Genomic DNA, 143095 nt, shown 5'->3' on the forward strand with positions numbered 1-143095 from the left:
ACGGTGGAACCTGCCAGCAACGAAGTGATACCAAATCGCAATAACAACAGAGGCAGGCAATTGGTCGACGCGGAAGACGTCTCCGAAGAAAGGTTACCAACGAACACTAGATTTCCACCTAGGTGCGTGTTTCGTGCGAAACCTTAACCATCGTCCCTTTCCTTTCCATTTTTCCTCCGCGCTGCTATTCGAGTAATAAATATAGCTACAAACTCGTACGACAACAGATCACGATCGAATCACAACACGGCGACCACGGAGCCTTCTAGAACCCGCGGGAATCGTCCTAGACCTGGTCTAGACCTCGTTGACTCGAGCAGTTTTCGAACGCATCAAGAGGGTCCGGAGTTTCCTCAGGTTCTACCTAAGGGACCCGTCAGATTTCTCGGTGTTACTCCGAACGAGGACAATGGAGAAGAGAGAGCGACAGCTAGAGGACGCGGCAAACCACAAAGGGTCCAAGAACCTGCTCCTGTAGAAGAGCTGGTCGAGGACGTGCCCGTTCCCACGACTAGGAGGAGACCGATCACCACACTGTCGCCTCAAGTAATTATTGCACCGTTTCATTTCTGTTTTTTCTTTAATATTAATGCTACAACTCGTAAAGATAGAATTCGTAAAAATTATCCGTTGAGCGTATCCGGAACAGCTGTGCGATCATATTTCCTTGCAGACCGAAGGCGAAGCAGTCAGAGGATCCTCGCGCGGCAGCGGAGAGAAAGAAGAGCAAACAGAAGAAACGTCTTCGCCAACAGAGAAGAGCAGAGACAAACAACCATCCTTGGAGAAGCAAGAATACGAAGACTCGGATTCTTCTTCAACGACCTCGGCAAGCACCGCTTCAACTGCCATGGAAGATCCAACCACAGAGTATCCATCTTCGATGGACAAAGTGGCGCTCGACTTGTACGCTTTCGTGCAACAGGGTCAAAACAATTTGGTGGACGCGCCTAGCAGCGAAGCTACCGATTCTTCGTCAGACGAATCGACGATCTCTAACGAGGAAGCTACTACCGATCTGGCAGCTGTGACGGAAATGTCCGCCACCACGGTGACCCTGGAACCTACGACGATCACCACTACGGCGTCGCCCACCGAACCGATGACTACTACGGCTGCTACAACTACTACCGTTAGTACCACCACGACTACTACGACTACGACGACCGAACCTCCTACTACTACAACTACTCAGGCACCTGCTGGCAGGGGAAAGTTCAGGAGGCCAGGAATAGGGGGAACTACAGGTTCCAGAAATAGGTAGGAAAAGATTTTAAACAAAGGATTTTTGTACGACGATCTGATTCCTTAAGGTTGCGATTAACATTGGGAAAAATCGTCGAATATGAATATAATCGTCTTTGAATATTAATGGAAATTAAAATGTGAAATTTATGGTATCGTGCGCGAGTCACTCGCAAGCGGAAGACAATTTTCTTTGCTGGATTCAGATTCAACAGCGTCTTATTTCCTTCTCCAGATTCAAATCCAACGGAGGCGGAAGTACGACAACCACCGAAGCTCCGGCGGAACCAACGCCGCGTACACGAAACCGCTTCGGAGGAAACGGTTCGAACGGCGGTGGTTTCAAGAGAAACCGTCCTGGACAAAAACAAGCGTCAGTGGAAGAGGACGCAGTGCAGAAAGAGAGTTCCAGCTCAGTGCACGCGGAACGTCCTTCCTCCAGTACTCGTAGCAGATTTCGTGGCACTGGATCCACGAGATCCGTCTCGTCGACGACACCAGCCACGTCGAATGGTGGGTCGACCGCCACCTCCAATGGACCGTCAGGAATATCAAGACCGTCTTTCAATAAATTAAACATCAATCGGCGACGTGGAAGACCGACTACGAATGCTCCAAACGCTAGCGAAGAGAGCCAAGAGTCGACTCGCTCGGAAACAGTGAAGGAAACCGCGCAGGAATCTGTTACGGCTGCGCCAAAGTCTACTGTTCGTGGACGACTTCCGGCCACAGGAGTCAGACCAGTCATTAAACCAGGGGCGAGGATAAATCTGAGAACCAAACCGGGTCATTCGACGACCACTACGACTACCACGCCGCTGCCTGCAGATAAAGAGGAAGAATCGTCTATCGACGAGCCAGCGGGAGAGGGAACCGAAGAGGAGACTCATGAGGTGAGTTTTAAGGGGCCTACACACACGATCGATGATACACAGCGCAGCAGCAGAGACATCCGACGGTTTTTAAGTCTGCCTCCGTCTGCAACCTTCTCTTTGCTGGCGTCGACTGCATACGACGGTAGTTTAAATCCTTAGCTAGTTTATTTTAGGTTCTTTTGTTTCGAAGGATCACCAAAAATTCCTAAACACTCTTCCAATAGTCAGAAGTTTCATAATAAAACACAGAAATAAAGCAGTAGTTTTTATCGCTACGCTTTTACAGTACAGAAAAATGTAAGAAAAAGTACGGAAAAACCCGGTGTAGAGTTAAAATGAAAAAGCATTGTACCCAGAAGGAAACGTGAAGATTTATAGTTTCATAGCGGTACACAATGCCGATTCCGTGAAAAATTAACGAAACTACTCGTCGGTGATGTTATATTTGGGAAATATTCATACAGTGTCTTGAACAGTTTGGTAGACTTGGTTAAGGTTGCAATTTTGGGCGTTCGATGAACCTTTACTCAAATTTACCATCGCGGATGTTTACCGGTACAAATGTGGGTACTGCAAGAGGCTACAAGTAGTAGCGGCGATAGAATGGTCGAGATGCCTATGACAACGAATCCATGGTCCACGGGATGACGAGTGCCAACGTAATACACGATTCGGATAACTCTCTCGATAACTCAATCAGCAATTCGCCTAACGACTAACTGACTAACTAACTAACTGACTAACTGACTAACTGGCTAACTGACTAACTGACTAGCTGACTACCTGACTAGCTGACTAACTGACTAGCTGACTAGCTGACTAACTGACTAACTAACTAACTAACTAACTAACTAACTAACTAACTAACTAACTAACTAACTAACTAACTAACTAACTAACTAACTCGTAATCCAAATGAAACTGCCCTTATACAGTTCTTTTCCCACTCCTTGTGTCAATCTCTGTTTCTGAAGAGAGCTGCACAACTATTTTCTACTTCCGTTATTACACGTCCCTCCCGTGACCGTGGGTACGTTCGGTGACTATTATGTTACCTCGAGTCCAAACCCATCGTCATGAACCTTAACTGCCCCCATAACTATTTCTTCGTTTATTGCTTAAATATCCTTGTCATAAACATCTGGATTGGGGCATTGGGGTTTTCCGAACACTCTAAAGAAAGGTCTGGATGTCCTTTCATCTCCGACATACATTTTCTATAGTATTCTTTTTTTTATTTATTTATTTATTAAAATTACAATTAATTCTCGCGTTGAGAATTTTCAGTAATTCTATAGTATTCTGCAACGTTGAATTATGCTGCCGTTGGCGAGAAAATCGTAAGATACCTTGTGAACACTGTTCGTAAACACGTTTGCCTGAATGTCCCTCGGTCAATCTTCTCTCTGCACTTCGCTTTCACCAAATGCCCTTTCGCAAAATGTCACATGCCGTGCATGCTTTGACACTAATTCGCCTCTGTTTCTCGTCTTTCGAGTGCCAGTTGCGTACGACGAATGCCTTGCATCGTTCTGGTCGTCAATTTCAGTCAACTAATTTCATGTTCAATTATTCTTGCACGTTGGAAAAAGCTACGAGCGTCGGTCTGTAATTCAACAGTCGATGCACGATACACCACGAAAATGTTGGTTATGGCTATGCTATAGCGATTCGTGAAAATCTTCCAACGCTTGTGCGTTGTACTGTTAACAATTTCTCCATTCGCTCAAAATATTTCCTTCTTCAGGCACCGGCAGAGACCAGCCCGCCGCCAACGCGTTCCACCACTGTGAACCCCCTAAACAAACTGCGAAATCGAAACAGACTACAAGTACATCCAAAAACGACTACCAGAGCGCCAGTGTCGTTAGCATCGAGAAGATCGCCGTTGTTACCACGTCGCAAGGTAACCGAGGCACCAGTTGCCCAATCTAGCCAGGAGGAAGCGTCCGAGGAAGCAGACAGTTCCAGCGAAACAGAGGCGACCGAAGCCACATCGGCTGAAACGAGCACAGCAGCGAGCACAAAACACGAGGAAACCAGAGGACTCGGTGGACTTTTGGCTCCCAGGCGCAGGATAACGCCGCGACGACCTGGACAAATCATCTCGCGGGAGTAACAATGAATAATTAAACGAACGATCCTACCTATCCATCGAGCCGTTTCTATTCCTCGTCGTAGTCGGAATCGAGAAGGATCAAAGTCACTTGAAAACGCGATCAATTACGAATCTGAGGGGAGGCCGACAGAGAAGCTCTTATCGCGAAAATTAACGCGAGAATTCGAGAAGAAAAGGCTTAAGATAGTAAAGACCGCCATCGTTCCTGAATTTTCAGTATTCGTGTCATTTTTCAGCTCGAATTTCGTAGGAGAAAAGGGAAATTCTGTCGCGTTAGTTTATCTCGATCGAACGACAATCTCGAAAATTGCTGACGAGGCGAGGGACCATCCCCCGGGTGTAAATCGCAAATTTTGAGGAAAATTATGTATAATGACGTAGTTGTGGAAAAAAATATTTGACATGTTTTTTTTGTCATGCGTATAGAGCGAACGTATGAATTAGACGGTGGATGTAAGTACGTACATGATGAAAACCGTTTCCGGTTTTCACTGAGAGAATTTTCACTGAATGTGCGCGCACGAATATCACGCGACCGCTATTGAACATAATAACGCGATTTCTTATCTTTATTTAATAAATAAACGCGATTCTCGTAGAAAGATATCGTCAGATGCACTTTGCTAAAGCGATACGTGGTCGCATTCGACTCCACACTTTTAGAACGATATACAACTCGCGTCGTATCGTAAGACAATGTTTCTGTAATTACAATGTTCCATGATACGCTGTAAATATGATATTGCAATTAAAGATATGTAAACCCAAATATATCACTCTGTTCCCTTACTCCATGAAAAAGTTCTTTTTTCTTTTTTTTTATTTATTTACATTTTACAATTTGTCCGGTAGGACATTTGGTAAAATATTATAGCTTAGTGGTATAATAATATAACATGTGGATGGCTATCCCCAGTGGGATACCATCTTCGAATTTGATTGATTTATTTCTTTAGTGTGGTGAGTGTTTGTATGTTAGGTTATGTCCTTTGTAAGATCTGTTTGGTGCCATGGAAAAGTGGTTTCATAAATGGGGCTTCAAAATTAACGAAAAAAATCCTCACATGTAACCTTCACGCTCCGAAAACAAACCTGCCTCCAGGTCACCATCGACAACACAATAATACCTAGCAAGGACTCAGTAAGATATCTGGGCATGACCCTGGACAGGAGACTAACTTGGAAAAATCACATCTCAGATAAAACGAAGCAACTAAAGGACAAACTAAAAAAATTCTATGGGCTCACAGGCCGACGCTCCAAATTAAACATACAGAATAAAATTACCCTCTACAAGACTGTAATAAAACCTGTCTGGACCTACGGAATCCAATTATGGGGAATAGCAAGTAACTCCAACATTGAAATACTTCAACGCTTCCAATCGAAAACGCTAAGATCCCTAATTGATGCACCCTGGTATGTTACCAACGAAACAATACACCGCGACCTCAAGATACCCACAGTCAAAGAGGAAATAGCAACATATAGCGACAGATATAGCAAAAGAGTCAACAAACACCGAAACACCCTAATCACTGGACTACTTGATACGACGGACCAGATCCGCAGGCTGAAGAGACACTACCCGCTAGACCTAAACGATAGATTCAATTAGTTATTTAAATTAAGTGTTGGAATACAACGATATCAATCGCATGCAGATAAGGTGATTGATCGTACGGATTCTTCCGTTCGTTGCCCAGCGCCATCCCCACTAGCGTGCGTTCGTGAGATGCACCACGGCAGTTAGCACGTGCATGCTTTTTCAAAAAACGCCGGAAGAAACGTGAGGATATGGATGGAACATTCTAGATGGGCACGTCGAGAAGCTACTAGAAGGTTCTGTGCCACATGTGACGCCACACAGACACCCACACAGGTCACACTCATTACTGCATAAAGAGTGGGGCTCTAAATCTTTTCAAGGGCCATGGGTCACTAAGCCAGTTAGTCTGTGAATAACTAGCCAACTGTCTACATTCCAGAACGCACATTTATAATTCGTGTAACAATTGTTTAATAAATATCACATTGTATTATTTCAACACAAACATTGTGTCTTCCACAGAATATTAATCCTAATTCCAAGATTAAATTCTAACATTAAGTAATATTTACTTATTTATAATACTTACGTACAAATTATACTTATCTATAATAAGTATTAACTTATTATAAATAATTAGCCATGTTACTGCGCCACGCCAGAAAAATTACTGAAAATTCTCAACGCGAGAATTGATTGTAATTTTAATAAATATTAAAACAAAAAAAACTCTGTTCCCTTTTTACTTTTCACTTTGCATCGTAAGTTCTCTAAAAGAAGTTTTAAGGAGAACCAAACCTGAAAATATAATTTACATTAAATCTTAAACTATCAGTTCGAGGCATATGAAGCGACGTTTAGTCGAGATTTGTCGCTGTTCACATCCCAAGTTTCAAATTTTCAACGTGTTACTTAACGTAATATATATTTTTATATGTACGTATAATAATAGAAAATAACAAATAAACAATCCCAGCGGCTTTTAGAATATGTCGTATATGTGTGATGCGTGGATTAATATGTTAGGGTTAATATGTAAGTATTAAAATATAAGTACACATCTGGTTTGTACCCCCAACGTCTATGTATACATTCTATGGCTAAATAAGAAGTCTAAAGCAGAATCGATAAGTGTTAATATAGAAATCGTTTTTATCAACTGTGCAACAGGAAATAGCGTGAATATGCTTTCTAGAATCAACGTGTGGTTCGTGACTAGCAGAACAAGGTGGACTACAAATAGAAGGAAAATTCAGTAAAGATGGTGATAGACGGGGAAGTGGTCGAATGTTTCGAACAACTAGATATCTAAATTAGCAGTAAATAATCGTTCGTGTTCCAGTCAACATGTGAGTGGGGATTCATGAGTTTGCAGACGATAGTAATAAACACGTGTCAATTTGGAAAGCGGGACAAAAATCGGCAAAAACGAAGGTACGACAGGATGCTTTGTTTATGGAGATCAGCTGTGTTACCAAACATTCCTATCGCTTTCGATGCAGCGTCTACGACGCTTCTATTTTCGTCGAATAAAGGTCAGCCAAAAGCATAGATAAAAGCGATGCTTGATGCACAAACAATACATCGTAATTTAACCACATTATTGATAATCTCGCAAAATCGGATCTTGAATTTCATTTTAAAAAAATATTGAAAAAGTCGAATGCATCCTCTTATTGGAAAACGAATCGAGTTTTCTATTGCGCGTTCATCGATCGTTCAATTTTTCATTTTTCTTAGTCCAAAGAACTAAACTGTTATTGTTACATATGTATGTATGCGTCACGTTTTTAATTTCTCAATATCATCAACCACGCGAATAGTATTTTAATAATTTAACACAATGTTAACTTTGACCGTATGCTTGCAAAGAACTTAAACCGAAATGTAATGGTTAAGGATACATCTTGGAAAATATTCACTTTGTGCTTATACTTGCAAAGAAATTGCATGAGAGTATAGTGGTTAAAAAATATTTTTTTTTATGTGTTAACACATTCTTTGACACAAAGGATGACCAATTGATTGAGAAACATTGATGCGATCTTCAGATAAGAGTATAATTGTTAAAATGTAAACAAAGAAACAATACGCTAGCTTTGTTCCTTTTGATATTTATATATATATATATATGTAATAATAGAAATGAAATACAATAAGGAAACTAATAGGCTGATATAAATGCATTTTCTGTCGCATTAACAAGTTCATTTGGTGGGTGGCTTACATTTTAGATGCTTGTGGAGCAACCGTTGACCGGTAGTTAATTAATCTTAATGACATGTGAGAATGAAACGAGAAACTGTCATTACCTGTGTAGAGCCAAACCGACGAGCAAAAACGGTAAGGTTGTGACTTTTAGGTAGTTAGTAATCCATTATCCATTACTTTTATTTCTATCCTCTCAAAACCATAAGAGAATACATTACAATCAATGTATTTTCTGTACCAAGTACAAATTTTTGATTAATTCTATGTGTACTAGTCTTCTTATAAAATTGAATTAATTTATTGAAAAAATAAATCTGTATGTACCATGTATCTAGATGACGACGGTATTGGATGGCAGCTACCAACGTATGGAGCCATACGATGGGGAAGAAGAGGATGGAGAAGACGATGATGAACACGAGGAAACACCTCAGGAATCTGGTGTTATGATACACGTAGTACCAGAAGGAAATAAAGCTAGATGGAACCATATTGAAGATCTAGATTCTTTTTTTACAAGAATGTACCACTACCATCAAAAACATGGATTCGCTTGTATGATACTCCAAGAAGCACTTGAACTAGGACAATTCATTTTCGTAGTTACTTTTTCAACTTTTCTCTTTCATTGCATCGATTACTCCGTATTGTTCAAGTGAGATTTGCTTAACAATATCAATACGATAAATAGAAACATAAGTGAGAAACTCGACTAATAAGTTTAATATATTTCCAGGAACAAGCCCCAAACATCGCACAAAACGTCGATAAGCGACGTGATTTTACCAACGAGCGAATGTGTAGCATCTATGGGTCTGGTTACTTGGATCTGTATTTTAGTAGCCGCGATTTTTTGGATTTTACGATTAGTAAAAGTTTTGTATCATTGCACGCAGTTTTGGGACATAAAGTTATTCTTTAATACCGCGTTGAAAATTGAAGACTGCGATTTGGACAATCTCACCTGGCACGAGGTACAAAAGCGAGTAAGAGAAGTGCAAAAAGAGCAGGAAATGTGCATACACAAAAGAGAGCTTACGGAATTAGATATATACCATAGAATATTAAGATTTAAAAATTATATGGTGGCTATGATCAATAAATCCTTGTTACCCGTTCGACTTAAAATCCCTGTTATAGGAGAAATTATTTTCATGACAAGAGGATTGAAATACAATATGGAGCTACTATTGTTTTGTAAGATTCTATATACTTAGATATTTATTAATTAAAAATAATATATGTATAAAAATAAAAATATAAATTGTTTCCACACAGGGGGACCATGGTCTCCGTTTGAAAACAACTGGCATCTCAAAGAAGACTATAAAAAGTTAAACAAAAGACAAGAACTTGCAAGAGCACTATCTAAACATATTTTATGGGTTGGAATAGTGAATTTTCTACTTTGCCCGTTAATTTTACTCTGGCAGATACTCTATTCGTTTTTTAACTACGGCGAGGTGAGTACACGGTTTGATTCAAGATAAATCTCTTGCTCGATATATATATTTCGTCTCGTAGAAATAATCTTATTGGAAAATATTTCTGTCTCGAACAGATCATCAAGCGAGAGCCAGGAACTTTAGGTACAAGAATGTGGTCTTTATACGGCCGGTTATACCTCCGTCATTTCAACGAACTTGATCACGAATTGAATGCCCGTCTAAATCGCGCATACCGTCCAGCTTCGAAATACATGAGCATATTTACATCCCCCATTATGACTGTTATCGCGAAAAACGTTGCTTTCGTAGCTGGAAGTATATTAGCAGTTTTATTAATATTAACTGTATACGATGAGGATGTACTTACGGTGGAGCACGTGTTGACTACCATGACCATATTGGGTGCTATGGTCGCAGGAGCAAGGGCGTTTATACCGGATGAGAATTTAGTTTGGTGTCCAGAGACTCTCTTAACTGCCGTCTTGGCCCATACACATTACAGACCGGATAGTTGGCGAGGTCACGCTCATACTCAAACCACGAGAGCAGAAGTAGCACAACTATTTCAATATCGTGCAGTTCATCTCTTAGAAGAATTAATTTCCCCTCTGCTTACGCCATTTATTCTGTGCTTTCGGATGAGACAACGGGCCTTGGATATTGTGGACTTCTATCGTAATTTCACGATCGAAGTTACAGGCGTCGGGGACGTTTGCAGTTTTGCACAAATGGATGTGCGCAAACATGGCAATCCAACGTGGCAAACGGTAACTCGAAGTCCTGTCATAGATCAGACTGGTAGATACGATGTTAACCAGTACGCCATAGATCCGGAAAAACTTCAAATTCCTGTATCGGATCAATATACGCAAGCAGAAGACGGGAAAACCGAATTGTCCCTTATTCATTTCACCTTAACGAATCCCGAGTGGAAACCACCGAGTCACGCTGAGAATTTCGTCGCAGCTTTAAGAGAAAGAGTGAAGAAAGAAGTGCAAGGTGGTATACACGGTGAAATTAATCCCCTTTTGGCAAGCTTGAACAGTTTATCTAGCTTGGAACCGGGTGTAAGTGTTTAATGCGTCTCTATTCGAAATCAAAACGATGTAGAATTTAATTTGTCCAATCGTTTCAGTACAATGACATAGTATCGAACATAATTCGGAGCACAATGGTAAATCAGCCAGGTGGGCTAAGCACGAGTAATATGTTCTTGAACCAACCTGGTACCTCGACGGTTTCTGCCGCTGGGGATGAACTGTTAAATGTGAAATCAGACATTTTGCCGCATGCCGTTCAATGTGGTTTAAGCAAAGCCGAAGGGCCCGTACACAATGAAAAAGGATTTCTGTATGGTTTGCAACAAGGAATTTCGAATCAGTCCCTAGGCGCCTCTGTTTTTGTATCAAGCCATGAGTTATCCACTGATTTATCTGTACCGGTGGAGTTAATCGCTGCCGATATGTCTCTGTCTACATTGTACCTGCATGAACTTCACTATAGACAAGTATGTTTTCCAGCTGTATTTTTGAATGGCGCCAGTGACCGATTGAAATAAAATTTGCTGAATCACTGGTGTCATTTGTTATTAGAATAAAATGCTTTGTAAGAAACATTGAATATCAATATTGATATATGTACATTCATATATGAACTATATTTATATAGAAAAATTAAGTGTCGGATTAAATAATCTATCAACTGCAGGTTCGAAGGAGGGGCTATCAAGAAATGGCTGCTAGAAGCATATGGCAACGAAGCCCTGTTCAAGAGCTTGCTACGCTTCCTGAAGTTAGACAAGAGAGAGCACCCTTGCTCTTACATCAAGATTCTTCTATAAGAAACAATAGAGAATTTAAATATAACGTGAACACTCATTTAGGTAGCATCTGAATCATTCGTGCAGTGATATCGCCACTTTTAACAGAATAAAATATTTTCATTCGCTTAACGATGCGATGTCCTCGTGATTTATTTTATAGCAAGAGAATAGCTAGAACGTTTAAGAATCTGTGTTATCGATGTAAATACAATATCGAAATATTCCTTGACTAGACTCTCGTTTAGGAAGTGAAACGATCTCGAATGCCTATTTTAATCTATTCGAAGGCCTACGCGTGTGTACATTTTGCGCATCAAATTACGAATGATACGCTTCCCAAAATTGTGTTAGGTTGTTGCGTTATACAACATGAAGAACTAATCGGGTTTCCCACGTCGAAATTTTTGTGAGAAAAATTCATTACTTGTATACATATTGCAACAGACAAAAAAGCTTTTTCTTTTTTTTTTAAGTAAATGCAATTATAAAGATACGAATCTTTTGTATGTATGCGTGTGCGCGCGCGCGCATGTGTGTGTCTGTGTGTGGTAAGATCAGCTCTAGTTTTCAATGCCACGATTCTCTAGTCATATGAAATGAATCACACGCCATAGCATAAAGAATTATTTATTTCTTAAAATGTAGTTACTCGATAAACACGATGGCTGAACGTTAACGGCTACAGCATGCGAGAAATCGCTTATACACTGTATATATACTCGTATTCGAGCATCTCCTTAATACTGTCACAGAGTGCAGCTAAAATACGAACATTTACGTTTCACAAACTGGCAGGTTGTCACGAGGTATAAATTTAGAAGCGGCTTTAACTCGTGTTTATTCTTCGTTATGTGTAATGTATAACAACTTATAAGTACAGATTCTTATCGTAATCAAGACAACTATGATTTACATAGTTTAAGGATTTTTTAATTAAGTGACGCGTAACGAAAATAAGTAGAAATCTTATCGCGATAAAGATCTTAATACAGATATGGTTCTACAAATAAATTTTATAAAAAGCAAAAAGGATAATAATAATAATATCGAGATGATATTAATTTAAGGGTTCTTTGTAATTTATCATTATAATATACGACAAATAAATACATTACGTAATAAATTAGTTTTCGTAAAAACCTACGAAACTTTTTGTTCATATGTGTCATATACAAATCTATATATAAATGCGAATGTGGTTTAACAAACGAAGGTTGAAAAATATGAATATCGAAAGTATTGTAATAATTATGAAATATGAACGCTTACCATAGCTGCAGGATTTTACCAACGGATTAGTGGAAGCCATGAAGTACAATTTACGGTGTAACCGAAATATCAGCGAAAAGATGACGAAAAAAGACTTCGTATACGACATTCGTCCACCAATTCAAAGTTCCAGAAAGGTAGGTTATTATAACTCGTATAACCAAATATCTTTTTCTCTTTCGATACACACTAGCCTCACGCGAATTATTGGTTTTCGTTTAATTCATAAATACGAGATTTAGATTCGTGAAATCGAGAATTAGAAAAATCAGTATTTTATTAATGTGAATAATAAAACTTGAACGAGACTCCAAGATTTTAAATCGAAGGTGACGCTACCGGTACAATAAACCAACATGGCGTACCATTTGCCCGCGCGAGAATATTCAAGGAATATTGAAACGATTGCCATGAAATATTAAATTATACGTCATACCGGTGTATGTGTAATGAGTTTAACGATAGATAATTTACATTTTAAAACGTTATGTGTATCTTAGATAATTGTTAAGAAAATGGAATATCAAGAACTTTTAATATTTTATTTAAGCTATGTTATTATATATATTGGAACGTGGCGTCGTGTTTGACTGCGTACAACTTTTTACAAATATTTTTATTTTTATTTCATCGAAACTTAATTGAAATTCATGATATTTTGAACTTGTAATCACTGAATACGCACAGTTCTCTTTATATTAGTAAACTACATATAATACGGAATAAACTATAAAAATTGACGGGAGTATTCGAAACGGTCAGTACGGTTAAAGCCATATTTGTACTGACGTAATTATGCGCATTGCGCAGTTTCTGTGTCATTTGAATACCGATGATTCGTAAGAAGGTATGTTTATAAAAGCAATACTTGTGACAACATTTCATGAAATGTAACCACCATTTTCGATTGTACGACACTGCAATGATTTCGTTATCAGAAATATTTCCAAATATTATAAAAGAATCGTTATTATAACAAGTAGTAATGAAATAAATACAATTACGAAAACGACGACGTTGTTCACATTAGATACTTTAAAGTATATCGAACTGATGTGATTTTGATTTTAAATTCAAATAATGTAAACGATAATTGACATTTAACGTTGCAATATTTAATCTCGTATATTTGAACGTTCTTAGATTTTCGTATACGCTTATATGATATTCTATACGTTACCTTGATATCGATAGTATCCTTTTGTAACTTTTGGGCACCATTAGATGTTTGTCGTAGATGCTCTTATAAAAAAAGAAATGTGTTTACAGTTGGAAGAAGGAAAATATCCAATCGTGTTACCACTACAACTGCGAAAAAAACATAGTACCGATTCGAAAATGCCCCAATACTCCGTTATTTCGGAAAAGAACGATTACAATCAAAATAACGACGAAATGAATGTAAGTATGCAATTCTATCATTCAGTATGCAGTTTGTACTATTAATTGCACTATTATATACAAGGTTTCATCGTTTATTATATAATTTGTATAATTAATGTATCATTGTATATGTATTAATTGTTATTATATCCAATGTGTATTTCAGAAATATCTGCATATAATATAAATATTATGTATATTTGCTCCGATTATTAATCGATCGATATTATCAATTTTCGGAATCTAGTTTAATATCGTATCGATATTTATCATTCAGAAAGGTATATAGATCTTTTACTCATAGCTTTCAGAGCAACGAGCCTTGAAATTCGAGTGCAATTTCTGCCATGAACAAATTGCTACACTTTTGTCTTTGTCCACTCACATTAAATTTCATCGACGCAGATATTGCAAGTATTGCTACTGGATACTACCAGAGAACGAAACGATGAAAGAGCATATCGAAAGTACTCATCGAATCGATCCAGGTATGAACACATGTACATTGAATTTTTCTATACGAATAGATCGTCAATCACGATTAAATGTCAATATTGTAAAAGCGAAATTTGACAACAAAACAAAAATGTTCCGTACATTGTGTAAATGCGATGGACCTATATGGATTTCTATCATTGAGACGCTGTGTCTCATTTATATTAATCTAAATTGCTATTACTTGGCATTTTGTCTGTTTTTGAATACGTAGCTTATAAAGTTTGTCCACGATAGAAGATTACACAATAAAAGGCGGTATGTTTTTAACAATGCTTTTATTATATTTTAATCGTTTATAATTAAAATACATCAGTTTTTTAGCAAATCATATAGTATATACAAGAAATATAAATATTATAGATTCGTCTATGCATTTAAGTTTTAACATGTATATTCAGTGATCTGGAATAACAGTCTGCAGTATACTTTCAACGTCATCTTGACAGTTTTCGTAAATGATATTTTTTCCTCGCAGTCCTAAGTCGTTTGACAATAGCTTGAGGTTCTGTAAAACGGAAATTATTTGAATTTACAAGAAGAAGATTTTAATACATCATTTACCTTTGCAACCGTTACATCAGTCCTCTTCAAATTTCTACAATCAAGTACAACGTCGTATGAATTTTCGTTTGAAAGCTTCATTATGTAAGCTCGAAAATGTTCCGCTGCTGGAAACGTGATACTCTCATCAGGAATAATGCGAATCACGGTTCTATCTCCTACCTACGGTTCAGGAATCATTTTACCACACACGACAATAAACTTTTGTCTATATGCGACGGTGCTAAGCTAACTAAAACTACTAAAGTACCTTAGTTAGCTTGGTACTGTTACATTTGGCTGGAAACTTATTAGTAGTTAGTGCACAATGAGTTAAAAATGTTAGAATAACATTAAATATTTAAATAGTTAAAATATTAGTTTAATCGCGTAAAAGTGATACATTTAATTTACCTGTTCAATTTCGGTTTGAACCGAAGGTCGAGCCGAGAAATACAATAATATTGCAAGATTTAACGATATACCGATAATGATTCCCCATTCCAGTTTAAGAAAAACGCAGAACAGTAAGGTAATCAACATGAGGAAAAAGTCGATTTCTGAAATGAGGCGCAACTGTCAGGAATATGAAATTGAATCGCGTTTGTCACGATCCAATTTACTTACTTTTTGCGCGCCATAATAGAGCGTACGTTTTGAAGTCGAGCATGTAGTACATAGAGCATATTATAACGCCAGCTAAAGTCGCTTTAGGAATAAAACGAAAAGTGGATGTGAGCAAGCCAGCCGCTAGTAATACGAGAGCGCCTGCAAGCAAGGAATTGTCACGATTAAGAAAAAAATTCAGGGGATTCATTCGTACGTTTTCCAACTATCTGATTGTACTTCGTCTTTCTTTTCTCCCTTGGTGATACATATTATCGGCGAGACATTTATAACGCTTGTTTGAGAAGTCATATGTACACACACACACACACACACACACACTTACCTGTGAATAAACCTCCAAAAGTAGTTTTCACTCCAGATGAGTTATTGACAGCAGTTCGTGTAAAAGAACCTGTAACTGGCATTGATCGAACAAGCGAACCGCCTATGTTACACAATCCTAACGCGAGCATTTCTTGCGTGCCGTCCAAAGATTTACCCTTCGCTAAAAGTTCATAGTTCGCTCGAAATTATTCAAGTAATTTTAATTATTAAAATAATGTCCAAAATTGTATTGCCATCTAACGAATATACGTATATACGTTCATAATTGTTCGAACGACGTTGACAGCGGATGAACATTTGCTGAATAGTTTGATATGTTAACCGCGTCATTAAAAATCTGCATAATCATTATTTTTTACATTACAGGTCGACGAAAAGAAATTAGATCAGCTTCAGTTCCGAGCTTCGACTGTATAATACGTGAATCGTTCGAACGATTATGAATGATATTCTACATAACATAGCGTACCAAACGCTTTTGCTATCGCCATATGTTCAATGGTAGATACAATCGGGACGGTGACCAGCGACATTCCCATAGCACCAGCAGTCGTAAGGAAATCATTGGTTATTGCATTGAATTTCGGCAGACCAAACGGTGGCAATCCATGACCCATCGATCCTAGAAATCATTTATTTTTGCTCCCATTCTCTTCCTTCTTGCTGTGGACGCAGCGTTACGCGGTTTAACGAATGATCAAAGAACGGGTTTCTCGCGAGACGGATTTTTCAATTATCGTGTTGTTCTCACCGGTTAGATTAAAAGGATATAGATCGTAGATGGAAAAGATATACGCCATCAAAGTTCCTACGATGACCACCAATGCGTTGCGCGCGAGAATAGTGGCCCAGGCGATTTTCTGTGACCAAGTACCGGTTCGACGTCCAGGTAAATTCTTCGATAAAAAGCAATATGAATATTAAGTTATGTTCGATGAAAACATAGCTCCTGTCAGATTTTTGTACGCTATTGGAATAAAATTTTGTCCAACACTGAATCGATGTATCGCAAACTAAAGAATAAAATGAATTATAGAATTGTTTAATTTTGACCCGTAATCTTTGATCGAATTTCGCTTTATGTGACTGTACCTTTAATAGAACCAACGCCGCTATCGTTCCAATACCTAGCAACGTGTCTTGGTACCGGATCATCCTCAGATTTGAAAACACCGAGATCAAAGAATCTACCAAGTCTTCGCTTCTACCGGGTATTCCTAACAACGGTTTGAACTGCGAAGTGGCTATGTTAATCGATGCAGCCGCGGTGAAGCCCGTAATTACGGGTAAGGAAATGAAGTCTAACAAGAAACCTGAAATTCGTGCGCAACTATTTTAATTGTTAGGAAAGACAGAGAAACGTAAGAAGGTTAAAGATGAAGGTCAGAATCTGGAACGTGTAATAAAACATTTATAATTAAGGTTTTGTTAACAAATTCCATTTACAATTCTTCTCGTGTAAGCAAATGTTTCTGGTCACAACCGAAGAAATGTCACCTAAATTGGAATTTGTTTTACCTGCCAAATATTGTAACGAATATGTTATACGTACTATGAATAATTTATATATTTTTGCATATTATCTGCATGCTGTGCATTTTTGTATCTTCAAATTTGCGCCTTGAAAAAAGACACGCATGAAAATCTGTAGTCAAATCACTCACCTAAATGAAAGAAGCCGAGTAACGCGATAATGCAGCCTTTCAAAAACGTAAGCAGAACCGCGACATCAGCATTGTATTTTGTTACCAAAGGTTGCACCATCGTTGCCATAATAGCAGTTGGACCGATAGTAATACTTGTACAGGAACCAAAAATAATGTACAGGAAGGATGCCATGAAAGACGCATATAACCCATACTAAAGGAAAAAAGAGACAAAATGGTGTGACGTTTGAATTAAAAGACATAGAAACTAATACGCTTCTATCAATGCCAGTTGACGAGTTCACAACAAAAACAACGCCGCAAGTGTAAAACTTTGCAACTGTAAAATCTATTGTCACGTACACCTATACATATGTATATAGAGTCTTTTGAAACAATTTTTTGATCATGTTATTCAGGATCCTATTGCACTTTTGTAAGATTGTATCGTCAATTTTAAAATCTTAGAAAATTTCAGAAAAAGTCAGAAATTCCTGCGTGATATCTTCTTTATGGAAAGAAGATGGTTCTAATTGAAGAATCTCCAGGGTCTGGCTTTGACAGGCTTCATCTATTAAATCTGTCGAATTACAATTTGATTGATATTACTTCCAAGAAATCTGTGAACGTTGAAAGTTTTACAATAGAAATTTGACTGTCGCTACTAATCTTGACACATGTTCAGAAAATCGATCTTTTTTATGCAAAATGTTTTCTGCTTTCTGGAAAAATTCGAATGTGGGAAAGAGAGTCGTCCTTCTTACGAGGCTGTCGGAAGAGCGTTAATTTACCTCGGGACTTAAATCAGCCACGATAGCGTAAGCGATGCCTTGAGGAATAGCCGTGAGGCCAACCGTGAAGCCGGCCAGTGCATCTTGAGGCAGCCATGTGAGTTTGTAATTCCTAGCCCACGACAGAATCGGTAGCCTCCTCTTCGTGTACTTGTAGCAACAGTCCCTGCTGCATCGTGACACTTGAAACGATACAACGATATACGTGAATTTTACTTTAGCTTCTAAGGTATCTGTCAACATTTTCACGAAAGATCCACAAAAAAAAAACTCCAGCAAATCGAATAGCGTTTCCGCCTTTAAACATGGAAATAGAAACTTAATTCTTTCGATATCCCCCCGGTGATCTAAATTAGGTGAACTCACTTTTCTTGTAAATTATAGCCCTCGGTTTCTCCAACATGTTTAAAATTGTTCTAACACTTGAAACACTACACTATGAAACGCTATATAAATAACTTGCTCTTACATTTAATTTCTATACGCACAACTGTATTTTTTATTCGCAATTTTACAATGTTCAATTTTTATTTTCATAATTATATTTGTTTCATATCTCCAAACGAGTTTCACTCAAAGATTCTACGACGAATACCATCGATAGAAGAATATCGTAGAGAAGATACTTCGTAAAGAATTCGTAGGGAATGGTAAAAAGTTGTCGTTGGAATAATTACGAGACAAGAAAATATCGACATAGGAGAGTACGACGCGTGAGTCTGTTGCAAGGCACAACGATACGCTCGATAGCGTCGTTGATTATAGAAGCAAACTGATTATAAATATCATTGCCTTGTACTCTCGAGAAGTCACACGAGTTATGATTACTTATATTTATCACGATACTCCCACTTCCTTCAAACTTGTCGATTCACAGATTGTCACTGCGATCACGCACTCAACTATGTGATACTCAAGATGTTTGCTTTTGCACTACGTGTTCTTCTCTTTCTTATTCGTTTCCTAGCTCTCTCTCTCTCTGTCTGTCTCTCTGTCTCTCTGTCTCTCTGTCTCCCTGTCTCTCTCTCTGTCTGTCTCTCTGTCTCTCTGTCTCTCTGTCTCTCTGTCTGTCTCTCTGTCTGTCTGTCTCTCTGTCTGTCTGTCTCTCTATCTGTCTGTCTGTCTGTCTGTTTGTCTCTCTGTCTGTCTCCCTGTCTGTCTCTCTGTCTGTCTGTCTCTCTGTCTCTCTGTCTGTCTGTCTCTCTGTCTCTCTGTCTCCCTGTCTCCCTGTCTGTCTCTCTGTCTGTCTGTCTGTCTCTCTGTCTCTCTGTCTGTCTCCCTGTCTGTCTCCCTGTCTGTCTCTCTGTCTCTCTGTCTCCCTGTCTCCCTGTCTGTCTCTCTGTCTGTCTGTCTGTCTGTCTCTCTGTCTGTCTCCCTGTCTGTCTCCCTGTCTGTCTCTCTGTCTGTCTCTCTGTCTGTCTGTCTCTCTGTCTCTCTGTCTGTCTGTCTCTCTGTCTGTCTCTCTGTCTCTGTCTCTCTGGGTAAGCTGAATCGTTCATGTCAATCTTCAGACTATTCTAAGCTTCCAAAAATTCTGGTAGAATTCTCAAATGCTCATTGAAGTCTCTACTATGTTATAGAATCACTTTTTTGGGAGGAAGAAAAACTCACTTTGAAGAAACGTAGCAGCGAAACTTCACTGGATGCACAAATAGCCCAGATTGTCTAAGGAGTTTGCTCAAGAGGGTTCCACCTTTAAGAATTATTGCCTGGTTAGATTATTTCGTTGAGAATTATTAACCGTTATTTTCGAGTCGTTTATCTTCCTGATTTCCTCACATTTTTTCGCCGGATAACCAAAGTAATAGAACGGGGGCGCAACGCCTGCGCGAAATCCAGGATTCTCGGTCAACTTACAGGCTAGTGGGTATGAATGAAAGCTGCGAGCTTCCAGTATCGCGCGAAATAGAGGCCTCGTCGTTCCTACGTTAGTTTTCATCTCGTGCAATTTCGTAATCAGTGCTATCGTCCAAGAGAAAGCAATTCGGCCACTTGACCCATTTAATCCATCGATTACACGGTGGAAGACACGAGTGATAAATCCTTAACGCGCTACTAACAACGAGGCTTCAATAATCTTTCGCTGATAGACATCGAGGATATTAAAAGAGTCTGTAAGAGTTTCCTTTGTAAAAATTCTGCTGCAATATGCAATGTCTCTGTATTTGTTGCTTTGTATAAAAAGGGATGATTTAGATATGAAAGAAAAAATTGTTTACGTACGTAATTGCCAAGCTGCGACAAATAGCTCGTATTTTCGTAGAATTATTCGAATATTTATGTAACTGTAAATAAGAATTGCATCAGGCAAAGCGTTGCGTTAATTTAGCGTTCGTTCGGTGATTTGTAATAAATGTAATTGAAAAATTATCGAAGAATCGATGGTGAAACTGACTGGTTTTTATAGCGTCGATCGAGCGCGCGATGAAACGCCAACTAATTCGATTAATCTATCGCGACACGTGAGAGAAAAAAGCTTCTTATTCGGTTTAAAAGCCTTGGGAATTCCACAATATCTTTCGCCATCTTATCGGATCGAATGAAATATTGTAATACATCGTGAAGGCTTCAAAGGTTGTGTAATGAAGTTGATGTTCTTCATTTGGTAACACATAATAGGTAAGATATGTATCTTTTCCAAGAGTTACAGTTTTAGATCCACTATAAGTTGTTTTATTTCTCAACTATATCGAATTAGAAGACTTGATTTTCGAAAATTAACGACGATAGACTTATCAAACGTTTTCTCTGTGGTATTCAATGATTAAAAGCTTGAAGAATTAAATATATCTCGTTTGAAAATTGTACGACGATAAAATTCAGATTATAGCATCGTAAGATAAATCAAGAATAATAAAATAAAATAATAAATCTCATTCTTACGTATAGTAAGATTTAATAATTCTCGTTTGTATCGTATTCATTTTTCTCTGCTATTTGAATTCGAAGGCCACACGTGAAGAATAATAAGAGTAACGTTCTCAATCTTTTTTTTATCTAGAAACATATTTGTAAAATTCGATTCGTCGTCAACCAATTAGACATTAAGACACGTTATACCGCATCATTTATGCCGATTTATTTATTTATACGAATTTAAGAAATCAGATACACGATACACGTTACAGATACACGAGCGCCAAAAATCAAACTGATCAATTTCAGTTTTTCCAAATTTCTCGATTTAGTCGTCTAATTGGCAATCCAATTAATATGCAATTCCCAAGGCATACGAATGTCTCAATTGCACAAATTCGCTTATCGCGAGGGAAGAACACGAATAACAAAAAGCCCGAAGATAAATTTAAGAGAATAATATTTGCGTCTTCTTTAAATTTCAATTTATCGAGCGGATCATTGAATGCACAATTGGCAAGATCCAGTAGGTTTTTCCCGTCTCTAAATATTTCACACATTCAAATATTCCTTTTTGATCGTACGACGTGAAAATAAAATCGTCGATCAAAATGTACTTGTCGTATTTTCTTTGCGACCTTCGTAACTGATCAAACACTTTTTCAAACCGAATAACTCGATCCAAACGACTTGAGTTCCCTTTCGAGAAGTTAGGATGACTAGTTCATTATACGTCGCGTGAAGAAGTTTTCAAAGAAATTCAGTTACTCGGAGTCGCGAAGAAAAAGATAAAGATCGTTCTTTTACGACTTCTTTACCTGTAATGGAAATTCAAAGACTGTTTGTTCAATTATGCGACCAACTGTATGATATTTCCAATCGAATTTCCCTCGATCAATGCAACCTTAGCTTTTTCAATGTACCTTTACCGCTATCTTAAGACAATTATCTTAACTATATCTAAATTCTAAGATAAACGTTATATGCTCGTAATTAATGATCGAAATCTTTGATCTTAATTGAGGTTGCTCACACGTTCAGATATGAACGAATATTAACAGTGAAATATCGAATTAAACAAATTAGCAGCTTCTGTAAATTAGCAGCATCTCGGATCACGAGAATATTAAACGCGTGTAATTAAAACGTTCATACGTCCATTTATACGTGTACTCGAATTAATACTCGAATATTATTAGAATCGACCGAACGATATCGTGTAAAGATATTTCCATAGCTGTTCCAGGCTGCTATCGTTGATAAAGTTAAATACCTAACGGATTAACATGTACGTGGAAGGAAAGATCGGCCCTTGAACGATGTACTTGCGGATTAAGCACGAGCTTAGGTGTATTCATGCTGGCAAGACAATCTTATTGTTAGAAAGAAAAATCACCGATATACATATGTATTATCTACGCAGGTGGCATTTTGTAGATACGATTGCCAACGAAATTGCTGGTCTAATTAAACTTACGTATATACAGTGGCTCGCGGAGATAATCGAACATTCTTAACAATTTTTTATTTGTACAGAATGCGGCCGAATAACACGTACAGGCGGGCTTATGCTTTAAGAGGATACTTTACGTAAAAATAAGAGGAAAATACGGAGTAACATTTTTTCAGCCGGGGCTTGATTTTCCAGATAGTCGAATTTGAATCGTTGAAGTAATACTATATGATGTTTTATTAATTACAAAATTTATATAGAACAAAATAACTATTTCGTATGTAACATAATAATTTGAAGTATTAACGAACAGCGCTCTATTCTCTTGTACATCTCAAACAGGAATAATTTTCTTTTATTGCACGCTCATTCATCGAACACATGCTCTTTCGTTCCTCGCTCGCACGATATATATGTACACACATTTATTTTCTAACATGAATATTTATCGATTATAATAAATAACCGGCGAGAGGTTGTTCTATATGCGAGAATCAGCTGAAAATTTATCATACACGTGTATTAGGCTGATTCTCCATTGAACAACGTACAAACTCTGTTTTCTTGAAAGTGGAGTCTTAAACGGAACAAAGTTGTTCCACACTTTTTACTTCACCGATGGTATCCCCTTGGAGGTAGACGTTCATATGTTATTTAGCAATAAAGATAGAAAAATTTACCAAATGTCCAGCTGGACAAATTGTAAAGTAGAAATTAAATAAAAAAAAGAAACATCTTTCATTTATTTTGACAAGTAGAATTAATGTTTCCTGATTGTTGGCTCATACCTAAGTGGTAATTACCCAAGTTCACGTGTAATTGACATATCATTTCACTCGGTTTTCTCGGAAACTAAGCATCCAACGAACAAATTTCATTCTGTACATTATTCTATTCTGTATTCTCTTCTTATTTTCTCATCATTAACTTATGCCCGTTTGCACATGTTATTCGACCGCATCCTTCGTATTATACGAAACATTTTGACATCTCATTAACACTGTGAGTCTTGTCTACACTGACAGACAATCGTCCGCAGACAATCCAAATCTGTGTTTCGTGGAAAATTCGTAAAGAAAATTCAAGTGCAGAAACAGACAGCGGATAAAAGTGCCTGGTACACACCGTCGGACAAATGTTGGAAGAACGTGCAAACGCATGCAACACACAGCTTAGTTTAATCGTCTTTTCGTTAACAAGCTTCTTTTACTTGATTCTTTTATTTTACTCAGACAAGTTCCTCTTTCTTCTTGCGCAAATTAAGAAATACACCATATACCCCATGAACAACGATAGCAACATTGTTCAAAGTCATGGCTGGAGACACTAATTACATTTCTTTTTTTTTTTTTTATTTAATTTGTACTTTACAATTTGTACAGCTGGACATTTGGTAAATTTTTCTAACGTTATGAGATGTTTTGTTTTTAGTCTTCTTTTTATATGGGTTTGCGTTGGATGCATTGCCATTCTTTTCCTGTATTTTTCTGTGTATCTGTCGATTTCTTCTTTATCCATTGTGTTATATTATACAGGGTGGTTAGTAACTGGTGATACGAGCGGAAAGGGGGTGATTCTACGCGAAAAAAGAAGTCGAAAATATAGAATAACAATTTTTCGTTCGAGGCTTTGTTTTCGAGAAAATCGACTTTGAACTTTCGCTCGGTACGCGTGCACTTTATCACGTCTCGTTATAACGGATCTCACTGTAGATCGTTGTCTCGATGGAAAAATGAAAAAAAAATTTTTTTAATTTTTATTCTATATTTTCGATTTCTTTTCTCGCGTAGAATTACCCCCTTTCCGTTTGTACCACCAGTTACCAACCACCCTGTATATTACGTAATAATTATTGTTACGACCGTTCGCGGAGAGACGCGGTCGCTAGGAAAACGCGTCAGCGAGAGGCGTAAATTCTCGCTACGATTATGTTAATCGACGCCGCGAAGTAGTCGTTCCCCTGTTTCGGTTAGGATAACAGAGGTGGTTTAATGAATGTAACACTGTATTAACAGGTTAACATAGAACAATATATTTTACAATAATATGATGAAGATGTTACAGAAATTTGACTCGACTTTGCGATATCTCTAGATAAATTCGTTTGCTCGTCAAATTTGTCGAAGTGTCACGTTTGACTCGTCAGAAGGAACTGAACGCCCTTCGATTATTCCTTTGTCTCATTTGGAAGACGACCCCCACTATGCTCGGGTCACGCCACCGCTCGCGCCTATGATCACGTATGCCTCTTCTAGTGTGAAAAACGTAACGGTCAAAAATCGACGTTTCTAGAGCTCGCTGCTTAGCGACAACTATGCTCTCGTCGATACATTGTATATGATCCGGCGGGCAGATAAGACGGTTTGCCTGCGACGTTGTAGGACCGCGAGCGACGATTAGAAAATACAGCCTGTGGTAAGCCTCGTGGCGTAACAATTATATTAATTACATGTGGGCATCAGAGACTCGGGCATGGGAGAAGTCGATCAGTGTTGGGCCGATCCGAGATCACGAGTACACTGCTATGCTAGAAACTAGTAGACAAACGACATTGTTTACAGATAATCTACGTATATTGTCCGCCGATAACCACCAAGATATGTGCAGATATGTCGTTTGTACACTAATCGGGTATCTTGGTATTCCTCGGTATGGACGAGTTGAGGATCTGTTGGAGATGGAACAACGGTTCCTCCCACTCAAGCACGAAGGAGATTTCAAGCTTTTGAAATGCTGACTTTTGAACGATAAGCACATACGACGCCCACTTGCGGAGTGGAATATCATGTAAATATAAATAATTAAGGTTATAACGACGAAGAGATTTTCTTCTTGTTGATATTTACAGAAGCCCAGAATTTAATGATTTTGTTCGTGTTTTACGATCTTTCGAATTTTTCCAAAAATTTGTATACCGATACTTTACCGACATAAATATCAACCTAAATAATACGCTAATAACATTTTGCAGGAAATGTGACGATAGATCGTATTAACACTTTACCGACCGCTAGCAATTCAACAACATACGCACGTCCGACCGGCAGCCCAGGCGCAGATTCTCCCTGGCGCCGGCTCTGTTTCGGTTTAGACTCTCCAATACCATTCTTTTCGTTCATCGCGAACGGTATGTTTTTCAAATTGGTATAAAACCGTGGGAGCTTACAAAGCAACGCGATTGACGCAACTGAGCAAGGTACCTTAGTACTAAATAACAAATTACTACTCAAATAATGAGAAAGATTGTCGGCGACAAAAAGCCGATTAATAGGCTATCGGTTGGTAAGCGTCGACGACAAAAACTGATTAATAAGCTATCGGTCGGTAAAGTGTTAAAAAATGTATAGTCCCATTTAAAAACAAGCGAACCTTTGTTCGATTTCCCAACGATTCTTCACGACGCATCCATGAAGAGGCCGGTGCGTCACTTCGTCACTGTCTTCAACTTTACTTACTTTCAAATTCAAATTTCCTACTTTCGCCTTTACTTTCCATCTAAACAGCAAATACGTACCGCGTCATAAATCTCACCATCGCACAGCGAGATCGTTGTTTTGCAGACCTACCAGGGGTAAAAAAGATTCTCTCTGCATCTGCCCATGGACACTGCTCTTCTTCTTCATTGCGATGAAAAACGAAATACTTGCTCGTGCGCGGGCATTTTACGGAACTGTTCCCCGACAATTGTCTGCCAGTGTGGACTAGGCTTTAACGAGACACAATCAGCGTGATTCAATCAATCAGCGTACGTCGATAAAATTCGATATTCGGAAAAGATTCCCATAAGATTTTGTAGATGATCGTGTAGAATTGATATTGGACTGGTCGTAGTTTCATTGTTTCAATAAGCACACGAATAACGTTGCCAACAATGAAGAAGAAGAACACGTTCATGCAACAGCACGTTCTTCTGCTTGCACGGCCGTGACTGAGAAATTTCGAAGCCAAATAAACCAGTTTGAAATGATATGCAAAATAATGGAAATCAATTCAAATTTTCTAGCTGCATAGTTTAACGCTTAAGAACCAATTGACTTGTTACAATGCAAGTGGAAAACTTTTGCTTTCCTGCTTTCATAAAACTCGGAATTACCTCAATTATCGATCGATTTTAAAATGAAAAGCAAGATTAAACTAAAAGCTTTAAACTAAAAGCAAGAAGATATACTTTTGAGTTGCGAGTGAAGTACGTTTCGAAATTTGCTCCGACCAACGAGTCATTTATCCACCTTCGTTCACAAACACCTGCTAATTTTATATGAAAGCTGATAATTGGTTCACGTTGTTAGAACTATTGTGCATGTTAATTTAGCTTTACAGTTTGTATTCGTCTAAAATAATGGAAATCACTGTGCACATGGAAATTATTTGACAGCAAATCAATGAATTCTCAAACTGTTTATTGGTTGTTTATAAATTACGTTTGATGAATTAAAAAGTGTATTTGTCAAACGCTTTTATAATGAACAGAAGATCAGAGAATGGAATAAAACAGTTGGAGCACTCAACTTCTACTCAACTTGGTAATAAAACGAGATTTCTCCGTGTATTTTCGATCAATCGCAGGAAGACGCCACGAACAGATCGATCCCCTTACTTCTTGTGGGATAATAGGGGTGATTGATGTGGTATAACACTGCGATTAACAAGTTATAAATTTTATATTTTCAACAACTTATTACACTGAAGAGTTACACCGTTACGTATGATATAAATGTCGTAGACGATACTTTGACGTATGAAGATCTGATAGATATGTGGCGGATCGGTATCAACAGGACACAGACAGGTCGAGGCATCAACGCGGCGCAACACCTCCCGGGCGATCCGCGGGTACCAACCGTCAACACCAGAGGGCTACGACAACAACGAGTCTGTCTATCTCGCTAGCAGTCGAATATACGGGCGCATGATATAAATACCGCACCTAGTGAGATTCCCTCTACGTCTAAGGCATGGACTCCCAGGCATAGCCTTAATGACGAGTCCACCGGTAGTCCCGTGACGAAACGCAAACTCTCTTTTCATCCAGCTCGAACCACACCCCCGCCAAAGATAAATACTGAATGTTCTTTCGTAGTAGAGCAAAAGGTCCCCTTACAGTTGAATATAGAATAAGAAGAAGTTGATCTTTCTTGATGTAAAAGATGTGCAGAAGTCTCCTGGTGTAGAGTTGACCCTCCTTATGTCGTAGACGAAGTATAGAGTGAACTGAGAAGTGACTGCTCTGTCGTTATGAGAACAAGTCAAGCTCGTTCTTGTGTGATTACGGAGGAAAGCTCGTGTGCCTTCTGAACTAAGAACGTGGATTCGTTGTTCACACTTTTCGTTAGAAAAGTGAGGGTTACGATCCGCGATGCCCATTGGTTATAAGCCGACGTTAATAAATGGAGATTGGAGGAGGAAGCCTCCTACCGACACGTGGCTTGGGTGTGACCTTGTTCATGGGAAAAACTGGCTTTCCCGTTAATTTTTTTTTTTATTTATTTAAATTTTACAATTTGTCCAGTAGGACATTTTTCCATTAAATATCCACTTTTTCCGTTAGATAACCCGCTTTCTCCGTAATTTGTAAGAACGTGCAATAAACCTAAGGACTGTTTCAAGTACCAGCTATAAACCGAAAATACTTGCAGGATTAAAGGTTGCTGCAAGCTAGTAAGATTCAGTTCATGGCGGGGCCTTAGGTTTATTGAGAGTCTCTATAATGGTGCTTGAGCCTCGACGGTCAGACAATAAAGGACGTCGCGTGGACCATCTCACGCGACGTAACACTCCGATTTTTTCTGATAAAACTGTATACACGCGATATTGTCCCTGATCTAAACTAACAATAATAAAATTGGAAATCGTCACGTTCTTCGAATCCGGTCGGCGCAGCTTTCATGTTCCCATTCGCTGCATGTTATACATCATAGTCAATATTTGCTTAAGCGGTTCGTCATATTTTTTGCCACAATACACGCAACAGTCATTTTCATTATTATTTCTTTCAGGTTTGCTTAAATTTTTCTGTTTGTCGGGTTTTCTTTCTTTTTTAGAGTTTCTCGATATTTCCTCGGCGAAAATATCGCGTCTCGTATATCTTTCGAAAAATATTTCGTGTTGATAGACATTGCACGTTTACGAATATTTCCTTGTGAGAAGTCATTATTTCCTTCGATTTCGACCTAATACACGATTCGTACTAATTTCCATTATACATGTAACAACAAAGTACGTGCCCGTGTCTGTTTATCGATTTTCTGTCCGACATTTTCCGTTCGCCACGTAGAAATCGCGTGTAACGCTTAACACGAATCCCGCGATTCCGCACGATTAAGTTTACACGATCCGATAGGATACGGAGTATTTAACACGCGCTACTAATCAAACTTCGTTTCAATTACAAACATTTTAATAATATACATTGACCACGATACCAGCCGCGTTTCCGTTCAAAGTATCTCATTTAGAGAAAATAAAATTACGAACGAATAGTCCAAACGAATAGTTCAAACAAATAGTTCAAACAAATAGTTCAAACGAATAGTCAAAAGGTTTCAGTGGAACTTGAAGTTTATTTAAGAAAAAAGATACTGCAAGTTATTCGATCAAAGTATCACCCGTTGCTTTCTACAACTTTAAGCCAAGTGATACATTTTTTTTCTTTTTTATTGAATTTGTACTTTGCAATTTGTCCAGCTGGACATTCGGTAAATTCGGTGAATGATAAATTCCATCACGGCAAAATATCGTGTCTTAGACAAGAACCAATCGTCGGAGGATCGATAAAGAAGAACATTCTGTGGAATTGCTGCGTGACAGCGTTAAGTGCTTCTGCTAGAGAAAAGACACGAGTCTTCACTAGAACGTCCCGTAGCAGCCAGCTTTTTCGCTAGACGTTGCTGCTTCGGAATGCTATTCGTCTCGATCGATGCAACGCGCCTTGTCCGATACCCACTTCCAGCTGATCGATCAGGTACTAAGGTAATTCAACGACTGCATCTTGTCTAAAGAAGCAGCATTTCTTCGTGATAGAATTCATCAGTTGCTTGATAAATGGCTTAAAGTCGTAGAAAGCAAGGGGAAATACTTTGACCGAAATACTTTCGCTGTATTTTTACCTTAAATAAACCTTTTGTTGCGAAACTGAGTTGAAAAATTATTCATTCAGTAAAAAGTAACTTGACTTAAACTCTCGCGAGTCATCTACGAATTGAGAATTAGAAGATTAATAAAGATAAACTTTATGTTGTATTATTTTTACTTGTATCTTCAACAAATTACGCTTTCGATATTGCAGAGTAATGATTTTATATTCCTTGTGGTCTCGTTTCAGAATGATCGACAACCGTGACGCCGTTTTTCGTAAAATTCGTGATAAAAAAAGCTTGATGGACAACGAAACTTCCTTGCACGATATATCTCTAAACGAGGAGTACATTCTTGACAGGACCGATGTCAGAGTAATTTTTATTACGCTCTATTCCATCGTCTTCGTTTTCTGCTTTATCGGTAAGTGATCGTCTCGATCTAAATCGATCAAATTACCAATTGAGTGTCAAAACCAATTTGATCCGTATCCGCATCGCATGCTTTGAAACTTTCCATCGGCTTATCGCAAGAAGAGAAGCAGGAATATCGTGTAAAGCAATAAAAGTTTTGATAAAATTTGAAGCTTTCGAACTTATTTGTATTATAGACATTTATACAACGACTCAAAAATATGCGGAGGATAATCGCTTTTATCTTTGAAAAAACCTGATATAAAAGAATTAGCAAATTTTTCCAAAATTTATCCATTATATTCGCGCCTCTGAAACGTATCTAGTTTGCAAAATTATTAAGTACGAACTTTTAGAATTTAAAAGTATATTTTTTAATGTGTGTACGTTTAAAAAGGAATCAAACGTTAAATTATGTGAAAATAAAGGTAAGGAGCCAGACAAAACGTTAATTGTTTCGTGACTTATTTCCGCGAGAAATTTGTGGAACGTTTTGATCTAAGAAGGAATTTATCAATTTTAATGAGTTTGCAGTAGGGTTCAAAGAATAAATTCCTTTTCATAATTATTCTTTCAAATAGTCATCCAGGCAATTGTCCCAAAGAATACCTTCAAACACTATAATCTATGCTCTCATCGGTGAATCACGAGATACCTGATAACTTCGAACGTAACCTTTCGATAAGATAGGTCTGTAACAAATTCTTCAAAACGCAGTACCTATAATTTAGTTTTCCTTATAATACACGCGTCTTACAGACGTGTTCAATTTGCAAGATTAATATTAAACGTGAATTGTATATCGAAGAACATTTATGCAGAAAATATTTGATACTGAAAAATATTTCTTCCGGAATATATCTTCACGCTATCGATCGAGTTTGTTAAGCATTGCGTTAAGCGACGAACGATAAACGTAGAAAAGGTTCGCGAAACGTTTGATTTCGATAGGATTAAGAGAAACATTCGTATGGAAGAAACGATGCAATGTATAAAATCCCTTTGAATTCTGCTTTCAGGTAATTCGATGGTGATCTTTGTGGTAACATTTTCACGACGATTACGGAGTATTACCAACTTCTTTTTGGCGAACCTGGCAGTAGCCGATTTCTGCGTCGGTATCTTTTGCGTGTATCAAACGTTGACAAATTACCTAATGAACAGTTGGCGACTCGGTGATTTTCTCTGCAAAGTATACATGTTCGTCCACGCGCTTTCCTACACAGCCAGCGTATTAATCCTAATGGTGGTTTGCATTGAACGATACTTGGCTATCGTTTACCCGATTAAGTGCAGGTCGGTACTGACAAGAAGCCGACTGCAGCTGGTAATAGGAATAGTTTGGATGGTTGCCGCGATTTATGCTTTGCCGAGATTCTTTTATGTTGAGACCATGCAGAATCGTTTAATCACCGGCGACGTGGACATCATTTGCATAGCCAATATCCAGAAGCACAACAAAACTTTGTTGGACGCCGTAAATCTCGTCTTTCTTTACTTACTTCCGCTACTTCTGATGTGCTGCCTTTACACGAGAATCGCTGTCGGGTTATGGAGAAGCGACACTACCCTCGGAGGACCGGGTTTGGCGACTAAAAGCAAAAATGATAGCCTCCATCGTGTTCACAGTTCCGGTAGGAATGTGCTTCGCGCCAGACGCGGTGTAATAAGGTACGAGCTATGTTTTAGTAGTAGACTGCGGATATTTATGCACATTTGTATCTTTATGGATATAGCGCTTGAAATGTATCCCTCGTCCATAAAAGCAAAAGAAAAGATGGCGAAGAATTGTTTTAACTAATCGATATTAAAGATATACCGATTCTTTGAATATTTCTATTTTGCGTGTTATGCTATGAGCGTTTCACGTACATTTCTGTGCTCTCAAATTTCCCATAAACGTATAAAAACCCGCAGTCTAGAGATCAGCGATAAAATGAAATTAAATTGAAAATCCGAGGTAATTCTGGTCCTTGCAATGTCCCGATGATATCGGTCGAGGGTTGACTCCCTATCGCCGAGGTAGAGTCTCGGAGACTTGGCTGATTCTATCTGTCTGGTTCTCTTCCATTCTGTTTAGAAATAAGTCTGATTTCGTCTGTGTTTCGCCAGTACTACTACATGCATACGCGTTCACGCAAATACACTGAAATCTGTAAGAACGGTAAGTCGGTAAAAAAGATTGCCAGAAATCTGTCCTATATTCGTGTATAAGTTACCCGCAAGTTGAGCATCGTGTTTAGAAGACGAATATGCCACGATACTTAGCGGAGAGAGGTACGTATTAAGAGGAATGTGCAAGATACGTGAAAGGAATATAGGGAAGATGTACAGGCGTGGAAAGAATAAATGTAAGTACTGAAAAATTTTGCGATAGTGTGGAATGATTTAGAAACGTAGACAGAGTAAAGAGGGAAAAAGATAAATAGAGAAGAGGAAAAATGGATATCAAAGAACAGATATGTGTAATAAAAGAATTAGTTGACAGAGTCGAACAGCGATAGAACGGATAGGATAGGAAGAAATGCATAGCGTTGATTATCTGATTGTTATAGGGTAGAGTGGACAGAATTGAAAAATGTGGGAAAAGGATGTGGAAGGATGAGAATGTGCGACAGAGATATGTGTGTATGGTAATTCAGGAGAAATTGTAAATCAAGTCTCATTTCTTGACTGCGAGGTCGACATTAAATAAATAAATATACGCAGGATGTCCTGAATAACGCGACTCACTATTTTTCTGCCATTTGCGGCCATGTAACAAAAAATCTGTTGAACTGAACTTTAACGGCGTCGTGTGTAGTACGAACGACTTTGTTTTCATAACGACAACGATAAACCTAGTATCGAGTTAATAAAAATATGGTCCCATTTATCTTACCCAAGTTACCTTGCTTTCGCTATGAAAATAAAGTATTTTCAAGATTTTTTTTGTTCATTGTTCGTAGTACATTCGACACCTTTAAACAACGGTTCAAAACATTGTCTGTTACACGGCCGCAGATAGCGATAAGAAATAGTGAGCGAGCACCCTGTATATTCATATACGTATATCTGCAACTTCAGGAATCAGGAGTCACGCAGACTTCACCTCGAGCTTTACGCCGCAAGCATAGTGCCTCGGGTTAAATTGAAACTGACGAAATTTTCTAGAATGCTAATCGCAGTGGTGATGATGTTCGCCGTATGCAATCTGCCGCAACAAGCACGGATCGCCTGGCGCCACTGGAGCTCGAGTTATGATCGATCATCGAACTTCAGCACCCTCCTAACCTTATCCACTTTTTTAATTTCCTACACAAACTCTTGTCTGAATCCTTTTTTATATGCTTTCCTCTCGCGAAACTTTCAAAAAGGAATAAAAGAACTTCTGAACTGCGGAAAGACAAGAAATCGGAGCAGCGTTTTGGTCATGGGACGTACCGCAAGAGAAGCAGCAATGCGACAAGAAAACGACGAAGGGAACGTAAATGATTTTCGGCGAAGTTTACTGGTCTGTCTTAGTTCTGATCGAGACAGCTCTGTCGCAGTTCCACCGAGTACAGACCAAACCATTTACGAAAAATCCAGTTACTAATTAGTTTTATTGGTGGAACTTTCAGCCGCGCTTTATTCACCAAACCTTTCGAGATTAGACTGTTAAGAGTATCTTTTTTTAAGCAGAGTCCGACGCAACTGAAACGAAGATCTCCCTGTCGAATGACTTTGTTCTTTCGCTAGTTCGAAACGAAATCGATCCTATTCGGGCACATTCGTGCTCTTTCTCGTTGTATATATATACTGGGTGTTCGGCTACTGATTTTACATAATTTAAAGGTTTGATTCTTGACGTCGAAATAAGGCAAAACTCAAGAATAAAAAAAATTGTGCTCTCAGTTTTGTTTTTTAGTTATTGACAATTACGATGTTTGTGTTAACAACTTCCTTCGCTCTCTTTTTACTGTTAATACGAGGTACGATAATAACGTCGTGATTTCACACGAGAATACAAACATACGGAAAAATACATCATAGTTTTCATATTATTTTTCAGAAAATCGATAAAAGATCAGAAGGCAACGAATCATAAGGAAAAATGTATAGTTTACAGCTTGTAAATTAGTAAACTACTGTGCAAGAGAATTCAGACGTAATGTAATATCTTTGCAGAGTTGATCGACAATTTTTAGAATACTGAACCAATACTGCAGATTCACGGTTGCCAAGTTTTCCGATTACACGGAATTTGCATTAATCTAACTCGTATTTGACATTTGGCATCGGCACATGTGGTTTTAGCAGACAGATATATGGATCTTTACGAGATCATACATATTCGACGAGAATAGGGGGAAAAAAGAGATGAAAATTTCATTGAAATATAAGGCTCGTTAATAGAACCTCGATTTATTACATCGACTGTTGGTAATAGAAATGAAACAAACTAAAAAATAAAATCAACGAATGAATATCAGAAGCAAAATATGATAAGTATATTTTTATTAATACTCTGATTTTAATATTATTTCATGAATGTCGAGGATTATTAACGTAATGAATAATTAATTGTCTAAATACTTTTACAATCTCTGTGTAATACTTGCACTAAATGTCTTGTAATTTCTACATATATTTTCAGATTTGTTTCAAACTTTACTATCATTTATCGTGATAGTCGGCCTCATAACAGTACTAATGACGTTTCAAAATGTTTCGCGCAACACATAATATATTCATAAAGTAAATCTGTAACTGAATACTTTCATAAATAACTGTAGTCACATTTTGTTATTGTCCGAACACTTTTGGAAGTAATTAAATATATGTATCATATGGAGTTTCATTAAACGATTTCTTTCTCGTTTAAATTATTATCGTTCCGCTCTCGTCTCTTTCCCTGTTTCTGTCGAATCATGTGAGCGTTATCTGCATTTTTTCTTTCCTACGCTGTTTTGTTTTCCGCGTTATCTCGTCGGGGTCTCGAGTTCGCAGCCAAGTAACCGGTTAACTCCGGTCCATCGACTTCTCCGTACAGCTTTAACGTTTTATCGGGTAATGGGCGATCCTCTTTCAATAAAGATACCTTTCAGCTTTGTTCTCATCCATCGATGATCGTGAGATTAATAAATAATCTTAAGAAAAATTATTTACTAGATCATAAATTCATATTTTCGGACATATAATTAAAAGCGTAGAATCTCGGTAAAAATTTGTTTTACCTGTCAAGTATTATAGAAAGCTATGTATATATATATTTTAAATATTTTATATATTCTTTCATGTTACGTGTATTCTGCACGATTTTTCGCCTGCAAATGTTCTATAAATGCAGAAAAGTTTAAATGCAGTTTCCTGATTACAAATTGTCACTTTAGTCTCCTGGCACATAAACTTTTTCTGTATTGGCGAAGGTTGGTTGTGTTCGTGTAACCTGCGAGTGTTCGACCATCTTCGTGAACCAACGTGTGTCTGTTCACAATAGGTGTCTACAAGCTTTTAAATTCTTTCGTGATCAAAGTTCGGCAAAGTTGTAAACAGGACGTTGCACCGCGTGGATGCTCCGGGGCTGCAATATGCTCGATTTATCTGTCGAAGGAGACGAACATATCAAGAAGAAATAAACGAGAGTTCGAACGGATCCAGAGTTGGCGATAGCAGCGTAATAATTATTGCAAAATCAGACCCCCAGCAGGCGTTGCATCACGTAGCATTAGATGACCCCGAAATGGAAAATATATTTTGCAGTAACCGTCGTCGTGTATCATGCGCCTGTACGCAAAAATATTCTTCTTTCATTCTCAGAACGATATTAAAAGAGATAAACAATTTAGAATTTTCTTTCCCCATCGCATTTTCTGATCACTAGATTGCGAGTGTTTATGTATTTTTGGAGAACTTTAAGTAGATTCGTGATTTGTACGCTAAATATTGTAGTTTAAGTAATTTGTTCGTTTATAGAAAACCGTAAATAGAGATTTGTTTTACTATTGTATATTACAACTATATTACTACTTTCGCTTCATATTTATCTATATTTTTTCTATATCATATGCATTTTGTATATTTTCACGTATTTAAGTTTATATTTTTTAGGTTATGTTCACAAAAATGCGAAATATTTCCTGTTATTTCTATTACTTTTTATGCAAGTACTTTTTGTGATTCTATTTCCTAGGTTATGTTTATAAAAATATAAAAATAATGTAATTACCAAAAAATCTCAATAAATTTGTATAATACCTTTTACGAACGTACACAATAATCTTCAAAATAAGTTACTCATTCCTTTGGTGAGCCAAACATAATCCAAAATTCACTCGTGAATCACCAAGAATCAAAATAAATAATCCAATAACAAATAGGTAGAACACAAAATAGTATCGCGATTTTTCCGACACAGTATTTGCTTTTTGATGCAGAGCAATAATCCGGTAAATAACGAGTAAGAGCGACGGTAGACGCTCGAGTTTCGAGCGATTGGGGAGTGGGGAGACCCCTATAAGAAGATAAATCACCAAGGAACAGGCAGTTTACAGTTGAATCGTCAGACGGACAGTTTACGTTTTCAACGAATCTTCACGCACATTCGAAGCACTGAAAGGCGTTCTACAAGGTATGTATCTGTCAATCAAATCAACGTTGAATGCATTATTTGTACAAATTTTTTTGTCAGATTCTATACTTCATGTTCCTAGTACCAAATTTTTGTAATCATATAAAAATGTAATACTACTAAATAATACGAAGATATTGGCACATAAACTTATTCTCCAATAGCACGATTTTTTATTGTTTTCATAGTATATAACTTTTGTATTCATACGAAAATAGTATTAAATGACATGACATTTAATATACTTCAATTTAGTTAATTAGTATGTAAATGCTACAATAAATAAAACTATGTGTGAATATATTTTATAGCTACTGTTATATCATCTGTTGAAAGACGGTACGTTTATGGAACCATTCGATTCAGAAACACATTTTCAAATACGGATGTTTATATTGTATGGTAGGAACCAGTGTAAGCACGTTACTTACAAAACGGCACCGGTATCGGCATGATAAGATATTAAAACACGTCTTCTAATACCTTGTTTATACTATTATTGAATACCACCGACCTATAAGTTATGTTGGCGTCACGTGACGTTCCGTGCCGTATAATATGAAGCGACCTTTAATATTTACCTCTGGTAATGCGTTCTATACTGATAGTTTCCGTGAATGCAAAATTTTCTATCTATACTTTCAACGCGGACATTTACATGTAGTCGCTCTCATAACTTTTTAAAACAAGATAACTTTCTTTAAATTGGATCAAAGTCTTGAGTCTTTTTGAGGCGTTAGAAAAATTAATTTACTAGACAACGTGCAAAAAAACAACTGTCACTATTCACAACTTTTTTCTTTGAGCCTGTAATGAGGATTTAAATAATATATTTTGTAGATTTATGTAATTATATTTGTTTGTGTAGATTTATGTAATTATCGAAAACCGTTAACGTTGCTATGATCTACAAATGGTTGAAACTGACTTTCGGCCTATAATAAATTATAATGAGTCTTGATATATTTTTTGATATCTGTCGCTTGTTTCTGTATCAATCGATTTCTATATAAAACTGTATATGACCGAGGTAAGTCTAGAAAACGTATTATTTGAATTTTTATTACAGGCTCAGATAAAAAATTTTTAAATAGTGACTTTTACTATTTTTATACGTCGTCGAATAAACTAATTTTTCTAACTTGTCAAAAAATCTCAAGTTGTTCCGTCCAAACTTAAAAAAGTTTTTCTGTTTTAAAGAGTACGTAAGTAATAACTGTTGGTTAATTCTCATTTCACGGGAATCAAATCCATCGCATTCAGTAACAAGTGGAATTTTACGGGCATTTCGTAGTTCGTGAACAATTTGAATGTAAAAGCGTATATTAATTGAAATAAAATAAATTTATGCACTTTTGTCTGGCAATGTTATCTAGGTGATTCACATTGTTGAAAATTTTTTAGTCCATAAGTGTATAAAAAATTTAGTAAAGAAGAAACATAGGTCATCGACGACTACCGTGACAGTGAACACGTTGACGAGCTAAACGAGCACTATTGTACTATTATTATGCAATCACTCTGTATATCGAACACAAGCTATTGAAATCGTGGAGAACACGAACGTAGGTTAGCTATATCTAATGGAAATCTACATGGCAGAAATACACTCAGGGGTTCTGTTTGTTTCTTCAAGGATAACATGTTCAGCACACTCGGAAGCGTTCTCATAAGCGATCCTGTGGATGCTTGTTGCAGCGAACTGCTTGTTCGCCACGGTATTCCGGTCACCACTAAATACAAGCTATCAAAGGAGGAACTAATAAAAGAGCTTCAGGTATACACAATCTTTCATTAATCGAAACTTTCTTTCTCTTGTTTTCTGTACATAGACGCGATGAAATTGTCACGATCGATCTATATACTTACTTTCTACTTACACTAATGCGTACAAATATTTAGCATCTGGTGCAATTCGATCAAAAAGTTGATATTTTCGACATAAGGTTACGAATACAGTCAAACACTCGTAACCCCGTTTTGTGAATGTATTACGTGCGTTATATGAGGCATTAACAATTTTCTTAGCACTGTTATAAGGCAACTGCTCGCAGAACCAATTTTCATCCACCTTCGATTATATTATTGCTTATATTATATCTTGCTTCGAATGGAGAAACCGGTTTACGCCATTTCGATTTAGCGACGATTAGGCTTAGCTGTACTTTCCCCCTATGCTGCGTACACAGTCGACTGCGCACGTTGTAATATGGCGACGCATGCATAGAGATTTCTCCTGACTCAGGTTGTAACAAGATGCGTAAACTAGTATTGATTCTGCTTTTCCTAATTAAAATGTTCTGTCTAGTATGTCATCATTTTTCAACGTATACAAAATTGAAGAAATATGGTAAATATCAATATCTCAGCCACCTCACCGAGTTCGATGATTATTGAATACAACAACTCTTTTCTACACATGAAACCGCCGCTCGATCTTAGTTTCCGAGTTATTAATAAATAAACGACCGGATAAAATGACGCTTAATCCAAACCTGATCCTTGTGTTTTGTTTGTAGCTTATATAAACGGAAATTGAGCGAGGCGGCGAACGTGTCAGCTATGTTTGTTACCGTGTCACATATAGACACATTATTAGCACATTTTTTGTTAGATTTGAGTTAGATGCTATTTTATCCGCCCACCGTGTCGTGTTGTAACGGGTGTACAATTAATTATAGGCAAAATATATTATATTGGTACGGGCAGTTTTTCGCAAATATCTCGGGAACTAAGGCCAAGGGTCGGTTTCATGTGAAGAATAGAGTTGTTCAAAATGTTCATTTCTACAACATATTGAAAAATTCTTGAAATCGGAAAGGTGGGTTAGATAATTACCAAAAATATTTGTCCACTATTACTGTGTCGAACTTTTGATGGATTCTTCTCACATAAGGCATACATTTGAAAGGCAGTAGAATGGAAACAGAGATTAATCATATCATAGTTCACGTACAATTAATCTGGTGGAAGTAGTAACGTGTAAAATTCTCATCATAATTAGATGCAGTTTATGTATTCCTTATTCGTCGATAGATTTACACAGGGTAATTCTCTTCAGAAGGTGTCAACGACTACACTCTAACCGATAACCGATATTACAAACACGATTGTTTATACGTGTAATTTGTCATCAAAGAGAGATATGGTTGCCGTGCCCCGGTTGTATCTAAACAAGGGTATAATATGCAACACGACTAACGAAATTGAATCATCTAGCAATAGCAAGAGAATCTTCCATCTTAATCAGCGAGCAAGGTCCCATACTGATGTAAAGAAGTTTCAAATAGGCGTAAAACGTGACATTAATGCCGAATTTTCAGTCTTAAGGATTGAGCATCATAATATGTTTATTGGTAGATTGCGAATGTTCATACATTTATGCGAAATTTAATAATAGTTCAACAGAGTTTAATAATAGCTTACATTATTATATATATATAGCAATAGTATTGGAATATAGGTATCAGATTACAAACTACGATGGAACTTCATTTATCCGAACTCGCCCGGGAAACAAACATTCATATTCACAGCTAGAGTACGTAAAATCCGAGTTCACGTTCAAATAACTGAATTTAATCGCCGAGAGTTGATATAACCCAGATATACCCATCGCTTTTCCAGAAGAACGATTTTCCCAAGTAATTGGTTTTTTCGTACAGAAAGCTTGTGACTACTTTTTCAAAAACTCCATAGCAGTATATGCAATGGAAAAAAATTGTGTTAATCGCTAATTATGATTGAATCCCCAAATGAAAGAAAAGCGAAGTTATTGTTTTATCTAAGTTAATGAAGCCATAAGTAGTGTTTGTAAAGTTTCGTTTCACTGCACTGTTTGTGACGCGGTTTCATGAAACGTCGATGTTGTCGAACTATCGCAGACGTATTTCAGCGTGTGTAAACCGCTTTATTCCCGTTCTCGCGTCCCTCTTTCTTTTCTTTGATCTCGATCAATTGCCGCGTACATCGAAGTCGGTGTAACCGGCTAGATCCAGTTCGGTCGACAAACGTGAATACCGGTTTAGCTACATGGGTCGTTGTACTTATCTGTGTCGGCCGAGTCCTCTCTCCTATTGTGCGCCCGTAGACATACAATTTCCGCGATAGCTCCCGACAGGCCATTATCAATGGTGAATCCCCAAGAGCAACAAAATATAAAAATGCCACATTCTCGTCAACTTGCTAATTAATTTAATTAATTTAATTACATAACGCGAATTAGATTATTTAAGTTATGGTATCAAAGATATTAAAATATAAATTACAAGCAAATTTAGATCTCGTAGAGGAAGGTTGAAAAACATACTTGCGAAAGGCACCTGAATCCGCCACTGCTTATCATTATCAGGACGAGCGTGAAGAGCGCATTTACAGTGGTTCGCGAGAATATTCGAACGCTTGTCACACAATTTTTTTTTCATCGATATATCGTGCGCATTATGGGAAATTTTTTGAGATCTCGTTAGCGCTATAACGAGACACGACTGTCGTGATTATAACAGCATAGCTGAATACGCATAACACCAATTCTTGGGAAATTAGGAAAAGCTTGAAAATGCCAATTTTCTTATCGAAATTATTAAATGATGACATTTACGTTTTTACAGTAGAAGACAGGTACAGTCTGTCGTGTTTATTAATTTTCTCAGATTTTTCGAAATAGTAGCTTTTAGCTCTCCACATATATTTATTTATATATATATTTATATGTCGGAGAAGAGTCAGGAACAGGGTTGTGGGCGTTTGATAGACCTCCCTTGGAGTTGGCCATCGTTGTGTGATAACGAAGACGCGGCCTAATGCTACGAGTAGGGACACTACTGACTCGACAATCAACGGCGGTGATGGGGCACTTGCGATGTGAGCGACGTTGGTCTTAGGTCCGGTAACGAATCCGCGGTCAACGGGAGGAGAGATAGACTGACGCTGACTCGAACGTGTACTACTCGCGGATTAAGCGGTGTTGGTCCCTTCGTCGATGAGATCTCCCGAAGGAATGAATGTTCGTCCCAACGTCACCACCGAGACAACCTCTGGTAGTGTATCTAGGTATGCCAGCTCCTCCGATCGGCGTCGCTGTCGATTGGTCGATTTGGGACAAAAGCTGCCTGTCCATTGCAAAAATCTTAATTGCCGAAAACCCAGGTTTTATAGCGGGTCTCCAAGCTGGCTGGGCTTGTGCTGTGTACGTACTCCACATTTGGTATTCATTGTCCGAAGGGACCTCTATGGGTGTTTCTTTTAATGAGGGTCATACTGTAACTCCGCGCCTTTGTTGGACGGAACGCCCGTCCCGTTGACCGCGGCTACGTTCGGCGACTGGTGGTCGCCTTGAGCCCAAGTTTATTATCACAAATCGGAAACAAGTACAATTGGGCAGGATAACGGCAAATTGTTTAATTACGACTGTAAACTTTAATTGCAATTTTACGGATTTTCCCGAAGTTCCAGGGGGACGGCTCCGGCGTCCTTTCATCTCCGACATATACATATATTTATTCATATATTTATATAATTAATGTAACGTGCATATCGTACGAGTATTATATGCAATTCTAAATAGTTCTATTTTTATTAAACGAGTGAATATACTTTTTGCTAATCTTTATCGCTGTCTGATTTTATAATGCGTGCCATGTATCTAACGTGCGATAAACAATAGGTTATCGCAACGATATATGAGCATGTAAAATGCCCTTTTATTCCTGAGCAGCCAATTGAGTTTGATATGTACTCTGTATGGAAGTTGTAGATTTTGCTGTGAATATGTCGGCATCTCGCTTGAAATTGTACTATATTGTTACTTTTCTTGAAATAACGATTTATTCTTACCGGGTCCTACCAAATATTTCAGGCAGTGCTACACTTGGCAGAAATAATGAATTCAGAAAGCAATATAAACTCGCGTTACTTGAAAAAACAAGATAATAATACATGGCTGCACGAGAATAAAAAGAACACTTTGATGCGAATGTGCAAACGGCAGTCGCGCTACCTATCGAGTGTTGCTGGCATATCGTTACGATAACTCGTTATTCGTCGCATGCTACATACACGCTACGCACACGTTATGAGGTATACACGATACTCAGCTAAATCTTCACCGTTGAGCTAATAGTTGAACAAATACTGCGATTAGTAAAAGGTAGAACAGTTTAAAATTCATTCGTTTAATAAAAATAAAGCTACTTAGAATTGCATGCGATGATAATACTCAGACGATGTGCACGTTATATCAGTTATATAAATCTGTACATAGGTCACTGTTACATGCCCGGGTAATTCTTTTTTTTTATGTATAACGCAGCATTTCGAAAAATCTGAAAAAATTATCAGTTAATAAACATGATAGGCAGTTTCTACTGTAAAAACGTAAGTGTCGTAATTTAATAACTTGAAGAAAAAATTTTCAGACTCAAGGTCTTGAAAAATTGCCAGATATTTACAGATAAGTAACCGCCATACAGTAAAATAAATCATGTTTAGGTCAATAACTATCCTAATGATAGGACTAAAATTTTGTCGAAATGGTTTCCCTAGAAAGCTCCTCTCATCGACGTATCGTAAGTTTCATTTGATTTGCCGATGCTTTTATCGTGTTTATTAGAAATTACAAAACGTTTATTGCAAACATACACCTAGCGAACGATTGGCAATCGTAAACGCTAAAGATGGTCTCGCTATATATTGTGGCTTGTTGATGTAGTGACAACAATTAACCATGCAAGTATTTTGACGGTATTTACGACTTGTAACTTCTATTGTATACATTTTCAGATCCGTTCCAGGTTAGACCAACAGTTAAGGTAGCCGTGTCTCGTTACAGTGCTAATGAAATTTCAAAATGTTTTATATAATAATATAATACATAAAAAAATGTCTAAATGTATACTAATATTTTCGCCAGTCGCTGTAAGTAACGTACTATTCACATAATTATACGTATGAAACAGAATCACGAAGGATTGATCGTGCGATCGGAGACAAAGGTGGTCAACGATGTGTTTGCTAGTTGTCCAAAGCTCCGCGTGGTCGGCCGGGCTGGCACTGGCGTCGATAACATCGATCTTCAAGCTGCCACGAGAAAGGGAGTCATCGTGTTAAAGTATGTCTGCTTACTCTCTGTTACTCTTCTGTTACTGTAACTTCGTTAACTCTCACGATAATTGAACGACGAGAACAATTATTTCAACCACGGACGTTAGTTTTTGCATAATAACCCAGACAAATTAGCCACAAGAGGGATCACATTGTGCTAAAGATGGTACATACCTGAAATTTTATTGCTCGAATTTGTTAAAATCATGTTGAGGAACAAAAACAGAAAGCTTCGAACAAAGCTTGCAGATATTGGAAATATCTATCGGATGAAACCTAAGGTCGAGCAACGTGATGGGGAGTAGTAAATATGGTAACATATATGAGGAATAGTAAATATTACTCAACACTGTAAATAACATTTTGCAAAAACTAATAAATATTTAACGACGAAATTTGGCACATTTTTTAAGAATGACGTAAGCTAGATTTTCACCAACTCTCAACTTCGTAGATTTAATTTTAGAAGAATATTCTTTACATCTACGATATTATCTCTTTCATTCGAAAGTTTTTGCCACCTGATTATTACGTTCGTTGAAATATGAAAAAAAACTGTTTTCAGCAACTTTGAAGATGCAGATAGCCAAACCTGTACAAATGCAAAGTGGTAAACATATATAGGATTTACATTGTTGAACATGATTTTGGCAAATTCGTGCAATAAAATTTCAGGTGGCACATTATGTTGCATCAAAGGCTAATTTGTCTGGAAATATTAAATATTCCAAATAAATATTATAAATCGCTCGGTCAACGGTGTATTAAATAAAATGCTAAGCAATTATGCATTTTTTTCAGTACACCCGGTGGAAACAGCATCAGCGCTTGCGAGTTGACGTGCGCGTTAATCTCTAGTCTGGCACGTAACGTTCCTCAGGCGGTTCAGTCGTTGAAAGAAGGACGATGGGACAGAAAATTGTATTCCGGTTTCGAGTTATCTGGAAAGACACTTGCGGTGCTCGGAATGGGTCGAATCGGTCGCGAAGTGACTCGGAGAATGCAAGCGTATGGCATGCGTGTGATCGCCTTTGATCCTTTACTCACGTGCGAAATCGCAAACCAGATTGGTGTGGAGAAGCTCACTTTAGATGAGATATGGCCCATAGCTGATTACATCACCGTACATACGCCGCTTATTCCTCAGACAAGAAGTACTTTGAAATTTTTCTCAGTTATTTTCATTACAGTATCGGAACGAAATATTTGGAAGAAATAACCTATTCGCGTTCTATTAACTAATTTACAAATAGATACACCTTGTTTCAGATCTGATTAACGCTACGACGTTGGCAAAGTGTAAAAAGGGAATACGTATTATAAACGTGGCTCGCGGTGGTATCGTGGACGAAGAAGCATTACTGAATGCATTGAAGTCGGATCACTGCGCTGGAGCAGCTTTGGACGTCTTTATTGAAGAACCACCGAAAAACCCTGTCACTCTTGAATTAATCGCACATCCCAAGGTCATCGCTACTCCTCATTTGGGTAATAACCTTTTTCAATGATATTTTTCAAATAACTGTTATCTTTTATCTTTACCAGTAACTTCGTTGTAACTCAATGTTGACTTACAGGAGCAAGTACCGAGGAAGCTCAGCAGCGAGTGGCCGAAGAGATAGCCCAGCAATTTCTAGCATTGTCTGGTAAATCGACAGAATATGCAGTTACCGGAATCGTAAATGCACCAATGTTGCACGCTGCCATGTCAGACGAGAACGCATCGTGGATCGAACTATCGAAAAAGTTGGGTCAATTGATCGGTCGGTTCTTGAAAGGGAAACTGAATGTAATTGTACATAGCCAAACAGTTGGTAATGTCAGCATGCGAGAAAAAGTATTCGTCCACACAGCCGTTCTCGTTGGAATTTTATCAGGGCAAACGAAGAACGGTTTGAACTTGATAAGTGCGCCTATATTAGCTGAGGACATAGGCATTGATGTTAAAGGAAACCACAAAGAATCGACTGATGGGGAAGCAATCGTTGTTGAAGCTGAAGGTCATCAGATCAAAGGTAAGATGAGAATAAAACACTTTTTATCAATGTATTATCATTCTTGACGTTCTCAGTATATTTATTTCGATCGTTTTGATCTATTTCTCTCTCAATTTTATCCAGGAACGGTCCGTAACAATGAACCACTGTTGCTCTCGCTAAATGATGCACAATTCGGCAATGGAATCGCTCTAGGGAACTACGTCTCCTTGTATCAAACTAACAACGTCCAAGATCTGGCGAAAATTGTGAACGCTTTCTCTACAAAAGGCATCAACGTTTGCAACTTGAACGCCAGCGGAAGCTGGATGGTGATTCAAACCGATCAAGAAGTTTCCGTACGTGTTGACAGCATCGAATCCTTCTGAAGCCCATGTTGTTCAATTAAGAGAAAAGCGCAGTATTTTAAAACTCGGTATGACTCAGTTTCACGCAAATCGAGTTACATTTTTGTTACATCAATATAGATTAATTATATCTATGCAGATATAAGGGTAATACAATGTTCGACTCTGTTCGCATACGTATTATTTATTGCTCCAATCGAAAATGTAGGAAAAAGAAATACACGAGTTGTGTTTCTGGTGAATACACCTGTACTATGATCACATGTAATTAAAAATCTTTATAAATCTTAAATACGTACACATGTATTGAAAACTAAAAATATACAAAAATATATATATATATATATATATGTATGCGTGCGTACGTGCATGTGTGTATGTGTATACGTTATATGTATACGCACAAGTATTTATATTTTTATATTGCTAGTACTCATTAATAAAATATTACATGTATCACAAAATTACCAGCATTTACAACAATCTCCGTGCGCATTATTTCTCATGGGATAAATACAATACATCCACATACACATGGGCCAAGAAGGCATGAGAAATGTATATACCTTAGAAAATACAGTCATTGACAATTCTACACCAGTAAACTAAAAAATTATTTACGCGTCCATTTGCTAACTAAGCCAACTAAATACTTTCTTCAATAATCTATGAATTTTCATTGCATTTGAAACATACTAAAATATAATCGTAGAAAATGTAAATTTATATTCTTTCGTAGCTATCTAGACGACAACAGTTAAAAGTAAAGGTGATTCCATCCTGTAAATATAATATTAAATTGTCTGCAAGGGTAAACAAATGGAGAAAAACCTAAATTGTGTCTTAATTAACTTACTTTAACGAGTGAAGGAAGGCTTTGCCAGAAGCTATGATTGGGCATCATTTCCCAACCTGTTGCACCCCTCAAGAACTTCAAAGTTAGTGCTCCACCAATAAAGTATATTCCAGAAATCACAAAGAGATAAATAAGTAATGTAGAACCAATGGAAAGGCCCTTAGAGTGCATCAATGTTTTACAAGCATAAGTAGACGTTAAGAGTAGATGCTGAAACAAAAACGCAAGAGTTTAAGAGAATTAGGAGAAACACCTGTCTATTCCTTTTAAAAAATTTGAAACTTACATATTCATTAGGAGTTTTATTGAGAGATTCCACGTACAAGTGTGTTTCACATGAACTACAACATGACAGGGCTATTGTTGTTGTATAGTTCTCATGATGAAACATGAAAACAGGTGGTTTCGATTCGTCACTCTCAATAATTATCTTTGTTTCCTCTGCTTTACCCAGCACAAAAGTATTGTTGTTGCATGTGGCGCACAACTGGAATCATGATAGTAGTAGTGTGTCATTACATATTACAGTACCAATGAATTTTCACAATGTTTTGTACAATATGTTCATAAAAGCTTTCTAAAAATATTCAAATACTATCGTGAATCGTTGTACGTTGAATGACATCGATAATAGAATTAGAGCAAACGAGAAAATTCCATAGCATATTCATTAAACATTTCCTTACAGAAGCCCCATCTCCTTTGTAACATTCGCTCATTTGATCGTTCGACAGTCGCTTATTTGTACAAGGATGGAAGAAAAAAGCGCAATTCTGTTCGGTACTATTTATAGACCTAAAAGAAAAAATTTCTTTTCGGATAAAAGTTAACGAGCAAAATATGAAGAGGTTAGGATATTCGATCCACCGACCTTGAATTAACCAGCGGCATCAAACTGTACCCTTGCCAGTTTGGAAACATGCACGAGCAACTCGTTAATTGTTTACATTCTGAAGAAGTTTGCTCGCAAAAAATTATTAAAAGTGATGCAAACACAAACAAAATCTCATTTTTCTTGATCATTTTTGACAAGACTGATCTACGCGTAACTGCACTGCTATTAGTCAAAACATTGCCACACTCGGTGTCACTAACACTAACCTCTTCGTTTTATGCAATAATACAAAACGTATTTTAAACAAAATAAATGATTTCGTGTATCATCCGATCGACTAATCTAGGAACAATTTGAATAAAGGCGCGACGGGAAACTATTAATTTTCATACACAATTCCAAAATTATCTTTCCTCTTGGTGACATGTTCATAATTAGCGATTATTTCCGCACTATACAACGATCATGATTATTTCGTTACAGGATTTCAAGGTCATCAATATTTTTTTAAATTGTACCCTATATTTTCCAATATGTTTATATATTGTGAAGACACAAATTCAACAACCTTAATAACCCTAATAATGATCAATAGATACGTGGTAAAATTAAAAAAGGAATACAGCGAGGAATTAATTGAAATTAGTTTTATTTCTGTGATTCTGAAGGAGAGATTAGTAGGGAAATCGTCAAGCGAAATCCTGTCAAAAAATGTACACTGAGAATAAGGACCTCTCGTGGTGAACGGCTGCATTATCAGCACACCTCGTCTCCAGCGCTCTTGGTGGGAGAAATGCGCATAGGTTAGATAAGAGGAGAAATGTGTGATCGTGCAATCCTAACAAGATTAGGGTATACTGTGCGACGAAGAAAGATATATAAATTAGTTCCATTTTTTCACTGCTTCTTTCGCAATCGTATATCATCCTAATTAGATCCTGAACTTTGTTCCTATATTCCATTTAAACATCGAAAGAGATAAATAAACATTTGCAAATTCTGTTCAGTAAATAAAACCACTAACGTGATACCTGTTAATTAATTTCAGCAATTTCTGTGGAGTCAAATAAATTTATTTTTTTATTAATATTATTCAGAAAAGGTTATAATATTCTTAGATTTAATTTATTATATTATAAGATAGGTTAAACTAATATTATCTTCTGTCTGTTACAGGATTGCTTTTGGCGCAACATCAGGAATCCTCAACCTTTCTGAGAATTTCAAAGGGATTCAGTTACGTCTTATTGTTACGTTCTATTTAGTTACCGACGAGAAGGTAACGTTAACTGACGTTTAATGCAACTGGCAATAAGTTCCAACTTTCGGCTAAACTTGCTATGTGCAGGAATACTGGCACGAGAGAGGATTAAGGTTGTTCGAAAGTAAATTAACAATGTGTAATGATTTATTCAAATCTTACTCGAATTCAATATTGACAATTGATTGACAGACTGACGGATATAAAATTCTTCGGTTGACAAAATGGTAATTCTTCGTATAACAAAATGATGATTCTTCGGTTGACAAAATGATAACTAACTCCTCGAATGGTAATTATTCGGTTGACGAGCGGTAATTAATTATTGATTTCTCTGAGTCACTACATTTATTTATATCTGTCAGAGATGAAAAAACGTCGGGGTCTCCCTTTTGAAAATGTTTGGGAAAATCCCCAACGTTTGTTCAAACTGCCGACTTTGTTTACAATTTAAATTGTCTTACTATCGTTATAAAAATATAGTTAGGTAAATATAAAAACATAGTTAGATAAGTTTTCGCAAGATATAGCTTTTAGCAGGTTTAACTGCCTTTCTCTTCAAATACTGTAAACACGATTTCAAATAAACGTTTTAAATTATCTTGATTTGAAAGAAATTATCAATTTTACTTTCGCGCTACGGACGTGCGGGACGTGACGCTTATACTATTTAATATTCTTTTAATATTCTTTTAATATTCTTTTAATACCTACCAATATTTACCAATTTTCTCAAACTCTTCCGCCATTTTTGATAACTTAAACTAATGAGAGTTGGAAAGTATTTAAGGATATGGATAATGAGAAGGTTTTAAAATAACTAGTGATTAAACACTTTGTCCATTTGCAAAATAAGGTCGTTTTATTCAATCGAATGTGCAAGTTTACAATAATCGTACAACTTTATATACAATTCATAATTTTCTGTATAATAATTTGTGTAACTGAGTAATTTTATTCATAACGTTTCATCGTCATGGTATCCTCGAAGGAAAGTGTTAATTCTTTGTCTTTCAGGCGTTTCTTTTCGATGTGTAAGAATTCAAATTAAAGCTTAATTAAATTTCAAATTATATCGTAGGTAATTATAGATATCTCCGGACAGGGTTACGAATAAATAATTGGTATGTTCACATGTAGGACAACCTTTATTATTTAATACAGTACTAATTATAACATAATACTACGCATTATTACAATATTAGTATTATTATATTGGTTGTAATCTGAGATTTTCTTCTTAATGGTGTTTTTTGCGGCGTGGGTGCGTGCGTGCCGTTGCGTGCATGCGTGTACGCGCGCGCACTTGTGTGTACGTATCTATATATGATAGTTTTCATACAAATAAACAAATAAATACATACGTATGTATAAACTATATATATATACATATACATATACATATTTATTCGTTTATTCGTAATACCCCTACACTTAGTGCATTACATGTACACGTATGTATGTGTTTATATGTATACATATATGATATTTATTATACCCTTGTATTATTACGCGGTACATGAATTCATATCTTATCTCTTATAATCTTATAAATCTAATTCGAATACATATAGTGTATATAGATATATATATAGATATATATTTATATATCATCAGGATGGTATAAATAATATTGTATTTCATAAAAGCACTTTTTGTTGCTTATAATATTATTGTTTTTTTTTCTTCTTTAATTATCGCATCGCTTTTTCCCCCACATATTTCCCCTAACGCTCTTTCTTTCTTTCACTTCGTTTCTTTTTTTCTTCTACTATACGCGACATCCATAAAGGAATTTTCTTGCTTTCTTTTTTACATTCTTAAAAGAGTTTTACGTCTCTCTTCTTTTCGGCTTTCTTACTAGCTTCGGAAGGAAAACTTAAGACACATTACGAACTACAGATATCGAGAATCTTCTTTTTTTCTTACATCTTCTTCCTCGTCTTCTCCTTTTTCTTTAAATACTAGACAATCGTTTTCGCGTTGTATGATCGCTCCTTTCTCATCGATCTCTTTCGAATATCGGTCGATATCACGCAAACCCCCGTTCCCGCCCCTGTCCCCACCCTCGCCCGAGATGTCGGTGAGAAATTCCTTTCGTGCAGTTCGCTAGTTCTAGCCGTTGATTTCTTTTTTTGCTTTTTAATTTTTTTGTTATTTTATTCTTCGTTCATTCGCTCGCACGCACACACACACAGACACACACACGTTACAGGCAGACGTGTGTGCGCGCGAGTCCAGCGCTATGCAAGTGTGGTACTTTGGAAGACTATCATATAACTCACAATGTTCTCCTAATCCATGACCATTTATTCTATTGCATTTTTAGAAACGACCGCATGCGTCATAGGAAAAGTTTGTTGCAATCGGACTGCGAATATTTATAGAAATTTGTATTTCTATAAGTAGAACGAAAGGAATCTTGATGAATGGAACTGTAGGCGAAAAATTGTTTCTATTGTGATATTGTTACACCGTAGTGTAATTTGTATTGTAACGATAACGTATCCGGCAGAGACAAGCAAGTTAAGTGACTATAAATAAGCGTGTCTGTTCGATGTTGGGTTGTTGGGACGTTTGAAATATGCGTTTCTCAGACACATGTTAAAAGATTTTCTGAATTTTATGAACTGTCAACTAACCAACTTGCCATACGGACACATGAAAATCCGCAGTCTAATTGCAACGTTTAATACGATAAAGGCGATAAAAGGAGGAAATGCGATAACGTTGTGAAGAGTAAACCTAAACACTATAGCGGAAAAAAGGAGAAGTGGTAGAGATAAAGAAGCGGTAAGAAGATACAAAATGGACGAAATAGATTTGCACAATAGAAGAAGTGATCAAAGAGGTTAGAAGAAAATTGTTTGCTACGTATGACATCCTTCCAGGACACTACACCGGCATAGTAACGAGTACAGAGTGTCCTACAAGGTATGGCATATGCGGCAAATGAAAGATAGGAAATACGGTTTAATTGAAACAAGAAATACGAGCTTATCGATGCCCTTACCTAACCTCTACTATTATTAGTTTACTTTATTTGCTTGCTCTTCTTTTTATCGAATCAGTTTTTAATTTGCAAAAGTTTTGCTCCATGTTCGAATGGCCCGGGAGAATTACACGCGTTTTCCAATAAGTTACGCAGTTCTTTCGTTTTCGTTTTATTTTACTTTTTTTTCATTATCTTTTTTCTAGCAATTAATTGTACCGCCATTAAAAAATATCTGATATTTGTCTCTTAATGATTTATAAACTTTAAACCAGAGAATGCTCGTGTCACTTTAGAGTTAGTTTATAGAAATTACGTTCGCATTTTTTTATATCCTTTGGATAGATATTAAACACTTTTTTTTTGTTCTCTCAGATACATCATACCTTATGAAACACATTTATGCTTTCGCCCTTACCCGCTTCAATAAATATCTCCGTATGTGTTACTCCCTCGCAATCGTCCTCCTCAATTGTTATTTTTTTTTTATTTATTTTTCTTTTTTGTTTGGCTGGTCCACTAACATTCCTAGAAAAAATACTCTCTGCAGTCCTCTATGTTTATAAGCTAAGATTTTTTTTTTGTTCCTCTATTTTCTGTTTTTGGTTTCCCGTCGTTCTTCTATTTCGTTTTCCTTCGTTCCTTCGTCAAAACTGTCCATTCACTTATCCCTCGTTTTAACTTTATCTTTCCCCGATTTTTAATACTTTTAAGAACACCTTCTCCCCGTTCTCCGTCTTACGTACATATGAAACCTCGCAATAGGTTCGTGCAAGCTACTTGCAACCACTTCAAACAAAGAACGTAACGCGATTACGGTACCTGAATTTTAATCGCTACCGTGCGATCGAATCACATTGATCGTTCGTATTTCCGCGATTTACACACGCGATACTGTGTATGTATATTGACGGTCATTATACATCGATACGGCGATTATACATCGTAATCGAGATACACGCGGTGAAACGTTAACTAACTTCGTACACGATTTGTCGTTCGACTAGTTTGCAAGAAAGCGAAGGGAGAAAAGCTTACAACTGATGGTTAGTTTGATTATAATAAGATTACAAATTATCTAGTATCACAAACATCGTTATAGATCGCGAAAATGCCCGTGGATAAACGAATCGAGCCGATTGGAAGGAAATAATCCAATTCGTCAAATGAACTCCTGTTTATACAGGCCGTTCCAGAACCTGCGAGTATAGCTTCACTGGTGGAACACCCTGTATGTATGTTTATACGATATAAACGCGTAGCTTTCTCGTGTCGCGAGAGAGGAAGAAGGGAAGGAGGAAACATGAAATACAATATTTCTTCTATCGAGACGTTTTTATCTTGGAATCACACTCGCAGCTTACCCTTCGCGATGATTAATTACAGTTCCATTGCTTGAACGTTTAGATCGATCATTATACGGTAGAACTTCATTTATCTCAAAGAGATTTTAATTAATGCGACTCGTTAACTGGACTTTAGCTGCTTGAATTTACTTAGTCGAACGCGAGCTCCTGTTATGTGAACACAAAATAACAAGTAGTTGGTGAGCTCTTGGTGTTACGTCAACTACAATTATACATATAAACTGCTGCTTGTCCTCCAAGTGAGAATAAATGGAGTTCCACTGTATATTGATTTGATGAGTGGAGGATCAGTGTTATAAATATAATATGGAATAATCAGAAATGGTTCGATCAACCAAGAAAAGCCAGAGGAATTGAATCCTATAATACTCGTAAATCGTGGATAAAATAATATTTATTTATTACTTGTTACTTCAATGAAACTTTCCTTTTCTCAATGAAATGTACATTGCCGTTAAAATGTCAAAATCGTATTTGGACATTTGGTTATCTTTCACAAGTAAACTGTATTTTAATGATATTGAATTACCATATACATATGTATTTAAAGTTTATACTAGTAAAATTTACGTTTTACAAATTTATATGGAATTCTACAGCATAAAATCTGACCTCTGCTGTCAATATTTTCGTTCATCGCTGTACACGGAAACACCATATGTTACAGGAATATAATAATTTTCAAAGAGAATCGTATGAATTAAGGAAAACTTGACACAATTAGCGAGTAAGATCCAATCAAATTGTGATAATTAAATAATTTAAGCGGGAATTATGTTTAATTGTATTCCTGTGATCATTCACAAACCTTGAATCCCTCAACCATCTATTAATACACGAACAATACGAAAGAGAGAATTTTAGAAAAAAAAATACTTATCTTAATTAATATTCGACTAAGCGTTTAAAATATGTTAGAAAAAACTATAGAACATAGATTAATATTCTTCAGTGATAATCAAGATAAAGAGATCATTCTTCGTGTCTTTAATATTTTCAAATAATTTCTGACTTCAGAATAATATTTCAAAGAAAAGAGCGAATAAAGAAATAAAGGTAACCTGTCGTCGTAATAGTCTTTTGAAGTATCAAACCTTCTTTTTCCTTTTCAAACTCATTGGGATTCGTTGAAATATAAAAGTCGGGCAGTTAAACGAATGATTATTTTTATTCTATTTACCTCTAATCACGATCAGTATAATCGATATTAAAGCGATGATTGGAATTCTTAGACTTTAGAGTTCCGAACAAGCGAATGAAATGAAATTTCAAACAAGTATCAAGTACCCTGTACAATCGTTAGTCGTTAGTTACGTATAGATATTTAACGTTATCTCCAATGATACTGAAAGTCTTCTTTGATTCGTTAGCTTTCGAAAACGAATATATATTCGGTAAAATCACGAAACAAACATCAAGGATCTTCGAATTGGAAAAAACAACTCGTAGAATACACAGGATGAAACTGTAACTGTAGTAGTTATCAGGGAAAAAGATTGCCCCCCTTGTCGAGAGCTATGAAATTTAACAAGGGACACGATTCTACTAATCGAACTGTGGTTTTCACCTCTTCATCAGAGAAATGCTGTCAAGCAGGAAAGTCTAAAAAAATATTTATATTCGCAGTTTATTATTAATCTGCTCTCAGTCAGTCTCAAATTTTGGAGATGAATTATTATCTCCACGACTATGGAAAAATATAATTGTAAATTCAATGATAAGTTCTTATTGTAAGAAATGTTTTTTTCATAGCTAGACTGCGGATTTTGTTGTGTTTATAGGAAATTTGTAAGTGCAAAATTGCACAGAATAAAGGTGATATGAAAAAATATGTAAAATATCCAAAGTATAATACTTTCTATGATACTTGATAGGTAAAATAATCTTCTACCGAGATTCTAATTTTTTTGGTTATATTCCCAAAATTGTGAATTTACGTAAAAATCCGCTATCTACTTATAGCCTTTTAATTATTACGTAGTTTGATAATGACACATGGGTAAAAAAATTTAAAAAGTCAAATTTTTCATCGACACCTTCGATACGTCAACTATATGCTTCATAGAAAGAGCGTCTTTTTAGTTAAAAAAATAATGCATTCAGTCGATATTACGGCACTTCCGATGATTTTTCTATTATGTTCTAGTTTGATCTCGCGTGTGATTGTATTTAGAAATCGATAGTTCAATTGAGATACAGTTTTCGTTGAAACAAATTTCACACTCTTCCAAGAAGACGAGAATTTATTCGTTGGAAATAAGTATCATGGTAATTGTACTATTATCATAGCAAACGTACAATATTACTATATTAAAATTGAGTACACAGCTGTTCATAAATGTTAAGACATTTACAGAATATCAGATAAATATAGAAAGTTATTATTAAGAAATTATTGATTTTTCATGTTCAATTAATTAATTATGTAACTAATACTATTATATTATTAATCGATGAAACAATAAATGTATTTCTTTCAAGTAAAACTGATCTTGAATTTTAGAGAATTACATGTTTCCTGTCATTATTATTGCTTGTGCATTTCGAGATACCTAACCTCCTAAAATGAACTATTTACGCTAGTTTGATGTCTTTTCGAAATTCCAAGATATCACACGATTTACGTCGATCGTAAATAAAAGTCACGACAAGTAGAAAAAACGTTCGCCGTTTTCTTCTTTTGATTATTATTGTTCCCTGCTATATTGGCACTTGATATATAGTCACAATAAAGAGTGTAAAATCACAGAAGGAAACAAATCGCGGGACAATGCGTTGTGATGAAGATCGTAAGGACGGTTCAACAGTTTGGGAAGAATTGAAATTTATGATGGATTAAGTTGAATCGTGTCCCTTGCCATTCTTTTAATACCTTACTTTGTATTGAAACACACAGAGCAAATATACGTTTCTTTGATATTTTTCCCTCGATGTTGGCAAAGCAAAATCTTCCTTGTTATTTTACGTTCTGATTGTTGCTCAAATGACGCCAAGTTACAATGAATGCTACCCACTTGGAAAAAATATTTAAATAGTATCGATTCTTTATGATTTTTCTAAAGTAAGGCCTAACGGTGTAGGTACAGTGGTCACAGACGCGCACACACTTTCAAATACCGTTTCACAAGCGGCATTTCGCCTCGTTTTCTCCTTTCTTTTTTAAATCGTTAACCGATTATTCTCGAGTATTTCTGCATCGAATAATATTTTAAGTTACCTTCAAGTCATCGACGATCATTTCACAACATTTTCGATAATTTCGACGATGCTTTCATCGATATCGAATTTTTTCGGCACTCTGTCTAGTCACGCGTTTAAATCATCGATGATATTTTCCATCAATACATTCATTTCTTTATGTAAGAAATGATGAAAATGATAAAATATTATTATATCACACTTATACTGTCATGCCTCGTTTAAGTTATACTAAGTTACTAACTTTATATCGTGACTTTATATTGTTAGTACAATATATATATTGAATTCTTAGATAATTATTATTATATATACTAAAGAATTATTATTAGAGGTATATACTATAATAAAGCTACTTGAATTGAAGCAACTTGAGACCACTTCATCAGTGTACTTATTATTTACTTAACTTGAAATATTTCTTTCAAATTTATGTGCTTACACTCATTAGTCAAACAATGGCTAAATGTTATTTTTGTAACTTTCCATTCTTAGACCTTCAGATCCTTCTTTAATGATTTTGATGTTCTCTTAACATAGGACTGAATTATTCTGAGGACATTTTGAAATATATGTGATATATTTGAAAATAATGCTACACTAGAAAAATGAATTAGACAAAATTAATATAAATTAAGAAAAATCGAAATAGGACAATGATGATGATGACAAACCTATATTCATAAATATGAATTAAATGTCGATGATTTGAACGCGTGAGTATGTACGCAAGGTTAACTTGCTTAAGCTGTCGATGAAATGATTGTCTGTAATCTAGAGGTAACCTAAATAATATACGCACATAATTGATCGCGTTGTATCGGTGAAAACGCGTCTTTTTAGGCTTCGATTTCTAATTCGTCATTCGTGGAGTTGCTTGAAACGTAGCAAGGCTACAACAAAGCTTCGTACCATTTCATCTCTCTCTCTCGATTCCATTTTAGAATTGTCTCTAATCGATAAATCACATCTCTCGTCTCTTCGATTTGACAGTTTCTCTTAAGAGTATTTCTCTAAATAGAAATCTCTCGTGATCTCTTAAAACTAATCTGCCTGTTTAAATCTTATTCGCCTTATTTTAAATTTACCGCGATTTTATACATATTTTTTGTCAATTTTTCATTTTTTTTTTTTTCAACGTAAGTAAATACTCTTGATTTACCATTTACGACATCCCACGATTACAATCTACGGTTCGTTATACTATAACCTATGTTTCATAACTTCCAAGCGCGGTAAATTTCGATTTACGAACGTAATATTTTTTTTCTCAAGAACATCTTTTTGGTGTCCCACCGAATGAAAGTCTCCTTTTACTTTGTTTTCAAGAGCGAGCAAGACTAGAATCTCTTATTAATATCACTGTTTATGTCTAATTAAAAAAAGAAAAGAAAATTTAAAATTAATCGAAGAAAAGGAGGAATAACTATTAAATCTCATATCAAGTTTCTTGATTATATGTACCTTGCTTATTTCTTTTTTATCCATTATCGAAAAGCTTTTAAGAAACACTTCTCAGGGATTTTCCATCAAACGGTGACAATGACGTTACGTCCTACTTTGGAAACATTTTTGTTTTAATAAAAAGGGATGTAAATAATGAAAATAGTTCATAATTGTACCCGTTTTTGTCGTTCCTAGGCCGTTTTTATACCGGTAATTGGAACATAAACTGATTTGCATTAGTAGAATAAATTTTTGAACCCTAGAAAATAATACTATAAAAAAAATTTTCAATATTCCAATGATTAAACAGAAACGATGTTGATTCGCGAAATTTACTGGATAGCAAATAAATGAGAGAAATGAAATGTAAAGATTATTATACATGTACATATGTGATGATAAACTTTGAAAAATTTACACACTAGTAACGAAGCAGCTTTTAATAGTCGCTAGTATCGATTGATATATCGTTTATCGCTAAATCTAGGGATATTCATTTCTTTTATGTTGCACCATTATATGAATGTACAGTATTACTACACTTTCCATTCGTACTTGTGTATTTCATCTTTGCGATTAAGTACACCGATTAAAATACTTTGTTGAAATACTTTTAACGGGAATATAGTTCGACGAAAAGAGAAATATATGCGTAGAGGGCACAAGTATAGTTATTTTTGTCTGCTATACTTCACGTGGCCTGTTTTTCCCCATTTCCTATTGCGCTTTTTTTGAGCAAATAATATCATGTTATAAATTATTCTTGATATTTCCTTTCTTCTCTAAACTATCAAGGAAACGATGAATATTTTCAAGGAACAAAATAAAAGAAGAATGAAAGAGAATATTCGGAGAGACGATGATATGGAACACTCTTAAATACATGTAATACTTCGGAAATCTCGGAAATAAGGTAATTATCGTAAGCGTTCAATTCGATTTTGAACATCATGGCGACGATAAGTCTTCTCTTATTTCATTTTCCCCGATCTTTCCAAACAAATAGATACGAGACTCGCTTTTATAAATACGGAGTCGTTAGATTATCACCAAATAGTTGCACATTATTATACACCGGTTTAGTCTTACACGCGTTCATCTCGACTTTTTCTAATGAAAAAGGACAACTAATGTTTTCTCTGCATTTATAGTCATCAATGCAGATATGTATGTCGATAAAAATGCGCATTCGTAACGTAACCAACAAATGTACAGAAAGTCATTCACATTCGTAATAAATATTTGTTTGATTTAATAAAACTTTTATTCGATTAAGTTTCAGATTATTTTCATTGTGCTATTTCTCTGTCATCACAGGACAAGAAACAATATAGACAGCATGCTGAAAACAAGGTTATATAAGGTATCTTTATAAAATTGATTGTCATACAAATATCGCAAGCGATATTACCAAACTTGTGTCACGTTGCTCATTATAAGTTTGTCGGTAAAACACAGGTAAACGTTTAGAGTGTAGCACGAAATAGAAAAATAAGACATGATTAACATTACATTTGGTGAGTAATAGATGTTAATAAAATTATGTATCATCTGTTTCAGTAATGAAATTATTTACCATTTTCAAAGAAGAATATTAAGAGGCTTTAACGAAAGATGCGTATATCGGAAATATGTAGTAGAAATCTCGATAGCCAAATAAAAATTTTACGGGACGGTTCACAGTTACATACTGTCTTGTTTCGACATCACATGTTAGCGTTTCGAAATGTTACGCTGATCACGTTATGTTCTTGCTAATTTGCAAAAGGCGAAATTCTTGCTACTTTCTTATTCGGTTCGTTACGAAAAATGGCATGATCTTGGAATTGCGTATATGCACGCTCGTAGGGGGGGTACCTTTTTATGAACAAATTTTAACAAATTGTCAGAACACTAAGTTCAAAGTACATCGTTGAAATAATGTTCTCTACACGATAGCACCACCTGTTCACCCGCTCATCGTAATTTATGTACATACATACAGTGGCTACAAGATTCATACGTACTTATTTTTAGCCGAAAATTATTTGATTGAATGCGAAACGAAGCATCCTGTTTATTAGATTCTACGTTTCAGTTCCATATTTTTATAAGCATATGAAATTATTATTAAATGGTATGGAAATTTGTTATAGATGGATATAATTAATTGGCGTATAAATGCAACGTAATAAATACAGCGGTGTAGAAATATCTTTTGCAATCACCGTATACGTCTTTCGACTAACAAAAACTATTTGTTCGTTAATATATCCATTACGCATAAGAAGATAGACATTTTATAAAAAAAGTGATTTTGAAATCGTCGTTCAAAATTTCTAAAAGGGAAAAAATACTACTAGGAAAATACCAAAAATTAAATTAATTTTTCATCGTTAACATTTAGTAGCAGTGGTAATTGATAATTAACCGTATTATTGCTTTATAACAATATGTACGTAATACATTAATGCACGTTAATTCTACATATAAATTATGGAGAAAAAACGGATATGTTAGAATTTTGTATGGTTTGCTATAAATATCGATATTAACTTTACACAAGTATAAATAAATTATCACAAAAAATATATCATCAACAGAAAATTCTTTCGAGGCGCTTCAAAAATTACAATTACATTCGTACCAATTGTAGTACAATTATGTACAAAAAATTGTTCTATATGTTTTACAGTAAAATTTCAACGAAAAATTGTCATCGATATTTTAACGAATATTTCCTGTTCCATTTATAGTAAAAAATACCATGAATTCTGAGATTTCAATAAATGCTATAAAACTCTTCATTTTAAGTAAACACGTTAGCAAATTGATACGATAAAAGAAGCTCAATCGTTGGACAATTTTTACTTTTTTCTCGCTCACTGAATTGTAATCGTTCCGTTGTAAATTGGAGCGGTTTAACGAAACTAAAAGGAGAAGAAAGGACACAGAACGTACAAAGTAACATAATTTTGTTCGAACAGAAATAAACTTGCACGCCGTTTCAATAGCGTACTGACAAAAAGAATAGATCAGAGAATAAATTCAACACGCAAAGTAATGCGATAGAAATAAGGAAACCTGTGCCATTTACTTACGTTTTCTTAATAGACAAGGAAATGATAGCGAGAGTTCCGTATTGTTTAAAATAATTCGCGGTTACCTAGTAAAAAAAAAAATGATTACACTTTGAGACTGAAAAATGGTCCGGTTCTGCAACTGAAAAAGAATTGCGAAAACGAAGAATGCTGCAAAGAAAATGATAAATTATTGAAAGCCGGTTGAATTTGTATTAGGGAAATTGAAAAAAAAAAAGGAAAATGTTCAATTTGATTTTAAATAACTTTATTTCTATTTATCATTATAGCTATCAGAAAAAGACGAGAGAACACCCATGATCGTTTTAATCACTCGTTATTCGAATTCTCACTCAACGATTACATAATTAAGTAATTACGAAAGCAACCAAGAGATTTTTTTTTTTTTCGAAATAAAGAAGAAAAAAGTAAACATCTTAATATAAACATATATTAAATTCATACAATTAATTAATATACATATGCATTTCATATATATATATATATATATTTTTTATATATATAACATATATATTAATTAATACAATTAAATTCTACAGTTTCAGATTAAAAATAAATAATAAATGAAAAAGAAAGAAACATGTTAATTTATCTCCAGACTTTTCATATGCGCGTTGATATTTTTTTTAATACCTCCAGAATGAATTAACTAATCCATTAATTAATTAATTAATTAATTAAATAATTAATTAATTCGCTTATCGGCACGATTCTACAATTAATCAATTAATACCATCGCAGTGATTATCTAAAAATCCTGAAAAAAGCGTACACAATTGGGTTACACATCTTTTTCATTCGGTTAAAAAGAGTCTGTACTTTTAAAGGAAAAAATATAATGTTCGATAATGCAGGGTGATCAAAAAATAATGGTGCAAGAGACAATTTTAAGAAATCTTTTGAGTAGAAAATAAGACGATTTTTCGCAACTGTCCCCGACGCTCGTAGGATAGTAGGTACTGAACAATACTATAAAAAAAAAGCTGTCGTTAACCCTTAAAAAACGAGGTTCGATTTTAGGCGTAATTGGTCGCACATTCCACCGTCATTATCATCTAAATTCAAGCCGATCATCCTCACAGTATATGGCGTCAGTTTTAAATTTCATTCGGCAATAAGTTAACTTTCCCTCAAAAATCGTCAAATACGCGAAACGATAGAATAAATAATAAATGATAACGTCACAATAATAATAATAATAATAATGATAATAATAATAATAATAATAATAATAAAAATAACAACATAAGATAATGCCTAATGTATAATTACTCGGAATAAAATTTAAAAGAAGCGAAATAAAAAGCTAAAAAGATATATTCGTTTCGGTGTACTGTGAGTAGCAACGAAGGGAGTTATTTTTCATCATAATATCTGTAATAATAAAATATTTTGCGTTACATTTCGTTAATATTTGGTACAAGTACTTTCACACTGTTATACCTCTATAATATAACGGTTATTCGATTATTCGATAGTCCTTAATAAAGCATTCCTTATATATATATATACATACAATTGTTACTACTTATCATAGTACGGTATATGCGGTCACTAGCAATGCCTAAAGATTTATTTGTCGAGGAGCAAAAAATGTGTGAAGAAAACATGAAAAGAGAGCGGGAAACTGAAAAAAGGGAATCATGTTATTTTCAACTCAAAAATGTTTCTCAGGTTTTAGCAGCCACGGTATGTTCACAAATCTCGAATTGTAATTAGCCGCGCGAAACGTCATAGTCCTTGAGCGGTAAATAAAATCACGATTAAGAATAATATTCCATTATATCTAGGAAGGCCGCAGTTTTCTCTTGTACTACAATCTTTAAAACACCCTGTATGTAAGAAAGTTTATTCTAAGTAATATTATATGTATACATGTGGTGTACGTGTCACGTACGCGTATGAACACATAAGTACGTATGCATACATGCATACCCACGTGGCTGTGCACGTATTTACACATGTACACACCTGGACGAACGTATACATATATGTACGCATACATATATAGGTATATAATACGTGTACGTATACATATTCACATACGATCGCACGCGTACACATATGTGCACATTATTCGTATATACGTGTAGACGTATATAGGGTGTGCAATAAAGCTGAAAGTGCGATATGTAAGATTCCCGGATTCAAATTACGCAAATTTCATTCGAGCTAAAAATTCTGTCATTTTTTCCAAATAAATCGTATCATCGGTGAATCGCTGAACTGCGGATACGTCTTTTTTTTTCTTTTCAACTTTGATTGCCGTGTTATTCAATTCAGTTCAAGATCGATTTTACTTGGAAACAATTTGTCCGCAAACATCATCCGTATGTTTTTTTTAACTAAAAATGGAATTCGTTAGTACAATAGTACAACGGCCCCTTGTTGTACCTTCCCAAACACCCTGTATAAGAACACGCGTAGTATAAAGAATTTAAAAAATACACTTAAGACGATAAGGAGGGCAACAAAGAAACAAAATATATTTTCACTTCAACCGTTTCGATGACCAGACTAATCTATGCTTTAAGGCTTTAAAAAAGCTCCTTAAGGACCACCGCATTACATAAGGGTGCTTAATATAGGTAGCGCTATAGTGTACAGAACTGTTTCGTCCGATATAAAACAGGCAATTATTATTTACCTTCACTCTTTTCATATGCCTATTTATTACTTTCTCCCCCACACTCGACCGACTATCATATTTTTTCTTTTTATCACTTATCCCTATTATTTTTAATTTTTTTTTTTTATCATTTTTCTTTTTTCAGAAAATCGATGTTAACTAAGGTGCTGAGATAACGTTTCTCTTCTTCTCCGCCTGTTCTTTTTTACCTTTTACGATTCGCTTTGAAACCGGGACGATCTTAGAAGCAAAGTGGGATCAATTTCTCAAAATCATCTTATTTTTAGCAGAGGAATTGTAACTGCGCTCTTGTACTATCATTTATGTGACACCCTGTACATGTTGAATTGTTATCTTTTTTTTTTTTTGTTTTTTCTTCGTTTAACAAGCATATTTAAATACGTACACACGATACGAGAGTGTAACTTCCACAAGAAAAATTATCGTCCTTCATCACAATCAACACACATACAGAGACGCAGGTAGAAAATGGGATTTAGGTTCGTTCAGCGTGCATGAGCGTGAGCGCGAACCTTTTCTCGAGTAGAAAAAGTCGAGGCTTTTGAAAATTCACTTCTCCACACTAACCCGGCGCATTTATTTAAATTCTAATCTTTTATAGTAATGATTCATACCCTAAAACAGCTATATATTCAATATTTATTATCACAACAAATATCTTTCCGTTAGTTTGAGAAAGCTTTTCGCCCTTTGATTCAATTTGTGTATGGTGTTCGTGTGTGTACATGTTTATATGTATATATATGTTCCTATGTGTGTGGGCGTGTGTGCGTGCTATATGGATGTAATGTGTGTACTTAAAACACGCGACATTCAATTATCCTATACATTTTCCACTTTGAATTCTTTCTGGCCTTTTTTCTCTTTCTGGCAAGAAACGAAGGACACACCGTTTTCTAGATTATATGTGGAACTATTAACTCGTATTGTGAATTTTCACGCGCCCAAAGCACTTTTGTGACATTGTTCGATTAAAATCGAGTAGAAAACCAATCTTCTTTTTTCGATGTTCATCAGACTCTGATATGTGTAACACGACGCTTCTTTGAAAAAATGATGTCCAAAAAAATTAATTCGAAAATTTAAAAAAAATATCTCTAGCGAAGTTTCGTAACAAATGATGACTACTCGTCGACCGTCAACGTTCAACAATCGTTGTAAGAAAAAAAAGTCAAATATAAAAAGACTAAGAATAGAAGTATACATGTCACGTATTCTTCATCGTGAAGTCGATCAAAATGTATTCTTAAATTAGAATAAAACAAACGAACGAACGAACGAACGAACAAACAAACAAACAATTCGAGGAACATCACCGATCTTGAAACGCTGTTCACAGACTTCAACGCGCTATCGTAGTATTTCGCTATGAATAACTTCTAGTGGAAAACTGAAGGAAAGAAACAGAGAATAGAAGGAAATATAGTATTTTTAAAAAGCTTGCGCTCGCCCAAACGTATTAGGTTCGCATTGTAATGTTACTGACGCTAATAACTTGGACGTAAAGAAAAGTTACTAGACGAAGAAAAAGGTACCAGAGAAAATTCATTGGTGAAAAATTCTTGAACAACATTTAAGTAGAAGGTAAACACAAAACTCCGCAGAACCATGTTCAACGTCATTGTCATCGTAAACGTCATTCGTCACTGTAATCGTTATTATACTCCATAACCTCCTATCCCCTCCCACGCATACAATATTCACCCAATCATTTGGAAATCTTACACTAAGCTTCACCATCAGAGTCGTTAGAATACTACGCTACTTGTGAATATATCTCTCAATACCGTTAGACAATGAAAATCGCAAAATTGTAATAACTAACATTTTATATCTATTATTTCGTACCGTTTCTTCTTCTCGTCTCTATTTTTATATTATTGTTATTAGCATTATATCGCATCTTAATGAACATTACGATCATTATTACTGTTAATACCTAATATTTATTTCATTAATTATTAATTCATTATTGTTAGTTTATTATTAATCTATCTAAAATTAATTAATTTTTCATTATTGTTAGGAATAGAGGTTACTCGCGAATTAGTCCACTTTGTTGCATTAATCAGTAGTCATTTTTTTACAATAATTAATCACCTTATTAATTAGTACTCTCTTCAAAATGCTTTCTTATAATATATATTTATATATATATATATATATTATCGTAATATATAACTGTGTGTGTGTGTGTGTGTGTGTGTGTGTGTGTGTGTGTGTGTGTGTGTGTGTGTGTGTGTGTGTGTGTGTGTGTGTGTGTGTGTGTGTGTGTGTGTGTGTGTGTGTGTGTGTGTGTGTGTGTGTGTGTGTGTGTGTGCGTGTGTGTGTGGCGTGTGTGTGTGTGTGTACGTGTCTGTGGACGCGTAGGGTTATATTATCCACGAATATGCATACACATATACGTGTACGCAGCATGTTGTGTGTATACGTGTAGACAAACAATGTATACATAAATGTCTGTTCACTTTTTCTTTATCATTGATAAATCCTAAATTATTAATAAGTATGTATGTGTGTATGTGCGTGTGTCTTATGTGTGTATTGCGCGCGCGCTCGTACGTGCGTGCCTGCGTGTGTCCCAGTATTTACTATATTTACTATCCTTCTTCCCTATGTTGTTCACATGTTAATAGTTAAAAATGACAAGTTTAAACTTTACTCCTCGGACCTCGATTTTCATTTCGTTTTCTTTTCTTTTCATTTAGAACCCCTTTCGGGATGCTGTTCTCTTTCGAAGCGTGTGCACAAGGGGTACTTCTCCTAAATCTAACAAATAACATGACACTAACTTTCTGTAATATCTTTAAAACGTTCCATGTTTGCTAATTACGAAATCAGTGCATGGCACTTCCACCTTCATTGAATGGTCCTAGGTTGCAAAACGCGCATTGCAGCCAATTTTTTTAATTTTTCTCGCTCATTCATTTTTTACAACAGAGAAATTACTTCATCTTCGACTTTTTCCTAATATCTTACGAAATCAGTGTTTTTCGTATATTTCTTCAATGTATATTTATATTATACGTATATAATTAATTTAAAAAAACAGCATCTTACAAACACGTATTAAATTAACTTCATAACTAGATTAGACAATAAATGTGCGTAAAAGCTTCATTTAAAATTTCACATGCTTACATTCATAATAAGTGAAAATATCATCTATAGATTGTACATTAAATCTGAATTATTTGGCCCTGATCACTTCGTATGTACAAACATTTCAGTTTCCGTATGTTCAAAATTTAATTGGTCACGATTAACTAATAAATAATATTCACGGAAAAAGAATGGGAATCATACTTATTTATAATTCTTGGATATGTTAACCGCCGAATAACGACCAGATACATATCGTTAATTACTATTAGGCATCTAGACTTAGTTATATTTCTTTTTTTACTTTATAGGTTATTTGCCACATGTTCTAATTTCGATTATGTCTTTCCAAGAAACCCTGACGAAAGGTTCCGGAATTTTTCAAGTCCACTTCGATTTGGAAAACACTCGAAAAATATTTTCGTTCTTTCAATCACTTTTTTGACTCAATCACTTTAGGTTAAATTCCGATTCGAAAATTGTGCGAAATATTTCGAGGAATTTTACTCGCTCTTCCCAAGCTTATTTACATTCACCGTCAATAATTTCGTATTTAGGCAACAAAAAAGAAATGTGTCGTTTATCTCGAAACGATGTTGAAATTTTCAAATTTATTCAAATACTTTTCTATTTTTCGAAATCTATTACAACAGAATCATAAAATTTAATATTCCGGTCTTCCGTATATTTTAAGTCATATATTTCCCTGATATTACAAGTGAAACGCTTTTCCTTATCTTTTTACATTTCTTCTTCTTTCTTTGCTATTCGTATTACTTTGAATTTTCGAACAAAATTTCGAAGAATCGTTTTAACCAAACTTATTAGTACGAACGTTTCAAATCACTACATATATATACAACTCTAAGTAATAATCACGACAACCAACGAAATCTTTGGGGAAGATTTATAAAAGGTTAGTTCTCAGAGTTCTCGCGTTTTCAATATATCGAGAAAAAGCTATATTTCGATCATACTCAGCGAGGTGCGTAAGACGTAAAAGGAAAGAGAAAGATATTAACACGTTTACCTTAACATTTAACATCCCAGATAAAAATAACAGTTGGCTCACATTTTCGGACATATATTAAAATCGATTTTCTAAGCACATTTCGTTTATATTTCTTGCAGAAATACAAAGAACTGTAGAGTTCTCTTGGAGGAAGGGGAGAAAAGATGAAGAAGAGTAGTTAAAATTTGAACACACGCATTCGCGACCTTTAAATAATACTGTATCACAATTAAAACAAATCAGACTATAGGGATATAATTATTACTAATAGATTGCAACGCAATGAGCATAGGTATGCGAAAGTTTAATCATTTAAAAGATTAATTAAAAGGAAAGGTTTTATAACGATGTTTAATAATATCATTTATCTCTGTTAATATTGCATTACACCTAATATTCTTTATATATTATAACAAAATTGTCGAACATAAAACTATTTATGTATGTATAACTGTTTATTTCAATTTCACCGGCATCGTCGGCTATTCGCCATATTGCGCCACTTTTCTGTATGACTATATAAAATATTTCTAAAACTTCGTTTACCATTAAATTTAGTGACTTGAGAAATCAAATTTACAATTATAAGATTAATATTCATAGTAATACATTATTAAAACGTTATGCGTTAAAAATACAAAGAAACATATAAATTAACTATTTCAAGTGTATTTCGATCGTTCTTTTCCTAAAATAAATTCAAGTATTCGTATTAATCTTTCCTCCGTAAAGACACATTCGTTAACAAGTTTCGAGTTATCAAAAGCCTTTTGTTTTGACTAAATTTATTCCGTTTGTAATAGTTATTGTGGTTGGAATTTTTCCTTATCCACGTCACATGTTTATTTTTTTTCCCGTCCTCTTGTTATTATCAAATTAATAAATGGCACATGCCCCAAATGCACACGCGTGTGTATTCAAGAAAAAGAGGGGAAAACGATTCATCCCGAAAGAGAAGAGTATGCGCATATGTGTACGTTTTCCTACTGGCGCGTGTGTACGCATGCGCTCGAAATACGTAAACTGACCACCGAGAAACCTCAACTAATACGCACAAATTAATAGTAACACGTATATACACTTGCATACACGGACGTAAAATATACTAGATACCCCTGTGACACCTGTGTGCACATCGATAGTATAGCACGCATGCGTACCGATACGTCGAATGCACGAAACAAAAACGCGGTATAACACGCATGCGCGTAAGCGTATTAGAAATTCGTATCATCGTAAACCACCAAGAGTGGTGCATATGCGCACAAGTATGCATACGCCTGTTATTGGCTGTATTCCTTTAAAACTTTCCTCCCGGTTCTTTTTTTCTCTTTTTCTCTTTTTCTCCTTTTCTTTTTCTAAACGTGTATTCGATTTGTTTCGGACTAAATATAAATGCCTAACCTTTTAGACTTAACATTCAATATACCGCATGCTTCGCTAGACACAGCCAAGAATTTGAAATGTTTAAATAGACGTAAAATGGTTAATAATGTCGTCGCTAATAACTCCCTAAAGAAAGTTACATAGGTCAGAAACAATTATAATTTAGCGTTAATCGAACCGATTTGTTGCCATTATTTTATGTTAGTTAAAAATATAATTTCACGAATTACATGGCTCTAAAGACGAATAATTTATCTTACGCAGAAGACGAATAAGTTCTCACAAAAATTATGAAAGTTTTTTCATTTTTTAAATTTCGAACTTGTTTTTTCTTTTTCTCTTTAAATTTAATCTAAATCATTAGTATTAAATCGAGTGGTATTTAATATCAATATCACATTAGAGTTTTAACAAGAAAAATAAATATAGACGAGATGGCGTCGCGATCTCGTGCGGTTTCAAAAGAACACAGACAATAAGTGCAATAAAGTACATACGCGTTTGTGTAATGAACAGAAAATTAAGCGGAGAAGGTGTAGGAGGTTAACGAGAGAAATAAAAGGAGAACAACAAATTAAATACAATTAGATCTACAGACGAAAAATAGTGAAAACAAGGAGATAAGAAGGGAAAAAGAATACGTAGTTTCAGCGCATGCGCACAAGAGATTGTAGTGTTACATAGCTGGTTGGTCTTAAATATAGCATGCTAACTCTAGTATTTTGAAATATGCCTTTTTATAAAATAATAATTAATTAACGACACTGAGGTAAGTGGCTATTAGATTAAGCTTACTTGTTACTTATTTTCATTCACCTATTCACACATTTTTCCGGTGATATGTATCAGAAATCAATTCGTTTTTTAAATATAACAAAACTAATCTTTTCTTTCTTCATTGTTTGAAACGTTTATAAGTAAATCACAAGATTTTTAGTTTTATAGATACATTTTGCATCGTTGAAACGTATCTTATTTGTTCGAAAAGTACTTAAAAGGCAAAGCATGTTAGAATATTTACAAGCCTCGAAGGAAATAATACCAGCGTTTTTATTCGATCGAATCATCAAATTTTATGAAAATAGACCATCATCTGTAATCGAATAATTGAAATGTTTTTTTCCTCGGATATCAAATGTAAATTATTATAATATAACTATGTGTATATATACAAAGCAAAAGAAAATAGTACGAGAGATTATTAAGGCAATAGAAGATTCTAATTAACGTTCTAAATTTTTAAATCTTGTAAATTAACAGTACGACGAACAGAACACGACAGAGACGACAAATTAATAATACTAATTTATAATGCTTTGCTTCTACGACGATTGGTTAGCAACAGAATTGAAAAAAACTATACAAAGTCCAGCTATAACTTTCAAGTAAACTTATTCGAGAAGATTGCAATAAAAAGACGACCGTTTAGGAAAGTGTCCAGGTGTTTATAGTATAAAACTATAGAGATGTGTGTGTGTGTGTTTGTTTGTGTCGTATGTATATTATAAGTATATAATTAACCCCCAGTGTCGTAAAAATCCCACACGTGTACCAGTATTATTTTATTTTAATTTAGTTTATCAAACGATTGCAAGCGTTTGTCGATCATGCTTGAAGTGTGCTGCCGCCTATCTTCAAGATAAAAGACAATGAATTGCTTCTTATGTTTTATCTCAAATGAAAAAGAGAAACCATTATCGTTGGAAGTACCAGCGCTCGTACAAATTTAGTTCCCGCCTCGTAATCTAAATTTACGTTCCATTCTGGAACAGCAAATAAGGTACACTCATAATGTTCGAACGCCCTCAGACCTCTATTATTCGTAATATTATCAATAATGTTATCTATTATTCGTTACCATTAATATTATCACTAGCAATTCTTATATGACTGCTGCTTTCCTAAAAACATTACACTACTGCTGCCGTCATGATAATCCTTGTTAATTAGCAAGTATTACCATTGCCGCTTGTTAATATCACTACCACTAATATAAATTGCAATTACTTTAATACTCTAATATTTCATTACTATCGTTATTATCGTCTTCTTGATCATCACTCTATTATTATTGTTTTTACGGATTATTGATTAATGAATATCATAATCAGCAACAATTATGTTTTTGTTTATATTACATAAATCGCATTATCATTAACCCCTTATTATTATATCGTGATTAACTTTTTATTCCATTCACGGTATCCTGACTACTGCGACAGGCGTTTCTCTATTATTAATATCGTGTACCACCACCACCACTAGGTATGATTTATCGTTACTGCTACTATTAACTGTGCAACGACAGTAACAGCGTCATGATAATAAGTAATGATAATGTTTAATAACTGTAACAAAAAGATTGGTGACAATATAATGGCAATGTTAATAATAATAATAGCAGAAATTAACAGCACCAACAATTATCCTAGTACTCTTTAATATTAATCATCAGTAATAGTAGTTGTGTGTAACACTAACAATAGTTACGACCATAATAATAGTAACAATAATGGTAATGATGCGTTACTATACTATGCTGAACAGTAGAAATAAGAATTGTATTACTGCGATAGAAAGCAGTAGAGAGAGAGTGGCAATAGTAGAAGCTGAAACAGCGATAGTAACCAGCGTTAGTAGTAGCAAAATGTAAGAGCAGCTAAATATAACGAGAAATAAGATTAGAATCGATAGTAGTAGCCACAGCTGCAATAGAAATCAAACGAAATGAATGGCAGTAATAGCAGCAACAATAATCGCAAAAATGTTGATAATCCTCACAGCGATAATATGAGTACAAAGATGTCAATTGTAGTAGTAGCAAAGGCAGTAATAATAATAGTGGTAACATTATCATTACTCTATTATCACATTACACAATATTGCCGCTATTACTATCATTGTCGCGCCACTACTATCGTTGTAATTGCTATAACTACAGATTATCATTCCTTTCATTTGCAACCTCGTTGAAATTACAACTTACTTCTTTTAATACTGCTGTTAGAACTATTGTTGCCGCTCATACTATTACCACTTCGATTGCTATACTTGTTACACGATTGCTAGCGTTATCTTTATCTTTTTTTTTTCATTTTTTTAACCATCATTATTTATTATCATCATAGCTATTGTTGTTGCTGTTATTAAGTGTTATAAATATTATCTATCATTTAGCATTACTATTATTATTACTGTTACTACTATTAATTCCACTACTATTGCTGCTACTTGCTACTACTACCACTAACTGTACCTATTTAGTTCTACGACTACTTCTACTATTATTATTATTTATTATTATTGTTGTTACAATTCAGCGATTCCACCGTGGAACCTGAGTAATCTGGATAGAAGCTTAGTGTCAACTAATTTCGATGAATCGTAGAGGCAGCTTTTTCCAAGCATTAAGATATAAAATTTGTGAATTATACGTGTATTATTGAATCACCTGAAATCACACACACGGTATTCAGTTAAGCATATAGGTGAAATCTGAGTTGCGAAACTGAACGTAAGTCTTCGGATTGAATTGCCATAAATAGAAAGAGTCAACTAACGAAAATGCACTCCCGCCCTTCTAGTATGTCAAAATAAGAAAGAAACCCTTTAGATCCATTGTTAACTACCTTCGTTGGAATAAGATAATAACAATTTCGTCTTTTTACTTTCTTCTCCTTTTTTTTTTCTTTTTAAGACAATTACGCGATGTTATACGTTTCAAGTTGTAGGGTCAACTATTCATCAACTTGTTTAAAAAATTGTCTAATAATTTATTTAATACGCGAATATTCTTATGTTAACAATGAATGTTAATGTAATAGAGAAATATCGATAAGCGTATTCGAAAATATTACAAAATGAACATAGCAGATATATTTCAATAAATTTTCACCCATTTTAGTTGCGTCAAAGTTAAATATATATGTAGTACATAGATTTTCGTAAAAAACGAAGACATTTTCTACTAATTGTAAGCCAAATACTGTCCATCTCACTTAATAAAGCTATATTAAACAGAAAATTCGATTAAAAGAAGAAAAAAGGAAAACGAACTAAAATTTCATCGTTCGCGATCAAATATTATGAATGTTAGTCTACCATAATACCTAACGTCGTCTCGTAAAATGTTCGCTTTTTATTCCTAACGTCAGTAGTTAATTACAAACATTTCCTAACATCGATCCTCTTTGGTTTACCAAACATACTATTCGACATTTGTTTGTATGTATTTTAAGTAGTTCTCTACCTACTTACACACTTTATCGATAAACAGTGTGCAAATAAATTCATTAAGTCTTATAATTTTTTGAATAATCATAGAATTCTAACGTATCCATTCCTCGAATTTTTGATTTTTTCTTCTTTTTTTCCTTTTTTAATGAATTAAATCCTTAAACATTTCAGGTAGTCCCAAAACTAAATTTATTAGGACCCTTTTGATCCCTTCATTTGTTTCATTATTACACGAGAAACCTAACCTTCTGATTTAGGAAATCGATCTACGGATAGTTTGATTACTTATCATAGTTTTTAATGACTCGAATTCATTAACCTTTGAGGAATACTCGTTATGCATATATATGTTTATATATATATATATATAATATAATATATATATATATATAATATATATATATGTATGTAATATGTATATAATATATATATATGTAATATGATATATATATATATATATATATCAATAAAACTTAGAACACACAGAATGACTTAAATATCTGTAACACGCAAAATGCTAAAAAGTCATGAAAAATAATCAAATCCCAGAAGATCAAGAAAATCTCACGTTAATTATTTGAAATGCATCGGCACTTGAGAGAGATTGACCTTTAAACCTTTATGTAGGTACACACGTTATGCGTATGTTCACGGCAAGATCTATGGATCTGCTTTTAACAGCAGACTCGAGAGAAAAAAACAGAAAAGAACTTTTTCTTTAGTCTCGCGGCTGAACAAGACCGAGAAGATCTGAGGGCGTTGGATATATATTTCAGAGATATATCAGAATGTTGGAAAGAAAATATTGTGCAATGAATACTAAACACTCTTTTTCCCATCGGTATGGTTATCAGTCCATTCAGGTACCTTTGACGTTGAAAACATACACATACACACATGCGCGCTCGCTCGCTCGCTCATTCGCGCGCGCGCGCGCGCGCAATCACATTCCCTTGCACACGTAGGCATGCACGCATAAACTTCACATGACACGCGCGTGCGCGCGCACGCAACGGAGGGGCAGAGGGAATGAACTCATTTTACCCCTTCCTTTAACCGAACCTCCTCCCAATGGTCCAATCAGAACTTCAAAACATTATATTCATCAACGTCTGTTTTTGTTCTATCGAATTTTCGAGATTCACTTCTTGTTTAGGTGTGAGATATATAGTGACGAAGTAAAGTATCGGTCGTGCTCGATCACGAACAACGAAAAATAATCAAACGGGCAAAACGAATGCCCGGTCAAGTCATTTCCAAATTTAAATGCAATCTTTGTATCATATATGTACATACTGAAAAATTAAACTACATTTATATCTTTCTATATCTTGTATATATAAGTATTTGTAACGTTGAAGAACAGAAAAGAATATGTAATAAAGAGGAAAGTTAAAAGTGTAACAAACAAACAAATAAACAGAAAATTGTTACGACGCTCGTTCTATCCTTCCTTTTTTCAGAATCAACATTTTTCTGCTGTTTGTTCAAGCAGGTATCTAGTATAGTAAGACTCATTAATTGCACAGAGTTATTGACACAGTCCAGCAAATTAAGCTTTAGCGAGAATGGCGGAAACGGCCGCCATTGTAATTGCAAGACAATCAAATGTTACACAAATGCGAACTTAGAATCAGTATCTGCATGAAAGTTCCAGTTCCCTCACTTTTTGGGCAATCTTTTATGAAATCAGTAAAATTTAAATCATTCGCATCCATTTCATTCAGTCATTCGTAATTTATTTACAAATCATTCGTGAATCCTTCTTTAACATAGTCGCAAAGCCAAAATTATCAAACTATTTACACAATCATCTGGCCTGCGATAAATTTCCTTTCGAAACTTGTATGATTTCGATTTATGTTTTAATTAGTCCCAATCAACAAAACTAACGGATAATTGAATTTACAAAAACGAAATCCTATCACTTATCAAATGCGAGAAAAGAATATAAATAAAAATTGAAGTCTTCATAGTTTCCATTCTATCATGATAAAAGAAAACGTTTAATAGATATCTAACACATTTTTGTCATAAAAATAAATCATGTCCAGGAACTGCACTAACATTGTACTATAATACTCAAACGATATTTAACTCCGGTTATTTTCTAGATGTTAATACCATTTTACTACTACGATATTGTCTAACTTTTAGCTTTGGGAGGGAATCCGAAAGGTCTAACAATGAATTTAATTACGAAATATAGAGCGATATAAAAATAAAGACGTATATAAATATAGTATACGTATTATGTGGTGCTGGAAAGCTGGCATGCTCTGATGCTTCCAAAGCTTTTAGATTCTTGGCAGCATTAGTAGTATTTTAGATCGTTTGGTGAAGTCTATTCTACACCAACGTTTTGAAGTTTGTCGCGTTGCATACGTGCTAAATATATGTCATTTGAATAGATGTTAAATAAAACACTAGTCAATAACGAAAATTCGTGTAGCCTGCCTTTGTGACTGCGCGTCATGACTAATCCAATCGCATTGCATCGCGCATTTCTTCTGCGCATCAACGTTCTAGCAATACGCAATATGAGCACACGATAATCTCGAATCCATAAATAACAACTTTTCTGAGAATGTCTACGCTAACCACATCCTAAATTAAATTATTTTATTTTTGTGTTTGCAAATATCATCAGCATGATAGAGAGCATTATTATATAACTCAAAATAATTTGATCAAGGCCGATAAGAATAACACAAATTTTAAAAGTTTCATCATTTTTGCAACGAAAATGATATCTAATTGTCCATTCATTCAAAGTGTAAAAGAACTTAAAATATTTTTAGTATAAATAATTGAAGAATATATATAGTAGATTTAACCCATGTATAGAGCAATTAATGAGTCTCTATTATACAATATAAAGTACTAGGTATGCTATTAATAATAGATTAATATTGTTACAATTTTTCTATGCCTTTTAATCGATGTCACTAAATATTATTTAGCACTTAAAATATCTTCTATTTTATATATATAATAACTGGAAAGAGAACTAATATTACACAATATGTTACTAGACTAAAAATCACGCATAAATACTACCGTATCGTTTGCTGAATTTAAACTGAAATAGATAGAAGAATAATATTGTCTGTCTGAAAAAAGTATTGAGACAGTGTAGTAAGTAAGTTATCATTGAAAAATTGTCTCAGATTGTCAAGTTACCAACTATAGATTCTATAGATAAAACTATAGATAGATAGTAAAAGAAAAACTCAAAATTTGTAAAATAGAAATTTTGCGTCACTGTATAATTGGAAATACCATTCACTCGAAAATTCGAAGTCATTCTGAAAACTTTAATTAGGATTTCAGCTTTCTTAAATGCTTTTCTTTTTTGTCTCTTAATATTAACCAATGGGAAGTGGCATATTCTTCTCCTCAGTATCGTTCATTTTGCAGAGGGGAGTGAGAAAGAGAAGAGAGAAAGACAAAGACACACACAGATAGGCAGACAACAGACAAAGATAGCTAGAGAAAAACATCGAATTACCATATTCGTTATAACTCTATAATTAGTAAATGGTAAAGAGACACGCTGGACATTGGCACGACGGGTGGCATTTAGATTTAATATATGTAGAATAAAATTTACGTTATTGCGATAACATTTGGTATCGTTTTTGTTGTCGTCGCAAGAACTCGGACCCCGATTTATCATCCGATTAAAAGTTTGTGGGCGTTTTACGATAGAGAATCGATTTTTAGCTAAAATAACGATCTCCGAATATCTCATAGAAGATCACGATATCTGCCAATACACTTCTTAGCTAGTGAAGCTATTGATTCAAATTTTTTATAACCATAGTTTTATTACAATATTATTCATATAATCTCGACTTACTCGTTGGAATAACAATATACAAATAAAAGCAAATTACTAATCGTATTACTATCGTTAATTTTGTGGCAACAATAACCAAATTTTCTATATTGATAATTGTTGCCATGTGAAGGAAAAATTCACTAAAAATTCGATTCTATATCACCGTTGCTAATGGAAGAGGTATGTATAGCCCAAAGCATCGACGTGGATCCTCGCTTATTAATTTCTTTAAGAGGTAACGTTCCTCCTCCCTTTTTTTTTTCTTTTTTTCTATATTTTTTCTTTTCATTCATATCTTATTCATTCTTTCTGCTTGTTTTTGTTTTGATTAGATTGGTACAGTCTACGTTTGATACGCATGGCAGTCTCGATTAGAGGAAACTGTTCAGAGCAAAAAAGTGGAACACTCGTGAGACCATTGATCATAATTTACTTTCTTACACGCGCATCCTTAAGAAAGTGTTGGCGACGCCATTATCTAGATTAGCCAATGTATCATTTTTTCAAAGCTAATGGCTGCGGTGTTGTATGCGCGTACCCTTTTAACTTTCCTACTGTTTTCTGTGCTCCGATCCTCAAAATATGTAACAGGAGCTAGAATTTATACTATTTTTTCATAAAATTACCTACACAACGATGTTTTAATATACGATATATTGGATACGCACCATTTGCAAATTATAAATTATTTTGATCAAAATGAACTTGTAACACGCGTCAATATTGAGAAAAATGAAATATAAATTATTGCTATACTCAAATGTGAAAAAATATGAAAATAGAGTAATTTATATTCATAAAAATTTTCTTTTGCATGTATCATATAATTTATGTATTCATAATGCAATGAATATATCGGGCATGTACGCAACATTGAACATATTAAAACACCGAAGAGTGTAGCATAACAAAGATCAACTTAAATATCTTCAACATACTACTATATATATTGTTCTGAATAAACAGGATATTCGATTGAAACGTTAATGAGAACACGACCTGAATGGGAAGAATACTAATTCAGTAATTGAAAGATCATGAAAAACCTGCCTATCAGAGATGGGTGCGCACTATGTATACACATACGCGCATATTATATCAGATGAAATTAATATTATTTTAAGATATGAAAATACCAAAATACCAAAATGAACTGCGACAGAAGCAATATCGTAACGTCAATACTAATTTAGTATTACGTCGTACGTACGTACTTAATGTGCAGTACGCGCGATATAATAACAGCATTCTCTCGTGCCTATTATTAAATGTAGTCGGCATTACACCAAACAATTAATAAAGCACGGCGCACGCCAAAAGCCTTGAAATTCATGATATACCCTCCCTTGCCCCCATTATCCCCGAATCCCAAATTGAAAAATCTTCTGTTGAAAAAATCAAATCAGATCCTTGTTGCTGCCGAAATTATACACGGCACTGATTTAAGTAACTTCATCGCGAGAACCGGCCCATCTGACAATGCGGAATATAATTGACGTATCGTGAAGTAGAAGGCTTGGTCGTCGCACGAGTGATACCGCTCCTCCGTGCGGCACTCTACATCGACTCACCTCCCAGAAGGTCTCCGGGTAAGTACGAGTTCAGAGAACTGGGCGTAGCACGTTGTTGATCATTGCTGTCGATGCCAGCGCTGCTCCAAAGAGAATTGCTACTCGGTGGAGCGCCCCATAATTGGCTGGAACTACCGCCCCATGTGTCTGGTGGTGGACCAGTTTTGTTCGATGGTCGCAAGCCCCAACCTGCTCCTGTAGTAGCTCCAGCTTGTTGTTGACCTCCATGACTAAGTTGTTGCAACAAGCTGTGCACCTCGGTATCGGCTGGAGATTCTGCGAAAATTGTTGTGTTGCCCAGGACGCAATTGTTCAGAGCACCTTGTGCCTGTAAACATCATTAAACATTTCTCTTATTAATTTCAACTTTTGATAATTTCATGGTAGTAGATTTGTGATTTTTTAATCATTGTTTTATATAATATCTAAATGATAAAAATTGTACATTACATTCGTGTATATAATATATATGTATATATGTAAACAAGTAAGATTTATACAATAGGATTTATTAAGTAAATCTACTAATTACTTGGGAAGAGTGCATATTCATTTACAAAAAACTGGAAACGGAAATGAACATGAAAATTGTGCACAAAAATTTGTAAATATATTCAGAATTTCAAAATCACGTAAAAAGTTACATAAGGACACATTTATACGATCTTCAATATACAAACTTCCTGGAGCACCTAACATTAATACAGTCCCAGTGCATAAAAGCTTTAGATTTTTAGTCTATAGATATATACCATGAATCATATATACAAATAAAAATATAGTAGGTAATACTCAACTCAATTAATTATTGGGTGGTTAACCTAAGTTTAATTTTTTACGGTCTAAATTATACTACGCTGTATTTTTTAGATCTGAATCAACAGAATCAACTATACTTCAAGATTATTCATACATAAGAAGTAAATTTTACAATAAGTGAGAGTCTAATATATTTAAATACTTTTAGTTAAAGTCACAGATGTTGAACTGTAAAAGGATATAAGACTGCTAAAGGTTAATGCAATTAATGCAATAACAAAAATATGTAAAAGACACTAAACCTTAATAGCCTCATCTCTTGATGAATATTTGGTTAAAGCAATTCCATGATTAAGGTATAATCGGAAGTCTTGAACAGGACCGTGTTGCATGCAGAGGGTTTTCAAAGTAGAACCATCGATTTGAGGCGTCAGATTCTTAAGTAGTAACCAGGTAGAAACCCAGGCAGCATTTGTGCTCGATTGAAAGCCCCAGGAACTGGATCTGCTGACGGTGCCAAAACCTGCCCAGCCATTGCTCGTATTTCCCGTAGTTTTGCTGCTCAAGCCTGGTGGAGGGCCACGAACCTTACTCATTGGTGCTCCCCAGAGCTCTGAAGTAACCGCAGTCGGCGGTGGAGCAGATTCACCCCAAGTGTTCTTCGAGCTGTAAATTATATTTTGTATAATTAAGATAGTTGAATAAAAACATTAAGTAGTTAGTTAACGAATCATATTAAATTAAAATTTAAAATATTAAATTATAATAAAGAAAGTAATAAAAATAAAGAATATATACGGTAGGTAAAGTATTAAAATTTTAAAGCAATATTTACCTAGTAAATGCGTTTGGAGTAGTAGCAGGTGGATTGAACGTCCAAGTAGAATTACTTAAACTTGGTATTGATGTATCAGGATTGGTAGGTTGTTGTGGTGGCGGCGAAGTCTTACTACTTGAAGAAAAAATGGCATCTGGATCTTTGATCGTTGCTAAAGAAAGCGGTGAACGAACGATAGAGCCTGGAGTAATGCTTGGATCATCCTCGATGCTCTTCATCTGGGTACCCTAAAATGAAATTAAATATAGGTGGACCCGAATAAACGTCATACGTAAGAATTTTTCGTTTTTCTGTTACTCATACAAAATCTGAATTACTAAATATAATTAACAGAAAAGAGAAATTCAAATATCCTAAATCAATTTTTATTACAATAATGAATACAATTTAAAAGAAAATGAAAAATTATTTTATTAAATTTTATTAGAATACTAATATATATTACTTAATCTATATATAGATAATACATATCTAATCTGTATTCTTTACGACAAATTAAAAAAACCCTTCATTGTTTTACTATTTTTAAGAGGTCATTTCTTATTTTGGAATTTGATTACCAGCGCGTACTCTGTTTAACCCCTTTCGACGTCAGGCACTGCGAGACAAAAATTTCGTCATACAACCAAATTTCATGACAGGAATTCTACGATTAACAAACAAATTTATTTTCTATTAACGTAAATGAAACAATACCTTAATAATGTTTCATTATTTTAACTTGTACAACATAAAATCTGAAGAAGATCTGTATAATTTGTATCATTTTGTGTAAACGGCATTCTATTCTTTTCATTTTTCTGCATAAATATATTTTAAATACAATTATTTCAAAGAAATCAAATGTTTCAATAATATCTTAAACTTGCGTCATAAACAATCGATTCAAAATATTGAATAAGATTTTTTATACTGAAAAAGGTTTTCTTCACATAGGAAGTACGATATTGGAAATGGATTACCTTCCATGGCTTGCCAGGTTCAAATTCAGGTACAAGATCGGTGAAAGCAGCAGCACCAGCAGCTGCACCAGTTGGCTGCCAATCCTTTCCATCAGTGGAATCCGAGTTACCTGGATCTGGCCATCCACTCTCTCCAAGTCTGGTGGACCATGTACCATCTCCTTGACCCAACAAAGGATTCATGTTAGGACTACTGTGTGATCGTGTTAAACCAGCCGGTGTAGCTGCTGGCTTACTGGTTGTTCCTGGTGCTCTCGAGAACTCGTTCGAAACTAACTCTCCATCCTTGTCCAAAGAAGGTAACTTCCACTGATTCAGTCTTGACTGTTGCTGACTCTATAATAAAAAATTAATTTTCACATCACAAATCTAATTATTATTCTCATTGTTTCTTTCTAATACAACAAAAATGAATTATTTCGTTCATTTTTCACGAGAAAAAATTTAAAACATTGTATATAAATTTTTCTATGAAGTATATATAACTTCTTACAAAATAAAAAATGTACTTACAACAGGAGGTTCCTTATTCATTGTCAAATCTGTGAAACTATTTTGCAAAGCTGACATAGGATCATGTACTGAGCTCTTATAGTATTCTGAGCTTTGAGATGGTGGCACAGGGTGTTGCTGCTGCTGTTGTTGCTGCTGCTGCTGCTGTTGTTGCTTCATGTAAGTAGCTTGTTGCACAGCAATTTGGTTTTGAAGGTTTGCTATTTGCTGTTTTGTTTTTGTAATTTGTACACTGATCTGAAGAACAGATTGGCCATTGCCCTTCATTGTACTTTGCACAGAATGTTGTTGATGAAGCTGTTGTAAGACTTTGATTTGTTGTAATAGTTGGTTCAAAAGTATTAGAGTTTGAGGTGCAAGTGGTTGATTTAAAATTTGATGGTTTAAGTAACCTTCCTGGACGGCTAGCTGAATCTGTTGTACTAACATACGCAGTTGTTGAGTACTGGGTTGATTCTGAGGAGCTCTGGAAGCCTAGAATTGAAAAAAAAGAATAACTATTTGCTATAAATATAACAAATCTTAACAGACAAATTTTAAATAATTATCTGAATATCTATCAACTAGCAATACTAACAACATTTACCTGATTGAAAGGTGGTTGAGGTGCATTACTACTAGGTTGTTGTTGTTGTAATGGAACAGCAGTTTGTTGCTGTTGTTGTTGTAATTTCAATAAACTTGCACTAGCAACCGATCCTCCCACACTACCAGTTGCATTTCCACTTGGCACTCCAGCACCCTATAATTAACAATTAGTACACACAAACTGTCACTTCATATGCAATATTACAGTTAATTCTAAATTTCAGTATATAAATGTCACTTAAGATATAAACATACCGGTAAGTAATGTCCATAAACACACATATTTATATACACATTGCTTAACATTTGATACATTAAAAATAACATTAAGAGGTGAAAATTGATTAAGATTTGGAAAATGAGTTATACGACCATAGCATAAAATAGACCAATATGTAAGAATGTGCCAATCAAAAGTGTTTTATAATTACGAGAAAATTTACAATCAATGCAAATTTAAATGTGCAAAGCATTATGTTTATTGTGACATATAAAAACATGTTAATATTTAAGGAATAACATAAATACGCTTGATTGTGCTTTATTACAATCAAAGTAAAAAGAAGGAGTAAACTAGCATTCAAATAATAATATGAACTGCTTCGGTTCAGAAAATTATCAAATAACTACAATAGTTTTTACCGGAGGAAAAGACATTTGCTGTGCGACGTGATTAAATCTAGGATATGCTGGCGCAGTTGTAGCTTGATTTGTTGGATCATAAGTGGAGTGTGCGTCATGTCTTCTCCATTGGTCTAAAGGCCGCACTTGACTTAAAAGTTCCAAAGCTTCCTCTCTATTCATTTCACGAGTTCTCAATGCCAATTCAACATCCTCTTTCTATAATCAAAAAATAATCATTAAGTGCATTAATTAAAAGAAGGCATTTGCTTAATCAAAACATAAATATAAGAAATATATCTGTCAAATACAATAAATTAAACCAACAACAATGACTACATCGACAAGTATCGTATCACAATAAACATATTCAAAATTGTTAGATTTTACAATAATAAAATTATTATATCTATAATTATTATTGACAATATTAGAATGGATCACTATATTTCTAGTGTTTTAGTATCCTCAATTATATTTTGAAACATAAAATCTTAACTAATAGTTTTATTTAATAAATTTAAATAATTTATATGTACTTTGTATCCCATGTCACAAAGATATCTAAATTCCCTGCTATTCCATATAACTTCCTTTGTAAGAGTTGGTTTCGTAGGATGACCCCAACTAGGAGTAGGATCCATATCAGTATCAGCCCAGCTTCCAGTGGGCCCCATTGGTTTAGGTTTGTGCGCACTGGGTCCACCCCAAGTGCCAGGATTTAATTGAGCTTCGTTCCAGGTACTTGGTGTTTTTGGATCATCCCATGAACCTGTATCATGTGGTCCTTCAGCCCAACTACCATTTCGTCCACCAGCAGCACCAGGATGTCCCCACATTGGTCCACTAACATCTGGTTTCATTCCAGGTTGAGCTGGCATTCTATTCTGTGGCATGCCCGGAGGACACTGCATTCCTATAAGTTGTAAAAATGTAGTTTTATTAAATTCTTATAGTTCGCAAAAATGTTCCCAACTGCGAATAAAATTCAAAGAACATGAACAATATATATGACGGATTTCCATTAGAATTAGGGTTAGGGGCGTGAAACGAATCTTCATTTGAATTATACATTGTCGTTATGCAATAGAGAAGACATTGACTAGTGCAAATATGATTATTACAGGACTTGACAAGTAACCGTGATACTTAGATACTCGAAGAGCTAATGACAATGATCCTAGGTTCAATAACGAATCCCTGGTCAACGGGATGTGCTTTCTTCCAAAGCCCAAATCGTACTCGACTTGCTTGGCTACGGTGGAAGTATAACTAAACTAACTCTGTGTTAAAACGTGGAATATCCTCGGGGGAACAGACGCTAAGTAACTCGCTAATACGACCTCACGAGAGAATAAATTTCCGTCGCGATGATGCTACAGAGGAAAACTATGATGGGGTGTATCTAAGGACACGAGATCATCGGATTCGTCGAGGATAGCCTTCGTTCAGAAAGTGAGGGAAATTGACATTGCTGTTAATTGGTCAATTTCTATGTTGGTGGCTAGAAAAGGATGCTAGCCGTCCTTGAGGGAATGTTGCTAGCGGGAACTTTAGGTAACTAGATCTTAATGTTTATAACGGCCCTCAAGCTAACTGAACATGTACTGTGGAGATGCGTCGGCATCTGGTGACCATCATACCCGAAGAATAGGGTCTGCGTATAGCGAGCCACGAGACAGAAACTGTTGGAATGTTTACTGTCGCGTGCCGCTATAAATATTTCTTTTAAGGAGAGCTATAGAATTACTCCATACTTTTGTTAGACAAAGCGTTCATTCCGTCACCGCGTCTACGTTCAGCGACTGGTTGTCGCCTCGAGCCTAAGCTCATTATCACAGATCTCGAACAAATACAATCGGATCGAATAACGACAATTGTTTAATTACGCCTATGATAGAATCTAGATTACGGAGTTAAGAGATTTTCCCGAAGTTCCAAAGGGAAGGCTCCGATGTCCTTTCATCTCCGATATATATATATATAAAAAAAAGAAAGAAAGAAAACAAACAAACCTCCTCTCCCTATATTTGGCGTTGGAAGATCCTTCCAATGAGAAACTTTGCTACCAGGTATGGTCCTTTGATTAACTGCAGGATTTCCCCATAAACTTGTGCCATCGTCATAGTTTGGGACATTTCTTCTTTGTGTTGGTGGAGAAGGTTCTTCCCAACCTGATGGTTTCCCTGGCATAATATCCTTTGGTGGTGGTGCAGCCCACTGATTTATATTAGAAGGATTTAACATCTTTGTTGGAGGGCCTGAAGGATGTTGATGTCCCATTTGGTGATGTGGTGGACCTGGTGGTTGACCCCACATTGCATCCGCGTTGGCACCGTTTAACCTTCCAGAAATCCCGCGGGGATCCCCACGCATGTCTGCCATCCTAGGATCACGAGCCATTGGATCCATCACACGTATGTGTTCTCGAGGATCCAAAGACATTCTGTGGTCACGGGGATCTCGCATCTCTCTAGGATCAACAGAACGGAGATCTCTAGGATCTCGATGATCGATCCTTGGATCACCCCAGTTGGATCCTATAAAATACGTCATTCGTAATTTATTTTAGAATGAGATCTTCAATAACATGAAAAGTTTTAGTTAGAAGGTTTTTATTTTCGATTAACTTTCTGAATATTGAAAAAATCTTAATATATTCTTAAAAAATTGACCATATAATAAAACACATAAATAACCAGAATTTAAAGTATAATGCTTTTTTAATATTGTACAAATTGCAATCAAATAATAATCTTTTTTGTAATCATATTTCGATTTGCAAATTTTAATGTCCAAAACAGGAAATGGTGGAAAAGGAAAAGTATTTCAATATGATAATAATTACCTCCCCACATACCAGTTTGGTTACTGGTACCAGTCGTCCATTGGCCAGCTGCAGAATTTGGTTGGGAAGATGTGGGGGCACCAGTCCACATATTAGATGTATCTGCAGCTTCATCATCTTCACCCCAAGTTCCACCAATGTTTGTTGCTGGTGTATGACCCCAAGGTGTTTTAGCTTGCTGCTGAGGTGGAGGTTGACCACCATTTCTGAGATTAGCTTCCCATAAATCTGTGCCATTGTTTACCGGTGTCTTCCAGATTGGAACTCCATCTTTTGACATACTAGGTTCTGGAGATGTTGGGACATCCCAGTTTGTGTCCTGATTCACATTCTGCTATAACAGAAATGCAAAATTCGATGTTAGTATGGTACAGTACTCAAATATAAAATATAAGTGTACAAAATGATCAAAGAAAGATTTATGCCTACAATAATACCTTATATGATAGCAGAGATACTCACACAACCCCAACCATCTTGACTAAAAAGTGCTTCCCTCACTGTATTTAACTGTTCTAATTGTTGCTTTGTTGAAGGATTATTGTTTGCAGGTGTATTACTACTGTTAACAGATCCCTGAGTCTGATTGTTTGACTGATTATTATTGTTACTGGAATTCGACTGTTGCTGCTGCTGTTGTTGTTGTTGGGCTGAAGTATTATTATTTTGAACAGAAGAGTTCTGACTTGATCCTCCAGGATTATTAGATTTTCCCTGTGACCATTGGTTGCTGTTTTGACCACCTTGATTTGTGCCACTTGATTGAGAAGTGGGTGGACCTGATTGTTGATTTGATTGTTGATTTGGATTGCTCACTTTATTCACGTTACCTAAGAAGTAATTATTCATCCAAACATATTCTGCTATGAAAATCATTCCATATATTCAATTTAATATTTAAACACAAATTTAAAATTACTTAAGAAAAGAACTTAACAAAACAAATACAAAATGCTTACCTGGGACATTTTGTCCACCTGGAGGTCCCTGATTTTGATTTGAATTTGGATTTCCAGCAACGGACCTATTTACACTGTTTCCAGTCCAATTACCAGGTGCTCCGCTACTTCCGGAAGGATTCCCAGAGTTTCCTCCCCAACCCGATTGATTGTTGTTGTTGTTATTTGTAGTACTAGTTTGTGTAGAGCCCCAATTTGTAGTTCCACCGCTATTCAATGAATTTTCACCCCCGCCAGCCAATCTCAAAATGCCAGGAATTCCCCACCTTTTCTTATACCCCAAATTGAATTCATCAAGATCGCAAATCTGTCCAAAAAGGAGCGTTAACACGTGCTTAAGATCAGTTCTGTGAGCTTGTAAGATGTCTTTGGAAACTCCAACGGACGCTGCTATGAGATTCCTTGCACAATGAATAAGGTAAGTTCGACTCACGCCATTTGCGTTGTCGACTTCCTTTCTCTTCGAGAAACTAGAAATTGGATAATTTCTTGAGGATATTTCTTCCACTGCAGTAGAAACAGTTAAATTTCCATTTGTGGTTCGCTTATCCTTTGAACCAGGAGCAGCATCTTTATATTTTTTAAACTGATTGCAATTATGTAAGTTTACTGCAATGGCATCATTCTTCATTGCTTCATTAGAATTCTCACTGTCAATGAACTGGGCAGTTTGATACGTCGAACTGGTCAGACTGAATTGCTTAGAATTTACCAGACTTTCTGTGAAAATGTTCTCAACATTAAATCCGATAGCTTGGAGTACTTTGAATAACGTCTCTTTAGATTGGTACAAATCACAGAGATTTTCTGAAGAAAATTTTCCATCGATCACACCAGTGAAAGCTTGGTACTTCAGCTTCGTTCGTTTAAGTAAACTAGAGCACGACAAACTAATAGAAACATCTCTTTCTATCAACTCGTGCGAATTTTGGCAATCGTAGTTTCTCTCAAAACCGCAAAAACAAAATACTCCTGTCTGAGTATAATGCTCGTCATTGAAATAGACAGCAGTTTGAGATCTGATCCTTTTTAGTTCGTTATCGTTAATCGTATTTTCACCAATGTTTCGGCATTGTATTTGTTCGTTAAAATTATCGAAACATTTCGAAGAATTATTTTCTTTTACTTCTCCTTCTGGAAGAGAATCATTGTGATATTCCGTTAAACAGTTTGATAAACTGCCATAAAATTTGTGAGGAGTGTGCATTTGGTCGGGCCATAATATCTCGAAGTAGTTCGGCCGAGATCCAGGTACACCGATTATTCGGGATGCAGATTGGCGTGTAAGCGTCATCGTAGGCTTGCAGGTAGTCATAGTAGGAATGTAGAGAGCGAACTCGTCTTGGTTCTCCCCCTTAACCCTAAACCTATCCCCTATAGTAGACTTAGAAAGAGACTTAACAAACTCAGGGCCAAGACGCGTATACGACCCTGAGTACCTATAGCTCGCGAAATAAGTGCCCGAAGGCTCGTTAGACTTAACATTATCCTGAAATGAAAGAGCACCAACAGTAATTGTTGCCACGTCACTAATACCATTAATTACCCAGGACAACATCTCCACCGTCTTTTCTTTTAAGTTCAAAATTAATATTTTTGAGGTTCTTAGTCTCATTGCAATCGCACCACCGTCCATTTCAACGCGGAGGAAATAATGGTTACTGGTTGAGCTGAGCAATATCACAGACTTGTAGTTATCGTTATTATTACTTAGGAGGCTAGAATTAGACTTAATATTATTGTATTTGCCCGGATGAAGGCAGGATCCTAGTAAGGAGTAATTGTCAAGAGAGTCGAGAGAAAAGTGGCCTGACGAGGGGCGATCAGACTTGGGTATCCTAACTAGGCTAGGTACCCCTTCATCGATTGCGCACTTATCTCCTGTTAATCTTAGATTTACGCTTATACTTAGTACCCTAATGTTTAGTACGCTAAAGCTAGTTAGAAGATGATTTTTTGTTGGGTGTTTTGTGGTTGACGACGCCACTGACTGGCAGGTCGAGCTTCGACTGGTCAAGATAAACTTGCCTAAAACACAAAATAATATTACCTTACCAACCAGCTCTTTGATATAATTAAAATGTTATATTAAAAAAATTTCTTAAATATTATAGTAACTACCAAAATATTCTATAATCAAATAGTTATTCATAATATTACAAATATCGAGTAGTATATATGTAAACATTAGGTAGCTCAATAGCTAGATACTAATTTAAAACTTTTAACGAAATATATATTAAATATATATAGGGTGTCTTGTTTACGTGGAAAAGTAGAATATCTCGCGAATATTAAAATTACCAAAAAAATGTTTTAATAAAAGTTGTTTGATTCGAAGGGGAATATCATATGATGCAAATTATTTTTTTTGCGGATAGAGTTAGTGGGGGAGATTTTAAGGTCGACTTCATTTTTTAAGATGGGACCATATATTTTTTCTATCTAGGATTCATCTTGGAATTTGCTATAAAAAAATATTAACCTATTTATGTCGAAAAACTATTAGTTTAACAGGTGTTTTAGCTCTAATTTGTAAAATTTAACGTATGAAGGACAAAGACAGACGTAAATACAGAAGTACCGCTTCGCATCTTCCCTTATCTTTCATATGTTAAATGACACATTAAAGCTAAAACATCTGCTAAACAGTGTAATTTCGACATAAATAAGTTAATACTTCTTTATACGAAATGCCGAGATGGATCGATTAATGTATTAAAACATATATAACTCTATTTTAAAAAATGAAGTTGATTTTAAAATCTCCTCTACTACTCTAACTACAAAAAAATAATTTGTGATACCGTTTCCAATTAAACGAAATAGCTTATATTAAACATATTATAATTTATTGCCATGGCGTAATAAATATTCTCTTTTAATATTGAAATATATTTATTTTAGTAATGTTAAATGAAAATAGTTATTTTCTTCGAAGAAACAGATGGTTTAATATTAAATCTTGAGAAGAGTGATTAAACTATAAAAAGACAATCTGTTGGTTCCGCTAAAGTTCCGATCTGTACCAAAATGGCTTCTTGTAACACTAGCGCCGCCTACTTCGCGTTAAAAAGACTTTAAGCAAGAGACATTAAATCGTTAAAGCAAAATGTTGTAGTAGTTATGTAAAAAATTTCATACTATTGATTACTTTTCTCATACTATCGATTCCGTATGACTTTATTGATAATGTTTTAATAGTATGTAGACATTAAAGTACAATTTACCGTAAAGCAATCTCAATTTTTTATCGACATACTTATGATAATTATCTTACAGACTTTTATACCTATCATTGAAATTTTGAATACAAAGAGCATTATGATTTCTATTAATTTTCCAAAATCATTCATTTATAACTTTAATGAAATCTTTCAAATTCTAAATAGTTCTTCTTTTTCATTATTTCTGCTACCTCATATATCTTGTATGTATATGTATGATCGATGGAAACGATATAGTGAGATTGTAAAATAGAGAAATAAAAGATGACACCACCTAATCTAGCCCCATCTAGAGTCTATTTCACAGATAGACACACCCAAAATTTCTTAAATCAATTTCTATCAATTCAATAATGTATCGAGAATTTCAGAATACAGGTTAAAATAAATTATAATCTCTTTTAGAATAAATTATAATTTTTCTTTTAAAATAAGGATAAATATTTTTTAATACAGTGAAAAAGGAACAGTAATTCTGAGAACTGAAGCCAGGCTCTAAGTCCCAGGTTCTCAACCTGTGGACGCAAAAAGTACCGGATCAGCCAAAATTCAGAATAAAATTTGAGGAGTCAATAACTTTAATTAATTTGGTTTAAGAATAAAAAATAAATTTGGCTTTTTTAATAGCTTATGCAACCAGTAGTACGAGACATAATACGAAATAGAAAGTGTTCGTAGAGGTTTACATTTATTAAACGAGGAGGACAATGCAGAATACTAATAGATTGATTACATCATCGTATTAAAACTACATCGTAAAAGGAAATACCTATTCATACTTTAATTATAATTTAAAACAGTTTCTTTAACCATAAATTATTTCAAACCCTGTAATCTGCATTATTTATTGCTGTATATTTAATTATTCATATTCATAACTGCTTAGAATTATTAAAAAAAGTTTCCATATGCAAAGTTTTAAAATTCTATTTATTAATACATTTAGATCAAATTGGGAACTTTCGCATTGTAAAGTTACTAAAACAAAGCACGAAGTTCATTGTTTAAATAGAATGAGTGTAATATTGTTCCAAAAATATGGAAAAATTAATTAAAACTGTATTAAAACAACAACTAATTAATTATAAATTAATATATAACTAACAAAGAGGTTTAAATTATCGCATTCATTGATCGCTATCATTGGATTCGAATCTCAACTTTCGTTGTTGAAACAATTCTGTCCTCCCAAAATTGTTCTAGCTTTTGACCTGGGATCACAGACGATATTCAAATACATCTGGTAAAAAGCATGTCCACTTTTTTAAGTTGTTTGCTTAGGAGTGACTTCTCAAGTAATAATTGCTTATCTGATAATTATTCCTTACTTAGAACAGATTTAGGAGAATAGAACCATTTCCATAACGGTAGCGATACGTTGACGGTCTATTCAACGCGATAAATTTAAATCCTTCTTTTAGTTATGTATTAGTTTGTAGTTTAATCTATTTTGTTGTATTTTCTTTTTGTTGTTGTTTTTCTTGTTCTTTCATCTTTTATTTCGTGCCTGTGCATGTGTATACGAACATCATACTGTGTAATAGTTATTTTTTAGTGACTTGTGTATATTCTCTGCATAGTAATATCTGTTTTAAATTATGTGGGCAAATTCATGGACTGAAATAACATTAATCCTTCCCGTTTGAAAATTTCATAGCGAGGTGGGCTTTGATATTTTCTTATGGATTCGTGAATAAGCAGGTTTAATGCTTAATCTGCGATTTTTCTTAGAAAATGCAGGATCGCTCACGACATCGAGAATGTCAATCTTCATCTCTACAATTTGCATGAGGTAAATCGCTACGCATGTATTGTTATGTTTGTATTACTAGTATAAAATAGAGAATATATTATTGTAAGAAAGAAGCTTCTTTCTATAAAAAATAAGAGATCATACTTTTTAAATGGCATCGTACATTTGTTTGCCTTCACCCGTATATTTAACCAAGAAATTTGATAACATATACTGCTGCATAAAATAGTGAAATACGGAAATGTACTTCACGATATACATATATATTACTGAATAAGATTACCCGATGCAATTGCATATACTTCGTTTCCATTTTATAAATTTAATTATTTTATTTTTATTTATGTTTTAAAAAGGAATTTTTATATGTCATAATATTTAATGTATACGTTCATATAAGCTATTATAAAAATATATATTTACCAGTTTGGTTCGACAGGACGGTTAAAAAGTCATTGGCGGCGGTATTTTCGTGATGGCTATTAGGTTTGGCCATCATGTTGTTTATGAACTCGATATCACAGTACCTATCATTCTCTGATTCTCTTCCCTCCCCAACCCTTATCGGACTGCTTTTCCCTAATACTACTACATCCCCCTGAAATCAAAAGTAACATTATCATAAAAATGCTTGCTTCTATTAATCAGTCTAAAATTTTATGTGCTAAAATTTTTATCAATCATATACTTAAATCAACAAGAGTTGTTCATCAGAATACAAATAAAACCTATTTTACTTTTTAAATATAAAATTAAAACTACTTTTATTCAATTACAAATATTTGACAATTCATTGCGAATTAAACATAAATATTAAAACACCTTTTTTATTTCTGTTCACAGTATAGTATTCTTTTTTTCTTCATTCGCTCCACTGACCCTTGATTGTTCTTTTCATATTATGTATCACTTTTTGTTATAAACTAAATTGATTTAATCAGTATATAAAGGTTGAAAAGTGATAAACGAAGAAGACACTAATAAAAGCTTCTTTTATTTATAGCAATTACACAATATATGCTTATGTATGTAAGAAATGTACATTAAAACTACTTGAAAATTTCACACTTCTCAGAAGTAAAATACCCAATGAAAATGTAATATAGCCAACTAATGTAGCAAGATTCTAAAAATTTTTTCGAAATCACTTTAGATAATTTGTGAAATATAAACGTAATTCTAGCAATGTAAGTATAATAAGAGTAAAAGTATTTAAAATTCTGTAAAACCCATTGCATTTCTTTGTGGATAATAAAATAAATATATACTACTACTACTACTACTATAAATAAAATTCTAATTTTTTAAAGTGGAAAATATGTTTATGCTTTCATAATCATCCAAGACACGATGAACATGATAATACGCGGTTATGTGACATTGAAACAACCTTCAACAGTGAGATTTTATCTCTGAAACATTATTCACATGTATATAATGTTAATATACCTTAAATAATGTCTGAAGAGGATTTATGATTATGATATATCTAGATAACAAATTGTGAATAATTGAATTTCAGTGTGACGTAAAAATTTATTGTGTTTGCGATGCAAGTAAACAATACTTCATACGTAATATTTGCTGTATAATAAGGTTAGGTATACATATAATTTCAATTTGTTAGACTCTTTAATATTACAACGAAAATGATGAAACTATTTTAACTTTAGAATGTTCACACAAAATCACAGAAGCTGCTTCCTACAAATGTTTCTATAAGTTATTATAAATGTTAACATTACGCAACATGATTATGCGCAAATTTCGCACAATATTTTAATGACGAGAAAGGTTTCAATTGCAGGCGCATTTTCTACATAAAAAAGCTTTGCAAGTGAACATAGCAAAAAATAATATTTTAACAAAAATACTGTATTTCAATATAAGTATTGATTATTCTAAAAAATATATCCAACTTTAAATGCAAATACGATGTAACTTGGAACATATTAAAAAATCTAATTGAAAATTGTCCTATGTATATTGTCCATTGCGAAAAATGATCTTCAAATAATGCACGTTAATTTTTATTAACATAAAATTCTGCATATGGGGACTGAATCTAAAATAATAAATAAATATTCTTTTTACTGACAGGCATATTTATGTTTAAGAGGTGAATATTGATTTTTAATTTAAAACGAGAAAGGAATTATTTCACATTTTTTTATATTATGTATACATAGTGTTTAAATTTGTGTTTTTATGTTTTAAGTAAATTAGATTGTATAATGTAATTTAGTAAACTTTGCCATTCATTTATGTACTCGTATAAAAATTTAAAAATAGTATGTATTTCACATATTACATATTTTTTAGTATTTTGATTAAAATAAATATATATTTTTTAGAATCTTTTTTGTTATACATACAAGTTACTATGTGATAAAAAGAAAAAACACATCAAAAATTCACTTTACAATATATTTCAAAACTGGTGTCAAAAAATATTAAAAAATTAAAATAGAGCTATTAAAAACTACAGAACTTATACTTACCATGGAATTTTGTACGAAGGCATTTGTTTCTGTAGAAATCTCATGTGAACTAGAATTGTGTGGAAACATTGGGCTCAGTTCTTCTTTGGCAGGCAATGCATAGAAACCAAGATCTAAGAAATAATTTTTTATGAATTTATTATTATTTATTATGAATCATAATATTAATGTTTAAATTAAAGAAAATTTTCAGTTATTAATTTTATTAAACCAATAATCTGTTTATTATTCCACATTGTAATAGTAATGAGTCTTGGATTCTACATGAGAAATTTAATTGTCTACAATTTAACATTATTGATGTGCAATAGGTATTACTTTATTATGATATAATGCAAAATGAAAAAATATATTGCGAGTACTGAATAGTAAATGAAAAGATAGTTGTAACAATGTGAATGTATCAGTCTCTTTTAATTAATTTATTAAATTATGAATACTACAAACTGAAGTACAAACCTTGTAGACTATCACTATCAGTGTGCTCCTAGCTCCATGCCAGTGGAGATCTGTAATAACATAATATTATTTTACTTTAAACAAATATAATTATCAAATATAATTACTTTAAACAAATATAAATCTTTGAGCGCTAGTAAAAATTGTTTGTTTCTAAGTTTATTTTTTAATTCTCTGTACGAGTAAATATACTTTTCTAAACTATTAAGTACATAACTATATAGTACATGTTTTTAATTGCATCATATACAATATAATTGCTAATGTTTACTATGAATGAAGCAGATATAATAGTTAAGATTGCCTTTCCCTATTTCTTGCGAATATAAATTTTTTACTGCCTTATTACGCTATGAAACTATTAGTAGCAATCATTAATTTTTTCAATGTTTACTCCAAGTGACAATAATACATATCACATATTTCGTGTAATACCTGACTATAACTCTATAATTGTTAGATATACATTATTGACAGTAAACTAGAAGCTTTGCAAAAATACTAATGTTTCTATTTTATGACTACATTTCTCTCATTATAATAAATGCAAATATTTTCTATGTACTATAAATTTATCAATGAGCAAGGGAAATACTGCAAAGTAATTTTACTACTGAAATGTTGTAAATACACGTTGAACATCAAAACGAAAATCGTCGTTTCGATCGATTTCCCCGTTTCACCAATAGACATATAAGCCCTGGATACACTCTCAAAACGCACAACTTACCAAATCTGTGCGTAATATAAGGTTAGATAACAAGTAGACGTACAAAATGAAGACGTAATTTGTACATTTCACGAATAATTACTACAGGCATATGTTATATATGTATCCACAAATACACATTCGAAATACAAAATATTCTACGCATTAAATATGGAAAAAAAATGTTTTTAACTTGCTGAAACTCGTACGCATCTATGTAAAATACTAGTGCATTTATAGATATTTCTAGCAATATAGGCACCATGTATTGTTCACAAGTACGTATAGATTCACGTAACATGTACGTGCATGTATACATGCATATATATGTATATATATATATATGTATATATATATACATGTACATTGCACGCTGTATGTGCATGTGATTGCGCGCGCGCACACACGCCCCTATGTGTGCAGTATATACAACAATTACATGTTCTTACGTGCATATACGTAAAACTATACATATGGATGCATATGCATATGTATATCAATGTATATAATCATCCGTATGCATATATATATACGCGTGCCGTATATTTATCATTATACGCACCATTTATACGTAATACCGTAATACCATAAATATATTCACACGTATGTGATTTGTGTATGTGTATTGATAAAAGAACGTAAAATGTAAAATGTGAAGGATGGAGAACACAGGAGAGAAATTAGCTACCCTTTCCTAAGATATCACAGGGAATTAAGTATCGTAACATTAGATAGAATGTTCGAGAATGAATGAAATTCAAGAACTTACTTTTTAGATTCGGTGCCCGAAGAAGATTTCAGTCTAGTGGAAGATATTTCGTTGGCGCACGAAACGGGCAGAGCGAGTACCGCTCCGCTGGTGGGCTATTCCCGCGAGTGGCGCTACTCCCCCGGATTTGGAGAGCTCGGTGTTGCTGATGCGCGCACCGAGACCCGATTCATAGTTGTACATGTGAAAAGACCCTTTCACATTTCAGAATGATCAGTAAACAGATTACTACTCGATATAAATAATATTCGATGCTATATAGTTAGTTTTAGTAGGATATAAAATAATTAATTCAACTGCAATTTATAGCTGAATTGATGGCCAAATACGCTATATTTTACAAAAATATATGTATTACAAAACAGAGATTATATCTAAATTTTGGAATATTCTTTTGCTATTTATTGAAACATTTTAATAATGTCAATAATAACACATTGGATTCATAAACAGTTATAATAAAAAATTTGAAATAATCATATTTCATTAATGTAACTTTTATATGTATATATAATTTTATAAGAAAAGAAATAATTTTGAAACTTAGAGAAATTTTTATGATACAATTAAAATGATTTTTTCTTTCTCGTTTCTTCGTTCAGATACTCGTTTGATGGAATAAAAGTTAATGAAAAATAATAAAATATGCAAAACAATGAAAATTAAAAATGATATTCGTATTAAAATGTATTATATCAATAATGAATAGAGAAGCTTCGATTAGATAAGGATAACTCATACATATTAACTTTCATATACTTCTTGATTAAAAGAAAAATTATATTGAAACCTATAAAGATAAATATTTTTCCGTAACATATGTTTTATTTTCTTAGATAATTATACCTATATAAGCAATGCGAATTTTATTTTTTGTTAAAATACATTAAAAAAGTTAAAAACATCGAATTAATAACATCCGATATTTGCAAAGTATATTTTTAATAAAATACTCAAATAGAAAAGAAGAAAAATACGCTTATGCTACCTTATACCTATACCTTTTTCATCGTCTTTTAATAAAATCATTTATAACAAGATTAGGTAATACGTTTTCAATCGTTATTTCGCAGATGATTACGAAATGATGCAGAAATCTGATCAAAGAAGAAATGTACCAAGATAAGATTATAGAATTTTAATTACGTAATTAAGAACATTGACATTAGTAATGTTACATAAAATATAACGTTGCAGAAATTTCATACTTTATGAATTATTAAATTTCGTTAAAATTTGTTCACGAATAACTAAATGTGATTTACGCGCAAATATACAATTAAATATAGGTTAAATGTTTTGGAATACTTTAATTTTATTTAAGTTTATTTTTTTATATTTATTATTTTGTGATAATGTAGCCAATATTTATACGCGAATCATTTATGTTATATTAGACAAAATAATATTATACTAGTAAAATGCTTTTTATAAAATCATAAATTATCGAAGAAGCAAACTGTTTTGTTTATAGAGTAAAAGGCAACATTTTTTCTCAAGGTTGTTTCTTTTAAAATCTCAAATTTATTCTCACACGGTTTTAATATTTTTAAATTATATCATTATTACCTGACCTTGAAAAAATGAATATATCCTGTTATAAAAAAGATACATATTTGCACAATTATATCACTTTTATGTCATCTCGTATTACAAACATCGGTAACCTTGAAACTCAAAGGCGTGACTTTGAGAACAAAATTTTATATATCAGAAATTTCGATTTTTCCAACCAAAATGATTTTATTTTTGATATTTTATGGTACTATGAAAATGCTATGAGAATGAGCAAATACTTTAACCATTGATGTTAAAGGAAATATTCTGCATGTAATCCAATTGCACAGTTATGCAAAGTTACATGGCGCTATCATCTAAAACTTGTAACAATTTTATGATCTATATAGGACCCTTCACTTTAATTTTATGTAAAACATTACACAAATTATGAAATAACTATAGGGAATAATAAAAATTCATCATACTACCACATGCCTATAGGTAAGATTTGGAAATTATCGACCCGTTAAAGGTGATACTCTACCTACGTAGATATATGTACACGTACAATCTTTACCTACAGAGTGTACTAATATCTATGCGTGTACAACGCGTGCTATTCTCTTGAGCGCACGTCTGCCCTTTTACTGCGACAACTTTCTCACTATTATAATTTACTATTACAGTTTTATTTATTTGCATTCATACATTTATTGTATTTATACACTCCTTACCTTCTCATACCTCTTGGAAACAAAAGTATAACAACCCTTCTTACTCACGCACATATGTACGCACACGTATATGCATATAATGAAATGTTAATTATGCTTATTTCTAACATTTATAGAATAGATATATTTTTCTATTTTTTAAACATACTTTATAATCTTTATCACATTCTGAACTACATAATATGATATTAATTTATTTCCAAAATAACAAAACTAATTTCGTATTAAATATTTATCGATTAAAAAATCATTGCTAATGTCTAGATACAAAAGGCAAAATGTCTTTCCAATTGAATATTTTTTTATCATAATGCTAGTACATAATATGTACTTAGATTGCATACACGTGAGCAAATTTATAACGTAACAATTGCTTACTTCCGGTAGTATGGCTGTCATTTGAAATCAGAGAACGCAAGAGTAGAAAGTGGAGGAAGTGTTCTTTTCGATTCGCTCCTTTTTCATTCTATAGTAAAAAGCGTTGTTAGCATTATGAAATAAAACGAAATTTTATTTTTTAATTAATAGTAATATAATAAAAGTAGAGTAAAATAAAACGAATTATTACTGTATAGAAAATAAGAAAGAGAAATTTAATAAACTAATTTTAATATAGAATTGAATGAATTACATTATCCATTTTTGTGCCACTGCTTTTACAAAATTTTTTAGGGGATTTACTTATATTTTAATACAAATAGACACTAATTTGATGAAAGGTTATGAAACTTACATTGCATGACTATAAGATATTAAATATTCCCATTCTAATCATTTTAACTTTATTATTAATGTAAATATTGTTTGGTTTAAATATAAACATTGTGGATATATTAATTTAACTTGAAGCTTCTAAAACTGTTTTTTAATATTATGAAAAAAAGGTTACTACTCATAAAAAATAGAAACAGAATTTTCTGAAATAGACTTTTTATCAAACTTCTACTATTTGCCAATGCTATCTAATAATTCAATGAAATATATACAATGTAAATTAATTTGTAGGAAACAATTCTGGAAATTTTGTATTTAAAAATAATTACTATGGCAAAACTTGTTTTTATGAGAAGCTTCTATCTTTCAATGCTTGATGTTAAATAAGTAAGTAATAAATTTTATCAAAATTGGATAAGGAAAATTACTTCAAAATTTATTCAACTATATTATATTATAAATTTCTAAATTTAAATTTGATATTTATCTTCTTCTTCTCCCTTGTATCAGTTTCATACAAAATGCAATGTGTTTCATAGAATAATCATTTTATTTCACATAAGAAAAGGTTATGTTAACATTTACATACAAAGCTTTATATCTTAAAATAAGCAATTCTTACAATTATGATGTTTACAATATAATTATAATTTTAAGAATAAAAGGAAAAAAAAGATTGTAAGATTTTTTGTAGTTATGTTTGTATTAACTTATTATATTTTAAAAATATATTCAATACTACATTATCTAAAGATAATAAGTTATAGATATATTTTCTTTATCTTATCTATAAGTATAAACAATTGGTAAATGTTCTTTATTATGGTGTATTATATACAAGAAGATTATTTGGCAATCATCAAATGCACTTACTTATCAAATAATTTTTGGACTTATTCAATGTATATGGTACAAGAGATAATCAAGAAAGGCAAACGATTAAATTCAAATTGTATATTCTATGATAAAATTAGTATAGTTATATGCTATCAATATATCTAATATAATTATAACTGTGATTTTTTAATAGAAAGAAAGACTAAAGAATTTACAACATTTTTCATTTCAATTTTTAGTTACAAACAAATCAAATATATTAAAAACAAGTAATTATTTGTCTAAAAATTTGTTCCACAATTTTCATTTATTTGTATACAAAGAATCACTCATATTTTGGAATATAATGAAAATATGTGTCAATCTAATTGAATCAACTTTAAAATGCAAATTTTTTAAATATTATGGATCAATTCAACAAATTTGCCTTTTTATATAAAATCACTCCCTCCTTAATTGTACTACTATGTATATAATATATACATATATGAAAATACTATAGTATCTAACAGACAAACAAATGTTGAATGATATTATTGTGCAAAATGTTTTGTGCTTTAATATTTTATATTTAAATAAATAGGTCAATGGAAATATACAATCATATGATAAAAACACAGAAATACATTAATGGTATATTCTAACAATAACATTCTAATAAGCACTGACTATTTACAATTTATATTTTGATAACTTCATATAAGCATATATTGCAACTTCATAAATGTGTTATTTTTCTAATATGTTTTCTAGTAACAAAAGGTTAAAATTCGTTTATTCTTTTAACAATAAGAAAATGTATCTATCAACTGTTTCGTAATATTTATATTTGTAAATAAAGTATTAACGACTTTAATTCGGTGAAAAATAAAATGTGTTTCTCTCTTTTCCTCAACTTTATCAAAAATACTACTTCAAAATAAAAAAACTTTACGTCTGAAGTATTATAAGGTTATATTTATATATACATATACACAGTATATATACGTATATTATATATAATAATAATAAAATGTAACTTACCAGAGCATATATCAATCATAGAAAGTTCTTAAAATTAGATTGATCACAACACTTTCTTCACACGCTTTCAAAAGCACATTTCGTTGTGAGCACAATAGTTATTTTACCGAAAATACATCTCCATCGCTAGGCACGGAGTCTTGAAAACTGTACTGTTTTGTGAGCCACGTCATACAATACAGATTGAAACTTTCAACGAATATTTTCTCTTAGATAAGAACGACATCTTGCAAAGAAGAAGCAACAATAATATACTTGGCGGATAATTTAAATAAAATTTGCGTTAACTGCGCAAAATGTAATATAAATTACTTTTAAATACTTTTTAAATACAATTAAATCCCCATTTTTTTCGCATGTTAATTTTCCAACTTTACAGTCTTGTTGTGATATCATGCTGTTGAAGAAATCTCTGCAGAATTCTCTACATGTTTCTTTGCTCTCGTTGTATGTTTACCATTTTATTTCGTATTGAATATTAGAACTAAGAAAATGTTTTAAATAGTAAAATCAAAATATATAGTATAATAACTTCCTAAACACGTAGAACGCACTATTCTAGAACTTTAAAACATTCTTTTTGTATTTCAAAACACACCGACTTGTTAAAAAAGAAATAGTTTTATCATTAGCAATTCGTAATAAAATTAATTAATTAATAACTAATTAATTAATAATTAAAATAAGATGTTTATAAAACATAAACACATTTTCGTTTTTGTTATTCTTTTATTTTTAATATTATTATTCGATTTATATATTCATAACATATCAGTTTTTAAAAGAATTAGTTCTTTTTAATCATTTTAATTACAATAAATATAATAATTATAATAATATATTTATGTGTAAACATATAATCATAAAATATACGCATAAAAACAAGTTATATAAAGAATCAAATTCAAATACGAAAAATTCTGAAATGTAACTTCATTTGATTCCCCATTAATTTTGTTCGCTATCTGCAACTTCAGCTGTACTTATAAACACATTTCTAGCATGTAGGAAATTCAAATGCGTTCTTTTCATTTCATTTTGTATAGTGTGTCCTATTCGTTTAGAATGTTATTATACGCGACCTTTTGCAACATTTTGAGCGAAATCGGCAACACAATATAACGTGTTCCCTTTATTAAATGTAAAAAAGAAGGAAATAGTAAAAATATTATTAGAATGTCGATATAATGACTAGATTATAACTTTGATCTACCTATGTATACATTTAGCCATGGATACGATTTACATAGATTTGTACATTGTCTACAATTTTATTTCCGCATTATTTTTTTAAATTGATTTTTTTCTTTACACTACTTTTTATTACTTTGTTTATCTGAATATTCACACTTTTTCTTACTACATTATTATTATTATTTTCTCCGTTACATTTCACTTGCAATTGTTATTGTTTATTACTAGCATTCACATATCCTTTTCCTTTTGTTTATTAATAAATTCGTTTTAATTTTTTTAACATCAACATCAAATAATTTTAAACTTCAACATATATGTTCTTGAAGTTTTTAATAGTACGTTGAATAGTTATTTCTAAAACAATACTACATATTTAAATCTCGTTTCATTTGTAAAAGAATGTTTTCTAATCTAAATAATTAGTAAAATTATTGAATTATTATAATTTATAAATAAAGTTCTATTTAACATAAAGTATGTTAAACAATTTTTCTTTATTTAAATCTAATTCCTTCTCTAATGATTTTTGTTTAGAGTTCTCAAGCACAAAAACTTCCTTTGCAAATTTAAGTACTCCTCAAACTATTTTATAATTTTGTTACTTATTTCCTTGTACAACAACTCCAATGATATAGTTAAAAATAACTCGTCAGAATGTGAGCAGAATTTATTAGTTAAGGCTCGGATTTTGCCCAATATCCCATTGAACTTCGATTCTGGGCCATTTTGTTTGAAGTACTGTTAACATAGGATTGCTTTCCATAATACCCTTGATAGTGCACTCCAGTAACACGGCTTGACCTTTATGATATTTTACTTTATTTTCTGGATTGCTGTGTTGGAGACTATTGTGATGGTACAGTGGAAATGTATCTGGACAAGTTCGTGGTTCTTCAGGAAAGAACTCGTCCATAAAGTTAGTACGTAGAATAATTCCCAAATTTTCAGTATCCAATTTTTTCTGCATTACGTTGACACTGTAATAAAAATATATATGTTATAACACAATTTGATATATGTATAATGTAAAATATATATTTTGTACTTACTAATCTGTGTCTGTAACTAGTCCAAGTTCAGCGAGAACATCTTGTAATAAATTGGCAGGGATAAAATCATTTCCTTCAGGATCGAATTTTCTAAAAATTCTTTTCGCTTGGTCTGCAGGTGTTTCAGGGCTCACAAGCCTTTTTTCAGTAGAAAATAGCACAGTCAAATGAGTTTCTGAACCCAATACCCAAATAGGATATGATGGAGATTTTAAGAAAGTTCCAACTTCACAGTAACACAAATATTCAAGAAGTGCAAGGAATCCTATAGGATTTTGTTTATCTATCCCACGCAACTCTGAAATTTGTAAATTATTTCAATATTAATAATATAGACAGTTTATAATGTTAAAAAACACATTAGAGGAGTAAGATACTTCATGCTTCTGTCCTTGATTGAAGGGAAAGGAGAGTTCACAAACAAAATTTACACATATCACACTATTTGCTAGCAAATAAGTATTAATTTATTTGCTATATAATCAACTTTGACAACATTTTGCAGTCAATAACAGCAACAAAAGTATTTTATCACAATTAACGTGTATTAGTTAAGTAATGCTCCTTGTTAGATAATATTAATTATTTACAAATTATTTACAAAAATATATTACAATGGCATAGAATATAAGAATAGCTTACTCAGTCCTCCAACATCTTGATCATGATCCCATACATGGCTAACTGCTCTTCCTGTGAGCATCAAATTTATAAGACTTTGATTCCCATAACCATATGTTGAATCAATCATTGATTCTAAGGGATCCGACATTTCTGAACGAATTTCAGTGACACCTTTTGTAACAATTACACTATAAAGAAGCAATAAGATACCATATCTATCTTTTAACATCTCTAACCTTTCTAAAAAAAATTCTTCTACATGTTCAGAAGTATTTGTTGTAAATAACCTAAAATAAAATATTCGTTTTTATAATAAAAACCGGATTTTTAATCTAAATATAATAAAAATGAGTTTTAAAATGTTTTTAATTGAATTACTTTAAATTCAATAATAACATATCATAGCACATTCGTGAAAATGATTTCCTGAAAACTGTACTTTATTCAATTGTGCTGTTCTTGTAAGCCAATATGTATGTAAGTATATTTTAATTTATTCTTAAAGTTATTCTTAAAACCAGATAGATCATTATCATAATTCATAACAAATTTCCTTACCTCAATTGAGAATGGAAGAGGTCAGAATCTATGGCTCTGCATTCTTCATTCATATCCATCAGTAATATCTTTTTATTTGTTTCTCGATTTTCATTATTTGCCACGCTTATTTCTTCTTCACGATTTTCAATTTCTGGTATTTTTTCCACCCATTTAGCTTTTCTTCCATTATCTTCATTCGAAAATTTACAATCCATAAATACAATACAAAACTTTGGAACTTTCTCCCCAGCTGCTTGCTTTAAAATTTCTATAGAAGCTCGTACAAGGAGCTGGTAACATGTATCCAAATTGATATTTTTCCATGTTGAAACATCAGTCTCAGAGAGTAATTCTTTTAAAATAAAAGCTTGGACAGGAGCTATTACTGCACAAGGACCACCTTCTGTTTGTATCAATGCTGTTGGCTCATCAGGGCTGAAGTAAAATCCTGAAGCAATGGGAAGTGTGTATTATACTAAGTAATAGATTATATACAATCAATTAAGGACGTTGATTAAACTTATTTATTATTTTACTTTTGGTGATAATAATTATGATTAATTTAATGTAAATAACCCAATCTCTATTATTAAACCCTTTATTTAAAAAAGAAACATTTAGGAACATAAAATTACCTTGAGCCCATCGTTTAAAAACATCTTTTTTAACAGTATTGCCCCAGAGTAATGTTTTGATGGAATGTACAAATTCGTCATCGCAGTGAACAACATTTTCAGCCATTATCCACGTTGTTATTTATTTTATTTTTTTTAATTATTAGAACATTAAGCGACGTTACACAAACACAAATTATTTGGACGTAATCATAATATTCTTTTATATCTCTGCCAAATCGAATTAGTTTGTTACAATTTCCAACGATTACAATTGTATCATATAACCTATATCATGAAAGAAACAATCATCCAGTACTTCGCCATTTTAGACATTGCATAGTTAATAAATACACGAGACATGTGAAACCTACTTTTCATATTTATTAGTAAAATCTTATTTTCATGATAAATTTTCTTGCCTCAACTGTTAATATCTCATGAATATGTATTTATATATAACATATATATTGAGCATTTCAATTAATCAACTATATGCTAGCAGAAAATTATAAAACATAAACCTTTTGCTGAAGAACACGAAATGAATATATATTATATTTTACATCTGAAAATTTAAAAAATGTATTTTTAGTTTCTTTGTTTAATATAGGCAGGTATTTTAATTATTTCGAAATTTCATGTATTATTCTATATACCGAATGGTACAGCTAGATGGAATCTTGCATTATTTATTGTTGTATAAAAAAATTCTCGAGATTCTCAGGATTCGGTGTAATACTAACATATTGAAAGAAAAATAAAAGTTGAACAAACTATTTTTCTCAAATTAAATAATATGTCTTATACTGAAAGAATAATAAACGAACAAACAAACTTAAACTCAAACTTATTTATAAGACCATTTTTAAGTTCGCTTTTTTTTACGAGATTTGTCATCACCATAAGAAATATTTAAAAAATGTATGTATATAAGATCATTTTAAAGTTCATTTCATAAATATGTTTCCAGCGCCATTGTGTACGTAATGTGAATTACAAATTTCGAATCTTTCAGCTTTGCAGCGAACAGTTTAAATAGTACAGTTGTATGAAGGTTTGATATATCTAAACAGATATAAGTAGGTTAGCTTCCGCATTAAATTATCTTGTGTTCTACAATTTATTTTGGCATTCTTAGAGTGAGAGAATGCGAACAGAATAATATAAAGTAAATATAAAGGTTAAAACTGAAAAAACATCTATATAAAGAAGTATCACTAAAGGTTATGTGCATAAAGATTAAACTCTGTTAGTACAATCTCTATTTGAAAGGAAAATAGTACTGTCAACATAAAATTTTTCAATATATTTCTCTATATATGATTATTCAAAATTTATTCAATAAGTATAAAACATGTTTACTAATAAGGTTAGATTTATTATAAGACAAAGCGCTTCATGTAACTATATTAACAAAACGTATAACCTTTTAATAATTGGTAACACTAATAATTCTGAAAAATGTTCAGTTCGAAACAATTTTACATACTTTTCACGCGAAAGTGAGAAGATCAAGAAAAGCTATCGATTTTTATACGTCATCCCCTGTTTTGTTACCAGCCTTATTGCCTGGAAGAGGTAAGAGCAAATCTTTTAAATTTTCTTTTATAGCAACAATTTCAAAGAGTAGGCTTCGATAATGCAAATTGGTTCAAAGAAATTGCAAATAACATACCTTACAAATTTTTTATTAAATTCTATTTTAGGATAAGGCAAAAATATTTGTCCACGGTTAATGCAGCTGAAATGGTCACCGACGAAAAATCAAATGACGAAGATAAAAATGAGCAATTGGATGAAATACAAGAAGATAAAAAGAAAAAGAAGAAGAAGGAGAAAATTGGGTTTCGTGATCGAAAGGTAAAGGAAAGTAATTATATAATTATTTATGTCCAACTAAATAGTTTATTATTGAACCGAAATTGTTTAAAAAATGGATAATTAATGCATAGTTAAAATTTCAAAATTTTTGGATATTAAAAATTTTCAAAATTGTTAATTATATAAAAAGTTTTATATACATATAGTATAGTATGGTATAATATAAAATATATTGTGGTAGAACGTTATAAATACAATGGATTTCGATATAACGCAAGGGATACATTCCTCATTATAGAGATACGGGTTATACGGGGGACGACTGTGCTATCAAATGTATTATATATATAATTAAGTAAGATTATAGTACTTTGAGATTTAATAGAAAATTTAATTATTTCAATCATGACAAAGCTATCGTATATTCAAGGTCTATATTTGCTTTTTTACATCATTTTAGCTATTATGATTTAGTTATAAATATTTGTTATGTATTATCATTTCCAAATAACGCATATTTGCAGATTATAGAGTACGAAAATCGTTTGAGAACGTATTCGACGCCTGACAAAATTTTTCGTTACTTCGCGACCGTAAAAATATCGAGTGTAGAAGGTAGCGAAGTTTATATGACTCCAGATGACTTCATCAGATCAATTACTCCTGGCATGAGACAACCAGATGGTATTATAATTTTATTTGTAGTTTATCTTTCACAATAATTTCTTTTTACATCTTTTTATTACTTTTGTTGTAACTTATCTCTATTATCTATATTTATTTTCATTTTATCTTATTAAAGCCTGTCTTTTATGTTGAATGAATTTAACACTATAATAATACGGACTATAATTTTTGTACTCTTACTAATGTCAAATCAGATTTAATTAACCATTTCTTTATTTACTAACATTTTCATAATACGCTAACAATTTTAATTTTCCAAAACTGGAAATTGTTTTTAAGAAAGCGAATTTGAAGCTAGTCGGTACGGATTTTTGTCAATAACAGAAATACAGTGAATTGCTGCCAAAAGTATATCACAAACGATTGCGAACGTAGCATATTTAAAGTTGGCACATTATTAGTATCAAAGAGTTGATATTATACAGAGTTTCCAGTAATCATGATAGAATTGACAAGGGGCGATTCTACGTGGAGAAATAAGTTGAGAATATAGAATAAAAATTTTTCATATGACTCTTTGTTTTTAAGAAAATCTGGTTTGAAAATTTGTCAAGTATGTATACTTAAACGTGGATAATTTCGAAGTAGACAGAGAATAATGAAAATGAGGTTCTACGTGTAAAAATAAATCGAAAATGTAGAATACAATTTTTTCATTGGATGCTTCATTTCTGAAAAAATTAATTTGGAAAATTTATGAGATAAATAATAAATACCATCGATAATTTTTATTATGTAGAACACACAATATAAATTAAAATAGAGTACCTCAAAATTAAATAATATAATCCAAACTCTTTTTGAATTATCTGTGATCTTCTTAATTAAAGATTAGTAAAATGTTGCTAATGTTATATTGAATTGAATTTTACACGACCTCATCGAAATTTATTATTGATTAAACTATATTTCAAACTAAATGTTATTATCTTCATAATATTATCACATTATATTCCTGTTAAATATATGAAAAATTATTTCTTACACAGATAATAGAGTACGAAAATCGTATAAGACACTATTCTACTCCTGACAAAGTATTTCGTTATTTTGCTACTCTGCAAGTGGTGAACAACGACATCCATGAAATCTTCATGACACCTGATGACTTTTTAAGATCAATAACGCCTGGTATCAAACAACCGGACGGTAATTTTTCAACAAAATCGAATTATTGTATATATATAAATGTCCGTAGAACGCTCCATTCCATTTCTATTCAATAAATAGCCTTCCCGTTTACTCTGTTATGATGCTTTCTGCAAATTATTCCAAAGTACATACTACTAAATGATGCAAAATTTAATATACTTGGACCTTATTAATTAATATGTAAATGCTACAATAAATACTATAATGTACAAATGTCTTTTGCAACCATTATATATAGGCATATCTATATATTAAATGCATGCAACAATATATCTTTCTATATAATTTGTATTGTAATAAATGACTTCTTTTATCTACAGACCCCATTTTTCAATCTAATGTGTTTTAATGATATATTTATTTTCAGGACTTGGGTTGGACAAATATAAACGTTACGATCCTAAGGTAAGCTCAAATTCAGTTTCTTGCTCGAAAAAATTCGTCAAAGAAAAGTAAATGTTTGTTACTATGTTTCAAGTAAGATATAACTTCTACACTTATAATTGCTTATTGTGGTACAATATTTATAATTGATACTTAACATATATATAATAAAATAAAATGTATTTAATATTATAATCACGAGTATGTATATATTTTTATAGAATATTCACACAAAGTTAGAACTGGCTTTAGATGAAGATAGCATCTTTTACAAACTTGGAAGTGCTGGTTTAATTAGTTTCTCTGATTATATATTCTTGCTCACCGTATTATCCAGTAAGTTATCGCTATTAATTTTATATTTTTACTTGAACATCAATTAATCAAATATTTTATATCAAGAAATGTTTCTGTAGCTTCTAGGAGACATTTCGAAATCGCCTTCAGAATGTTTGATTTTAATGGCGATGGTGACGTTGATTCTGAGGAATTTGGAAAAGTCGCTACTTTAATTCGACAACAAACCAGTATCGGAAATCGACATCGCGATCACGTTACCACTGGTAATATGTTTAAGGTACTAGAGTTTATTATTGTCTTGAATATTTGTAATATTAGTGTAAGTTACTGTAATCATTTTCATGTCTTCCTTGAAAATGATTTTAGTAATTATACAAAACGAACAAAGTAATATAAAAACTTACAAGGAAAGTTACAGAATCCGGTAATACAAACTTATTTATATAAGATGTTCCAGTAATCATAGTACAATTGGCAATAGGATGATCCTATGTGAAAAAAGAAATCGGAGACGATAATATTTACTTCAATTATAATTTTCTATCATATAACCAATATATTTACAATTTTCAGGGTGTTAATTCAGCATTAACTACATATTTCTTCGGTCAAAACATGAAAGGGAAGTTGACTATTGAGAAATTTTTAGAGTTTCAACAGCAATTGCAAACAGAAATACTTAGTTTAGAGGTCAGTTTTACAATATTTCATTATACATTATTTTATTTTGAAAAGGCATAAATTGTTATAGTTCGAGCGAAGAAATCCTGATGAAAACGGTCGAATAACTGAAGAAGATTTCACAGAATTATTGCTTGCATATGCTGGATATCCTGCCACAAAAAAAGCGAAGATTAGGAAAACTGTAAAAAAGCGGTATACACACACATATATATATATTTATAATTAATGTAAATATAATTTCTACATAAAAAGTGAAATATTTCAATAATGTATTTTATTTTTTCAGCTTTAAGGATAATCCAAAGGGAATAGACAAAGACGAATATCTGAAGTTTTTTCATTTTTTAAATAATATCAATGATGTGGATACAGCACTGACATTTTATCATATTGCTGGAGCATCAATTGATCCAGGTCTTTCATAATATTAAAAAATAATATTTTTGTCATAAATTAAATTCTATTCGTTCTATTTTTTAAATTAAATCTCTTTAACTTTGTAACTTATAACTTTATATCTTTTACAGCTACCCTAAAACATGTAGCAAAAACAGTGGCTCATGTTGATCTGAGTGACCATGTAATACAAGTGGTTTACATTATTTTTGATGAAAACAGTTAGTTGATTATAATATTAAATAATTTAATGTTTGATATTTATTATTTATATGACATACTGTTATTAAAATTTTATGAATCATATAAGTCTTTATATTTTAATATATAACAAATTTAGCTTTATATTGTTAGACATATTATGTAAAAGTTTCTATTTAGTAAGAAGTAATGTATGTTATGATATTTCTACGTAGATACTAACATTCTCCTTAATATAAGGTACAAAACATTCTGTACATTATAAGATTGATTAATTTTGAAGTAATAATATTTTTTTTTTATTTCTAGTGGACGGCCATTTGAGTAACAAAGAATTTGTTGCTGTAATGAAAAATAGGGTTCTAAGAGGATTAGAGAAGTCAAAAGATACTGGTTTTGTCAAGCTAATTGAATCAATGGTAAAATGTTTAAAAATCAGTTATAATATGCATTTTGATAATTAAAGCAAAATTAAGAGGTTTCTGGCTTTTTTATCATATACGTTTAAAATGGAATTAATTATTGATTTATCTCATTCAGAATTTATTATTACTAATCGCTATTTATTCACTAAGAAATAAACATAATGTATGAGAAAAACTGTTACATACATACTTCTTTTAATATCTCCCATAATATCTTTTTTTATATATCTAATATGTCAAACAAATATATTACTTTATGGTAAACTAAAATGTTTTGTTCAATTAATTGCATATATTAACTCATTAGGTCAGTCATTAAAAACAATGCTACAGTATTGAGAGTTTTATTTCTTGCACCTTTCACAGCACAGTTTATATTCTCGAACGAGTTAGATCATCCTTCCACCCCTATTTTCATCTCATTGATTTATGATTCGTCTGAATCTACGAAAGTTGTTTGGATTATTTTCTTCTTTTGGCAGCATTGGTGATAGGAGAAACGGAATTTAGAAATCTCCTGTTTTCCTAGACTCATCTCGAATTAACTAAGTGAGATATATTCATCCATATAGATACAATATACGTATATCCAACGATAAGTATCATTACATAATTTACCGATCTCTGTACTTTCTGCAAAGATACTTACGTTGATACCATCTCATAGAACATGAGTTGCATTTTATGGATAGAGTTGATAGAGGGAGATTTAAATTACATCTATTGTTATGCCACTTCGAATAATTAAAGTTAAAATATCTCCTAAACTAATGGTTTTTTTATATAAATTGGCTCATATTTTTTATACAGAATTACAAGCTAGAAAGAAAACAAACTTGATGTGCATATATCCTCAATGCATCCTGTTATAAACAAAAACTAATCACGCCAAATTATGCCTTCCTTGAAACCATTCAACTTTTACCTGAAACATGTTTCACTAAAATCATTACTTACGCAGTAATCGAAGCGATCCCAGTTATTTGCTCCATACTGTATATATAATGAGGAATTACTTTCATTTCAAAATTAAGTACAATAAAAATTTATTTAATTACATAAAACTAAATAAAGTTTGCAAATTAATTACATATATATCTAATTTTGTTATTATTATAATAATTTATGACATTAATAAAAGTTTTAGAACAAATAGTTGCCTTATGGTTCTTAAATCTCGAATTTCTTATAATTTTCCACTATTTAAAAAAGGCCTTTGCACTTAAGATAGGTGAAATATAGGTTGCAAAAATTTCATTGTATAGTCATCTTATAATTTGTATTGATTTGTTATGATTTGTAAAATAATTACTTTTATGTATGATCTTGATATGCTCAAAATCTCTACCTTTCTAAAGGAATAAACAAATATTAAGGTAATATATAAAAATTGAAGCAATATCAAGTATTTAGGAATGACTGACAACTAGTCTTTGTATGTAATGTGAAATTGCATTTCATTTTCATTTAATAGAATGTATTCATTTTGTTCTAAAATCATGTTCTATGAGTTACGTATATTCACAGGAAATTTGTTTGTACATTTCTACAATTCGTAAAAAAAAATTATTCCCTTGTAAATAATGGTGCCATTAGCTTCGTTAATTCGAGATTAGCCTATACATATACATATATACACGTACATCATACACGCATGTATACATACGTACGTACATTCATTCACAGTACATCTCATTAAATATAAGTGCAACATTCTCTTATCAATAATATGTGAAAGAAATATGCTGGCAATTGCTAAATCATTCAGTTACATAACTAACATATTACATTATGTATCGTGACTCGCGATAATGATAATTGAATAAGGAAATGCTATTTTTCCTTAATTAAATAATCTGAAATGTAATGTTTCACCCGAATTTAAAATTTTCGTGCATTATTTTTCTCTGAACATTAAATATGTTAATAAAACGATTATATAACTATCGTTTTCACAGAAAATTTGTTTTAATTTAGAATATTAATAAAAAGTTAATAACTTAGAAAGATTTAGCAATACAAAAATTAATTCTTATTTGCAAATTTTTTTATGGAATAAATATGAATGTTACATAGTAATTAGAATAACAATTGTATCAACATCAATATGTAATTTTTTGTAAGATCAAGAACAGAATAACTGTACTGTCATATGATATTTAGTGAGACATTCTGTACATAATATATTGCTTCATAAAGGGTGGTATATTCCAAAGATGTAAAATTCTTGCATAAAAAATAAGATGACATTAAAAATATTTTTATGGTCATTATGGAAATTACGTTTCTGTCGTAATAATAATTGTAGCTCTGCATTACAAGAGGCAAACAATTTTTATACACACATGTATATAATATGTAGACTAATAATTTAATTTTTCTATTTCAATCACTTCAATGATAAGAGTTAGTAAACAAAAAAAGAAATTAGAATTATCAACACACACTACCTTACTTGAAATCAATCCTCGTTATAGAACTAAAATAATGTAAGTATACCGCTACCATCATAAAAAAGTAACAGAATTGGATTAAAAGAACCAAAACTCATCTTATTTTGAGCGTATGAATTTCTTGTTTTGGATACACCATACCTTATGAAATATATGTATATTATATTGCTTTATATTACGTAGATGATAAGTCATAATTCGTAATTTATTGTAAAATTTCTGCCCAAAATATGACGGTATTTACAAAATCATTCCGACCAAAGAGGAAATATTTTACTAGCTAATTATTATGAAGAAAATATTACATTTAAAATATATAGGTCGCACAAGACGCGATTCATTAAAAAACCAAATTTCACAAAATATATAAGCTTCAATACTAAATCAGAAAGTTTTCAAAATTTGGCATCTCATTGGAGATAAGTAAATATGTGAATAAAAAATAACTAAACAAAGAATTTAGAATTATAAAATTTGAACAGTTTGAATTCTCAAAACGACTTTTAAAATATTGTAAAATCAAATAAATAAAAATTCTTAGGACAAAAAAACACTAGAAAAGCAAAATTTGTTGAAGTTAATTTAACCGACGAACGCAAAAAGATACTGCAACTAATACGAATAACAATAATTATCATAATAATAATAAAATAATAATAATAATTACAATTGAATTATATTTAAATGCATTAACATTTCTTAAAACAAGAATAACATTCATTCCTACAAACATATACGTACATATATGTATACATGTATATAATTACCAATATACATACATATATATGGACATATGCACATAAATATGTGTATATATTATATATATGTATATACACATGTATGTATATACATATATATATATGGTTTTTTATATCTCTAGGTGTTTCATTCTAATTAACCGATCAAACAATCGTTTTTAAGAGGTTCGTATTTTTTGAACACAGTTCGCGATTGCTAAACACTTTCACTGTAATAAACAATGACTTCTGTGTGTTAAGATTTGTTTGTTTCTTCTTCTGTATTCATTTAACTCCAAAATAAATTCCTCTATTATTATTTCACTTGAGTCTTAAGATGTTGCAAGAATTCGTAATAACTCAAAGAATTCTCAAAACGATCTTCAACTAATCGTTCAATAAAAAGCGTCCTGAAGTGACTGTCATCCCTGAAAATAAAAAATTACACATTTTATACATACATTCTATTGAGTTACATATTTTAAGACTAAAAATAAGAAACTTACCGAATAATTTGTATAGAAGCTGGATAGGGTTTCTCCTCTTGCAAACTAAATATAAAATTTCGTAACCTTTCGCTTTCGGGTGTCTCAATCTCTGGTAACTCATACTGAAAACAAAAATATTTTTCTTTTATTTCCTATATTAAATAATAACATAATATTAAAAAGGAGATGTAATATATAAAAGCTAAGTTTTGTCTAAACTAAATATTAAATTACTGATCAATTATGTAAGTATGAACTTACAAGTTCTTCTGGTATCGAGGGAAAAGCAGAGACTCCAAGAACATTACAACAAAACGAAGGATGAATATTTTTGCCGATTAAGATAAATATTCGATCACCAATGTCCATTAAGAAAGCACCCCGAGAATCAAGTTTTTCTGCAGAAAGATGCAGTCTAGGTGGTTGTGGGCATAATTTCCCATCGATATCTTTCGCATTTCGATCTTCAAGCGCGTGAACAGGATACAGATCTGGATAAATCATTTGAATTAATTGAAACAGTGGTAGAGTTTTTAACTGGCACATTGCGAACACCCGGTCATCAAGTCTCGTGTTTGTTCCTGACCTGAAGGCAACCTAAAAAATTATTACTTTTTAATTATAAAGAAATGGAAAATAAAATATCACATGGTTATTATACATTATCAAAATGAATATTATGACATGAATTGTTAAATTGTTAAATTGTTTTGTACGATATGTAAAAGATATTAGTGAAAAATACTTTGCAGTAGCACAATCATTAAGACTATATATATGATGTATATAAAACATATACTTATGTTATCATATAAAAAATATGAGTCTTTAGATAACGCGTACACATTTGAGCAGAGCAATAATATGAAGAGGCAGTAGTTTTAAGCTTGCTGGAGCAAGAAGTCCACCAGAGGCCACTGATTGAGACAATTTGTAGGCTGATAAAACATCTATGGCAACATTTATCAGAGCGTCCCTTGCATCAGATAAAGAGGACTGTTGAGATCTGTCTACAGCTATAAAAGCATAAATAATAAAAATACTATACAAAGAATATGTCAAAAAATTATGAGTACATGTATAATAGTATAAAAATATAAACAATAAAAGAGATTGTAACATTCTTGAAAGTATACTCATTTTTTGTATATATTTGTCGGGTTTACATTAGAATTAGGGTTAGGGGCGTGAAACGAATGTTCATTTGGATTACACATTGTCGTTATGAAATAGAGAAGACATTGACTAGTGCAAATACAATTATTACAGGACTTGACAAGTAACCGTGGTACTTAGATACTCGGAAAGCTAGTGACAATGATCCTAGGTTCAATAACGAATCCGTGGTCAACAGGATAACAGGATGCGCTTTCTTCCAAAGCCCAAATCGTACTCGGCTTGCTTGGCTCCGGTGGAAGTATAACTAAACTAACTCTTTATTAAAACGTGGAATATCCACCGAGCGTACAGACGCTAAGTAACTCGCTAATACGACTCACGAGAGAATAAATTTCCGTCGCGATGATGCTGTAGAGGAAAACTATGATGGGGCGCGTTTAAGGACACGAGATCATCAGATTCGTTGAGGGTAGCCTTCGTTCAGAAAATGAGGGAAATTGACGTTGCTGTTAATTGGTCAATTTCCATGTCGGTGGCTAGAAAAGGATGCTAGCCGCCCTCGAGGGAAAGCTGCACGTGTACTGTGGAAACGCATCAACATCTGGCAATCATCTTATTTGAAGAATAGGGTCTGTAAGTGGCAAGCTACGGGACAGAGACCGTTGGAATATTTACTGTCGGGTGTTACAACTATTTCCTTTTTAAGGAGAGCTATAGAATTACTCCATGCCTCTGCCAGACAAAGCTTTCATCCTGTGACCGCGGCTACGTTCGGCGACTGGTTGTCGCCTCGAGCCCAAGCTCATTATCACAAATCTCGAACAAATACAATCGGATCGAATGACAACAATTGTTTAATTACGCCTATGATAGAATCTAGATTACGGTGTTAAGGGATTTTCCCGAAGTTCCAAAGGGAAGGTTCCGATGTCCTTTCATCTCCGACATATTTATATACTTTCTTGCCATAAAATGTAGTAAAACAAATTTCAATCAACAAACAATCAAGTTTTTAATATCTGTGCTATTTAACGAAGTACTATAAATACTATATAAAAAACTGTATGTTACCAAGAAAGAAATCTTACCCATTTTAGAAAGTAGGCCCACTATGCATTGTTGATCAGCGGAATGCAGAACATCCGATAAGGTAGATACTACCGGTAGGCATAATGTGTGTACCCTAATTCTTCTTTCACCTAAAATACATTTTTTAAATTTTGTCATTTCTAGTTCTATCATAGGAGTGTTTTAATATATAACATTTTAATATATATTCTCAAGAATTAAATAGAATATTGTAAATAACACAGGACCTCACAATATTGTAGTTATTTTTATGTAAGATAGTCGAAATAAACAAAATAGTTTTTGTTGCATGAAAGTAATGATAAATAATATAAATACTATACGTGATATTTCTTAATATTTTCATAATCTTTTATCATAACAAAACTCTTTAAATAATAATACAAAAATATATCTACCTTTACTTGAGGTATAAAGTAAAGCTGCCTGGAAACAGACGTTTTGCACATCTGAAAGATTCTCTTCTATAGAGATTTGCATTCCAAAACCAGCATCCGGATTGACGTTAGGCAAACTAAGCAGGTCAGTTGACCTTACAAAGAAATTTCCATGGAAAGTATGAATGCTCAGTCCTCGTGTACATCGTATTCTCATCACTGCTTCAAAACCGATCTTTCTGGTAATATAACGTCTCAGTATTCTATCGAGAGTTTCCGCGTGTTGTGGTTTCGAACCCCGGAATAGAGGAAGATGGTATATACAACCTCCAGAGAATTTGCACATACCCGCTATAAAATAAAATTTGTATTTGTTTAACTTTTATTGTTTCTATTTTTTAGTACAGTTAACTTTAACCATCTTTTTAGTTATACGGATATTTAATAAATTTATTAAATACTTAAAATTTATGATAAGAGAAGAAAAAATTTCTATGCATAAATGATAAAAATCTCGATATATCTCCAATAGTTTTGCATTAATAATACATTGAAATATCACTAATTGGTAAACAATACAGAGAATAAATTAATACATACAAAGAGTAGCTAGGTCACAGTATTGACAGTTTAATAGGAATAGATCGACTGCAATTTGCTGTCCACTGCAATCTAGCGCCAACCTTTTATAAAAATCTGTAACTGGATTTAAATGTGGTACATCTTTACTCCCTCTACTATTTGGGTCCTCTCTTGCTTGCAATAATCCTGGACCTATATTTGGCAAGCAAGTTTGGAAGACAGTCACACGTCCACCAGTTGGTGACTAAAATAGGAAAAAATAAGATTTTGGCGACTGAGCTAAAAAATTTCACTTATTTTTTATATATTCTTTGTCTTTTACTTAGTAATACATTTACTGTTATTGGTTTATCTTTAATATTAGATCTTATTGTAAAGATTCTTTAAGATAATCTAATATACTCTTTCACAAAATCTGTTTAAATTAAATAATTCAAACTACTTAATTATTCTCTGAATGGATAAATATACTTTTCGCGTACCATAAGTTTATACGCAGCTTGTAACGCCGCACCCAAAGCATTATTTGTATCATGAGTCCCTTGAAATTTTGTGGGCAATTGAGCCAATAAATCTCTTACTAATTCTTCTCGTTCTTTTAAATTGACAATTAGATTTTCCGGACATGGAAGAAACACATCTGCATAAAGATTTCTTACAATTAGACACATATGTTAGTAGTTAAATATAACACTTAAATACATACTTCAAACTCAATACGTAAAATAAGTTTAAGAAGTAAAATGAGTATGATTTTACCATCAATGTCAAGCATGATCATTTCCTGAGGTTGTGATACATTGTCAGGTATGCCAAAGAAGTGTATTGCAGAATCTACTGCTAAAAATCCAATTTGTGTCCTACTATCGCCAGGCAGCCTTGATAATTCTTCTGAAATTACGTTGCACACTATGGTCAAGTAACCGCTCTCAACTGCCAGTCTCGAAACGTCCAAAACAAACAGATATACAGCTGGCTGTGGTGGACGTAGCTTAAACATATGTATTGTTTTAATTATTTACTTTCCCAAATTTCACATTACTTCCAACTTTTAATTTTAACTTTGATTTTAAGAATAATTCAATAATAATTATGCAATTATGAAATATATATTAAAAGAAATATATATTAAAATATCATTATGAAATATATATTAAAAGAAAATTTTTTTTATATAAATCATTTTTATAAAAATATCAACAAACAAATATTTGAATACTTGATTGAACGATATAATTATGAATGTATTATATATTAATTTTTCAAATTTTTTACCATGTATTCACTAGGTGCAATAAACTCAATCGTACTAGTTTTTACTTCTGGTCTTCTTGATGGATCTCCGTATGATTTTGTTACGGGATCGAACTGAAATTCGTCTGGTACTATAAAAATAATATTCGTATAAATTTCAGAACATGTAAAATTTAATATTTTAACACAATAACAAAGTGAACAAAATATTAAAATATAACAATTGAATAAAAATAACTTAAAATACACAAATTTATGCTTACATTCGTTTACTCTATAACAAAGATTACACTTCCATCTTTTTGAGTCATTGAAGTATACAAATGGATTAATATATGTTCTGCAAGCACGACATCTAACTATTGTACTGCATTGTATCACTGGTAAATGCTGGAGATACAACAATGCTTCGTTACTAATAAATTTATACACTATATGTTCAAATTAAACAACAAAATGTTTTACTTACATTTAAATCTCTGAAGGGATGTATTAAAACTCCTAAAGGCAACCTAGATTTCTGCAGTAAAGTATTTGACTCGGGAATCTTCGTGAGTGTGCAGCGGAAAATGCTGAAAAAGGGACAAAATCGTTAAAAAGTAAAATTAGAAAATTAACTAATCCCACTGGGTCATAATAAATTAACTAACTGTTCATTAACTGAGTAATAAATTAAATAAATAACAATAATGGAAATATTACTTATATTTAACAACTCAATCTGCCTAATAAATCATTGTAGAAAGTACTTACTCGGGACTACAATTAACACTGTCTAAAAACTCTTGGTGAAGTTTAATTTTTGGTGGTTCTACTTTCTCTGTTGGGAGGACATTCCTACATTGCAAAAGATCAACAGTTTCCATTCCCTGAAAAAAAGGCAATAATAAGTAAAAAGAATACAATTATTGCTAAATTGCTTCAAAATAACAAATAATACTAATAACTATCTGACAAACATTATTACATGATTAGAACGAATAGCCATTATATATAATTAATGATAAAATATAGAACTATTTAATCATTCTTTCTTGTATTACTTACCCAAAATTTATTGTAGCCATGTTGTGTGACAGTCATCATATTCATTTGACTATTTAAGTGATTCATTTGATCAGGATATGTTTCTGAGTATCGCTTATTCATTGGATCTGGTGGCATACTACTCATTGGATTTGGTGGTTGATTTGGATACTAAAAGAAAAATAGACACAAACTGTATATTAATTATCGTTGTAAATAGTATACATAAAAATAATTTTGTTTGATGTCAGTTTTTAAATTATAAAAATGTACAAATCAAATCAGTATTTTCAGTAATTTAATAATTTTTTTGTATAGTTATATTTCAAATCTGTCATTAAATAATAATTTATTAGAAATAATGGAGAAACGCAGTTGCAGATACTTGGTAACAAGGATGAAAAACAAAGATATAAGACTACTTGTAAAATACAGATGTGGAAACAAAACTAAAACTAAAGATTATTGGAAAGAGAATGAAGAAAAAAATATACAGAATCTGTAGGAAGTGGAAGAAGACAATGAGATATGTGTTACAAGTGCGTGAGGAAGACCAAAATTTGAAGAAGACCTGAAAATGATATTAGGAGAAATGGGACAGGGAATAGAAATATTGAAGAGAATAGAGAAGGCAAGGGAGGGAAAAGGCATAAGGGAGAGAGAAAGAACAAAGGAGGGAATTAAGGAAAACAATATGTAAATGTAGAAATCTTAGAATGGTCCATAGGTAAAATATATAGAATGTATATATATAAATAAAAATGAAGATGAGAAAAGATGAACAAAAAGTGTGGAAGTATAAGAGTCAATAGTACAAGATACAAGATATAAAGCCCTAAGTCGATACTATGTATAATAAATAAGTAAATAAGTAAATAATAATAATTTATTATAATTATTTAAAAAGTCTATTATTACACGAGCCAAAATTAATGAAATGTTGAACAAGAACAGGAAGAATCATTTTTTATCAATTAAAAGATTTTGCATTTTATACTTAATGTCTAATTTTTATAATATACATATAAAATGACAAAATTAAAAACTCTTGTATTTACTTACCCATACTTTATTGTAGCCATGCTGTGGAAGAGGCATCGCGTTCATTTGACTATTTACGTGATTCATTTGATCAGGATATGGTTCTGAATATCGTTTATTCATTGAATCAGGTGGCATACTCATTGGATTTGGTGACTGACTTGGATACTGAAAGAAATGATTTTTATTAATTATAATTTCAGATACAAACTTTATACTTTACAGGAAAGGCTACTAACACGCAGAAACTTGTTTCAATAAAAATACAAGATTTAAGAAATTACAAAACAAATCTTAAAGATAAAAAGACACTAAAAATAAAACTAGAAATAAAAGAATATATAATCTTAAGGTATGGAAAACAAATAAAAATGTTAAACATTTCTTATATTTTCTTATTTTAGTAAAAATAATATTCAAATAACATCTTTAAAATGTAATAACATTTAATAAAATTTAATTGTAATGTTCCTTAACAATTACATCTTTTACTAACTGAAAAACTAAATTTATATCGTACTTGAATTTGATATCTTAATATCAATTTTCCGAAATTAAATCAATTGAAAGCGGTCAGGGAAATCAAAAGGTTAAAATGTCATGTCTAAGTGAAGATGCCGTGAAGCCTAAACTTTTCTTCAGTTTCTTTAGCATAGAGAACATTTCTCACCTTTTGGACAACTTTACTACGGCGAATATGAAGAAAAATTTAGACCTCACTGCCACATGAGATGTGCATTGCACTTTTACAGTGTAATTCACCGTTAATTGTCGAACCGACAATACGTCGTCGACGCGACACACAACACAACATTACGTGGCAGCTTACTTGACAGAAGCGCCATTTTCGCTCTGTGGAGTGATCGCTAACCATACACATATAACTCGATTTTAATAAAAACGAAGTAGCGTTTGAAAAATTTTGTTTATATTTTTGACATTTTTTTACATAGAAATCCTCTTACCGATTTTACCATGATTATGGGGCAGATGTGTGCATATACATATCTATGTTTCTTATGTTCGATTTACGTTTAAAAAGAGCGAACAAATTTTAAAAGGGTACAGAATAATGACAATGTTCGTTCCCACTTTAACATCTCTTAGTATATATACAAGATGTTAAAAGAAACACATTTAGTATGATTTTTCATTGTGAATGATCGAGTTTCGAGTATTAAAAATTCTTTAAAGAAGTTAATAACGAGATTGGGGCGTGTGAAAGAGAGTGTTGCCACCCAAAGTTTACGTAGTCGAACATGTCTTGGAAATGTTTAAATACTTTGTGTAATGTATATGAAGACAAATAAAAAAAGAAAAAAATTTGCCTTAGAATGTATATATTGCGTGAAAGACGCATGTCTGAATTAACTTTTTAATAGTAATGTACGAGTTTAGTTTTTGTATCATGCAATGTGTTGTACTGCCAAATAGTTTTATTTTGTATTGTATTAAAATCTATACTTTAAAATTATTACCAATATATTTGACGTTTAAATTATCTTATAATCTCAACTTTACATATTTTCAAAGATAATACAATAAAAATTTCTATAATATTCCTATTCATTTTTTACTTTGAAAACGAGTGATGTATTAACCTAACCTAAAATCTACAAAAATAATGTATATATGTATCTGAATGAACCTAACCTCCCCGTGTTATTTAAATTATTTAATTACTTACAGTTATGCACACACCTTAAATCATTTAATATAAAATAAATATAGACTATAGCATAATTACGCTGTAATCTACTTTTGTATATTAAACGTGAATTAAAAATTAATAAATCCATGTTACATTTGTCATTTTAATTATTATTGTCACAATAATACTCATCTTTTAATTACAAAATGTTTAACAAGTCTGTACCTCATATATTATTTTTGAACTGTGGATGTTAACGCATTACTAAAATATCCAAATGCATAAATATATACAAAGTACATATAATGTACATGAATGTACAAAATATCAATAACAAAGTACTTGTTACAATATTAAAAGAACAAAATAAATTTCAATTTAGGTTTAGTTATAGTTATAAAAATTTGAATTTACACAAGCATCTGCAATATAATTTTTAATCAAATGTAAAATTATTGAAAGATATCTTTTTTATTACTTACTAATAATTTGTTATAGCCGTGCTGTGGTGGTGGCATCATATTCATTTGATTATTTAGGTGGTTCATTTGATCAGGGTGCGATTCTGAGTATCGTTTCATTGAATCTGGTGGCATACTCATTGGATTTGGTGACTAACTTTAATACTGAAAAAGAAGATTAAATACTTTCTTTCAATTATAATTTCAGATATAAACTTTACATTATATACAAAGTGCATGCATAAAAATGTTAAACATTTTTCATATTTATTTGATCAAAAACAGTACTTCAAAAATATCTGTAATATATAATAACTTAATCGAATTTATATGTAGAAATGTAATACAGTTTATTAATTACCACAGAATTTTGTACCATCTAAGAAACTAAATTTGCGACATACATTTTTTAATACAAGATATAGATAACTGGTATCTCAATATTAATGTTCAAAGATTAATTTAATTAATTAATTTTTAAAGATTAAGAATCCAAGGAGATCAAGAGGTTAAAACGCTATATTGAAGTTGAAATACTATGAAGTTTAAGCTTTTTCAGTTTTTATGGCATAGAGAATGTTTCTTACCTTTTTGACGAGGTTACCACAACGAATATAGAGAAAAATTTAAATCTCACTGCACTATGAGACGTGCATTGCACTTTTTACAGCACAAGTCGCCGTTAATTACCGAAGAGACGTACCCGATACCTCGTTGACGCGACACACAACATTACGTGGCAGCTCACTTGACAAAAGCGCCATTCTTACCTGCGGAGTGTGTGCGTACCACATACTTTAAATCATTCCTATGTAATCTTACATTTTATATTGAACAAAAAGTAATCTATAATATGAAAAATCGAATATTTGAAATTACAAAATATAAAAATAATAGTAGGTAGATACGAGTTACTAACATCACAGTTACTAACATTATAACTTTTGTTTTTCTCTAATTTAATAAACTGTAAATTTTATTACACTGCTATATATTAAAATATTACATTTAGTTTATAATAAAAATAAAACAATCTTTTTAATTCTTAATATTGCTTTTTTATTTCTTATTGTTCTTTAATCATTTCACAATCATGTTTTAATTATGTTTAATGTTTTTTACCTAAAACAATATTGTTACTTAGGGATTTTGTTCACTGTATATAAATTCGGATCAGAAAACTTAAAAGATCACTTAATTTTCGTCTATAATAAACGTGTAATTAAAACTTTCTTAAATATTTTGTAATAAAAATTTTATTTTGATATTTACACATAAGATGAAACTCGTAGTTGAAATGTCAAACTATTGATTTGACGATCTGTCAAACTATACTGTTTATCCACATATATATACATATTATGCAGAGGTGTTTCAGTCGTTTTATTCAGAATTTATTATTTAATACATTCATAACATAAAAAGGATAGAAAATAATATTACATTTGTTATTAGATCTTGCAATTGTCATTATTAAATAAATGAATCATTTTATGAAGTCTTAATTTCAGTACTATAATATACATAACCTATATAAAGTTTGCTGCTTGCAAGTTGATTTGATCATACTGTGATACATTCCTTTTTATTACAAAAATATGAGTGCTTATAACGTAATAACATCAGATTTTGTAAATGTATCCATTACTAACTCTGGTCACAACTCACATTGCATAGAACGGCGATTTCAAAAAGGAATAACAATTGATGAATTTAAAGTAAGAATTTATTGTAATAGTTATTGTATATTATTGTTTGATATATGCTATTATATATTCTTATTTTAATTATATTAAAGGGAAAATTGGAACTTCTTACTGGTGGTAATCCAACAACAATGAAAATTGAAGTATATGACAAAAATGACAAATTAATTTGCTTATTAGATAATGGTCAACGTTTATTAGGATCATATCCTATTGACGATGGAATGCGAATACATGTAAAATACATTTATAATATAAACATAGTAACATAGCATAAAAATTCTTTTCAACTGCAATGGTATTATACATATAAAAATTTTAGGTGATAGATAATTTTTCTTGTACTGAGGAAAATTTAAATAATGTAGAGAAATTTGAAATATCTGAAGAAGAATATGCTAAAAGATCAGGTAAAATAATTAATAATGTACAAATTATAATTATATAAATGTAAATACAGAGAGGATTTAGTCCATCCAAAAATATACATTTCTATTTTAAAAAATAATGTAATTATTGAATGCACATGCACAATTGCACTTATAAAAAGAATATATTCCTACAAATGTAATACTTTTTGAGCCATTTATCCCTTGACCTCTTCCTCTAATTGCACTGATAACAGAGTTATGATCTGAAAAAGTTGCATAGACTATTTTGTATATTTGTACTAAATGTTAAATTTCTAATGTTTCAGATACTGTAAAAGCATTCTTGGAGAAAAATAAACTAGGAAAATATAATGAGGAAGAAATGAAAAGAAGAGCAGAAGAAAAGAAGCAAGAAGAAGAAGCAGAAATAGCAGCTGCACAGTTATGTAAAATTGGTGATCGTTGTGAAGTTTCTGTACCAAATCAACCAAAACGAAGAGCTACAATAATGTATGTTGGTAAGTATAGCTATTCCTGTTTAAATTTATTGCTTGATTATATTATCTTTGTTTATGATTTGTCTGTAGGTAAAACTGAGTTTAAAGAAGGTTGGTGGATTGGAGTAAAATATGATGAACCACTTGGTAAAAATGATGGAACGTAAGATCATTATTATTTTATGCTTGCTATTTCTTATCATTATATAGTTTATTTTTAATTTCTTGCATATTTTACTGTTATAGTGTCAACGGAAAAAGCTATTTCGAATGTTTACCAAAATATGGTGGGTTTGTAAAACCAATACATGTGAAAGTAGGAGATTTTCCTGAAGAAGAATTTGACTTGAATGAAGAACTATAAAACACAAACATGTTTTGCCAGTCTGGTTTTCACTACAAATTATAACTGAAAGGAAATTAAAAATTAATAATATTTATTACACATATAAAAATGCTTAATATTTTCTTTGCTTTATTATATCCAACTTCCAGTTTATAGGATGTATCTCTTTAGTATGAAAATAATAATAAAAAAGAAATTGTGTCTTTTTATATTAATTATTGGCACGATAATATTTCAAAAATGATTTTCTTACAGCAGTATCATTTTTATATACTTTTACTGTTTTGTCTGCCTCTCTTGTAATTATATGGGTACCAGATATATCGAATGTACTACTAAATACTCCAGCTTCACTGTCCATTGAATCCAGTTGAACTGGTGTTTGTAAGTATTGGTAATTATACCTTAAAATATATCTATATAAATATAAACAATGCTGGAAATCAATTGAAAAAATACAATTTTTATATGAAGTATCCTATTTACCCTGTTCTTCAGTTCCAAAGATTTCCATTGCCTGCTCCAGAAACTAGTACGCCATCAGCATTAACAGCTAAACAATTAATTATTGCATTATAGCCAGGTAAATTCTGAATGAATTTTCCTTCTGAACATTGCTTGATGTTATCTGGAGATGCTGATGCGAACATATATTTAATGAACAACATAAATTAGATGAAGGAATTTATACATGTTGAACAATCTAAAGAAATAAAGTACACATACAGTGATGGATGAAAAGTCAACTCTTTTATTTTTCTTGTAACTTCTTAAAGTAGCTTTAGATCTTCCAATATCTAAATCCTATAATCATACAGTACAATTGTAACTTCCAGTGATAAGCTAGTAAAAAAAATAAGTAAAAATATATATAGTTAAATATCTTTTTTAGGATATATCCTAAACATGACATGATTTGATGAATCTTGATACCTGTGGTTCAATTATTTGATGAATTACACTAGCAACTATGTTAGTGTAACCAAGTGTATGTACATTTATTTTTGTTCACATGTTCCATACCCTTGCAGTAGAATCTCTACCTGCATTTACTAATACATCAGTATTAAGATCTAATGCCATGGAATATACTTGCTGATCTTCTCCACAAGAAAATAGATATGGATGTCTTCAAGAAAATGCAAGTTCACGAACACTAGTTATGTCACCAGTTAAAGAAACTTTTAATTTTCTACTTGTAAGATCCAATATCTGAAATTTTTAGTAAGATAAGGGTTATTATGATCTACAAAATTTATAGGTAAAATTAGTCCATGAAACTGTATAAAATGAAATTGCTATATATTATGTAATTTAACAAAAATATTAAATAAAACATAATCTTACTTTAATTATTCTGTCTGCAAATTCTGTTGCAAACCATACATTTCCTGGTTCAATAACCAAAATAATAAAAGATGATCACTAATAATCCTATATAATTTCCATGGTGCATGCTACTTGGGTTTTGTTGGGTTTTTCTGTAGTATGAATGATGACATATTAATTGAAATTCCTTCTGAATTTGCTTGCATTTTTACTACCATATCATTGTTTTATATAAAACTGTAATAAACAACTACAGCATTATTATTTCCTTTAAAAGATTCATCTACAAATTATATCACTATTAATAAAGGAATAACATAAATATAATTGATATAATAAATATATATTTATAAATACTACCTGGTAGAAGTGAATATATATTTTCATTTTTGTTTTCATTTTGTGCTTTCATTATATTGTTAATTTTGATAAGCTCTAATACAGAACTATAACAATCTTTTGCTTTTATGGATTTTTTTATTTTTCATCTGCAAAACATTATTTTATCACTTTCTTAATTTTCATTTAAATTGCAAATGCGAAATATACTTACAAGTTAAGATTCAGGTAGTAAAGTATCTTGATTTAATAAAAATATATTGTGTGTTATCTTTAAGGATCGAAATACAAGAGTATGTATAAAAAAAAATTACAATGTAAGAGAATGCCTTTGTACATCCTATGGAGAAAAAAATAATTTGGCCATTTCTTATTTAAAAATCATTATGTAGTATAATTTATTTTCTGTTTATTCACAAAATTACTTAATAATATAATAATTACCTAATCTAAAAATGTGATCAATAATTATTTTAAAACAAAGTGCAGTGCTCACCATTTTTGTGATGTATTATATGAATATTGTCTCAATTAATATAAATTTAAAAGTACCTTATAAGTACTCTAATTCTGTTATTGATACATTACGAATAAATGTTATAATTTTAAATCTCTAACTATAGAGATTTTCATTTTAAAGTAATATAAATGGCAGCACTAAACCAAGATGGTCGCCAGCTCTATAAACTATTATGTATTCTATAAGACGGAGACTTTCTCCCTAGAATAACTATAAGTGTAATGATTTATACATATTGCACACTGTTTTATGTCCACAAAAAAGGGTTTTAAAATTAAAAGAATATAAAAATTATATTTAGAGGATTTTAAAATAAAAGAAAGATTGTGTTTGAAGAATAAAATAATGGTAGCAAGGAAAAAATTGAATAAACTGAAAATAAATAAATTTAATGTTGATTTATGGAAAGACGAAAACACAAGAGACATTGATACCAATTGGATGTCTTCGGATACAGTCAGACATACATTAACACATTTTGGAGTAAAAAAAAAGAGAATACCTATTTCTTTGCGCAAAAAACCATCTAATATACCGGCAGTTGAGCCACCACATCCAGGAATGTCTTATAATCCTTCGTTTGAAGATCATCAAAATCTATTACATGAGGTGGCTCAAAAGGAAATAGAGCTTATAAAAGAAGAAGAACATCTTAATAGAGTTACCACAAAGATGTTCAGAAAGGTACATCTATCTATATTCATACATCGAAAGTAGATTATCATATTAGAATTTTATTCCAGGTTTCACCTGAAGAAAAAGAGAATAACTTGATAAAAGAAATGTCAGAGGGTCTAAAATTAGAAAATGATAGAAATCCTAATGAAGATGAGGATGATGACCCAACAGTAAGGTTTGTAAATTCAGTTGTTAGAAACCAGAAGAAAACACGTGTGCAAAGGCGCAAACAAAAAGAACAGAAGGACTTGGCACATAGAAAAAAACAGGAAAAGGTAGAAAGAAAAAAAAGCTCAGATATATATAAATTGAAATTATTAAACAGTCAGCTGGCTGCTAAAGAAAGGAAACAAAAAATATTAAGAGAAAAGAGGTTAAAAAAGAAAGCACTTAAAGAAGCAGGTACTAAAACTCTTAGTAAAGTTAAATTTGAACCCTTAGAACCTGATTTTAAATTATCTAATGAATTAACTGGAAATTTACGAAATACTGAGCCAGCTAATAGTCTGTTGAAAGACAGATTCAAGTCTCTTCAAAAAAGAAATATTGTTGCTCCTGCTAATATTAAATTGTAAGTATATAATAGTTTTTTACATAAATATAAAATTCTGTTTCTGTTAGGTGAATGTGCTAAAAGATTAATTTTTACTAAATTTCTTTAGAATAATTTAAATATTTATAGTAGTTACATAAATTCTTTTTTCTTAAATATTAATTACATTTTCTTTTATATTTTATATTTTTGATACTTTCTTTTAATAAATTTATAGATTTTATTGATAATATCTACCTCTTATTATTACAGGAAACGAGACAAAGCTAGAGTGAAACGCTTTATAAAACCAGATCACAAAATTGATATGACAAAAATTGACATGAAATAGTCTAAACATGAAGTTATAATTTTTGTAAAATTATGTATATAAATAAAAGTTAAGTAATAATTGCTATGTTTATGTGTAATATTAATAAATAGAAAACATTTTTTTACACAATTTATTGTCTATAAAAAAACTAAATTACTATTTGAATTACATGTTTTGAAAACATTATATTATGACATGACTTATTATTTTTGTTAAGCATAAAAAGTTCTATTAAATAATTTAGGATACTAAAATCTGTAAGTATTATGCTAATAACAAGTAGATTTTGTATAAAAAATAAAAAATTATGTTTTTCCAAAGAAATAATAATGCTGATAAATTAAAAAATACCTTTGCAAACAATTTTAAATAGTAGATTTTATTCTTCTATGATGTCAGATTATGATTCCTCTGTAAGCTCATAGTTTGCATTTAATTTGTATTAATTTTCTACATGAAAATCAGTAGTATCTTTGAGAATATCTTCAATGAATGATTCTTGAGATTCTCTATCTTCAACAGATATTTCTTTTTGTTCCTCTACACCATCAATATATTTCATCTAATAAAATTGAATAATAAAAATTTCAAATTTAATTAAATAATCCACATATATTAATTTGATAATATTCATTTACTTCATCTAAAGTTTCTTTACTCGATTCTTCTTCTATAAAGTCTACTGTTATTTCAAAATCAATATCTTCAGAGATGTCTTCTATATGTGACACAGATTCTAATTCTTGTGGTATAGTTTCAGACCTCAATTTATTTACATATGTTAATTTTTAAAAATTTTCTTATACAAAAATATTGCATTTTCACAATATTTTGCAAAACTAAAAGTATATGTAATTAATATATAATTAATGTAATTACTTACGATTTAATAATGTGGCTTCGAAGTTTTAATTGTCTTTTAATAAGTAAATCTCTCAAGAATAAGAATGACTCAATACAACTTAATGTTATTAGATCCTTGCGACTAGAAGGATACTACAAAATATTCAGATATACATACAATTAATGTAATACAAAATTAGTCTTTTAAATAATTAAAATAAATATCGAAACTTTAACATTATTTACGCAGTTAAAAACTGAAATTAATATAGAAAGATATTTTAGCATACTTTTAGTAAACACATTGCATTATACTTCAAATCATAAATTGTTTCCAAAAGTGCTCTTATTTTGCATTCTAATCTTTTCAAAATATATCTCGCAACGCTAATTTTCGTTCTTTCTTTATGAAGTAAAGCTTTCAGTGATGAGAAACGAAAATTAATGTCGTTCTCTTCTCGACGGGCATTTTCTATCAATATTAAATATTTCTGTTCTGCATCAGGATCAAGAATATTAATAGATGAAAGATATCCTTTTGTATTGTAAAACTTCTCCCTTAATCGTTTCAGTACTTCATTCTGTACTTTCGCGATTACTATATTTTCTCTTATGAAGGCAGTTCGTACACCCATTCTCTTTTTGTAATCAATTGCTGCATTTCTATACATAAAAAGAACATAATGTTACTAAACTTACATAAATATATATTATTGCAAAATAATATACATAAAGTTAAATAATTATATATATTAATTTATTATTAATATATAATGCGTTATTTGTTATACATTTTTATGAAAAGTTATTAATAAAAAATATTCAATGTAAATATATTTAAAAAGAAGAAAAGTATATTTCAAATTTTTGTAATATAAAGAAAAATGAAATCTAAAGTATTACTTAAGAATGATATTAGTGTCAATATTCGATGAAACTCTTGTAGAAATTTGTAATAATTCATTTTTTAACATAATATTTTCTCTCATTAATCTTTGATTTGGCAAATTTACATGTTTGTTAACTTCTTTCTGAAACTGTATCGCTAGATCATGAAGACAATCGTACATTTCATTTTTGACCCTGCATTGAAAAAGTCCTGTAAATCATTTTTAACGAAAAACTTTCTCCTCATTTTTTGTTCATGATAAGATAAATCTTTTCAATGAAACGTATAACGAATAAGATATTAATACATTTCCTTATCGAATTCAATCTTTCGATTAATAATTTCCATCGTTTCTTTTATTCTTTCTTCATTCTCCACCATTTGCACCTCGTTTGCTTGGAACTTTTTTTTCAGTACATCTTGCATTTTTTTAAAATCTTCCAAAACATTAATTCTCACATCTAGAAAATTGGTCGAACTTTTTTCAGAAACATAATTTCTTACGAACAAATATCAAAGAACGGCAGAGTGTAAAAAGAATAAGGAAAAGAAATCTTTATAAGTTACTTAAGACTTTGATCTGAGAAATTAATTCAACCTTCGTTTTTTTGTACTTTTGAGCAAACAGTTCTATTTTCTCTTCGTGTAATCTCTTACTTTCTATTCGGTCATTTTCTATGATATCGATCTTTCCTTTTATACTTTCTACTAAATTATTTTGGGTTGAAAGTAGTTTGCTTAAATTTGCAATCTCTTCAGTCGTTTCTGCATCTACTATAGCTGTTTGTTCATTTGTAGTTTCGATTGCATTTAGTAATTCGTCGTTTCTTTCGTCAAACCTAGATATTAATTTCGATACTGATCTCTAATACTTTCAAAAATGTCCTAATTTTTATCTTTTATTATACTACATAGTATTAAGATGTAGGAAAGCATAACAAAATTAGGAGATGTATTTATGAAGTTTAAATTCGTTTTTAACCTGTTTATTCTATTTTCAATATCTGCAATTTTAATACTATAAAAGGTTTTTTGTAAATTAATAATCGTTGGCAGTTTTTTTTGGTCTTCATCTTCATACGATTGTAATTGTGTTGACAATGAAATGTTTCCCTTATCTTTGCCGAATAAATCCACCATTTTTCGTAAAATAAAAATTGAATACTCTTTCATATACCATATACTAGTATATATGAAAGAAAATAATATAAAAGAAGATTGTCAGTGAATGTTAATATTGTATATATTATTTATGTTATATTGTATATGTTATTCGATTGTTATAAACAAAAAATTATGTCAGATTTTTACAATTTGTTATTAAATATTGCATTATCCTCTTTTATTTGGTATTAGTAAGTTTTTCTACATTTGTATTATCTTCTTTTCCTTATACACACGTAGATTTATTACTACAAAAATAAATTATTTTGTATTTATATAGTAATTGAAATAAAGATATATATATATATAATGGTCATTTATTAACTTACAACAGTGATTATTAATAATAATAATTGGCTTCAATTTCAGTTCAATGAACTATATGTTTTTAATTTATAAATATACTTTGTCAATTTGTATATTTCCTCTGTAAGCAAAATTTCAATGTCAAGAACAAATTGTGTTGTTCATTTGTAGGTTATGTTACCAAGCATCACGGTAAATTTATACGTATAAATACACAATTAGTTGTATATCATCATCAACAATGTAGCTTTTTTTAGTTTCGAGTTTTTATTTTTCCAATTTTAGAAGCATATAGCCGATATTTGTACAATTTGGAGCTAACTTCAGTGATTCGATACAACAGAACAATATAACACGCAAAATTTTATAAAGCAGTGATGAAACAGCTGATCCATCGATTTTTAAGTGAATAACATATTTCGAAAGCCTAGTGATAATAAAACAATTGTAAAGCACTATCTTTTTCGTATGAAAAGATTATATTTTTGAAAGTGATCATAAATACTCATTTACGTGATAACCGAAAAGATGTGCGTTGACGTGTCTCAATGACGTAACTTTGTCTTTCTGCCACGAAAAGTCGAATCCACCGAAAGGATATTTTAAAATGAATTCGAGAATATCTTTATCAAGCTGTTCAAACTAAAAGTAAGAGTCTAAGTATAATTACTACAATGTAATTTCTTTCATATTTTACGTTATATTCGTTGAAGTTTAGGTTATAGAACACAACAAAATAACATTTTTGTAAATATTGTATACAAAAAATGTTGATGTGTCAAATGTGGTTTAAAAGTTGAAGTTTTCCTATTATGATGACTCAGTAACGAAATAAAAATTTTAATTTATAATACATTTGTATCATAAAAGATATCTGTAGATTATCAATAGAAACATTTTATAATACATGTTCCTTCTACTAAAAGTTATCTATTGATAACTGATATTTATCTTATTGATATTGAATTGACAACTGAATTGATTTTATATTCACATCAAGGTCAGCTGATTAACAAATTACAATCAAAATATAATTTGGAAAAATGAAGCTAAGAAAAGAGTTGATTTTACTCTTGCTGGTGATGTCTGTTGCCTCAGAGTCAGATGTTTCCAAGAAACGATCAGATACTTCTGAGGAAGAAGCAGAAGAAGATGTTAGTTTAGAAGAAAATGCGTTTGAACATTTGCAAGAACTAAAGGCTTTGCATGACAGTATTTTGAAAATAGTACCAGCCAATGAACCATATCTTAATGATAAAATTACAAAGAGGAAAGAGGGAACGGAAAATGAACCAAAAACAAAGGATGAAAGTCCTGTAATGAAAAATGTCTGGATGAAAACAATGATAGCTCAAACTAAAAATATAGATTTACCAAATAGTAATTTAAGAATTGAAGAAGAGGATAATGAAACATGGGGTGAAGAAGAGCAACTTGAACCTCTTAGTGATGAGCCTCAAGAACCTCTTACTCCGGAGCAACAGGAAGGTATTTTAATTAAAGTTTATTGCAATTTTTATAATATAATTAATTTATATTTTTTGAACAAATAATTAGTTTACTATTTAATTAAAATAAATGTTTTATCATTTTCAGCGGAATTAATATTTAAGAAGGCACAGAGTCTCTTAAATGCAACACGCTCAAATAAAGAAGAAGCCTATAAGTTATTAACTTCTGCAGCAATTCTGGGACATCGAGAAGCTTGGTCTATGTTAGCATGGGCTCAGTTGTTGGGTACACAATTTGGTTCAGCTTCTTCTGGTCAAGATATTTCAGCAGCTTATGAAATTTTTAAGGAACTTGCTGAAACTGGTTTACCATCTGCTCATATGGTTTGTAAATTTTTTTTATATGTATTTATATGGTTTTTTATCTATAATAATGTAGGATCTTACTACAATTAGTTTATTTAAAATGGATTAAACAGGTGTTGGTTAAACAGGAAACGACGGTTGTTTAACGCGAACTAAATACAATAACGTACTATAAGACAACTAAATAGTTAATTTTCAACTCTCGTCACCACGGTTCCAACGCTCTCTCTCACGCGGACCACACCCTCTCGACAACACAGTTCACACTCTCTGACTTCTCAACTAACACTGACTATTAATTCGTTTTTCTCCCTTAGCATCCCTTTATCTTTTCTCTTAGCCCCACAACGCACGTGTTCCGCAACCGCTCGTGGCCAGGGTCACGTAGGCCTCTTCCGCGTAACTATTCGATTGAAGGATCGACGATACATTTTTGGGCCTGTCGGCATTTAGGCTTTCTCGCGATATTGTTTATGGCTCGCCTGGTATCTCTTAGACTTTTCATCCACGATACTACAATATGTTACATTATTATTATATGTATAAATGAATTAATAAATAGGAGTTGTAAGTTAATAAATATCTATGGGCAAATTATTTTCAGGGTATGGGTTTTCTATATGCGACTGGATTAGGTGGAGTACAAGCATCACAAGCAAAGGCACTGCTACATTACACAGTAGCAGCACTTGGTGGAGATACTCGTGCACAAATGGCCTTAGGCTATCGTCACTGGGCTGGAATTACAACTCCAGCTTCTTGTGAGAGAGCTTTAGATTTTTATCGAAAAGTAGCCAACAAGGTTGCAGAAGAGGTTTCCCTTAGCGGAGGACCAGTTGTTCAGAGAATTAGACTTTTAGATGAACAGGAGAATCCAGCATACAGCTCAGGAATCTTTGATCAAGATCTAATAGAATATTACCAATTGTTAGCAAAAAAAGGAGATATACAAGCTCAGGTGGGATTAGGGCAATTACATTATCAAGGTGGAAGAGGTGTACCACTGGATCATGAAAGAGCATTACAATATTTTCAACATGCTGCTGATGCTGGAAATCCCCTTGCTATGGCTTTTCTAGGAAAGGTAATAAATATTAAATTTTAAACTAAATAGTAACTTATTACTTTCTGTTATGCTACAGATATTTTTGGAAATTATATAATGTTGGTATTCATTAAATTATATTTAATAGTATATCGTATTTTTATAGATTTATTTAGAAGGCAGTGATATAGTTAAACAGGATAATGAAACAGCATACAAATACTTCAAAAAAGCTGCTGAACTTGGAAATCCTGTTGGTCAGAGTGGGTTAGGTCTTATGTATCTTTATGGAAGGGGCGTTGAAAGAGATACTGCAAAAGCTCTTCAGTACTTTAGCCAAGCTGCAGAGCAAGGATGGGTTGATGGACAACTTCAACTTGGCAATATGTATTTCAGTAAGATTAAAAAAATTCATTTTTTTACTTAATAAATTTTATACAATTTATTGTAGTTATCCTAATAACACAATTGTCTAATAGGTGGTACAGGAGTAAGACGCGATTACAAATTAGCCAACAAGTATTTTAGTTTGGCTAGTCAGTCTGGTCATGTTTTGGCATTCTATAATCTGGCACAAATGCATGCTACTGGAACAGGCATGATGCGTAGTTGCCCAGCTGCTGTCGAACTTCTAAAAAATGTTGCAGAAAGGGGCAAATGGAGCGACCAGCTAATGGTTGCTCACACAGATTACAGAGAAGGTAGAATAAACGAGGCTTTCGTCAATTATGCTCTCCTTGCAGAAATGGGTTATGAGGTAGCACAGAGTAATGCTGCATTTATATTGGATAAAGGAGAAACATCAATATTATCAGAAGAAGAGGGATTAGTTAGGGCTCTTGCTTTATGGGCAAGAGCAGCTGCTCAAGGATATTCTACTGCTCAGGTATGTTATCTTTTGCATAAATTGAGTAAGGAAAATCATTTATCCGAAAATTATTGAATTATTATTAAAGATTTTATCTACTATTATTTGCAAAGAATTTATTATAACAGGTTAAATTAGGAGATGCCCATTATTACGGTCGTGGAACAAAAGTTGACTATGAGGCTGCGGCTACTCATTATCGATCAGCGTCTGAGCAACAACATAATGCGCAAGCAATGTTTAACTTGGGATACATGCATGAACGTGGCTTGGGTCTTGCAAAAGATCGGCATCTTGCCAAACGATGTTATGATCTAGCAGCTGAAGCTAGTCCAGATGCAAGAATTCCTGTAGCACTGGCTCTCATTAAACTTTCATTTTTCTTTGGACTGGAATATCTGCAAGAATTTAGCCTTGCTGATCATTTAAATAAGTGGGACCAGCTTTTGGGTCAGAACTGGGACTTATATCTTATCGGATTGCTCACTGGCATGCTCAGTTTAATTATTTATTTTCGCAGGCCACAACCACCACCTCCACCTAGAATTAACTAGTTCTTAATTATCTTTTTTCGAATCTATTTCTCTTTTTCTTTTAGATGAAGTAAAGTTTGTTACTGATGGTTCATAAATACATGCACATGTGTGCATATCGATATGTTGTTTTTATTGAGCACCTTGTTTATGTTTAGATTGTTTGAAATTCTAGTGAAATTGTGAACAGTTTGTATTTCAGAAATTTGATAGTGTGCGAGTATGTATGTATGTATTATTGATCTGTATTTATTATGTCAAATTCTGAAGTTGATAGATTTGATAATGGTTAAGTAATATTTTAGAATTCTTTAACTTCACTTATACATTGATTTTTTACTTTCTGTATATATACAAAACGAAATCAGATTTTAAAGAAATCTTCACATTTTAAGCATTTGCCATTTGTTTAGTTTGTATGGATTTCTTTAAATTTTTAAATCACAAATTATTCATAAATTGATTTGGAATAGATTTTTATACTTAATATTTCCATACATATATGTATGTACATTTCGAAAAAATATAGAAATGATAATAGAATCACAAAAAAGAGTGTAAATATTTACAAATAGAGTGAGTATAATGTTTAAGATAGAAAAAATATAAGATAGGAAACATCTTTTCATTATTATACATTTATATACAACAGGTAAGTTTCTAGGAAATATATTTTTATGATAATGTATAAAATGTATGTATAAATTAATACAACATTAAAATTATGTTTTTTGATAAAGGTAAGATTTATGTAGAATACTTTATTTTACTTAAAATGATTTGTAAATTACGCCTTCATATATTGACATGGGTATGTTCTGTTCTAAAAGATGTCTTTTGATTAAAATTATAAATATTTGTGAATGAAGATACATCTTTCATGTATTAATGTATAAACATTCCTTCACTGATTATGATGTTTACAAATGTATTATTTATTATTATACACTAATAAAATTTTATTACAATTCTTTGAAAGGATTAAGAATATTATTTATTAGGCTTTTTCTGGACTATATTGAGTAGATATGCAAAGATTGAAGAAAGTTTTGAATGATAATAATGAAAAGAGAGTTTAAGCATAATTATAAAAGTTATTTGTACAGAAAAAAAGCAAATTTAATTTTTTGCGCAAAGTAATTTAGAGATGTTATAATTAAATTACGTATATATGTTAAAATCTCTGAAAAAGATTCGAGAAGGCTTTGAAGATTAAACAGAAGAAATTATTTCATTATGAAATGATTTGTCAAATTCTTTCGTTACCGTGAAACTAGAGAATTATCGATCTAACAAGAAATACCTTCGTAGATTGTTCCTTAATGTGACGTACAACGGTTTAATTCGTTTATAACCGGCATCTGATTGATAGCAATGCAACGGGCTAGAAGGAAAAAAAGCAAAAGTAAAAAAAAGAAAGTGAAAAAGAAATGTATCGACGAAAGGGAGACCCTGTCTTACGAACAAGAGATCTTAGATAACAACAGACAGTTGGCACGGTAAGTAACGGTTTACGTACAAATGTAGTAGATTTCAGGCTATTTAGTTAAATCATGATAAATATTTCGATTAATCGAAAATTGAGTTTGATTTTATTTTATTTATTATTAAATGTGTTGTTACAAATTATCGTGTTTGATTTAAAAAAATTTATTTCAAAATTTATGAATATACTGTATTTTATAATTTTTAATATACATATGTACAAACTATATAAATTATATATTATATATATTAAGAAAGAAATCGTTAAAAGGCTAATAAGATGTTACGACACTGTATTTTATGCATACAACAAAAAATAAACAATGTGCGATTTAATGATCGATAAGACTCGATAATTTTTAAAAAATAAATATACATTTTATGAACTTGAACATTGTTTAATCCATTTTAGCGTTAAAATTATTTAATAATTAATAATTAATATTTGATGTGCAATTGAAATTATTTTTTTTTATTTACGATTGACATCCAAATATTTTCAGAAATAATTGTCGATATAATATTTCCTTTATAAAATAAATGAACAATTTTTTTGTTTAAGATATTTTTTTTATCAACGAAAATGTGAAAATGGTAATAAGAATAAAAAATACGCCAACAGGATATAAAACGGTACCTACAAAAACAGTTTCTTTTAAAAATAGTTTTTGTGCTACTAGAACTAACAAAAATATTTAAAGAATATAAAAATAAGAAAATAAAAAGGGTGAATTAAAAAATGAAACGGTTGAAATGTAAATATAATGCAAACTCGAAAGAATGTTTGGATTAATGGAAATAAATTAGATTGAGAAGTCGAAATGAAGAACTGGAGGAACAAGCAGAACTTGCAAAAGAGAAGTTCCGGCAGTTGGAAGAAGATCGCTCGGATGTAATCGCACATTTAAAAAGAAGTCTAGAAGAAAAAATCGAAGAGTCAAAGGAGCTTTCTGAAAGACTCACCGCTTTAGAAGAGTTACGAAAAGATGAACTGGCTGCTTATAAGAAAAAGGAAGAAGCGATGGATAACGAATATCGCACGATGGAGAATAATTTGAGCGCAGAAGTTAAACTAGCTGGTGAAATATAACAGTTAAATTAAGTTTAATTATTTACGATTAGTTTAATTAGCAACAATGTCAATATATTGATGATATGATATCATTTTCTTCGAAAATCTTTTTTTATGTGTAGTGTTAGTAACTGTTTTAAGTGTATTGTAAGACAACAAAATTTTATTATGTAATATAATTCTTCTCTTTTGATTAGCTGGTAAATTAAATGCACTGGAAGATTGGCGATTAGCTCGACTTGATCTGTTACAAAAATTCGAGAAACAAGAACAGGAAATGGCTGAACAGGAAAAGCGACATAAGGAAGAACTTTACGAAGCTGAGAAGTCTGTGGTAGTCGGAAAATCAGTGTATGTTTTGTTAAAAGACTTGATTATGTTTAAAAAAGAAATTTCACCTTTATTTATATTTAATATCCCATAGTTCAATTACTTTTAGTTCCATATATTTTTACAATGAACTAATAAGTTATGAATTTTAATAATTCCAAAATATTTTATAAAAATGATTCATTCATCTAAAATATTTCATTCATCTAAATATGTCTAATTTTCTAAATATTTTGTAAAATATTTTGTGAAAAGACAAAATTCTATTTATGAACAAAGTTGTAATCTTATAGAGGTTTTCAAATTATGTAGGGTCGACTGCGTTGTCCCACTTAATTACATACATTTTGGCTATTTACTATCCATGAAAGATATATGCAGCTACCTTCTGAAATACTGTGAATCTATGTATCTCGCTTGTGATCGTTAAATCTAGGAATATAGAAAAATTTACGAGCCGATGATTGCGGTAACTGTATGCAATCGCGATGAATGTGTGCAGGATGCAGAAAGAGATGAAAGAACATTTGCAAATTTTATCGGAGAGACTTCTGAAGGCGGTCACATTGCGGATAACGGAAGTCATGAATCGTGCAATTCATGAAAACGTGGCATTGAATCGAGATCTTGATAAATTGCTGAAAACCAACAGAGAGCTCGATGCCATCAACATCGAAAGCAAGAAAACGGAACAAACGTTAAGGCTGAAATGCGAATTGTTCGAAACCGAGACGCAGATAATATTGAATAAAACGCTGAAACAAAGGCATGCGATTCATCAAGTCGTCGAGGTGATATTATTATTATTATCGTTAAGGTTAAAATGAAATTTAGCTACCTCTGTCGTCTTCGTATCAACAAACTAATATAGTTTAACTAATAACGCATTTCACATAAAAATAGATATAAAGTACAAGTAACAAGTGTATATAAATAATTCCACAGGAATATGAATCGTTGATTATGTATTATGGACAAGTACAGAGAAGTAATGTTCGTCTGAAGCAATTGCAAAGTATCTTAGAAAATATAATTAAACGAAAAGATGCACTCCTAGATAAGGAAATGAAACAATACGAAAAAAATATCTTGATGGCTAGAAATGAAAATAAACGATTAGTGAAATTAATTCAGAACAAAGAAAAAGAATTGGATACACTTAAAACTATTTTGAATACTGCTACCACATTTCTTAACGAAGCTTTGCAGGTGGTTATGATTATTTAATTTCTCTTCCTTTTTTTTGACATTTATATCTATTTTTCTATCAATTATTTTATATAAATAAATTTATATAGGTCACAGAAAAAGCTTATAATAACCAACAATGCCTTGGAAAAACGGCACCAAAATTATTGCAGTCTCTCATGGAAATATTGCAAACTGAGACCATTATTAGTGCTGTAGATTACTCACCATCAGAGGTGCATATTTTAATATTGAACCTAACTAATAAAGAACCATAAATCGAAAAGTTAAATCGTACATAAAAAGTTTAATTATAATTTAAAAACGATGTACATATATTTTATAGATTGATAATATTGATTGTAAATACACATTGGGATGTTTGGGACTTATTGAACCCATTAAAGAAGGAAAGGTTGCTAAACAAGAAAAGAATGATATTCAAGAAGAAGTACAAGAAGGAGAATCATTGAAAGACTTGGAATGTATACCATCTTGCTTATTGAGTGATATTAGTTCTAGTGTTTGCTCTCCTAAAGAATAACCAATTTTGTATTGTATATTTTAGTTGTGGTAATTGTTATATTGCCACATATATTAAATAACACAAAAATTATATTTGTAGAATAATATTTTCATTCGCAATATTTATGATTTTAAAACAATATTAACATTTTATTTATATTGGTAATTTAAAAAACATGCACAATAATATTTCCGTTTTTTAAATAGAATTAAAATTTAAACAGAATTAAAAGCAATGCATTTTATTCGTTATACAATCGGGCATATTTCATTTACGAGACACTTAATGTCAAAAGTTGGTACAATGTACATATACATAGGTTTTTTGATTGAAATACTCTTTAAATTTTATACAGTCATATAGAAAAATATAATAAAAATAAATCAAGCTACCCGTGGCATTTTAATTAATTAATTAAACGTATTAATACTTCACGCCATGAAATTGAATCGATCTATTAAATATATAACATGTTTTCTTCAAAATGGCTTCCCAAATATTCTAGCAAAGTTCGTTGATTTCTCTCCGCGAAACACTATGTATATATAAATTTCGATATATATATATATTTACATAAAAAGAGAAAATAGAAAAAATGCCTAAAAAGAAGCAAGGAAGGTTGGTGAAGTTATTTTAATAAATAATAATTTTAATAATTTATTTAACTATAACTTTTTAAATTATTATAC

At 32.4% G+C, this 143095-nt stretch overlaps 17 protein-coding genes, 2 long non-coding RNA genes and 1 pseudogene across 37 annotated transcripts in view; 13 read left to right on the top strand and 7 right to left on the bottom strand.

Moving 5' to 3' along the window:
• Nucleotides 1–3: 3 nt before the first annotated feature.
• Nucleotides 4–5014, top strand: LOC117240642 (mucin-5AC-like; the record flags this gene model as incomplete). The annotated part of the gene is made up of 5 exons (XM_033506658.1): nt 4–122; nt 228–546; nt 674–1260; nt 1481–2138; nt 3868–5014. Coding segments are annotated over 5 exons (2055 nt in total), but the record flags the coding sequence as incomplete, so codon positions are not given.
• A 1971-nt stretch (nt 5015–6985) lies between these two features.
• Nucleotides 6986–11615, top strand: LOC117240652 (autophagy-related protein 9A). 3 transcript variants are annotated; one of them, XM_033506675.1, is made up of 9 exons: nt 6986–7222; nt 8023–8131; nt 8335–8654; nt 8736–9196; nt 9278–9462; nt 9561–10514; nt 10583–10954; nt 11155–11487; nt 11523–11615. In XM_033506675.1, the coding sequence occupies exons 2-8, from the start codon at nt 8078–8080 to the stop codon at nt 11338–11340; spliced, it is 2532 nt and encodes an 843-aa protein (XP_033362566.1). In that variant the 5' UTR covers nt 6986–7222; nt 8023–8077; the 3' UTR covers nt 11341–11487; nt 11523–11615. The 3 variants fall into 3 exon arrangements, with proteins under 3 accessions (XP_033362566.1, XP_033362567.1, XP_033362568.1); XM_033506676.1 differs by lacking the exon at nt 8023–8131 and having other exon boundaries at nt 7004–7323; XM_033506677.1 differs by lacking the exon at nt 8023–8131 and having other exon boundaries at nt 7004–7222.
• Nucleotides 11616–12394: 779 nt separating this feature from the next.
• Nucleotides 12395–20056, top strand: LOC117240660. The gene is made up of 4 exons (XM_033506689.1): nt 12395–12675; nt 13808–13939; nt 14226–14409; nt 19931–20056. The coding sequence occupies exons 1-4, from the start codon at nt 12577–12579 to the stop codon at nt 20017–20019; spliced, it is 504 nt and encodes a 167-aa protein (XP_033362580.1). The 5' UTR covers nt 12395–12576; the 3' UTR covers nt 20020–20056.
• Nucleotides 14713–31737, bottom strand: LOC117240656 (sodium-independent sulfate anion transporter-like). 3 transcript variants are annotated; one of them, XM_033506681.1, is made up of 11 exons: nt 18717–19005; nt 18351–18532; nt 17578–17773; nt 17006–17226; nt 16665–16809; nt 16383–16535; nt 15912–16073; nt 15587–15727; nt 15374–15519; nt 14981–15142; nt 14713–14924 (listed from the first exon to the last, which is right to left on the bottom strand). In XM_033506681.1, exons 1-11 carry the CDS (start codon nt 18751–18753, stop codon nt 14814–14816), a joined length of 1656 nt encoding a protein of 551 aa, XP_033362572.1. In that variant the 5' UTR covers nt 18754–19005; the 3' UTR covers nt 14713–14813. The 3 variants fall into 3 exon arrangements, with proteins under 3 accessions (XP_033362572.1, XP_033362573.1, XP_033362574.1); XM_033506682.1 differs by lacking the exon at nt 18717–19005 and adding an exon at nt 31649–31737 and having other exon boundaries at nt 14799–14924; XM_033506683.1 differs by lacking the exon at nt 18717–19005 and adding an exon at nt 19962–19977 and having other exon boundaries at nt 14799–14924.
• LOC117240658 (trissin receptor) lies at nt 20049–34843 on the top strand. 2 transcript variants are annotated; one of them, XM_033506687.1, is made up of 5 exons: nt 20049–20969; nt 29970–30156; nt 31166–31817; nt 33300–33735; nt 33810–34843. In XM_033506687.1, exons 2-4 carry the CDS (start codon nt 29982–29984, stop codon nt 33721–33723), a joined length of 1251 nt encoding a protein of 416 aa, XP_033362578.1. In that variant the 5' UTR covers nt 20049–20969; nt 29970–29981; the 3' UTR covers nt 33724–33735; nt 33810–34843. The 2 variants fall into 2 exon arrangements, with proteins under 2 accessions (XP_033362578.1, XP_033362577.1); XM_033506686.1 differs by having other exon boundaries at nt 33300–34843.
• Nucleotides 34844–36644: 1801 nt separating this feature from the next.
• Nucleotides 36645–46353, top strand: LOC117240657 (D-3-phosphoglycerate dehydrogenase). Of its 2 annotated transcripts, XM_033506684.1 has the most exons (7): nt 36645–36738; nt 38375–38515; nt 43695–43846; nt 44641–44993; nt 45109–45327; nt 45417–45854; nt 45960–46353. In XM_033506684.1, exons 2-7 carry the CDS (start codon nt 38381–38383, stop codon nt 46202–46204), a joined length of 1542 nt encoding a protein of 513 aa, XP_033362575.1. In that variant the 5' UTR covers nt 36645–36738; nt 38375–38380; the 3' UTR covers nt 46205–46353. The 2 variants fall into 2 exon arrangements, with proteins under 2 accessions (XP_033362575.1, XP_033362576.1); XM_033506685.1 differs by lacking the exons at nt 36645–36738; nt 38375–38515 and adding an exon at nt 43179–43304.
• LOC117240659 lies at nt 46352–48379 on the bottom strand. Its single transcript, XM_033506688.1, has 5 exons — nt 47911–48379; nt 47726–47834; nt 47326–47526; nt 47040–47249; nt 46352–46963 (listed from the first exon to the last, which is right to left on the bottom strand). Exons 1-5 carry the CDS (start codon nt 48060–48062, stop codon nt 46907–46909), a joined length of 729 nt encoding a protein of 242 aa, XP_033362579.1. The 5' UTR covers nt 48063–48379; the 3' UTR covers nt 46352–46906.
• Nucleotides 48380–48514: 135 nt separating this feature from the next.
• Nucleotides 48515–49741, top strand: LOC117240662. The gene is made up of 2 exons (XR_004494761.1): nt 48515–48976; nt 49051–49741. It is a non-coding gene; the product is annotated as an uncharacterized LOC117240662 (long non-coding RNA).
• Nucleotides 49742–51708: 1967 nt separating this feature from the next.
• On the top strand, nt 51709–61612 carry LOC117240661. The gene is made up of 3 exons (XR_004494760.1): nt 51709–51723; nt 54219–54221; nt 59421–61612. It is a non-coding gene; the product is annotated as an uncharacterized LOC117240661 (long non-coding RNA).
• Nucleotides 61613–76849: 15237 nt separating this feature from the next.
• Nucleotides 76850–101932, bottom strand: LOC117240663 (protein Gawky). 8 transcript variants are annotated; one of them, XM_033506697.1, is made up of 18 exons: nt 101334–101929; nt 96526–96719; nt 95048–95097; nt 94589–94701; nt 92511–92685; nt 87108–89135; nt 86611–86978; nt 86149–86482; nt 85316–85840; nt 83840–84216; nt 83322–83519; nt 82678–82833; nt 82092–82565; nt 81815–81914; nt 81579–81739; nt 80614–80843; nt 80081–80444; nt 76850–79347 (listed from the first exon to the last, which is right to left on the bottom strand). In XM_033506697.1, the coding sequence occupies exons 4-18, from the start codon at nt 94655–94657 to the stop codon at nt 79006–79008; spliced, it is 5901 nt and encodes a 1966-aa protein (XP_033362588.1). In that variant the 5' UTR covers nt 94658–94701; nt 95048–95097; nt 96526–96719; nt 101334–101929; the 3' UTR covers nt 76850–79005. The 8 variants fall into 8 exon arrangements, with proteins under 8 accessions (XP_033362588.1, XP_033362587.1, XP_033362584.1 ...); XM_033506696.1 differs by having other exon boundaries at nt 81579–81914; nt 86611–86927; nt 101334–101930; XM_033506693.1 differs by having other exon boundaries at nt 81579–81914; nt 86149–86479.
• Nucleotides 101933–102450: 518 nt separating this feature from the next.
• LOC117240628 (ubiquitin carboxyl-terminal hydrolase MINDY-3 homolog) lies at nt 102451–105715 on the bottom strand. Its single transcript, XM_033506646.1, has 5 exons — nt 105379–105715; nt 104762–105191; nt 104222–104490; nt 103580–103877; nt 102451–103507 (listed from the first exon to the last, which is right to left on the bottom strand). Exons 1-5 carry the CDS (start codon nt 105482–105484, stop codon nt 103201–103203), a joined length of 1410 nt encoding a protein of 469 aa, XP_033362537.1. The 5' UTR covers nt 105485–105715; the 3' UTR covers nt 102451–103200.
• A 656-nt stretch (nt 105716–106371) lies between these two features.
• Nucleotides 106372–111745, top strand: LOC117240627 (calcium uptake protein 1 homolog, mitochondrial). 2 transcript variants are annotated; one of them, XM_033506645.1, is made up of 11 exons: nt 106372–106938; nt 107067–107220; nt 107706–107865; nt 109388–109425; nt 109626–109740; nt 109821–109981; nt 110278–110394; nt 110456–110580; nt 110675–110802; nt 110916–111005; nt 111295–111745. In XM_033506645.1, exons 1-11 carry the CDS (start codon nt 106715–106717, stop codon nt 111447–111449), a joined length of 1467 nt encoding a protein of 488 aa, XP_033362536.1. In that variant the 5' UTR covers nt 106372–106714; the 3' UTR covers nt 111450–111745. The 2 variants fall into 2 exon arrangements, with proteins under 2 accessions (XP_033362536.1, XP_033362534.1); XM_033506643.1 differs by lacking the exon at nt 107706–107865 and adding an exon at nt 108858–109017.
• Nucleotides 111746–114520: 2775 nt separating this feature from the next.
• Nucleotides 114521–124431, bottom strand: LOC117240626 (protein transport protein Sec24B). Of its 5 annotated transcripts, none has more exons than XM_033506638.1 (17): nt 124276–124431; nt 123710–123853; nt 121598–121744; nt 120557–120706; nt 120263–120378; nt 119979–120081; nt 119773–119899; nt 119531–119640; nt 119015–119246; nt 118738–118895; nt 118274–118499; nt 117695–118024; nt 117296–117406; nt 115932–116104; nt 115350–115685; nt 115107–115210; nt 114917–115028 (listed from the first exon to the last, which is right to left on the bottom strand). In XM_033506638.1, the coding sequence occupies exons 2-17, from the start codon at nt 123827–123829 to the stop codon at nt 114917–114919; spliced, it is 2655 nt and encodes an 884-aa protein (XP_033362529.1). In that variant the 5' UTR covers nt 123830–123853; nt 124276–124431. The 5 variants fall into 5 exon arrangements, with proteins under 5 accessions (XP_033362533.1, XP_033362530.1, XP_033362532.1 ...); XM_033506640.1 differs by having other exon boundaries at nt 123710–123845; nt 124276–124428; XM_033506642.1 differs by lacking the exon at nt 123710–123853 and having other exon boundaries at nt 114521–115028; nt 124276–124426.
• Nucleotides 124432–125002: 571 nt separating this feature from the next.
• On the top strand, nt 125003–126823 carry LOC117240640 (tubulin-folding cofactor B). The gene is made up of 6 exons (XM_033506657.1): nt 125003–125406; nt 125487–125630; nt 125717–125804; nt 126092–126283; nt 126353–126425; nt 126509–126823. The coding sequence occupies exons 1-6, from the start codon at nt 125287–125289 to the stop codon at nt 126624–126626; spliced, it is 735 nt and encodes a 244-aa protein (XP_033362548.1). The 5' UTR covers nt 125003–125286; the 3' UTR covers nt 126627–126823.
• Nucleotides 126824–127220: 397 nt separating this feature from the next.
• LOC117240641 lies at nt 127221–128885 on the bottom strand (annotated as a pseudogene).
• A 112-nt stretch (nt 128886–128997) lies between these two features.
• Nucleotides 128998–130466, top strand: LOC117240638 (ribosome biogenesis protein NOP53). Its single transcript, XM_033506655.1, has 3 exons — nt 128998–129480; nt 129540–130045; nt 130280–130466. The coding sequence occupies exons 1-3, from the start codon at nt 129142–129144 to the stop codon at nt 130356–130358; spliced, it is 924 nt and encodes a 307-aa protein (XP_033362546.1). The 5' UTR covers nt 128998–129141; the 3' UTR covers nt 130359–130466.
• Nucleotides 130257–133627, bottom strand: LOC117240639. The gene is made up of 6 exons (XM_033506656.1): nt 133566–133627; nt 132087–132533; nt 131474–131846; nt 131224–131336; nt 130979–131102; nt 130257–130902 (listed from the first exon to the last, which is right to left on the bottom strand). The coding sequence occupies exons 2-6, from the start codon at nt 132251–132253 to the stop codon at nt 130783–130785; spliced, it is 897 nt and encodes a 298-aa protein (XP_033362547.1). The 5' UTR covers nt 132254–132533; nt 133566–133627; the 3' UTR covers nt 130257–130782.
• A 200-nt stretch (nt 133628–133827) lies between these two features.
• On the top strand, nt 133828–137927 carry LOC117240636 (protein sel-1 homolog 1). The gene is made up of 7 exons (XM_033506652.1): nt 133828–134190; nt 134543–135030; nt 135139–135377; nt 135964–136443; nt 136571–136799; nt 136884–137290; nt 137401–137927. The coding sequence occupies exons 2-7, from the start codon at nt 134586–134588 to the stop codon at nt 137824–137826; spliced, it is 2226 nt and encodes a 741-aa protein (XP_033362543.1). The 5' UTR covers nt 133828–134190; nt 134543–134585; the 3' UTR covers nt 137827–137927.
• A 1018-nt stretch (nt 137928–138945) lies between these two features.
• LOC117240637 (cilia- and flagella-associated protein 157) lies at nt 138946–142498 on the top strand. The gene is made up of 7 exons (XM_033506653.1): nt 138946–139304; nt 140098–140369; nt 140560–140713; nt 141195–141483; nt 141638–141901; nt 141991–142116; nt 142227–142498. Exons 1-7 carry the CDS (start codon nt 139180–139182, stop codon nt 142422–142424), a joined length of 1428 nt encoding a protein of 475 aa, XP_033362544.1. The 5' UTR covers nt 138946–139179; the 3' UTR covers nt 142425–142498.
• A 381-nt stretch (nt 142499–142879) lies between these two features.
• Nucleotides 142880–143095, top strand: part of LOC117240650 — a 1582-nt gene continuing 1366 nt past the window's right edge. The window contains exon 1 of the mRNA XM_033506674.1: nt 142880–143024. Coding sequence (XP_033362565.1) covers nt 143002–143024 — 23 coding nt within the window. The 5' untranslated portion in view covers nt 142880–143001. The remainder of the gene's footprint in view (nt 143025–143095) is intronic.

This window comes from Bombus vosnesenskii, unplaced genomic scaffold, assembly GCF_011952255.1.
Source record: "Bombus vosnesenskii isolate JDL3184/JDL3185 unplaced genomic scaffold, Bvos_JDL3184-5_v1.1 scf7180000014824, whole genome shotgun sequence".
NCBI lineage: Eukaryota > Metazoa > Arthropoda > Insecta > Hymenoptera > Apidae > Bombus > Bombus vosnesenskii.

Excerpts from the sequence above, each read along its gene's own strand:
- LOC117240626 (XM_033506639.1), bottom strand. The coding sequence starts at position 123,829 with ATGAGTATGCCACCAGATTCAATGAAACGATACTCAGAATCGCACCCT. Across the intron at positions 119,900-119,978 it reads ATCCCTTCAGAGATTTAAAT|CATTTACCAGTGATACAATG; the intron begins GTAAGTAAAACA and ends TTGTATCTCCAG. Across the intron at positions 116,105-117,295 it reads GGGCCTACTTTCTAAAATGG|CTGTAGACAGATCTCAACAG; the intron begins GTAAGATTTCTT and ends ATGCTTTTATAG.
- LOC117240656 (XM_033506681.1), bottom strand. The coding sequence starts at position 18,753 with ATGTTGGAGAAACCGAGGGCTATAATTTACAAGAAAA. Across the intron at positions 17,774-18,350 it reads TGGCTGATTTAAGTCCCGAG|TATGGGTTATATGCGTCTTT; the intron begins GTAAATTAACGC and ends TTTTTCCTTTAG. Across the intron at positions 14,925-14,980 it reads CTGATGTAACGGTTGCAAAG|AACCTCAAGCTATTGTCAAA; the intron begins GTAAATGATGTA and ends TCCGTTTTACAG.
- LOC117240639 (XM_033506656.1), bottom strand. The coding sequence starts at position 132,253 with ATGTACGATTGTCTTCATGATCTAGCGATACAGTTTCAGAAAGAAGTT. Across the intron at positions 131,847-132,086 it reads GACACTAATATCATTCTTAA|AAATGCAGCAATTGATTACA; the intron begins GTAATACTTTAG and ends TTTTATGTATAG. Across the intron at positions 131,337-131,473 it reads ATGCAATGTGTTTACTAAAA|TATCCTTCTAGTCGCAAGGA; the intron begins GTATGCTAAAAT and ends AATATTTTGTAG.
- LOC117240663 (XM_033506691.1), bottom strand. The coding sequence starts at position 94,657 with ATGTTTCCACACAATTCTAGTTCACATGAGATTTCTACAGAAACAAAT. Across the intron at positions 92,686-94,588 it reads CCTTCGTACAAAATTCCATG|GGGGATGTAGTAGTATTAGG; the intron begins GTAAGTATAAGT and ends TTTTGATTTCAG. Across the intron at positions 85,841-86,148 it reads CCAAACTGGTATGTGGGGAG|GATCCAACTGGGGTGATCCA; the intron begins GTAATTATTATC and ends CGTATTTTATAG.
- LOC117240657 (XM_033506684.1), top strand. The coding sequence starts at position 38,381 with ATGTTCAGCACACTCGGAAGCGTTCTCATAAGCGATCCTGTGGATGCT. Across the intron at positions 38,516-43,694 it reads AACTAATAAAAGAGCTTCAG|AATCACGAAGGATTGATCGT; the intron begins GTATACACAATC and ends CGTATGAAACAG. Across the intron at positions 45,328-45,416 it reads CATCGCTACTCCTCATTTGG|GAGCAAGTACCGAGGAAGCT; the intron begins GTAATAACCTTT and ends GTTGACTTACAG.
- LOC117240637 (XM_033506653.1), top strand. The coding sequence starts at position 139,180 with ATGCAACGGGCTAGAAGGAAAAAAAGCAAAAGTAAAAAAAAGAAAGTG. Across the intron at positions 141,484-141,637 it reads CGATTCATCAAGTCGTCGAG|GAATATGAATCGTTGATTAT; the intron begins GTGATATTATTA and ends ATAATTCCACAG. Across the intron at positions 142,117-142,226 it reads TAGATTACTCACCATCAGAG|ATTGATAATATTGATTGTAA; the intron begins GTGCATATTTTA and ends TATATTTTATAG.
- LOC117240660 (XM_033506689.1), top strand. The coding sequence starts at position 12,577 with ATGAAGTACAATTTACGGTGTAACCGAAATATCAGCGAAAAGATGACG. Across the intron at positions 12,676-13,807 it reads CAATTCAAAGTTCCAGAAAG|TTGGAAGAAGGAAAATATCC; the intron begins GTAGGTTATTAT and ends ATGTGTTTACAG. Across the intron at positions 14,410-19,930 it reads TACTCATCGAATCGATCCAG|AATCACTTTTTTGGGAGGAA; the intron begins GTATGAACACAT and ends ACTATGTTATAG.
- LOC117240628 (XM_033506646.1), bottom strand. The coding sequence starts at position 105,484 with ATGGCTGAAAATGTTGTTCACTGCGATGACGAATTTGTACATTCCATC. Across the intron at positions 103,878-104,221 it reads TCAAGATGTTGGAGGACTGA|AGTTGCGTGGGATAGATAAA; the intron begins GTAAGCTATTCT and ends TACAAATTTCAG. Across the intron at positions 103,508-103,579 it reads CTAGTTACAGACACAGATTA|TGTCAACGTAATGCAGAAAA; the intron begins GTAAGTACAAAA and ends TTTTTATTACAG.
- LOC117240640 (XM_033506657.1), top strand. The coding sequence starts at position 125,287 with ATGAGTGCTTATAACGTAATAACATCAGATTTTGTAAATGTATCCATT. Across the intron at positions 125,631-125,716 it reads ACGATGGAATGCGAATACAT|GTGATAGATAATTTTTCTTG; the intron begins GTAAAATACATT and ends TAAAAATTTTAG. Across the intron at positions 126,284-126,352 it reads AGCTACAATAATGTATGTTG|GTAAAACTGAGTTTAAAGAA; the intron begins GTAAGTATAGCT and ends ATTTGTCTGTAG.
- LOC117240638 (XM_033506655.1), top strand. The coding sequence starts at position 129,142 with ATGGTAGCAAGGAAAAAATTGAATAAACTGAAAATAAATAAATTTAAT. Across the intron at positions 129,481-129,539 it reads CCACAAAGATGTTCAGAAAG|GTTTCACCTGAAGAAAAAGA; the intron begins GTACATCTATCT and ends ATTTTATTCCAG. Across the intron at positions 130,046-130,279 it reads GCTCCTGCTAATATTAAATT|GAAACGAGACAAAGCTAGAG; the intron begins GTAAGTATATAA and ends TTATTATTACAG.
- LOC117240658 (XM_033506686.1), top strand. The coding sequence starts at position 29,982 with ATGATCGACAACCGTGACGCCGTTTTTCGTAAAATTCGTGATAAAAAA. Across the intron at positions 30,157-31,165 it reads CTTCGTTTTCTGCTTTATCG|GTAATTCGATGGTGATCTTT; the intron begins GTAAGTGATCGT and ends TTCTGCTTTCAG. Across the intron at positions 31,818-33,299 it reads GCCAGACGCGGTGTAATAAG|AATGCTAATCGCAGTGGTGA; the intron begins GTACGAGCTATG and ends GAAATTTTCTAG.
- LOC117240627 (XM_033506645.1), top strand. The coding sequence starts at position 106,715 with ATGTTTACTAATAAGGTTAGATTTATTATAAGACAAAGCGCTTCATGT. Across the intron at positions 110,395-110,455 it reads CAGAAATACTTAGTTTAGAG|TTCGAGCGAAGAAATCCTGA; the intron begins GTCAGTTTTACA and ends AAATTGTTATAG. Across the intron at positions 110,581-110,674 it reads AGGAAAACTGTAAAAAAGCG|CTTTAAGGATAATCCAAAGG; the intron begins GTATACACACAC and ends TTATTTTTTCAG.
- LOC117240636 (XM_033506652.1), top strand. The coding sequence starts at position 134,586 with ATGAAGCTAAGAAAAGAGTTGATTTTACTCTTGCTGGTGATGTCTGTT. Across the intron at positions 136,444-136,570 it reads CTATGGCTTTTCTAGGAAAG|ATTTATTTAGAAGGCAGTGA; the intron begins GTAATAAATATT and ends GTATTTTTATAG. Across the intron at positions 137,291-137,400 it reads AAGGATATTCTACTGCTCAG|GTTAAATTAGGAGATGCCCA; the intron begins GTATGTTATCTT and ends TTATTATAACAG.
- LOC117240659 (XM_033506688.1), bottom strand. The coding sequence starts at position 48,062 with ATGATCAAGAAAAATGAGATTTTGTTTGTGTTTGCATCACTTTTAATA. Across the intron at positions 47,250-47,325 it reads ATAAAACTCCTAATGAATAT|CATCTACTCTTAACGTCTAC; the intron begins GTAAGTTTCAAA and ends TTTTTGTTTCAG. Across the intron at positions 46,964-47,039 it reads GCCTTCCTTCACTCGTTAAA|GATGGAATCACCTTTACTTT; the intron begins GTAAGTTAATTA and ends TTATATTTACAG.
- LOC117240652 (XM_033506675.1), top strand. The coding sequence starts at position 8,078 with ATGAAACGAGAAACTGTCATTACCTGTGTAGAGCCAAACCGACGAGCA. Across the intron at positions 10,515-10,582 it reads TATCTAGCTTGGAACCGGGT|TACAATGACATAGTATCGAA; the intron begins GTAAGTGTTTAA and ends CAATCGTTTCAG. Across the intron at positions 10,955-11,154 it reads ATGAACTTCACTATAGACAA|GTTCGAAGGAGGGGCTATCA; the intron begins GTATGTTTTCCA and ends TATCAACTGCAG.